The 144179-nt window shown below is 37.5% G+C and overlaps 2 protein-coding genes across 2 annotated transcripts in view; one reads left to right on the top strand and one right to left on the bottom strand.

Moving 5' to 3' along the window:
- LOC150091656 (arrestin domain-containing protein 2-like) overlaps positions 1–39891 on the top strand; it is a 149741-nt gene extending 109850 nt beyond the window's left edge. The window contains exons 5-8 of the mRNA XM_090369152.1: positions 577–756; positions 8422–8619; positions 35769–35883; positions 39647–39891. Coding sequence (XP_090225278.1) covers positions 577–756; positions 8422–8619; positions 35769–35883; positions 39647–39891 — 738 coding nt within the window. The remainder of the gene's footprint in view (positions 1–576; positions 757–8421; positions 8620–35768; positions 35884–39646) is intronic.
- Positions 39892–74713: 34822 nt separating this feature from the next.
- Positions 74714–140786, bottom strand: LOC150091655 (uncharacterized). Its single transcript, XM_090369151.1, has 6 exons — positions 140727–140786; positions 116935–117056; positions 113423–113457; positions 110145–110228; positions 95740–95905; positions 74714–75036 (listed from the first exon to the last, which is right to left on the bottom strand). The coding sequence occupies exons 2-6, from the start codon at positions 116999–117001 to the stop codon at positions 74714–74716; spliced, it is 675 nt and encodes a 224-aa protein (XP_090225277.1). The 5' UTR covers positions 117002–117056; positions 140727–140786.
- Positions 140787–144179: the final 3393 nt, after the last annotated feature.

The following is a 144179-nucleotide window of genomic DNA, read 5'->3' as shown; positions in this document are numbered from 1 at the left end:
TCACGAAAGGAGTTTTAGTCTTCAACCCTGCTCGTGAGCTGGGTTGAAGCTGACTGCTGTAACAACTTATCTTAAGGCAATATTCAGAGGCGGATTAACGGCGGGCGCACCCTGGGCCCCGACTTCTGAAGGGCCCACGCAAAACCCCAACAAATTAGTTGAACATATTAGTTCAAAACTTTGTGATTATTATTATGCTATTATTAATTATATTATACATATATTCAAATTTTATTGGAAATAAAATATTAATAGTACATAATATTTTTTATTTATTTAAAAAAATGGTTAACATGTATTTTTATTTTCCCTGTCTCTCTTTTTTTAAGGGGCCCAATATTTTCTTCGGCGCGCGGGGCCTCAACCGACCTTAATCCGCTCCTGGCAATATTACTTATGGTATTCTATTTGAAAGAAAAATACGGTGCGATACTAAAAAATTAAGATTATGACGATTTTTTTTATTAAATTAAGTCTACGTAAACCCAAGACGTTTAAGATCCCAAGACCGATTTCTGTGTGTGACACTTCCTATTTAAACTTAAAATAATCATAGATACCAATTTTCTCTTTCAGAAACCCCTCATCGGTCAGGACAAACGTGCCATTTGCTGCCTATGCTGTAAACGTGGTGTGGTGAGCGTCCGCAGCGCCCTCGAGCGATCAGCTTATTGTTGTGGGGAGAGTATTCGCCTAAAAGCTGACATCGATAACCAAAGTGAAGAGGTGATTAGGCTGAAATTGAAACTGGTACAGGTGAGAAAATGTTATTTACATTTAGTTAATGGGAAATTTTACTGATAAACAGAAAAGAAAAAATGTGCCACAAGCCCATTCTCTTTTAAAGAAAAAAATAGTTGAATAACTATAGATATTAATAGAATCTTTAGAAAAGTAGTGAACAAGATTTGCAAATATCATTTTCTTAATTGAGGTGGAAATTTTACAGTAGTAACAAAATAAGTGGAAATAAATTAAGTCCGGTACAAATTTTATCAAAATCAAGTGTTAATTTTATCCATCTTACCTAGATAAGAACTTTTACACATACAAGTTCTGAAATTTGAAAATTCGACACGTCTTTTTCTTCGCGAATTATAAATGAATTGTGGACATGTGGACATGTGTTTATGTAAGGGGCGGCCCCTAGAACGTCAGTTCAACTCCACCTCGTATCTCTGTGAAGAACAGTATCATTACTAATGGGCCAGATATGTGTGTGACGTCATTTTGTGTGTATTATGTGTGTGTTCTGGTGTTATATTATGGCCACTTGGCCACACAGAAGCATCAATCACCTGGACAGATGATTCTGGGTACTCGTCCACACCACGGGAAGGTGGGCTAGTTCCAGTAGATGGGACACCTATGGTCTCAGAGTATGACACAAAAAAAAAAAAAAAAAAAAAAAATCCTTCTCTGGGGCCCACTCCAGAGGGGGAAAAAAACCCGAAAGGAAGAGAAAGAAAAGAATAAAAATAATTAACTAAGATAACAAAAAAATAAGTAAAGAAAAATAAAATAAATAAATAAAATAAAATAAATAAATATACTTAGTATATATATATATATATATATATATATATTGGTTTTTAGCATATATACACAAAAATACATACATATATAGGGTGTCTCAAAAATATTGGTACAAACGTTTAGGGTAGGTAGGTAAAATCTAATGGAATGTGAATCGCATAGAAACCCATAACTGGAAACGTCACCATAAGTCGGTAGATGGCGCGGTGGTCGCCGCACGAAGAGCATGCATCGATATACGAACTGTGAACTGGCAGACATGCACCTAGTGTATGGATTAGCAGAAGGCAATGGACGATCCGCTCAAGGAATTTATAGAGAACGCTTCCCAGACAGACATGTACCGGCCCACCGTTTGTTTGCGCGTGTTCATCAAACTTTGTGCGATTATGGGTCATTTAGAGGTAACAGGAGTAGTGTGGGCAGACCATGTTCAACGCGAACTCCCGCCGTGGAAGAAAGTGTGTTGAATTCCATCCAGAATAATCCTACTACCAGCACACGTGCCGTTGTTTCTGCCTCAGGAGTGTCTCGTTGCAGTGTACAGCGTGTCTGGCACGACGATTCCTTATACCCCTTTCATCTCCAAAAGGTTCAGTTACTGCTCCCCCAAGATAATTCTGCACATGTGGCTTTTGTGCAGTGGTTTCTCCAAGAAAGTGTTCAAGACTTGAATTTTCCAGCCTATGTTTTGTTCACGGATGAGGCTTATTTCATTCGGGAAGGGCTATTCAATCGGAACAATGCTCATGTGCGGGTTCACGACAACACACACGGTGTGCGCCCCCATGCCGCACAACATCACTTCGCAATAAATGTGTGGGCAGGTATGGTCGGTGACTGCTTAGTCGGCCCATACCTGTTACCATCCCGCATGAACTCCGCTAAATATCGGATCTTTCCTGAACAAGTTCTACCAGGGTTACTTGATGATGTTCCAACACATGTGAGACGCAACATTTGGTTTCAACATGACGGGGTGCTTGCCCATTATGGAAGGTGTGTTCGTGACCATTTGAACAGGCGTTTTCGGCGTCGATGGATTGGCCGTGGTGGACCCGTTGCCTGGCCCCCACGCTCATCTGATTTATCGAGCCTTGATTTCTTTCTTTTGGGCGCTCAAATCTATCGTGTATGAATCGCCTCTGCAGACGGAAAAGGATTTCGTGGCGAGACTCGTCTGTGCTGCTGCTACTGTCAAAGAAACTCCAGGTGTGTTCGACCGTGTCCGCCAGTCGCTGCGTCGGTGTCACGCATGCATCGCGTCTCATGGTGGAACCTTCGAGCATCTGTTGTAACATCATGAAATGCATCCATCTTGTACTCCATTGTTAATATTATGTCAAATAAATGTTTGCCACTATTTACTGTCTTGTGTCATTCCTGCTTCTTGTGTCTCTGCTACTACCTTCCCGTGACGTTTCCGGTTATGGGTTTCTATGCGATTCACATTCCTTTAGATGTCACCTACCTCCCCTAAACGTTTGTACCAATATTTTTGAGACACCCTGTATATACCAAAAAGTGAAAAGGGAAAAACCAAGGGTGGGGGGAAAGAGAGAGGTAAAGAAAAGAGTAGATCTTCCAGTTGTGCAACCAGTAAGAAAGGCAGCATAAAAACACTTCGGTGCCTCCAGCCAGATGGATTTGATCAACCTCGTATCACTGGAATCATACTTTTCCTTAGTTCAAACACTTCTTTAGCAAATACCTGGAGCATCTGAAACTTACTACAGTCTCTTAAAAATATAGCTTCTTCTCCTGGAGCTATACTCTCAAGAATTTCACATATCGCTGTCCTGGCATTATCATATATTCGACAATCATAGTATGTGCCGCCAGCCTTCCCTGGCCCCTTAAAAACAAAGGTCCGTGTTACTTAGTCCTAATGCATATAATTTCTCATTCGTTGACCTGTGCCCTGTTAACAAAAATGATGACTGTAAACTAGGTGTAAACCAATTGCGAACCTTTTTATCATTCAGAAAAGTCACGTTCGGGATAAACAAGTTGGTCACTCTTCCAGTAGGTATGGTATCCCGTCTTGTCTGCCATAAATTGATTATTTCATTCATACATCTTTTCTTTTCGCCTCTACAGTCAGAGCGAATATTGATCTCGATACCAAAAAGTTCTGTAGGAATTTTCCTCTTAATACGGTAGCAAAAACCAGGATACAACAAATGTAGATCCAAGGGTAGCGCTCCGGCCAACACCTGCAGCGCGGCAGTGGACACCGTTCTGCACACTCTTAGAATACCAAGAAGCATGATGCGTTGTATGGAATTTAGTTTAGCCCGAAACGTAGTTATAGGAAGGAATACTGCCTTGTAATACAGAAACAGTTTTATGTGATAGGCCCCAGTCAGACTTTGAACTTCTAATGATAGCACCAGAAAATTTCTTGATTTTATTGCTTAAATATAATAAGTACTGGTGAAATGATAACTTACTGTCCACAATAATTCCCAGGTATTTGGTATCAAGGACCATAGGTACACCATTCAACTTGATCTGAGGAGGTCGATTTATATCTAAAGCTGTTTTAAATAACATAATTTTAGTTTTGTAAGGACTAATAGCAAGCTTAAAGCTTTGAGCCCAAGAACTTAAGTCTGTCAGCTTTACCTTTGAGTCCAAGAACTTAAGTGAGTTCTAAGAGTGAGCGCGATCGTCCTGCAATTATAATTGTCAGATCATCTGCAAATGCAGGCACATTCCAAATAAGGGGTCCCAAGACGGAACCTTGAGGACACCCTCTCACAACCTGTTTTCAATGAATTTTGTAATAAGTTTCTTTTCTGGTTTATATTTAATTCTTTGCACGATTTATGCAAAAGAACTGCACAATAGCACCGCCCTCACCAACACCGGGTGAAAAATGCCCGTGTTCGAATCCTGTCAATGATGCAAGGAATTTTTACGGGCTTTTTCACAACTTGACTGAGTTAGTTGGTCTGAGACGAGGGTTGCATGGTTTTTATTTCTAGAAACAGATTTTCGTCCAGCAAATAGGCAAATCGAACATATGCAATATACAGGATGTCTTAAAAAATATTGGTACAAACGTTTAGGGGAGGAGGTGACATCTAAAGGAATGTGAATCGCATAGAGACCCATAACCGGAAACGTCACGGGAAAGTAGTAGCAGAGGCACAAGAAGCAGAAATGACACAAGACAGTAATTAGTGGCAAACATTTACTTGACATAATATTAACAATGGATTACGAGATGGATGCATTTCATGGTGTTACAATAGATGCTCGAAGGTTCCACCATGAGACGCGATGCATGCGTGACACCGACGCAGCATGGATTGGCGGACACGGTCGAACACACCTGGAGTTTCTCTGACAGTAGCAGCAGCGCAGACAAGTCTCGCCACGAGATCCATTTCCGTCTCCACAGGCGATTCATACATGATAGATTTGAGGCCCCCACAGAAAGAAATCAAGGCTCGATAAATCAGATGAGCGTGGCGGCCAGGAACGGGTCCTCCACGGCCAATCCATCGACGCCCAAAACGCCTGTTCAAATGGTCACGAACACACCTTCCATAATGGGTAGGCGTCCCGTTATGTTGAAACAAAATGTTGCGTCTCACATTTGTTGGAACATCGTCAAGTAACCCTGGTAGAACTTGTTCAAGAAAGATCCGATATTTAGCGGAGTTCATGCGGGATGGTAACAGGTATGGGCCGACTAAGCAGTCACCGACCATACCTGCCCACACATTTATTGCGAAGCGATGTTGTGCCGCATGGGGGCGCACACCGTGTGGGTTGTCGTGAGCCCACACATGAGCATTGTGCTCATTGAATACCCCTTCCCGAGTGAAATAAGCCTCATCCGTGAACAAAACATAAGCTGGAAAATTCAAGTCTTGAACACTTTCTTGGAGAAACCACTGCGCAAAAGCCACACGTGCAGAATGATCTTGGGTGTGCAGTAACTGAACCCTTTGGAGATGAAAGGGGTATAAGGAATCGTCGTGCCAGACACGCTGTACACTGCAACGAGATACTCCTGAGGCAGAGGCAACGGCACGTGTGGTGGTGATAGGATTATTCCGGATGGAATTCAACAACTTTCTTCCATGGCGGGAGTTCGCGTTGAACGTGGTCTGCCCGCACTACTCCTGTTACCTCTAAATGACCCATAATCGCACAAATTTTGATGCACACGTGCAAACAAACGGTGGTCCGGTACATATCTGTCTGGGAAGCAATCTCCATAAATTCGTTGAGCGGCTCGTCCATTACCCTCTGCTAATCCATACACTAGGTGCATGTCTGCCAGTTCACAGTTCGTATATCGATCCATGCTGTTCGTGCGGCGACCACCGCGCCGTCTACCGACTTACGGTGACGTTTCCGGTTATGGGTTTCTATGCGATTCACATTCCTTTAGATCAGGGGTGGGCAACAGCCGGCCCGCGGACCACATCCGGCCCGCGACGATGTTGAATCCGGCCCCCTCGGTAAATGCATAAATATAGAAAATCCATACCTGACTACACTCGCCGTAAACGTTCGGCTTAATTCGGTTCAATCGGGAATCGCGGCCAGTACAACAGTAACCAAGTGATTCTACGCAGCGTCAAAGAGTTATTTCCTAATTATTATTGTAGCATCGATCGAACGAAGTTCCTTTGGGTTTGATTTCTTATTTGAAAAAAATAATATTGGTGCGAGATATTTTATGTTTTATGCCTTTTCTAATTATTACAGTTTTTAATTTAATATAATTTACAGCCCATAAAATGAGCCAATTAAAAAAAAAAGAAAAATTGATGCCGAATGCCGCATTTTCAATGATAATATAACATTTTTTAGGTTGTGATTTTTTTTTATTAAATCGTTCAATCTATTCCGGCCCGCATCATGATGCGAAAATTTCATTCGGCCCGCTGACGAAAAAAGTTGCCCACCCCTGCTTTAGATGTTACCTACCTCCCCTAAACGTTTGTACCAATATTTTTGAGACACCCTGTAGAAATAACATATATGTTGCAATATAGTCTAAGTTGCTGATGCACTGAAAACTCTACAACAATAATTGAGCAGGACTTTCGTAGTTTGAAAATTATTTTCGTCCACACAGATTTTTTTTTAATCCCATCTATTCCGTTTCCACATTAGTTCAATTCCGAGTTTGACTATTTCCCTGATAAAGTCTGTCCTTGAGATAATCCTGCACAATAAAACGTTTAATGGATTGTAGCCGTGAAGGGTATTGTGTACGGCGTATGCGTTTTGTATGCAATAAAGAGTTCTTCTTCTTCTTGAGAGGCAACCTAACAATCGCGAAAGAGAGAAAATATGCATTCATTAGGAGATGTGTCACAAATCAGCTAAGTCTTTGAACAAGCAGCGTGGGATGGTGCTCATCTTGAGTGAAATGATCACCTCTCATATCTGAAAGCTGCATTTGCACTCATTACCGTTCAGCTGGAAATGCGAAATAATCCAATACCACCTATTGGTAAGATGTTTGTTTCTGTATTAAAACATGTTTTTTCAAAATGATACGTTCATTTTGCCTGTTTTTTTTTTTTGTTTTTTTTTTAAGAAAAAAACATTTCCCGAAGGCGACTAATTCAGTTCCCGTGTGAAAAAGCACATAAACTTACCTTCCATCTTGAATGAACTCGAAGTCCTTTTCCATACCGCGTGGAAGGACAGTGATCATAACCACTTACTACACGAGAGAGTACATTGACAGGAATCGGAGAGAAGAGTCTACGCCTTTCTTCCAATCGAATAATGTTAGCTGCCGGCTACATATTTATGTAGCACTTTGCGAACAGTTCGCTGTGTTGAGTTTTCGCAAAATTAGCTCGACTACTGATGCATGCCAATTGCTATCTACACTATTGATGCTTGCAATGCCTAGTGGGAAGTCATGAACCATTTTAGGTACAGTGAATACCTAAAAAGCAGATAAGCAGAGGTGCGGGGCTCATCTAAAAGAAAGATTGAACATTGATGAATACCAAATTTGCTATGCTATCTACACAGCAATTTTGGCAGTTCTACTGGCCATGTACTGTTTGGATGTATTATTTGTTTAGTATTTGTGTGCAGGAAAAGAACCTCATGAAGTGTCAATGAATGTAGTCGTCAGTTACCGGTTTTCGGGATGAAAAACCCAGATTCGAGGAGGTACACTATGCAGTTCACCTCCAAAGACCCAGAAAGTCGGCCACGGTGTGGGGGGAAAAAAATCCATAAATATTCCTCCTAGCTCGATGGAATTTTAACTCATATGAGTGAGAAAAGCGATTGCGAATAACGTGCTAAGGACTTAGGGGGATAAGATTCCACCTGTACCCGAAAGATGAATCCTATTGATAGATTCCACAGCTAGGTCTGTCAGCTGTTGCTTGACAGTGTATGGAAGTTGTATCATTACTAACTGCAGCACTCATGTGTTTTCTTCCTGTATGTGTTTTTTTTTTTTTTTTTTTTTCAAATAAGTTTTCCCAGCCCCCTGCTAGAGTGTCCTTAGTTTCAGTTCATTTAGGTTTGATCAGCTGAAGTTAATCATTAGAATTCATTGTAATTTGCTATTTTACAATATTAGCCTCAAATCTGCATGGTAAGAACCCAATTATGCAATATTTCAAAATTTTAATTTTTATATATATAGAATTAAGAAGCTCCAGCTATTTTATAGGAATTCCCTACTTTAAAAGTGATTTTAAAATTTATATATTCTTAAAATTTTGCCTTACATTTTACTTCCAAATTAAATTTAAATTATATTTTTATGTAACAGTATGGTCAATATAATTCAAGTTGTTTATGTGAAATTAGGAAGATAAATTATGGCAGGTTTTCCTTTATTTAAATGAGTTGTTATTTATTTATTTTTTTTCATAGTATGTGGAATTTTTTATTGACCGAGGAGTGCTGGGGCTTAACAAGGAATTAAACCATACAATTCTGGAATACCGAGGAGATCCAATTCAACCACACAGCCGATCAAAATTCGATAGTTCCAGCAGCCTTGTTGTGCCTGTTATGCCCCCTACACTGCTGGGTGTATGTCGACTGCTACAGATCTATTATGTTCTTAAGGTAAGCTAGAAAAAATCCTCTCTTTCTTCTGATATTTCTTCATATAAATATTAACTCATCCTATATAAATCCCAGGTGTTCACATCTGGCGGCTATGGGCTTGGCACACCCAGCGTCCTGAGCTGGATATCATCATTCTTCTTTTTCTTGACGATTCTCTCTCAGGGTAACGGGATTTTTTTGGCTGGTGCAGCATAAACCTCAGGCTTCCTTGCACCATATGGCTAATAATAATAATAATATACTATTTGCCCATATAGTGCAATGAAACCACAGACTTTTTTCTGTACTGGCAAAAAAAAAAAACCCAAGTAGATAAGAAAATACAAATTATATGCTTCCCCCTCATACAGGTAACTATCCAGTTGACCTTTGAGTTCTTCAAGCTGTCAGCCTCAACTACTTGTTCGAGCATTCAACGACTTGCTGGCTAAAATAAAACTTTCTACAATCTAATCTAAACCTCAACCCCTGTAATTTTAATTTATGGCCCCTAGTTCTGGAATTCTTTATAATGGAAAATTCGACCTAAACTCATTTTATTAATCCCTCTCAGTGCCTTATAAACCTCAACCAGGCCACCTCTGTGGTACCTGGTTGCCAAGCTCTGTAGCCCACATAATCGGGCTACAGAGTTTGGCAGATCTCACCATGCGATTTGCCATCTTTGGACCCTTTCAAGAAGCTCAATGTCTTTTTTCAGATGAGGTGTCCATACTTGAACACAGTATTCCAAATTTGGTCTTACCATTGTCTTATACGGTGGGATTATGACTGACTTCCCTATCTCTACAGGATAATGTTTGATAAATCATCAAGAGGACACCACAGGCTTTCCAAGCTGCCTGTTTACATTGTTCAGAAAACTTCATATCTGCCCATACATAACTCCTAGATCCATTTCTTCCTCTGTTTTTAATTCATCCCCACCAAGTGTATAAATTATTTTGGGGTTACTATATATCGAAATTGTTTCCTAATCCAGCTCACGAGTAACTATCAAAATAGCATACTAAGTTAGTTAAACTTGATTTTCCCTTAACAAAATCATGTTGCATATCCTTCAGAATGCCATCTCTATGTAAATGTCCCTAGATTGCCTTCTCAATTTTCTGTATTCTGCTGTAGCCTTCTTTCTAATGCCTGTGGTTCCTTTTCTTTTCGTTTTGTTATTTTGGCCTTTGGTTTCCCTTCCATTCATCCTGGTGGCTGTTACAGCTGCACAGTAAATTGCTGTGCAGATAGCATCCAGTGTTACTTCGTTTTTGTTGAGATAACTGGTATTATTCGTCTGTTGAGGTGGTCTGTGATTTGCAGCAGGGTTCTGTTCGGTCTCTGCATCGGTATGGTGTGGGTCTTTGTGGGGGGTCCATTCTCTCGAATTCTGCTAGGAATTTCTACTGCTCTTCTATTCTGGATATTATGATCTCATCTGTTTACACTTAAGCTGCTCTGGGTTATAGTTTAGGACATTTCCTGCAAAGTGAGTCCCTAAGTTCTTTCAGAAATTAACAGTAAGGTTCATAAGAAAACCCCATGACAGTTCCAAAACACAGTTACCATTACCTTCACTATTACTAGAAAATCAATAAACCAAGTAACCATTAATTTACATGTGTGCAAAAAACACCTATTGCCAAAAACTCGGTCATTTGTTTAGTATTTATAATGCATTTATTTATGATTTACACTCTGATTTCCCTCATAACTTGGCCCTGGTCCCTAGTGGCCAGCCTTCAAAGGCTACACACTGCCACCAGTTTATATCTCTACCCTTCAAATGTAGTGGATATTGGAACTTATGCCATAATTTCCATCATGCACCAAAAGATTTGATTCATACTGCATGACAGAAGAGAAAGGGAGATGCTCAAACTTTGCTCTGGAATGCAAACATAGTTTTATGCTCTGTCCAGCCTCCATCAGCAAAGTGCAGCATCAGCCTCCACCACTATTACTGCCTATTCTCATAGAGACTTTGGCCATTCCTCTTTGTGATATGGAGGAACACCTCAACTCCTGCTTACATTGGTTTGCACATGCATAATCACCTACAGCATAGTAGAATATACCCAGGATTACTAAGTCTCACCAGAATAAAAATGCAAACTGAAGATTTAGTTGTTGCAGGACAGCCAGGCTTTGGTTCTACTTGCAAGTGGGACCTGAATGTCAGCTCCATCAGTGTTTCCGACTGCCAGGTGGCAGCCTACACTATCATCAGAACTTGAGATATTTTATCAGTGTTTATCATATAACTGACAAAAAAGTTTTTTTTAATACATTACTTATATCATTCATTGCAAATAAATGCTAACAAAAGCATATGAGACTGGAAACAAGCCAGTCTGGTCTAGTACATTTAGGCTTCATTAAGGTCAGCAAGAGAAGTGCTCCAAAGTGTTGCTATGCACATGCCTAGATTATTTGTTATGCAAGTGCTTGGATAGTTTGCTATACACTGCCCTCTAAAAAGTATCCACATACGTGTATGTTTCTCAGTGACATCACTGCCACTTATTTCAATAGCATGTCATCCCCCCCCTTTAGCCACTATGACACACTCCACCTTCCTGGGTAGAGTTTTCACCAATGAAATAGACTGCAGTGGATATAGTCCTACATTCCTTCTGCAGAACCAGAGCCACATTTTCCATTAGGTACTTTAGACACTGTGCCTTGGGCCTACAAAAAAACAGAACTCAATGATTTTATTCCAAAGTAAAATTCTACAAACTAATTTTTAAATACAGATTTCAAAGACAAATTCTTCTTTGGCTTTTTCTGTTAGCAAAATCATTAGCAATATCATCAAAGTTCATACTGCATGTAAGTTAGTACTGGAATAAGGGTTGTAGAAATAACTTAAAAACCAATTTTATAGAAAAAAATTTGAATTTCTTTAAAAACAAAAATATCAGATTTAATGCAAGGACATTTTAATGTGTTTGATATAATGTATTGAGGCCTAAGAATAAAAGACACCTAGGGCCTACAAACACTAAAAGATGGCCCTCTGCAAAACAGTGACCAATCGAGTTTTCAATGTAGGATGTATGTATGGCCACATGATATTCCAGTTCATTCTATAGGGGTTTCATAAGGTTCAAATCAGACTTTGTGCCAGCCATTCAAACTTTTGTACATTCATGCCTGAGAACCATTCTCCAGCAGCACTGGCAGTACAGCATGGGAAAATAAACATGGATCTGTACCAAAGAAATGCTGCATTACAGGGAGCATGGAATTTTCCAGAATGTTAAGGTAGGTTTCAGCATTCATGGTTCCCTGCACAACCACCAAATTTTCTGAGCCATGCTATAAGAAAAAGTGGGTTATGGTGTGGATTATGCTACACCATAACCCATTACCTCCAAACTTCATTGTTGGCACTGTGCACTTTGGCAGCAGACTTTCTCGAGGCATCCTCCACAGCCATACCTGCCCATCAATTTATTTTCAATCTACACGTTTGTGCTCAGAAAAAGTTACCCCATTTATAACTTTAAATACAGGCAAGAAATAATTAAGAATATTCATTGTTTGTGAGACCTTTATTTTCAATCTATTATGAACACAACTGTAAAAAATCCATTTGTTACATCAAAAATATATATTTATCACTGTGTTTTGAGTGATCAAAAATGTAAACTGTGAATCAAAAAAACAACCCATGGGCTTCAACAATTGAACACCAGCCAGACATTGTAATAAAATTTAAAGCCTGTGCATGTCAACAATTGGGTGATGCTCCAATAAAATGTGATGCCAGTGCACTTTAATAATGATGTTAAGAGTTTAATGTTTAATAATGGATGTGAGAGATTCCACTAATTTTACATCCTTGTTTTACAATAATTGCACTAAGTAGATTTAAAAAAAGCATGTTATTTTTTTAAGCCTTCTTCATTAACAAAACAACAATGATGTAGATGGAATGTCAAATCAGTGATGAAGATAAACTGCAATTCTCATTGGTGTAAATGTAATAAATATTTTAATTTTTAAATTTAAGTCATTTCGGACAGATGGCATATGCTATCATGGCCATTAGAGGATTAAATCATTTACGAGTATTTTAGGCTCTCTTTGGGTGGAAGGCTCATGCACAGTGGAACATTGCTCTGTTTAACTTTCTGTAGCTAGCATGGCATCTGATAAATGCTGCTTTTCATTTTTTTTTTTTTTTTTAATTTGTAAATGAAATCAAATCCTCCTGTGCATACCTGTATACCTTTGCCCACCAATATTTTCTAATTGGTTATACAGTATTGTCTCTTTTCATTTCGATATACTATGAATTACAAGAGTTTAATTTTTTTTTGATTGGTATTTAATGAATGCCAGGCATGTTAAAGCAGCTGTCTTCCTTCTAGGCAAAAATTCCCATTCACTCCCATATGGTGTCTGTGAGACACCAGTGACAGGTGTCTAATTCTGCCTTAGAGCTTTGGTTTCACTGGATAAATGGAAAATTAACCCAAAGGGCTCACAGCTGGTGAGTATGGGCTTGGCACACCCAGGGTCCTGAGCTGGATATCATCATTCTTCTTTTTCTTGGTGATTCCATTCTCTCTCTCTCTCTCTCTCTCTCTCTCTCTCTCTCTCTCTCTCGGGGCAATTCGAAAATTTTTTTTTTGGCTGTGCAGCATGAGCCTCAGGCTTCCTTGTACCATATGGCTAATAATAATAATAATAACAGCTAACAAAAATGCAAACATTCCAGACATCAGGAGAGAATTTTTGTTTTCAGTTCAGGGGATGAGTGCACTTTAAAATTCCAAAAAATAATTAAAACTTTATGAGTATTGGTTTCTCTCATTAATTTTTGTTCAATATTTTTTGAGTTAAGCATAATTAATAGACCACCATTCTAATTCAGCAAAAGAGCTAAAAATTAAATTGTTCTTTATAATTAAGATAAAAAGGGGTGGCTCATAGATGGTATGAGCATCTTTGTTAAATTGAAGCTATGAGTGATGGAAGGCTAATACTTATATTAAGTACCACAATGTTTCAGTACTGCCTTTGCAGCTTTTTGGATGGGGATGGCTCAGCCATCATTTCTGGATCTGAGATTTCAAAGAGGTGGCAGTTCTGTATTAAATGTCCCCATAATAATTTATATAAAATATGGTATTAGTACAGTATTAGTAATGGCAAAATGATGCAAGCTAATGCAGCATCAGCTACAGAAGGGAAAAAAAAAAAAAAAAAAAAAACTGACTACCACTTTATTTGTATGTCTTTTCTAACATTGTCTACTCCAGAAGTTCCCAAACTTTTATTATAAAGGAGTTCAAAAAATAAATAGATCTGACAAAATTTGGCTATAAATATACATACAGTACTTTATAAATTAATATTAGTATACAAGTATACTAATATACTAATAAATTATTTAATAACAGTTTGTTATTTATTTTGATTAAATAACTGTCCATTCCTAGATTGAATAAATAAATTTCTATTCATATTTGGTATGGCAGCCTGGATCCTGAACAGATCATGTTCAGTTTCCAGGTTTTTTGTCAATTTTCCAGGTTGTAGAATGTTAGAGAAAAAATAAAATTTTCCATTCTCTTCTGAGATGTGATATTAGTGCACATACTTGTATCATTGCCCATAATATTTTAAATTATGGCTTTTATACAGTTCTAAACTGGAAGTTAGAAATCTATTCAAGTAAATAGATACTACATAAGAAGTTTCTTGTAGTAGTATTTTAAAGAATAAATAACATTTAAAAATTCATTTTAATTACAAAGTAATCGAAATAAAAGTGTATTGTACATGTATTGTGTGTTTAGTTAAGAATGTAATTTAAAAAAATGTGAATATTTTTCAAAAAAATTTCAGGTTTGCTTTTATCCCCCCCTCAACAAATCAGCTTTTGATCACAGATTTTGAATGGTGGTAACTCTACTACTGTGGTTAGAGATTACAGTTTCATCGTAACTATTTTGTAGTAAATAGTAACAGTATTCACCATGTAGTGCAAGGAAGCCACAGGCTTTTGTTGCAGGCAAAAAAAAAAAAAAAACACCAAGTGGATAAGAAAATACAAATTATATGCTTCCCTCTTCACACACGTAACTATCCAGTTGACCTTTGAATTTATTCAAACTATAAGCCTCAACTACCTGTGGGGCAACTTGTTCCAGCAATCAACTCGCTGGCTAAATGAAATCTTCCTACAATCTAATCTAAACCTCAACTCACGTAATTTGAATTTATGGTCCCTAGTTCTGGAATTCTTTATAACAGTGAAAATTCCATCAAAATTCATTTTACTAATCTCTCTTGCAGCCTTATAAACCTTAATCAGGTCACCTCTGTCGTGCCTGGTTGTGAAGATCTGTAGCCCACATAATTGGAGTCCTTCATACGGTCGTCCTTGCCAATCTCACCATTCCAGTTTGCCCGTCTTTAGACTGTTTCAAGAAGCTCAATGCTTTTCTTCAGATGAGGTCTGCATACTTGAACAGTATTCCAAATGTGTTCTTACAATTGCCTCATGCAGTGGGACTATGATCTTATCTCTACAGGATAATGTTCGATAAATCATTGAGAGGACACCATGGACTTTCCTGACTGCTTGTTTATGCTGTTCAGAAAACTTCATACCTGCTGCTTGTTTATGCTGTTCAGAAAACTTCATATTGTAACTCCCAGATCCCTTTCCTCCACCACTGTTTTTAATTCAACTTCACCAACTGTACAATTTATTAGGGCCTTGCATTTAGCAGCATTTTTAGTGCTGTCCCTCTACTGACCATCTTTGAAGTCTGTTCAAGTAATCCTGAAGGAGTGCTGCTTGGCACAGATCATTAACGACTCTACCAATCTTTATATCATCTGCAAATTTTGACATCACTCCTTCTGTCCCTTTGTTGATGTCATTTATGAAAATGAGAAATAACAGTGGTTCAAGAACCAATCCTTGAGGGCCCCATTCCTGCGTTACACCAATCTGAGGAATATCCATTAATCACAACCCTTCCGCCCTGCAGCCACCCAGCAATCCATCTTAGAATCTTACCAGTAATCCCAAAACCTGTTCAAGCTTATACAGTAACCTCTCATGAGGGACTGAGTGAAATGCTTTGTTAAAATCCAAGTAAACTATGTCAAAAATTTTCCCTACATCCATCTCATGAGCAGCTGTATCAAAATAGCCTACTGACATTGGAAAACAGGCCTTGAGCTTCAGGTTGCATATCACAAAATTTTCTAGCAATGACCAACAAACTCAATTAACTTAAATTTAAAATAAATTTATTAAAATAACTAAATAATATCTACATAAAATACTAAAACAGATATAAAATAAAATAACCGCGGAGGTCGCCGAGCATTATTGGATTGAGATAATCTTGATCCCCAACAGGATATTGAAATCATCGACTATTCACGTGATTACCACCAGAAGCACTGCACATAGCTAGCAGTAATAATACCATGAATCACAATAGGGGAGTGCACTTCCACCCCATTATGGAATCTACTGTTTTGCAGTGTGATGAGCACTGGTGATCATCACGTATACGTAATTCTGTTCTACTGACACCAAATGATGCATGATCATGCTCAGTTGACTTTTGTTGTTTTAACCAACATACAATATATATATACTGCAATACATCATTCGCCGACTAAGCTGATGAAGAGGCACTTTGTCTCGAAAGCTACTCTATATTTTATTAGTTTTGTCCATATTTTATTGTATTTTAATGCTTTGATCTTATTGTATTTAATGCTTTTATTTTATATCTTAGTATTTTATGTAGGTATTATTTATTTATTTTAATAAATTTATTTTAAATTTATGTTAATTCATTTTGTCGGTCGTTGCTAGAAAGTTTTGTGATAGCCTACTAAGTTTGTTAAACATGATTTTCTCTTAACAAAGCCATGTTTTGTGTCCTTCAGAATGCCATATCTATCTAAATGTTCCTGGATTGCCCTCTTAATCATTGCCTCTAAGATTTTTCCTATCACTGAAGTCAGACTAACCAGTCTATAGTTACCAACTTCACTTTTAGAACCACCTTTAAGTATTGTCGATACGTTGACACTTCTCCAATCGAAAGGAATCTCCCTGAGTCCAAAGATGCCTTCATAATTAATCTCACTGATTCAATGTACTCCCTGGTAGTTTCCCTTAATACTACCGGGTAGAGGCCATCAACTCCGGGAGTCTTACTTGCCTTTAAGCTCAAAAGTTTTTTGAATAAACAATCATCTGTAATTACAAAAATCACTAATTTAATATGGCACAGCCTCTTCTCAGCACAAAGGGACTTACTTCAGTAAAGACCAATGCAAAGTACCTATTAAATTTATCTGCGACATCAGCTCAGATTTGATATGACAATGTGCATGTGCATCATCATAATGAGTATATAATTTAATTCTCTCTCTCCCTCTCTCCTGTTCTCCATTATTTATTCTTGAAAATTCTTGTGGGTTGTATTAATTAGGTAGCTCAAAAGTTCAAATTATGTGGGTTGGCATTAGTTGGATAATTTTATTATACTGTATATTATAATTTACTTATAACTTACAAGTGTAACAGTATATCATAATACGTATACAGTAAGTGCCAGTTATAGTGATCACTGGTTATTAGATTCAGCCGCTTTATAGAATCAAATTTTGAAGAACCGATTCAAATCAATAAAATGCACTACACTTGCATCGTTTATTAGAATCACATTTTCAGTTATAAGAATCAATTATGAATACCTCTGTGATATTTTTCTAAAGCACATTTCTGGAGGTCACATTTATAGAGGTCACAACCATAAAACAATTTGCAGTTTCCTGTTTATTGGGGTTTTCTATTAATGCAATTCTGTTAGTGCAATAAAGGGGTAGTAAACTCGATCTTATTGCATTTGCAATAATACCGATAGCTGGAATTCAGTATTTTTATGTTATCATGGTGAAATGTGTTTTCCCCTTCACTGAAATCTGCTCTTCATTTCTATATCTAAACTTCATCTCACTTGCATGTGTCATGTTAGTTCCAATTTGTGTGCGCTTTGTTATTGATTGAAGCATATCTTTTTTACTGTATTTTAAATTTTACTACCCAAAAAAAAATGTCATGAACAGAGAGTGAATTTTAGTGTAAAAGATAAGTTATGAATTATAGAAACATACAATAAATTAAACTTAGGGAATATGTCTCAAAAGGAAATGGCAGTAAAATTATGAGTGGCTCAGTTATCTTTATCAAAATTATTAAAATCACTTCACACATTAAACACTAATGTGATTAGTGAAACCAGAAAAAGGAAGTGTGAAGGGAGGCAGACAGTAGATGAAGCTCTGTTCATTTGATTCAAACAGGCCAGCTCATTTAATGCACCAATCAGTCGTAGCTGGGGTTGCCAGATTTCTATGACTGCATTAAAGGACAGTCAAAAATAATTAACACTACCACTCTCCAACTCTCACTCCATCCCCTCCCACCCCAAAAAAGGAAAATTTAATGATTTTTTAGTTAATAATTAAACATTTTGTTTATATTTTGGTTTAAAAATTATATAGTTTATAAAGTTTTCATATTGACTATAAATTTTTGCAAATTTTAATTTTAGTTTAATTTAGAATTTAAAATATTTAATGGTAAACCATGGCTTTCTATGGGGAAGGATATGGATTGATATATAAGGATAATGAACGATATGAATGATATATAAGGATAATGAACGATATATAAAGATAATGAACGATATGAATGATATATAAGGATAATGAACGATATGAATGATATAAAAGGCATGAATTGATCCAAATATTTTAATGCAAGTTTAGCGCATTAATTGACATCAAACTAAAGTAATTTTAGATAGGTGAAAATAAGCACAAAAAAAAATTAAAAAAATAAAAACTTACTTGTTTAATAGCTAGAAATAATTCACACTGAACATACTTTGTGCTACTTTGAGCAGCCTTAAGACCTTCAGCATCACTTTTAATTTTATCAGAAAAATCTAAGCAGTTATCTTTAAAATTGAAGTTTGCATCATTAGTTGGCTTTTTATGAGTGAAACTGAACATCTATTTTGCCCATCCCTTCACTTCAAGTTCATTACACTAAAAATCCTTTCTGAATTTGCCAGTCCCCAGCACTGAAAAACATACAAAATTACCTTGAAAATATGTAAAAGTTTAAAATCAACACTTTTCAAAATTAAATGCCATTGATTACATACGCCTCCTATGCCTGTGCAGAAATCCACCACTGCCATTACAAGGCACAGGGACTGAAAAATGAAAATAAAGGACAAATTGCATCCTTTCTGGTTTTTCAATAAAGGACAAGGACAGTTTTGCTAAAGTAAAGGATGTCTGGCAACCCTAGTCATAGCATTCTTCTTCAAAAAGCTTGAAAAACTACACAAAGAGTTTAAAAGAACTGTAACCCTGACCTTAATCTTTCCTGCAGATGCAGAGAAATTTTTAAAAATCATGCAATGGTCTGGGGTAACTTTGTAGTACAACCCTGTTTCATCTGTATTAAAAATGTCTTCAGGATTATAAGTGCTTAACACAGTTTGCTAAGAGGTTTTCAACCAGGTGTCAGCTGCAGAACCATCAGAATCCTGTTTTTATCTGTGAAGTTTTTTGTAAACAATATCATGCCTCTCCTTCCACCTTGTCGGCCATCCATCCCTCGCCTTAACATGACGGGAACAATCAAGATGAAGCCATTAGTTATAGGCAAAAGTAAATCACCCAGCATTAACATTAGTTGAGGCATATGATGCAAGAAAGCAAGCTTATAGAGCATCAGCCAAAAAAAAAAAAAAAAAAAAAAACCTTTCCCATTTCACCCATCCGGTCATTCCAAATGTTTGTCCAGTTCAGCCTTAAATTTATATAAGCTATCAACTTCCACAACAACAGATGGAAGTCTTTTTCAGCAATCAACTACCCGCTGGCTAAAGACAAACTTCTGCATGCCTAGATGTTTTAAAGGAGTAAAACAGCTGCCTGTTGAGTATGCAATAATGCGAGCGTGTGGATGACAGCTTCTTTATTTGAAGATTATCTTCGTAAATGGTATTTGTATTTGGATAAGAAAAACAAAAAATTTGCATTGGTTTTGGACAACTGCCGTGAATTAGAGTTGAATTTGAAAGTGTCTGCAATTCTGCCCAGACATGATGGGAGGGAGTATATGATGAGAATTTCAGGGTTGTTAAGGACACTACTGATGCTATGCTGCTGCAACAGGATCTGGAAAGGTTGATCAATTCGGCCCTGGAAAGATTGTGCAAGGCTCAAGGGATAGAATTTTTTTCAGCCTGGTCTGTACTTGTTAACAGGAGAGACTGCTTCTACAGGGATGGGATACACTTAAATAAAAAGGGTGCAAGAATATTTGCTGATGCTATCGAGGCAGTGTTAGGTGGGTCGTAAAACTGCTAGCTTGGGGGGATACAAGGACTAATAGATTAACAGTAGCCACTGGCAGAGGTCAACGTGATTCTTGCACTGCTTCTATTGGAATGAGCAGCAGCCTGGAAAACAAGATGCATGATATTTCAGAGACTGTTGGGAGTCATTGCGGTACAAGTAAACATATGGGTTGTGTTAGGGTAGCTAAGAATAGGAACAGGTGCATGTATACTTGTGTGTACACAATGCTAGGAGTTTGGTAAATAAATTTGATGAATTTGAGGTATTGCTCAAAACATCAAAGGCAGATATTGTTGAGATATCAGAGACATGGTGTCACACAGATATAAGGAATGCAGAACTGGAATTTGGGGAGTACAATGAGTACAGAAAGGATAGGAAGGGAGGAGGGGTTATGCTATTAGTTAAGAAACACATAAAATCCAAGGAAGTGAAGCCAGTCGACATTGCTGGACAGTGCAGTGTCGAGTCAGTTTGGTGTGACATAAGCATTGGGAAATCAAAATTGAGAGTAGGCGTGTGCTATAGGCCTAATGACTCTGATGAGTATAATAAGAAACTGTACAGGGAAATAGAGTGGGCCAGTAAATCAGAGAGTCTTATAATGAGGGATTTTAATTTCCCAGATATTGACTGGAAATTGTGGGTTGGTCACTCACACACTAGCAAGGCTTTTGTTGATTTATTGGATGATTGTTTTCTACATCAGCATGTTCGGAAGGCAACTAGAGGGAGTAATACTCTTGATCTGATTATCAGTAGTGATTCTTCATGCATTAAGAATCTGCAAATAAAGGAACCACTAGTTGGCAGTGATCACAGTGTGCTGAAGTGGGATTTACTCAAAGAAGTAACTACCATTAGGGGTAAAGGGAAGGGTTATTGCTTTCGTAAAGGCGACTACGATGGACTGAGACAGTATTTAAATTCTATACAGTGGGACCAACTGATGATGTTACCAACAGCAAATTCAAAATGGGAAGCATTCAAAGAACTTATCTTGGAAGCTACTAGGCTTTAAATACCAACTAAGAAATATTGTTCAAAGTTTTAGGCCTAAGTGGATGTCAGATGAACTAATGAGACATATGGCAGAGAAGAAAAATGCATAGGATACATACAAATTAACACGTGAAACAGAAGCCTATGATAGATACAAGTTGATCTGTAACCAAGTTACAAAGGAGGTTAGGCAGGCGAAGGCAGATTACGAGAAATCTTTGGCAAGGGATGCAAAGAAAAACAGCAAGGAGTTCTTTACTTATGTAAACTCTAGAAGGAAGGGGATGAATCAGATTGGTCCACTTGATATCGATGGTTAAACTGTTGATGATCCTGCTCAAGTAGCTAACAAACTGAATGAATAATTTGCATCAACATTCACACATGAGGAGTTATTCAGCGAGGGGAATGCCAGAGGTGTATTGAACTCTGGCAGTAAGCTAGATAATCTTGTAATAACTGAGAGTAAAGTGGAGGAGAAATTGTTGAAGATAAACACAAGAAAGGCTGTTGTTGTTGTTGTTGTTATTTGAAAGCTATTGGCGCAAGAGCAGCTTAGGCTATAATGCGCCTAGCCTAGGTAGGAGAGTTTCGTATATCAGCATTTTTTCACTTTACTTGTGGTTTATGGCAGAACCAAGACTTTGCTATATATATATATATATATATTTGTGTAGCTTCCCTATAAAAGGTGTACTGTTAATTTTATGTTTTGAAAGTATCCAGTTAACTTAAGGAAGGAGAAAACTTCGGTAATATTTGGCCGGTCATCTAAAATTGTTTTAAGCATTAGGTTGTTTTGTTTATTCATTATTGATTGAAAGGCTCTTTGACGTTCTCTATGAAATTTGGGACAGTTCACCATGAAGTGATGTATAGTCAGCGGAACTTGACAGTTTTGGCATTGAGGGGGGGTCTTCACCTCTGAGTAGGTAACAGTGAGTCATATGTGTATGCCCGATTCACAATCGAGCGAGGATCACTTCTTCCTGTCTATTCGATCGGAAGCTAGTAGGCCATGGTCGAAGTTTGTTGTTAGTCTGATCTAGCCAGTATTTTTCCCATTGTTTTATACTGCTTTGGTGGATCAAGGACTTGTAATCTGTATATGGCATTGTGTGAAAGGCATAATCAGATGAGGAAGCTTCTTTTGCTGCTTTGTCTGCTCTTTCTTTTCCAGTTATTCCTGTGTGGTCTGGGATCCAGCAGAATCTGATATTGTGATTTCTTTGTAATACCTTTGATACTGAAAATTGGATATGTTGTAGGATTGGGTGTCCTTTGGTATTTGCATTCTGCAAGGCAGTAACAGAGCTAAGTGAGTCCGTGAAAATAATGCTGTTTGCTATCTGTTTATGTTTGATTTGATTTATAGCCATTGAAATGGCTTGTAATTCAGCAGTAAAAATACTGCATTCTTTTGGGAGTTGTTGGATGAAGATACGATCCTCAAAATGAATTGCAGCTCCTACACAAGTCTCTGATTTAGACCTATCTGTATATATATGAAAGTGTGATATGAATATTGTTCTTTTTATGGTGCATATAACTGCTGGTAGTTTTTTCTGGATAGAGTGTTTTTCCCCCAGGTTTGAAAATACATATCATATGTGGGTTGAACTATGCACCATGGTGGAATGGTCTGTGCAATTGCAGTAGCTACGTTGTCATAGGAGGTGCCTCCGTAGCCAGGTGGGAAGTAGCAGCAGTGCAGTGTGTAGCACACACTTCTTGATTAGACCGGGGTTCGAGCCCGTCACCACCAAATACGGAGGATGCGGAAAGGTCAGGGAATGACCACCGCATATTCCAGGAGCAATATGGCCTTAGTTGCTAATGCTCCTAAATAACAAACAAACGTTGTCATAATCAAGCTCTCGGCTTAGTAGTAAATCTTTCAGACGGATGTTGGCAGGTCGATTCATCCGTGGATGGGCTTGGTATATGTTTTCCCAGTTATATGAAAACAAAAAATCTCTATTTGGATTATCACTGATAGATTTTATCTTGACGGCATAGTGCAATAACAAGTTCTGTCGTCTAAGCTGTAATGAAGGTTAGCATTAGCGTTAGCATTAGCATTAGCATTAGCATTAGTAGAGGCATTTGATGCAAGAAAGCAAGCTTATGCAGCATCAGCCAAAAAAAAAAAAAAAAAGGTTCATGGGCTTCTGCATAAAGGCTTTGTATAGGTGAAGTTCGAAAAGCTCGGAGTGCACTGTGGTGTATGGGGTCTAACCATCTCAAAGCACTTGGTTTAGCCGAGTCGTAAACAGCTGCTCCATAATCTAGTTTGGCACGAACTATAGATCGATAAAGTTTGAGAAGTGTATATCGATCTGCTCCCCAAGTTGTTGTGGAAAGAACTTTGAGAATGTTTAATTTCTTTAAGCAAGAAAGCCTGAGTTGTTTAATGTGATCAAGGAATTTTAGTTTCTTATCCAAAAGAAGTCCTAAGAATCTTATGCTTGGTACTACTGGGATAATATGTCCATCAAGTTTCAATTCAGGATCAGGGTGTAGGTTTTGTTTTCTACAGACATACACACGTTTTGTATGTCTGTACAAAAACTGCGTGTATACACGCAGTTTTTTGTGTGGAAATCCGGAAGCCATTTGTTTGAGCCCATTTGCTTATTTTGTTTATTGTTCCTTGTAGCTGCCGTTCTATACTTTGCATATTCTGAGAGTGATAGGAAATGCTGAAATCGTCAACCTATAAAGCTGCGTCAACGATCCTTGGAATGTGCTCGGTTATCGTATTTATTTTAATAGCGAACAGGGTAGTGCTAAGCACAGACCCTTGAGGCACACCTTCTTCTTGGATGAAAACCTTTGAAAGGATTGTCTGCAGCCTAACTTGGAATGTCTTGTGTTGCAAGAAATTTTGGATATATTTAGGAAGATGTCCACGTAAACCAAGGAGGTATAGGTTTTGAAGGATTCCATAATGCCATGCTGTATCGTAAGCTTTTTCTATATCAAAGCAGATCACGACGTGATGTTCCTTTCGGATGAAGGCATTCCGTATACTGTTTTCTAATTTTTATAAGTAGGTCTAGTGTTGAGCGATTTTTCCTGAAACCATGCTGTGCCGGGTCACACAAGAAAGGCACCTGGGGTGGATGGGATCTATCTAGTTATATTAAAGGAGGCACCAAAGGAAGTAAGCAAACCCTTAGCCATAATTATGAGAGCTTCTTTGGACTCAGGGGAGGTACCCATGGACTGGAGATGTGCAAATGTAACCCCAATTCACAAAGGAGGATCAAAGGCTGACACAAGTAATTATAGACCTGTGAGTTTAACTTCTGTTCCAGGAAAATTAATGGAGGCACTGGTTAAAGAAGCACTGCAGGATCATCTAGACAAGACTTCAGTTATAGCTCGGACACAGCATGGTTTTGTTACGGGGAAAGTCTTGCCTGACCAATTTGATTGGATACTATGATGCAGTCACAGAAGAACTGGATGCAGGGAATAACTTTGATATTATATATTTGGATCTTAGAAAGGCTTTTAATACTGTTGCACATTATTATTATTATTATTATTATTATTATTATTATTATTATTAGCCATATGGTACAAGGAAGCCTGAGGCTTATGCTGCACCAGCGAAAAAAAAAAAAAAAATCCCAAGTTACCCCCTGACAGAGAGAGACAGAGAGAGAGAGAGAGAGAGAGAGAGAGAGAGAGAGAGAGAGAGAGAGAGAGAGAGAGAGAGAGAGAGGAATCACCAACAAAGAGGAGAATGATGATATCCAGCTCAGGACCCTGGGTTTGCCAAGCCCATACTCACCAGATGTGAGCCCCCGGGGTTAAATGGAAGACTGCTGCACAAATTGGAGCAGTGTGGCATTAGAGGCAAATTGCTGCTATGGATAAAGGAATGGTTGAGGGTGAGAAGACAGAGTGTGGTAATCAATGGACACTGCTCATCATGAAGTAATGTTATTAGTGGAGTCCCTCAGGGTTCAGTGTTGGGTCCATTATTGTTTTCTGTATTTATAAATGAAACAGCAACCCCAGAGCAACATATCAACTCTGTGGTACTACATTGACAGTGGTAAAGCATGAAAAGGATCTGGGGGTAATTGTGCAATCAGATATTAAGTTCTCTGAGCAGTGCAGACGGGCTGCAAGAGTAGCTCATGGTGTCTTGTCAGTGATATACAGGAATTTTTCTAGCAGGAATAGGAGGTGATTATTCCCTTGTATAAGGCAATGGTCAGGCCACACCTTGAGTACTGTATATAGGTCTGGAGGCCTCATTTCAAGAAGGATGTAGATCTGCTGGAATGAGTACAGAGAAGGGAACAAGATTAGTGAATGAAACAAAGGGTTGCTCTTATGAAGAAAGGCTTAAGTTTTGCAAAATTCAGTGTCTGGAGACTAGGCACCGGCAAGGTGATCTGATAGAGGTGTATAAAACCTTGAATGGTTTGAGCATGCTCAATGCCGATGGGATTCTTCCTCTTGCTCAGAATAATCACCTGAGAGGGCATAAATTCAGATTGAGGAAAGACAGATGTAGGATAGATGTGCGGAAATTTGCCTTTAGCCAGTGGGTAGTTGGTTGGTGGAACAGACTTCCATCCTTTGTTGTGGGAGTTGATAGCCTAAATAAATTTAAGGTTCAGCTGGACAGGTATTTCGAACGAACTGAGGGGTGAAATGGAAGTGGTTTTTTTTTTTTTTTTTGGCTGATGCTGTATAAGCTTGCTTTCTTGCATCATATGCCTAAGCTAATGCTAAAAAAAAAAAAAAAACTGCCCAGCTCATCCAAAGTTGACTTTCCAGAACAATGAATTAGTTTTTCTACCTTAGAATACCACATCACTAATTCAACCTCTCGACCAGGGAATAATGAAAACCTTTAAGACCTTTTATAGACCAGATATGAGGCAAAGAATCATCCAGTCTATAGATGGAGGTTTGGGAACATCATCCGACATCGCAAAGCAGATTTCAATAGAGTTGTAGATGCACTTCATATGACAATGAGTACCTGGAATGAAGTTTCCTAAACCTGAATTAGCGACTGTTTCAAAAAATGTGAATTAATTACTCATGATGGGCAACTAAGTCACGATACGGATCACATTGAAAAGCCTGAAGACATGGGTGAACAGAAGTTTAATGATTGGGTGGACGTAGATGGTGATCTACAAGTTACTACATCTTTAACAGATGAAGAAATTTCTCAGTCTGTTACTGATATTTTCGCCAAGGAGGAGAAAAATGAAGATGAACACAAACGAATTCCATTTAGAAAATGGCAAACTTACAAAGCTGTAGCCGTCCTGAGGAGAGCGATGGAAGAAACTGGTGCAAGTGATCATGAATATAGACTGTTATACAATATTAAAAAAATCTATAAATAGACTTTGTAATGATAATTTACAGCAATCTAAAATAAATGACTATTTTAAATTATAATCCTATTATAAAGTGTTATGTTTAATGTCACTTTGCTATGTATGTAAGTATAAATTTAGTTTTGTTTTGCTAACCTGTGGATATTATTCTTCTGATTTTTATGTATCATTTGATTGATAATAAACCTTTGGTAATTAAGTGTAAATTTGTGCTTTATATCTTTATTTTTATAGCCTTTGGATAATATTTGTCGATTTTTGCTTATTAGAATCAAAATTCAATTTGCAAACGTGATCACTATAACTGGCACTTACTGTAAATGTAAACTAGGTAGCATGGTAGTATTATTGCTGCATAGCTGGTGAATCGGAGTAGGGTTATTATTGCATTTAACTTTTGATTTAAAATTGGAAGTGTAGTTATTATTCATGATTCTCTGCTTATATTAGTGAATTTGTTTGTTACTTATTGTTTATAATTGCTTAAGAAACCACAGTTGACTTATGCTGCCATTGTTTTGTATTGATAAGAACATTCAAATTTTGCTGCTATTGTTATAGTATTGAGTACATAGTAGGGAAATTCTAGTGTTTTAATTGTGGCAAATAGGTAGCTCAAAAGTTCAAATCATGTAGGTTGGCATTAGTTAGATAAATTTATCATCTATTATAATTATTGAGAACTCACAAATGTAACGGCATAGTGTAATACATATAACATAAACTTCCAATAGGAGCAGGGCCGACCTGTTCAACCAATTCTGTCGAACAGGGCCCTGCACTCAAATGGTCTAAATAATATCATATGCATATTTTCTGCATTTCTATCAATGAGCCTACTGCCATTTTACTGTCTAGTTACCCATATTATCATCATTCCCAAGAGTGCTTGCATGAGTTAACTGAAAAATTGCTAGAAGTAGAGAATATTCTTCATTCTCAATGTATGCTTTTCGTTTGATATCGAACATAGATGTTATTTAAAAATGTAAATTTTATGTTATACTCAGTTTCAATAATATCTGTACTATTTTTATTTTTCTGGAGGTACGGAAATAAGAAACAGGAGCATGCAAGTAATTCTTGAAAAGGGCCCTGCAAATTTTGGGGCCGACCGTGGACAGGAGATACAAAATACAAATAGCATAAACTTGATAGGAGATACAAAATACCTATAGCTTAAACTTTATAGGAGATACAAAATACATATAGCATAAACTTCATAGGAAATACAAAATACATATAGCATAAACTTCATAGGAGATACAAAATATATATAATGTAAACTTGACAGCAGATGCAAAATACATATAGCATAAACTTGATAGGAGATGCAAAATACATATAACATAAACTGATAATCTTGATATCGCAATATATGTATATATTTAATAACGTAAACTTCACAGCATATGTGTTATTGCTGCATAATCGGCATAGTGTTATTATTGCATTATGTATATTAGTTTAGTGTAGTCACTTAATTAAATTGAATCTAAATGGAAATCATGCCTCAGGCCACGGCAGCAAAGCAAAAGGCTCAAAGTAGTGGGAGCGCCATGGCTCAGGAGTACTGAGGTGGTGGGGGGGGTGCTTACCCTCCACCTCATGTTTGCAGATCTATCTAGAACAGGTCATATTATTGCCAAGGGGATGTCTCTGTGTCTGATATAAAGAGTGTGAGGATATTAGACACCAACTCAGCATCGTTATGGGCTTTTATGAAAGTGTGAAGAACAGGGTGGATGCCTCCAGAGGATTTAAATTGGGGTACCCATTAAGCACTCAGCTGCCCATTTCAATGCTAGAGCTAGCACTTGAGCATCAGGCAATATATTGACAATCCCCAAGGCAGAATGCACTAGTCCCACAGGAGCTAGTTGTTGTTTGTGACTCTATTGCCAGGGAAAGGGTAAATATATTGTGCAAAAAGGATAGGTGGAATAGGACGAGGGTATATCTGCCAGGGACAGAAGTTTATGACGTTGTAGAGCAGATATCACCTTTTAAGAGCACAAAAGGTGATACTGTTGTACATGTTGGTACTAATGACATTAAGTGTAGAAGAATTGCAGACTTAAACAAATACATGGCAATGTTGAAAAAAAAAAATCTGCAAGTAAGGGTTAAATTTGAAAGTGCTGCAATTCTACCCTGACATGATAGGAGGAAGTATATGATGAGAGCTTTGTCAATCAATTTAGCCCTGGATAGACTATGCAGGCTGATGGGCTAGAATTTTTCTTAGTGTGTTCTGTGCTTGTTAACAGAAGGAACTGCTTCTACAGTGATGGGATACACTTAAATAGAAAGGCTGCAAGAATATTTCTTGATACTATCAAAGCAGTGTTAGGTGAGTTGAAAAACTGCCAGCTTTGGGGTGGGGATACACAGACTAATAGATTAACAATAGCTGCAGGCTGAGGTGAATGTGATTATTACACTGCTTCTATTGGAATGAGCAGCAGCCTTGAAAACAAAGTGCTGGGGATTTCAAGAACTGCTGGGAGTCATCATGAAACTAGTAAATATGTGGGCTGTGTTAGAGTAGCTAAGAGTAAGAACAGATGCATGTATACTTGCTTGTACAATGATGCTAAAAGAATAGTAAATAAATTTGAATTTGAAGTGCTGGTCAAGACATCAAATGCGGACATTGTTGAGATTTTAAAGATATGGTGTCACTCAGATATAATGGATGCAGAATTTGAATGTGGGGACTACAATGCATACAGAAAGGACAGACAGGATAGAAGGAGTGGTAGGGATTTTGCTCTTAGTTTAAAGCACATATAATCTAAGGTAGTGCATCTTGTTGACATGAGTGGTCAGTGCAATGTTGAGTCAGTTTGGCATGACATAAGCACTAAGAAAGCAAAAACAAGAGTAAGAGTGTGTTATAGGCCTAATGACTCTGATGAGTACAATGAACAACTGTACATAGAAATAGAATGGGTCAGTAAATCAGAATGTCTTATAATGGGGATTTTTAACTTTCCATATATTGACTGGAACTTCTGGGTTGGTTACTCACACACTAGCAAGACTTTTGTGGATTTATCGGAATCACTGTTTTCTACAGCAGCATGTTAGAGAAGCAACAAGAAGGAGTAATAATCTTGATCTGGTTATTAACAGTGATTATTCATGCATTAAGAATTTGCAGATAAAAGAACCATTAGGTGGCAGGGATCCCAATGTATTGATACGGGATTTATTTAACGAAGTAACTACCATGAAGGATAAAGGGAAGGGTTTTTGCTTTTATAAAGATGACTACAGTGGTCTAGGACAGTTTTTAAATTCTATACATCGTTAAATTCTTATATTGGACCAACTGATGATGATACCATCAGAAAATTCTACATGGGAAGTATTCAAGGAATTAATCATAGAAGCTAAAAGGGTAAAGGAAAGGGTTTTTGCTTCCGTAAAGGGGAGTACAGTGGTCTCAGACAGTTTTTAAGTTCTGTACAGTGGGATCAACTGACGATGTTACAAACAGTAAATTCTAAGTGGGAAGCATTCAAAGAATTAATCGTGGAAGCTACTAGACTTTATATACCGATTAAGAAATATCGTTCAAGGTTTAGGCCTAAATGGTTATCAAATGAACTAATGAGACTCGTGACAGAGAAGAAAAATGCATGGGATGCATATAAATTATCAGGTGACGCAGAAGCCTGTGGCAGATATAAGCTAGTCTGTAATCAGGTCACAAAGGAGGTTCGGCAGGTGAAGGCGGATTACGAGAAATCTTTGGCAAAAGATGCTAAGAAAAACAGCAAGGATTTCTTTACTTATATAAACTCTAAAAGGAAGGGGATGAATATGATTGGTCCACTTGACATCAATGGTTCGACTGTTGATGATCCTGCTCAGATAGCAAACAAACTGAATGAGTATTTTGCATCTACATTCACACGTGAGGAATTATTACAATTTGAAAATGGAAGAAGGTTATCAAATTGTAGCAGTGTGCTTAATGATTTTGTAATAACTGAGAGCAAAGTGGAAGAGAAATTGTTGAAGTTAAACACAAGAAAGGCACCTGGGGTGGATGGGATCTATCCAGTTATTTTAAAGGAGGCGGCAAAGCAACTAAGCAAACCCTTAGCCATAATTATGAGAGCATCCTTGGACTCAGGGGAGGTTCCCACGGACTGGAGATGTGCAAATGTGTCCCCAATTCACAAAGGTGGATCGAAGGGTGACACGAGTAATTACAGACCAGTTAGTTTAACTTCTGTTCCGGGTAAAATAATGGAGTCGCTGGTTAAAGATGCATTGCAGGATCATCTAGACAAGACTGCAGCAATAATTCAAACACAGCATGGGTTTGTTAAGGGAAAGTCTTGTCTGACAAATTTGATTGGTTATTATGATGTGGTCGCAAAGGAACTGGATGCAAAAAATAATTTTGATATCATATACTTGGATTTCAGGAAAGCTTTTGATACTGTTGCGCATGGAAGACTACTGTACAAATTGGAGCAGAATGGTATTAAGGGTAAGTTGCTACAATGGATAAAAGGATGGTTAAGTGGGAGAAGACAGAGGGTGGTAATCAATGGGTGCTGCTCTTTGTGGACTAATGTTATTAGTGGAGTCCCACAGGGTTTGGTGTTAGGTCCACTGTTGTTTTGTATATTTATCAATGATATTGATGAAGGTATATCAGGCTTAATATCGAAGTTTGCAGATGATACAAAGGTTGGCAGGGTTGTTAATGACAGTAATGGCAGTGTGCTACTGCAACAGGATCTAGATAATTTGGGCAGATGGGCTAAGAAGTAGCAACTGAAGTTTAACCTTGACAAATGCAAAGTACTGCATATGGGTAAAAGTAACCCCAGAGAAATGTACCAACTGTGTGGTACTACACTTAAGGTGGTAGAAAATGAAAAAGACCTAGGAGTAATTGTGCAGTCAGATATGAAGTTTTCTGATCAATGCAGACAGGCTGCCAGGGCAAGTCATGGGGTTTTGTCAATGATATATAGGAATTTTGCTAGCAGCGAAAAGAAGGTGATTGTCCCTCTGTATAAGGCAATGGTCAGGCCACGCCTTGAGTACTGCGTACAGGTCTGGAGGCCTCATTTTAGAAAGGATGTAGATTTGCTTGAGCGTGTACAGAGAAGAGCAACACGATTGGTGAGGGGAATGAAGGGATTCTCTTACCAAGAGCGGCTTAAGTTCTGCAAATTGCAGTGGCTGGAGACTAGGCACCTGTGCGGTGATCTGATTGAGGTCTATAAGGCCTTGAATGGGTTGAGCACGCTGAATTCTGATGGGATCCTTCCACTTGTTCAGATTACCAACCTACGCGGACATAAGTTCAAATTAAGAAAGGACAGATGTAGCATAGATGTGCGGAAATTTGCCTTTAGCCAGCAGGTGGTTAATTGCTGGAACAAACTTCCATCTGTCGTTGTGGAAGTTGATAGGTTAAATAAATTTAAGGAGGAACTGGACAGGCATTTGGAGGGAATGGTGCGATTTTTTTTTTTTTTTTTTTGGCTGATGCTGCATAAGCTCCTACACTTGCTTTCTTGCATCATGTGCCACCACTACTACTACTACTACTACTACTACTACTAATAGGCTTTTCATACTAAATAAGAAATATTGTTCAAGGTTTAGGCCTAAATGTATGTCAGATGAACTAATGAGACTCATGGCAGAGAAGAAAAATGCATGTGATGAATATAAATTATCACGTGATACAGAAGCCTATGTTAGATATACATCTGTCTGTAGTAGTAGTAGTGGCATGTGATGCAAGAAAGCAAGTGTATGAGCTTATGCAGCATCAGCCAAAAAAAAAAAAAAAAAAAATCACACCATTCCCTCCAAATGCCTGTCCAGTTCCTCCTTAAATTTATTTAACCTGTCAACTTCCACAACGACAGATGGAAGTTTGTTCCAGCAATTAACCACCCGCTGGCTAAAGGCAAATTTCCGCACATCTATTCTACATCTGTTTTTTCTTAATTTGAATTTATGCCCCCTTAGGTTCATAATCTGAACAAGTGGAAGGATCCCATCAGAATTCAGCGTGCTCAACCCATTCAAGGCCTTATATACCTCAATCAGATCACCGCGCAGGTGCCTAGTCTCCAGCCACTGCAATTTGCAGAACTTAAGCCTCTCTAGGTAAGAAGATCCCTTCATTCCCCTCACCAATCTTGTTGCCCTTCTCTGTACACGCTCAAGCAAATCTACATCCTTTCTAAAATGAGGCCTCCAGACCTGTACGCAGTACTCAAGGCGTGGCCTGACCATTGCCTTATACAGAGGGACAATCACCTTCTTTTCGCTGCTAGCAAAATTCCTATATATCATTGACAAAACCCCATGACTTGCCCTGGCAGCCTGTCTGCATTGCTCAGAAAACTTCATATCTGACTGCACAATTACTCCTAGGTCTTTTTCATTTTCTACCACCTTAAGTGTAGTACCACACAGTTGGTACGTTTCTCTGGGGTTACTTTTACCCATATGCAGTACTTTGCATTTGTCAAGGTTAAACTTCAGTTGCTACTTCTTAGCCCATCTGCCCAAATTATCTAGATCCTGTTGCAGTAGCACACTGCCATTACTGTCATTAACAACCCTGCCAACCTTTGTATCATCTGCAAACTTCGACATTAAGCCTGATATACCTTCATCAATATCATTGATAAATATACAAAACAACAGTGGACCTAACACCAAACCCTGTGGGACTCCACTAATAACATTAGTCCACAAAGAGCAGAACCCATTGATTACCACCCTCTGTCTTCTCCCACTTAACCATCCTTTTATTCATTGCAGCAACTTACCCTTAATACCATTCTGCTCCAATTTGTACAATAATCTTCCATGCGCAACAGTCAAAAGCTTTCCTGAAATCCAAATATATGATATCAAAATTATTTTTTGCATCCAGTTCCTTTGTAACCACATCATAATATCCTATCAAATTTATCAGACAAGACTTTCCCTTAACAAACCCATGCTGTGTGTGAATTATTGCTGCAGTCTTGTCTAGATGATCCTGCAATGTAGCAATAATTCAGACACAGCATGGGTTTGTTAAGGGAAAGTCTTGTCTGACAAATTTGATAGGATATTATGATGTAATCAAGTCACAAAGTAGGTTAGGCAAGTGAAGGCAGATTATGAGAAATCTTGGCAAAGGATGAAAAGACAAACAGTGAAGACTAAAAAGAAAGGGATGAATCAAATTGATCCACTTGATATCGATGGTTCAACTCTTGATGATCCTACTCAGGTTGCTGACAAACTGAATGAGTATTTTGCATCTAAATTAACATGAGGAATTCTTTACAGAAGTGGATGCCAGAAATTTATCAAACTCTAACTGGAAGCTAAATGATTTTGTAATAACTGAGAGGATGTGGTAGAGAGAAATTTTTTAAGTTTAACATAAGAAAGGTACCTGTGATGGATGGGACCTATACAATTATATTAAGGAAGAAAGCAAAAGAAATAAGCAAACCCTTAGCCATAATTATAAAAGCATCCTTGGATTCAGGGGAGGTTCACAGACTGGAGATGTATTAATATATTGCCAATTCCCAAAGGGGGATAAAAGGGTGGCACAAGTAATTATAGACCTGTTAGTTTAACTTCTTTTCCAAGAAAAAGAATGGAGTCACTGGTTAAAGTGTAATGCAGATATCATCTAGATATCACTGCAGTAATACTTTAGACACAGCATGGGTTTGTTAAGGGGAAATCTTGTCTGACCAATTTGATTGGATACTATGATGCGGTCACAAAGGAACTGTTGCAAAAAATAATTTTGATTCAATATACTTGGATTACAGGAAAGCTTTTGATACCGTTGCACGTAACAGATGGCTATACAAATTGGAGCAATGTGGCATTAAGGGCAAGTTGCTGCTATGGATAAAGGGATGGTTGAGTGGGGGAAGACAGAGAGTGGTAATCAATGATCACAACTCTTCATGGGTTGATGTTGTTAGTGGAGTGCCCCAGGGTTCGGTGTTGAGCCCATTGTTGTTTTTTATATTTATCAATGATATCAATGAATGCATATTAGGCTTAATGTACAAGTTTGCAGATGATACAAAGATTAGCAGGGTGGTTAATGAACAGTAATGACAGTATGCTAATGCAACATTATCTAGAAGAGTTAGGCAGGTGGGCTGACAAATTCAAAATTCTGCATATGGGTAGCAGTAATCCCGCAGTAATATACCAGCTGTGTGGTACTACACTCAGGTAGTGGAAAATGAAAAAGACCTTTGGGGTAATTGTGCAGTCAGATATGAAGCTCTCTGAACAGTGCTGCCAGGACAGCCTGTGGGGTTTTGTCAATGATATACAGGAATTTTGCTAGCAGGGATAAGTAGGTGATTATCTCATTGTTTAAGGCAATGGTCAGGCTACATCTTGAGTACTGCATACAAGTCTAGGGCCCTCATATTAGGAAGGATGTAGAGCTTCTAGAACGAGTACAGAGAACTTCAGTGATACTTGTAAGAGAACAAAGTAGTGCTCTTACCAAAAAAGGCTTCAGTTCTACAAATTGCAGAGTATGGAGACTAGGCAGCTGATTGAGGTGTTTAAAGCTTTGAATGGATTAAGCAAGCTCAATGCTGATGGGATTCTTCCTCTTGCTCATACCACACACATGAGGGGGCACAAATTCAAATCAAGGAAAAGAATGGTTGCAGAATAGATGTGGGGAAGTTTGCCTTTAATCAACAGGTGGTTGATTTTTGGAACAAATTTCCACCTGTTGTTGTTGTGGAAGTTGATAGTTTAAATAAATTCAAGGAAGAACTAGATATACTATTGGAGGGAATGAATAGGTGAAATGGGAGATATCATGTTTTTTTTTATTTTTTTTTGATGATGCTATGTAAGCTTGCTTTCTTGCATTATTTGCCATTGCTAATGCTAATTAATTCTAGTGTACTTTTATTCCAGTATGATTCTTATATGCTTTTGAGATGATATACTGAAACACAATCATTTTAACTGCTAATATGTGCATAACACTCATGTGCCATAATTTTTGCTGCACAGAATCCACCCCCACCAAAATTCTGTCTTATTATCTTCAACATTATAACAACCCAATGCAAATTGGAAAGTGATATAAGAAACATTCCCCAAATTTAGTATTCACTAAACTTAAAATTTTTGCATAAATTTCATGTGGAGTTGAGTGTTATTTCTTAATTTATATATTGAAAATTACCAGATGATGCCTCCATTCACCATGTTAAGAATGACCTTTCGTAATCTGGCTAATTTGTCAAAATAAATTACAATTCCTTTATATTTTAGGTTTGGGTAGAACTAGAGAAGTCTGGTGATGACTTACACATGAACTTCCCCATCACCATAGCCACTTGTCCCTTTCGAATTCCAAATTCTAATCAGCAGCCACGGATAGAATATGGTAAGTATTCCAGCTATGCAACAGTTATGTTTATGGTATTCAGAAATTCTTTCAATTCAAATATTTTATTGTTTTATATTTCTCATTCTACCTACACATGCAAATATTACACATCACTTTATTCCATTGTATATATATATAATCCCATCCTTATCCCTGCTAGCAAAATTCCTGTATATCCTCAACAAAACCCCATGAGCTGTTGTGGCAGCCTGTCTGCATTGCTCAGATAACTTCATATCTAACAGCACAATCCCCCCCCCCCCAAGTTATTTTCGTTTGCCACTATCCTGAGGGTAGTATCACACAGTTGGTATGTTACTCTTGGGTTACTGCTACCCATATGCAGTACTTTGTATTTATCAATGTTAAACTTCAATTGCCATTTCTCATTTCTCAGCCCATCTGTCTAACTTTTCTAGATCCTGTTGCAGTAGCATACTGTCATTATTGTTTTTAACCGCCCTGCCAACCTTTGTATCATCTGCAAACTTGGGTATTAAGCCTGATATGCTTTCATCAATATTATTGATAAATATAGAAAACAACAATGGGTCCACTGAACCCTGGTGGACTCCACTAATAACATTAGTCCATGAAAATCAATGATTATTGATTACCACTCAATCATCCCTTTATCCAGAGCATCAACTTGCCCTTAATGCGACACTGCTCCAATTTGTATAGCAGTCTTCTATGTGCAACAGTATCAAAAGCTTTGCTGAAATTCAAGTATATAACATCAAAATTATTTTTTGCATCCAGTTCCTTTGTGTCCAAGTTGTAACTGATACAATCAGACAAACAAGATTTCCCCTTAACAAATCCATGCTGTGTTTTAAGTATAATTGTGGCCTTGTCTAGGTGATCCTGCATTATTGGATGCCACCCTTTGATCCTCCTTTGTGAATTGGATATATATTCACACATCACCAGTTTGTGGAGACCTCCCCTAAGTCCAAGGATGCGTCTTTAATCATGGATAAGGGTTAGCTTAATTCCTTTGCTGCCTCCCTTAATATAACTGGATAGATGCTATCCACCCCTTTCTTATGTTAAAATCCAACAATTTCTCTTTGACTTTCCTGTCAGTTATTACAAAATCATTTAACTCCCTGTTAGAGCTTCATAAACTTCTGGCATTCCATTCTCTAAAGGATTCCTCATGTGTGAATGTAGATGCAAAATACTGATTCAATTTGTCAGCAACCTGAGTAGGATCATCAACAGTTAAACCAACAATGTCAAGTGGACCAATCTGATTCATCCCCTTCCTTCTAGAATTTCATTTTTATAAAGAAGCCTTTGCTGTTTCTCTTTGCACCTTTTGCCAAAGATTTCTCGTAATCTGCCTTCGCTTTCCTGATCTCCTTTGTGACTTGATTACAGACTACGTTATATCACCATAGGCTTCTGTGTCGCCCGATAATTTATATGCATCCCGTGCATTTTTCTTCCCTGCCACAAATCTCATCAGTTCATCTGACATCCATTTTGGCCTTAGCCTTGAAGAGTATTTCTTAGTTGGTATGAAAAGCCTATTAGCTTCTATGATTAATTCCTTGAACACTTCCCATTAAGAATTTGCTGATGGTAACATCTTCAGTTAGTCCTCCTGTATACAATTTAAAAACTGTCTGAGACCACTGTGGTTACCTTTACGAAAGCAAAAACCCCTCCCTTTACCCTTGATGATAGTTACAGCTTTAAGTAAATCCCAAATCAGTACACTGTGATCACTGCCACCTAGTGGTTACAGTGAGAGCTGGAGCTGATTATATGTGTAAATTGGTTCTTGAACTATGCACATTTGTAGAGGACATAATACACAATGGCATATTATGGTATAAGTTGGTGATCCACCTAAAATCCAAACAACAACCAAATGAATGCAATAACTGTGATGATCAGTAATACGTGCACCATGATTGAACAAGCAAATAAGATTTTATTACGGGTGACTTTTACTATCTGGACAGAGATTGGTACTTGTGGAAAGGAGCCCTGACTGATAGCAGTTGGTCCTTGGACTATTTATGACTGCATTCTACATGGACTTGTTTAGGGATGCCACCAGTGATCAATATTCTTGACTTGTTTCATTACTAAAACTTGATCTACTATTCAAAATTTTTGAATTAAGGCACCACTAGCTTGCAGTGACCATAACATTTTTCATTGAGTTTAATCCAGCAAGCCTATCCCATGTGAAATAGATAAATTCCCAAGGGATTCACATATTAAATGGGAAGTGTTTCTGAAAATGATGTTGGATTATCAAAAACCCTATTTAATTTGGAATGTACAAAATAATATGTAATCAGCTAACCTAACATGACTATACCTCTCTAAAGTAATAATTCAGTGTTAACAGTTAGGTAATGATTAATAATCTGAAATTTTTTCTACATTCCTAAATATAGGCAAACTTATAATTCAGTAATTTTGAGGTGAGTTTTTTATGATTTTCACAGAGCTGTTGTTGTTCTTTTTGTTGTAGGGTTTTAGGTACACAGCAACATAGACCATATTATGCCATTGTATATGTCTGTACAAGTGTGTGTGTGTGTGTGTGTGTGTGTGTGTGTGTGTGTGTGTGTGTGTGTGTGTGTGTGTGTGGACCAATCTGCATATTGAGCAGGCTAAAAAAATCTGGAATAACTCAAAGGTGGAGGGTGGAGAGGAACCTTACTTCTTATCTTTAGATTGTCTAACTACAGCCTCAATTGAAGAGGACTTTGTAAATTCTTCCAGTAATAGATTGGAATTGAACCCAGACCTCTCCAAATAAGTGGCAAAACCAACATACTGTCATGGATGACTTTCATAGAGTAACATGCAAGAACCTGTTAGATGCCCTGCCAATGTATTTCCAATTATTTTTCTTGAAGAGTGGCATGGGACCTGACAGGTGCTGATGCTATTAAAAATTTTAAATTATGTGTTTGTTTATTGTTCAAGGTTACTTTCTTTTACTCTCTTACTAGTTAAGAGATACTAGTCTTACAGAGATTGTTTTGAAAGATTTGTTTTTGCATAATAAAAATGAAAACATGATATTCACTCTAGATATATATATTAGATAGCAATGTGTGTAATTTTCAAATTTTGTGCTCTCCACAGTGCACCAAATTTCAAATAAATTTGAAAATGAAGTACTAATAGTGTCAAATATATGGTTCTTAAATTTTTTTTAAAAAGTATTTATATACATAATATATATGTGCATGTTTAAAATTTTGTACACTTAACAGTTTTTAAACTGTAAAGCGCAATTGACTAATAGTTTCATGTTTATATTTTATGCCTAGAATTAATCATTTTTTAAAAATAAAAGGTGTAAAAAAAAACATTTTTTTAAATATTTAATTTTTACGAAAATGTAAGTACAATAAGTACTGTAATACACTAACAAAAAGATGAACTATTGGTATCCTCTGAGCAAAATGCAAAAAAAAAAAAAAAAAAAAAAAAAGACCAAACATTTTCCAGAAATCAAAAAGAAATTTGGGTACCTCTTAGATGACCTACCACCACTTTTGTTAAAATTTTGGGTGTCGTCAGTATCCTAAAATAGAACATTTTGGAGAAGAAAGTTTTTGGAAATACCTGAAAAAAATTTCACTTAAAACATAATTTGCAACAAAAAATAATTGAATACAAATAGTTACACATTTTTCATACACAGTAGCAATTCCTTTTTCATAATCTATCATAATATATGTTTGGCTTCATTCAGTATTGATACTTACTTTTATTCCAGAGGTTTGCTGTGACCATGTGGAGGGAGGAATGTACATAGGGCCTGAGTTTCTTCTTGGTCAAGTGTATGATGGTAGCCTTGGAATGGAAGAGGGTGAGACAGTAGTTCTTTATCGACCTGTTTACGTGTGTGTTCGTAATCGGGCTAGCTCCCTATCAACCAAACAAGATATTAGCAAATCCCGTAACAATGAAGATGAGAGCTGGAATCACCATCGTGGCAAGGACAACATAAATAGGGTGTGAAACAAAAGGCGGCAAAATTGCCTAAAGGAAACCTTCGACTATTTAGCCATAAGGGTATCCTATCCCTGCAAGGTAGCTCTGGCTTTGGTAGTAATTTTTTCTACCACAACCTTGGTCATCAAGTTATGATGTAACCATGTGAGGTCAGTGCATTTGTTAAAGCAGTTCCCAGTGATGGATGTACTAAGCAGTTCCAACAATGGTTGATTGAAGTGGATCAACAGTTGTTTTTGCATAGATAACAAACAAGAAAGGCATTCTAGCCACAAAAGTCCAAATCTGCGACATATGAGTAGAAGTGCTTTTATTTCCAGCTCCTAGCCAACCAATGCCTAGGCAAATTTTTCACTATATATAAGCACACTAATTGCTAATGTTCTCTTTCTCTCTCTGCCTCCCCCACCACCATCTAATTTTTATTCACATTTATATCACTATATATTGTTTGTAGGCATCATGTAAGAACTACTAACTTATAATTAAATAACTAAAATTGTAATAGCTGGAACAATATTACTCTAGATAAAACTTGTAATTTATCAATGCTATGGAACTACAAAAGCATCTTGCTTTCTGGCAGTGAACCTCTTCCTCAGACCAGTCTTTGCTAGTTCTCTGAAAAAGAAGATTGTGATCATTGCCAGAATGTGAGATATTTTAGTGATTGATTTCATAATATTCAATAATTGTAAGATTTATATATAGCAATGCTATTTTAGTTATGGCAATTAATTTTAAATATATACATTATGTTACTTTGGACACATATACAGGGTTGGACTGGCCAAGTGGAGAATTGTTGAACTCCATATTGGGCCAGTTTAGCAGTTGGTGGGTTTTCTAAACAAAAAATTTTAAAATGCTAAAAGAGATTTGTAGTAATAACTTCAGTTAGAAATATTCTGCAGACAAATTTAGGTGCTAGTCCATCCCTGCATATATAACCTGTGCTGAAGTTAAAAATTTATTCATATAAGTTATGGAAAAAAATGCATAAAACACATGACAACATACCATTAAAAATACAAGTTTCAGGAACCTTAAATTTTTTTTTTTAAATAGTTCTTTAAATAGTGTTTAAGATTCAAAACTAGCACAGCTTTATTTATATGTTAAACTTATAAAGTAAGTGTTACTGGATGTAATGACATTTGGCATTCCGTCATTTACATAATTTAGTAAAGTTTCTTCCCTTTTAGTGGTTGGCAAGCAGATAATTAATTGTTCATCAGTCCTGGTGAATCTTTCCATAAGAAACATTGTTTTTTTTTCACAGCTACAATGGCATAGTTAAAGCACCACCCTCAATCTATAGCATCAAAGGGAGAGTTTGTCCTTCAACTTCAAAAGAAGTAGTAGTACAGGTTGTTCATATCACCTGAACTTTTAAAGTTTAAAATGTGGCCAAAATTTTTTTTCTAGTCCAATAGAAGTAGATTAAAGCTGCTGTACTATTATTTTACAACCCGAGAAACTCTCAAGGTCTCAATCACTATCAGTCACTAATTTTGCTAGCGAGCAACTGATAAATCATTTATGTGGGGGGAAAAAATATTAAAAAAAAAATCTGAACAACTTACATAAATTAGTGAGAAACAACTCAAAAGTTAAATATCACAATTTCTTCAGCTTTAACCACCTGGTCCTCAAATTGAAAACAATTTGAGAGTTGGCCTTTGGCTCTGCAGCAGGGAAGAACATGCTTCCATCCCTGCCACAGTGAGGTAGGCCTCTACTGTTAGCTGCACTCCTATTAAAAAGAAATTTTAAATATTTATTAAGACAAAGTTATGTTGCTACAGTGGAAATTACATAATTTATGTTCATACAACTGGAGGGGCTCTTCCTCCATATGCATTCTTAGATCAGCATAAATTGGACAATGCAACATTATATGGAGAGCAGTCTCTAGCTCACCACAGCTGCATAGATCGAAATCAACCAGCCCCAGCTGGCTAAGCCTGCACATCAAGCCATGGCCTTTTCCTGTGGTCTACATTACAAACACAGGGTAGGAAGGTATTCTTCCTTTTTAAGGATTAGTCCAGCATTCTTGCTACAGGGACTCTAATTTGTCATTGATTCTCCTCCACTGAGATGGAAAACTTAGGCCATCAGCCCCCCCTTACAATGAGGTGACCTGATGACCATAAACTTGATGGAAATCCCTAGCTGAGCCACACAGATCAATCTAGCTTGAACTATGAGCAGGTCCACAGGAATTTGCTAGCAAGCACAGTCGGTGCTTCTCTGAACACTGTTTTTTTTTTTTTTTTGATTTGGTAGTTGTTGGCACATCGGCTTCTGTGGCCATATTGCACCTCCCAAGGTTTTTGCAGTACTTTGATCCAAGCCCGAGGCGGGAATCAAACCCGCGACCTTTGGGTTGCCGGGCAGGTACTTTACCCACTCGGCTAGCCCAGTCGGCTCTGAACACTGTCTGGCATGCACAAGTCATATCTGGGAGAGAAAAAATGCTGTGCTACAACAAGGTGTCTGCATACCAGGATGTTCACTGGGGCAAAGCCCCAGGCTCTGGCCATGTGTTACTCTCAACTGGAGGACACAGTTATTGATCATATTTAATGCTCTACCCTTTATCCCCCAATTAAGGGGGATAAAGGGTAGAGCATTAAATATGTGTGTCATTGAAATTTTGCATAAAGCACCTTTACTTTGTTTCTAAGGTACATGTCATGTTCTATCAGTAATATATTTACCCCGCACACCCCAAGGTACTGAACTGTAGTGATGTACATCAGTGAGACATCTCCACAGCTACAAACAGGTGGCCTCATTAAGCTGAGGTGGGCCATTAACAATATGGTCACAGATTTTGTTGTGGACACTGTTAGCTTGTGGATAATGGAACAGTCCAAAAGGTGAGTCAAACAAGGATTTGCTTGGAGCTTAAATTGAGCATCAAGCTTTGGACTGGCTATAGATAATGAACACCAGATCACCTGCATAGGCAATCTTGCCAACATCCTCCATTGCACTGTCAAGATACTTGTCAAGGTCAAGTGCAATGTTCTAGCAGTTTCCTGAGGGCAGCCATGTTCTGCAATCAACATCTCCTGGGTGAAGCATTGTTCTCAGAGCAATGCTATGTTGATTATAATAGTCCTTAAACAGGTTGTAAAGAGCTCTCTAATATTGGGACATTCTAAATGTGTGGAGAAAACTGTTCCACCACAAGGTGTCGAACACCTTTTTGAAGTCAATGAACAAGCTCAGGACGTATTGATTGAGATGTTCTTTAGTCAATTTAAATACTTCTGCTGAATGACCTTCTAAGAAACCATACTGCCATGGAGAGAACAAGCACTCTTCTTGAGACTTCTGTTTAAAGTGCTTGAGCATCAATTGCTCCAAAATCTTCCCCTCATGAGCAGCAGGACTATTGACTGATACAAAGCCATGCTTATTCACTGGCCTTTCAGAATATTTTAAGAAATATAGGGGGAAAGAAGCCCTCACACTGCTTCTTTCCACATCTTGAGAAATGGCAGGTGTTAAAAGATCCAGTGTCACTTCAGGAAATGCTGAACAAAAGTGTTTTAAGAGCATCCATCTCCAGGAAGTCATCCTCACAGTCTTCTCACTATTAGTCAACTCTGGGGCTTCTTTCAGCTCATCTGGAAAGGTGCCTCCTGTACCTGTGATTCATAATTTACATTCTCAAAAACATTTGGTCTTTGTTGGTCATTATCATGAGCATTATTATGAGGAAAAGTTTCCCTTAAACAACCCTCATGGATTAGGGGCTCACCTTAATCTTTCCCTGGCCTTAGTCCAGGACCGTATAGGCAAAACCATTTATATATACTTTTTCTATAATGATTTTATACACAATACACTAAGGGCCATCACCCACTGTAGTCTGTACAAACTGCTCCCAGGACTTTCATTTCATAGTAACAAGTCTGTTTAAGTTCATTGGTCTAATCAAGATGATCACCTCTTCGAGCTCACTGGAACACTTTTCGAGCTTATTGTACTTGTTTCCCTTGAGTGTGTCAACTCAGTGGTCCACTAAGTACTCAGTGTTTAGCAATCCACTTTCGTTTCATAGATCTACAGCATGCAGGCTGGTGCACTGTAAACACTTTGGCCTTCCTGTCAGACTACAGGTCTGCCCATTGATCAAGATTATTAAGATCAGTCCACACTGATGAATCAAACTTTTCCCAGTCTGCAGGCATATTGTTGTACCTCTTAGCTTGAAACCAAACTTGGAATTGTCCATCATCAAACTATATTAAAAGTAATAACACTTATGGTCACTGGTGGACCAGGCCTCCCTGAACACCAGTTTTTAAAAAGTCTAATTGCTGACTCAGAACAGGCAGTGACATCCATATGACTCTCCCATCAAGGAAGAGAAAGTTAGCAATTCATTCCAATCATTGGCCAACTCCCATTCAGAGTAGAAAAGAAAGTCCCCAAAGTCCATACTTGTTTTCAAGAGATATACTTCCCCCCATCCCACCAGCATTTGGCATCCATTCATATACACAAATTTTGTTTATACTCCAGCCCGACCACCAGGTCAGAGGAGTTTACAATAAATCACAAATACAATCATTAATCATATTTATTTTTCTTTTGTGATCCAAGCACTAGGATCACCCTCTCAAGGTATCTGATATACTATTCGGTGAAGACTGGTGGTATAATGAAACAAAATATATCAAACCAAGAGGACTAGTCACTTCGGTACAGACAGACCTTATGCAAAAAGCACAGAGCCAAAATCACAGTAACAACAAAGTCTGAATTCCTGATGACAATTGCAGCAGATGGCACTCCTATGGCTTTGATGAACTGATATGCAAAAGGATACCCTCTCACATCACTATCCACAGTACAGGATTCCTGTAACAGCAATAGGTCACAGTCCTTCTCCGTGATCTTAGTTAATTTGAGAGGCACATTCTGCACCTTCTGACCATTTGCTTTTATAACAAAATAGGATGATTTTTGGAAACTTCTATCCGTAATCAGTTCTGCATTTCACTATGATGTACACTCAGGGCAGAACCTATCTACTGCCAAATGGGTAGAGGGAGATTTACTTCTCATGCAATTAACACAAGTTAGTCCAACATCTGCCTTCTAGCAGTCTTTAAACAAGTGGCCTGGCTCAGAGCAGTGGCCACAGTGAACTTCATTCTTACAATTCTGGGCTATGTGCTCATAACCTACACATTGATACATTGTGTCACCAGTATTATATCATTTATCTATGAACACCCATGGATTTTGTTAAATAGTCTCAAGGAACCTGTCAATAGGAACCTGTTATGTAGTTATAGCCTGGCTTGTTCTTGATTTTATTCTTAGTCACCCCTGAAACTGTAAATTTAAAGTCATCTTCCAAAATCCCAGCTTTATTCCAAGAGAAGATTTTAAGGCTAGTCCTTGAAGGGTGATCCTACCTTAAGATCCACACCCTTTACTCTCTGACATTTCATTATCTTATCGATATCATCACCTATAACAGCTTCAGTGGCAATGCATCTATCATGCAAGAGTTAAGAGATTATTTTTTTTGTCCTTCAAAACAGGTCTGATTAATTTTAACAGTTCAGTTTTAACTTTGTCACTACTCCTGTAGTGTTCAGAATTTGCCTTAACTATAATTGTCCTTGGCTTCCCTTGATCTCTGGAACAGAAACCTCAGCATAGGTTCTATTTTATTTCAGTAGTATTGATAATGGTGTTTAAGGGTACAAGGGCAGCTAAGGCCAAAATGTGCCATTATTTCAGTAGTCTTGGACTCACTTTGCCCAAGCATGGCCTTAAGCACAGAATTTTCAATATTAAAGTCCTTAATCATTGTCCCAATTTCATCCCAAAAGTCCATTGCTCTTCCAGCAACAGCCAATAGTAGCTTCAATTCTTCAGCTGTAAAAAGATCCGGGAACTTCCAAATCTCTCTAAACTTGTCTATTCTTGTACTCTGTTGATTTTCAACAGCTTGTATATTTTGAGTATCATCTTCAGGATAGGTACCTGCTTTTCTTTCACTCTGGTCTTTAGGCACTAATCCAGTACCACTTTTAGAAGAAGAATAAGAAGAAGAAGAAGAACTCTTTATTGCATACAAACGCACATGCCGTACACAATACCCTTCACGGCTAAAAGCCAGGGGTTGCTTCTGCTTCTGCAACCACCATGGAAGCTTCAGTACTTCATCTAGTATCTTTATCTGTAACCTTTTGGTCCTTTTCCATCCTGGAACATCAGGCTTGGGCTTTTACTGGATGTTTCTTTACCTTTTTAGGTCACTTGGCAGCCATTAGAACAATAGACTTCTTAGGTGTAATGTTTTCCAACACAACACTTAACTGTCTTTATCATAGCTATTTCTTCTGCAGTTTGTAGTATGTCTTAGTCAATCTTTCCCTTTTGTTTTCCTGAATTCCTGGGTCTGCAACTCTTGACTCATTAACAAACTTTCTGCTTGCACATCTGAACCTGGAGAGGGGAAAAGGCAGGACAGCCCATCTTTTAATCACCTCATGGCCATTTTAGTAAATACATAATAAAACAGCAAATAAAACAGTAAATACATAATAAATAAGAAACTAGAAATTTGAATAAAATACAAAGGGATTCTCTTACCAGGAGAGGCTTAAATTCTGTAAGATGTAGCATTTAGAGATTAGGAACCTGTGAGGTGATCTGATTGAGCTGTGTAAGGCCTTGAATGGTTTGAGCAGGCTCAGTGCTGATGGTATAGTTCCACTCGCTGAGATTAAGAATCTGAGAGGACATAGATTCAAATTGAGGAAAGACAGTTGTAGAAAAGATGTGTGGAAGTTTGCCTTTAGCCAGCGGTAATTGATTGCTGGAACAGACTTCCACCTGTTGTTGTGGAAGTTGATAGCTTAAATAAATTGAAGGATGAACTAGACAAACATTTGGAGTGACTGGATGGGTGAAATGGGAAGGATTTTTTTTTTTTTTAAATGATGCTCTATAAGCGTGCTTTCTTGCATCATATGCTTCAAACTAATGCCAATCCCATCAGTATTGAAGTTACTCAAACTATTCAAGGCCTTATACATCTCAATCAAATCACCTTGTAGGTGCCTAGTCTCCAGATGTTGCAGTTTGCAGAACTTAAGCCTTTCTTGGTAAGAGCATCCCTTTGTTCCCCTCACCAATCTCGTTGCACTTCTCTGTACTCATTCCAGAAGTTCCACATCCTTCTAAAATGAGGCCTCCAGACTTGTATGTAGTACTTAAGATGTAGCCCGACCATTGCCTTATACAAGGGGATAATCACCTCCTTATTCCTGCTAGCGCAAAATTCCTATATATATATATATATATATATCATTGATAAGACCCTATGAGCTGTCCTAGCTGCCTGTCTACACTGCTCAGAAAACTTCATATCTGACCAAACAATTATCCCCAGGTCATTTTAATTCTCCACTAGTGTAGTACCACATAATTGGTATGTTACTCTGGGATTACTGCTAATCATATGCAGTAATTTGTGTTTGCCAATGTTAAACTTCAGTTTCCACTTCTCACCCCATCTACCTAACTTTTCTAGATCCTGTTGCAGTAGCATACTGTCTTTGGTCATTGACAACCCTGCCAACATTTGTATCAACTGCAAACTTGGACATTAGCAATAGCAAAGGCACATGATGCAAGAAAACAAGCTTATACTGTATAGCATCAGCCAAAAAAACAAACACCCCTTATTTCACCCATCTACTTGCTCCAAATGTTTGTCAAGTTCTGCCTTGAATCTGTTTAAGATATCAACTTCCACAACAAGGGATGGAAGTCTGTTCCACCAACCAACTACCCGCTGGCTAAAGGCAAACTTCTGCATATCTATCCTACAACCATCTTTCCTCAATTTGAATTGATGCCCTCTCAGGTGATTATTCTGAGCAAGAGGAAGAATCCCAACCACATTGAGCATGCTCAAACCATTCAAAGCTTTATACACCTCAATCAGATCACCTCACAGGTGCCTAGTCTCCAGACACTGTAATTTGCAAAACTTAAGCCTTTCTTCGTAAGAGCAACCCTTTGTTCCCTTCACTAATCTTGTTGTCCTTCTCTGTACTCGTTCCAACGGCTCTACATCCTTCTTAAAATGAGGCCTCCAGACCTGTATACAGTACTCAAGGTGTGGCCTGACCATTGCCTTATACAAGGGGATAAGCACCTCCTTATCCCAGCTAGAAAAATTCCTGTATATCATTGACAAGACACCATGAGCTACTCTTGCAAACCGCCTGCACTGCTCAGAAAACTTCATATCTGCATGCACAGTTACCCCCAGGTCCTTTTCATTCCCTACCACTGTTAGTGTAGTACCACAGAGTTGATACATTACTCTGAGGTTACTGTTTCCCATATGTAGTACTTTACATTTGTCAATGTTAAACTTCATTTGCCACCTCTCAGCCAATCTGCTCAACTTTTCTAGATCCTGTTGCAGCAGCATACTGACATTAGTGTCATTAACAACCCTGCCAACCTTTGTATCATCTGCAAACTTGGACATTAAGCCTGATATACCATCATCAATATCATTTATAAATACAGAAAACAACAATGGACCCAACACTGAACCCTGTGGGACTCCACTAATAACATTAGTCCATGAAGAGCAGTGTCCATTGATTACCACTCTCTGTCTTCTCCCACTCAACCATCCCTTTATCCATAGCAGCAGTTTGCCTCCAGTGCCACACTGCTGCAATTTGTGCAGCAGTATTAAAAGCCTTTCTAAGATCCAAATATATGATATCAAAGTTATTCTTTGATTCCAGTTCCTTTGTGACTACATCATCGTATCCAATCAAATTGGTCAGACAAGACTTCCCCTTAACAAACCCATGCTGTGTCCAAGCTATAACTGAAGTCTTGTCTAGATGATCCAGCAATGCTTCTTTAACCAGTGCCTCCATTTCCCTAGAACAGAAGTTAAACTAACAGGTCTGTACTTATCTGTGTCTCCCTTTGATCCTCCTTTGGGGATTGAGGCCACATTTGCACTTCTCCAGTCCATGGGTACCTCCCCTTAGTCCAGGGAAGCTCTCATAATTATGGCTAAGGGTTTGCTTATTTCCTTTGCCGCCTCCTTTAATATAACTGAATAGATTCCATCCACCCTCAGGTGCCTTTCTTATGTTTATCTTCAACAATTTCTCCTCCACTTTACTCTCAGTTATTAAAAGATTATCTAGCTTACTGCCAGAGTTTAATACACCTCTGGCATTCCCCTACCTGAATAACTCATGTGTGAATGTAGATGCAAAATATTCATTTAGTTTCTTAGCTACCTGAGCAGGATCATCAACAGTTGAACCATCGATATCAAGTGGACCAATCTAATTCATGCCCTTTCTGCTAGAGTTTATATAAGTAAAGAACTCTTTGCTGTTTTTCTTTGTATCCTTTGCCAAAGATTTCTTGCAATCTGCCTTCGCCTGCCTAGCCTCCTTTGTGACTTGGTTACAGACCAGCTTATATCTATCATAGGCTTCTGTTTCACCTGTTATTTTATATGTATCCCATGCATTTTCCTTCTCTGCCACATGTCTAATTAGTTCATCTGACATCCATTTAGGCCTAAATCTTGAACAATATTTCTTAGTTGGTATGAAAAGCCTAGTAGCTTCCAAGATTAATGCTTCCCATTTTGAATTTGCTGTTGGTAACATCATCAGTTGGTCCCACTGTATAGAATTTAAATATTGTCTCAGACAACTGTAGTCACCCTTGATGGTAGTTACCTCTTTGAGTAAATCCCACTTCAGCACACTGTGATCACTGCCACCTAGAATCTCTTCTAGGTGGCATTGTACACACCTACTCTCATTTTTCCTTTCCCTGTGCTTATGTTACACCAAACAGTCTCAACATTGCATTGTCCACCATCAATTGGATGCACTTCCTTAGATTTTATGTGTTTCTTAACTAACAGCATAACCCCTCCTCCCTGTCCTGTCTATCCTTTCTGTACACATTCTACTCCCCAAATTCGAATTCTGCACTGCTTATGTCTGTGTGACACCACATCTCTGATATCCCAACAATTCTGCCTTTGATGTCTTGACTTGCACTTCAAGCTCATCGAATTTATTAACTATACTCCTAGCATTAGTGTACATACAAATATACATGCACCTATTTCTACTCTTAGTTACCCTAACACAGCCCATGTATTTACTAGTTCCACTATGACTCCCAGCAGTCCTGGAAATCTCCATTGCCTTGCTTTCCAGGCTGCTGCTCAATTGCAATTCAATAGAAGCAGTGCAAGAATCACTTTCACCTCTGCCAGCCGCTACTGTTAATCTATTAGTCCGTATATCCCTCTTAGCTAGCAGTTTTCTGACCCACCTAACTCTGCCTTGATAGCATCAGCAAATATACTTGCACCCTTTCTATTTAAGTGTATCCCATCCCTGTAGAAGCAGTCTCTCCTGTTAACAAGCACAAACCAGGCTGAGAAAAATTCTACCCCTTGAGCCTTCCACAATTTCTCCAAGGCCGAATTGATCGACAAGGCTCTCATCATATACTCCCTCCTATCGCGTCTGGGCAGAATTGCAGACACTTTCAAATTCAACCCTAACTCACGTCTTCTTTTCAGCATTGACTTGTACTTGTTAAGTAATTCCACCAGTCTCCTACTCTTAATATCATTAGTGCCAACGTGTACAACAATATCACCCTCTGTGCCCTTAAAAGATATCTGCTCTTCAATGTCATCAACCTTTACCCCTGGCAGACATACCCTGGTCCTGTTCCATCTATCCTTTTTGCACAATATGTTCCCCATTTCCCTGACAATAGAATCACCTACAACAACTAGTTCCTTTGGGACCAGCACATTCTGCCTTGGGGGTTGCCTCTGCGTTGTATGATGTTCAAGTGCAAGCTCTGTCATTGATGTGGGCAGCTGAGAGCTTGATGGGCCCTCAATTTAAATCCTTCGAGGGCATCTCCCCCTGTCCTTCAAGCTCTCATATAAGCCCATAACAATGCTGAATTGGCACATGATTTCCTCATGCTCCTTACATTGCACACACACACACACACAAAGACATTCCCTTGGCAATATCATGTCCCGTTCCTGATTGCTCCACAAACATCAAACAAGCAGCGCATTTCAATAGACTGCGATTCAGAGGAAAACCACCACTCTCAGTTCTCCTCTGAGCCACATCCCTTCCATTAATTTGAGACTTTTGCGTTGCTGCTCTGAGTCATGATTTCTATTCAAGTTCAATAAAATTCCAATACAAAATATAACCCTAAACTTATATCCCAATGCAGTTATAACACTATATATATGTATTTCAGTATCGAATATTATCTCCGAGTTAGGTTATATGACTTTCTTATCCCCTGTCAACTTATATGTATTAATTTATGGTGTTACATTTGTAAAAACTAGGTCGCTATATTTATTTAGTTAAAAAAGTACAATTCAATTGACAATGAAATTTAATAAGATTAATCAATTTTACTGATTAATTGATACTACTATACTCGCTATCTAGTTTTCCATTAATCGTTACGCTATCTAGTTCGGTGCACACGAGGCACCTCCGTAGCCAGGTGGACAGGAGCAGCAGTGCGTAGCACACGCTTCTTGATTAGACCGGGGTTCGAGCCCGTGACCACCAAATCCGGAGGATGCAGAAAGGTCAGGGAATGACCGCCGCATATCACCGGAGCAATATGGCCTTAGTTGCTATGCTCCTAAAAGCCAAATAACAAACATCGGTGCACATGTTTTATCTTATAATAATGGCTGAGAGTTACGAATGATTAATCTACGGACACACAGTATTATTTACTTTCCAAATAGCACTATCTAAATTCAAAATAAACCACTTAGCTTGACTATGTCTATAAGCTACTTATAGAAAATAATTTAATCTAACAATTAAGTCAATAAAGCGGCTAAATATAATTAAAAACTTTGCGTTTGCAGGAAATGAAAACTTGTCCACCATGTGGATTTGATACCCTTACTGGTACTAAGTAATAGGGAATGTGGGAACTACAGGGGAATAAAGTTAATATCTCATTCGATGAAGATCTGGGAAAGAATTGTGGAAGGAAGGATAAGGCAGGAGACGGAAATAGGAGAGGAACAGTTTGGTTTCATACCGGGAAGAGGAACAACAGTTGTGGTCTTTGTTTTAAGGTAGGTGATGGAAAGATACAGGGAGATGCAAGTAGAGTTGCACATGGTGTTTATAGACCTGGAAAAAGCATATGATAGGGTTCCCAGACAAGAGGTATGGAGATGCATGAGGGAGAAGGGTGCATCCGAAAAGTACGTAAGGCTTGTGAAGGAAATGTACGAGGGAGCGGTGACTCAGGTTAAGAGTAGTGTAGGTATGACTGAGGAGTTCTTTGTAGAAGTTGGACTGCACCAGGGATCAGCTCTCAGCCCATATCTGTTTGATCTGGTAATGGATGTGTTGGTGAGAGAAGTGAAGAGTAGAGTACCATGGAGTATGCTGTTCGCAGATGATATCGTACTGTGCAAACCATCCCAAGGAAAGGTAGAGAAGAAATTGGAGGAAAGCATTGAAGAGAGGCATGAGGATAAGTAGAACAAAGACAGAATATATGGTATTGAATGGAGAAGATGAGAGTTCTATAAAACTGCAGGAGGAAAAGCTACCATCAGTTTCGAAATTTAAGTATCTGGGATCGAACATTGAGAGGGATGGAGGATTGAGTGCAGAAATACAGCATAGAGTGCAATGTGGATGGTTGAACTGAAGAAGGATGAGCGGGGTGATGTGTGATAAGAAAGTAAATTGTAGAATGAAGGGAAAAGTGTATAAAACTGTGGTTAGACCTGCATTGATGTACAGTGCTGAGACATGGGCGATTACAAGGGCCCAGGAGAAGAAGATGGAAGTGGCGGAGATGAGGATGCTAAGATGGATGTGTGGTGTGACGAGGAAGGACAGTATAAGAAATTACTACATCAGAGGTACAATTAAGGTGGGCCTCTGAGTAAAAAAATGCAGGAATCTAGGTTGAGGTGGTTGGACATGTGGAACGAAGAAGTGAGGAGTATGTGGGGAAGAGGTGTGAAAAGTTGGAGGTGATAGGGAAGAGGAAGAAGGGGAGACCTAAACTGAGATGGAAGGACTAGGTGGCAGAGGATTTAAAAGAGAGAGGATGGAGAAGAGAGGAAGCCCAGGATAGGGAGGAATAGAGGAAAAGAATTAAGGACGGAAATGCCAACCCCATATAAACGTGGGAAGAAGGCGAAGATAAAGAAGAACGATACTAAGTAATAATCTACAAAATCTCTATCTAAATTCAAATTAAACTAAACTATTGTTACTAAGAATATAAAGCAACTCTAAAAAATAAATTAATATGCCAATTTAAGTCAATAAAAAAGCAAACATTTCTCTATTAACTGGAGCCTTAAACACTTTGCCTGTTCACATGTACTCTCGCACCCACTCTCTGATACCGTTTCATCAATATCATTAAGCCTGATACTGTTTCATCAATATCAGATATATAAAAATAAAAATAACAACAATGGGCCCAACACTGAACCATGGGGGACTCCAATAATAAAATTAGTCCACGAAGAACAGTGTCCATTGTTGACCACTTTGTCTTCTTCCACTCAACCATCACTTTATCCATAGCAGCAAATTGCCCTTAATGCCACACTTTTCCAATTTGTACAGTAGTCTTCCATGTGCAACAGTATCAAAAGCTTTCCTGAAATCCAAGTATATCATATCAAAATTATTTTTTTCATCCAGTCCTTTGTGGTATCCAATCAAATTGGTCAGACAAGATTTCCCCTTAACAAACCCATGCTGTGTCTGAACTTTAACTGCAGTCTTATCTAGTTGATCCTGACATCACTGGTTAAAGATGCCATTATTTTCCCTGGAACAGAAGTTGAACTAAGAGGTCTGTAATTGCTTGTGTCACCCTCTGAATACCCCTTTATGAATTCCAGTCTGTGGGGACCTCCTCTGAATCCAAGGATTCTCTCATAATTATGGCTAAGTGTTTGCCATAATCATTGTCAGGGAGTGATCTTGCAACAGTCAGTTGGGAGACAAGGAAAGATGTTACAGTAGGTAAAGGCTAAGGCATGGATTTTAACTCAGAAGAGAAGACTGACAGTTTAAAGTGCTATGTTGTATCTATTAATTGGGCAGATTGAAGAGTGAAGGCAAGTACATTTGAATTATGGAATGCCTTTAAAGCAAAAATCAGAGAAGCCATGAATGCTTACATACCATTAAGAATATATTGTAGGAGAAGAATGCCGGAATTGGCCAGTCAAATAAAGCAGAAACACAGCATGGTATAGTTACAGAGCGAAAAAAAGTACTGAAGCCTACAGCAAGTAATAGTTGATTGATGTGTAATAGTACACAAATAAGGTTAGGGAGGCCACGGCTGCATAAGAGAAAGCACTGGCTAACAGAGTAAAGAATGGGGACAAGGAATTTTTCTTGTATTGTAAATACAATGAAGAAGAAAACAAATCAAATCATACATTTTTGCACTGGGCATAGGAAAGTTTTACATAACCCAGAGCTGATGTTCCAGATGAATTGAATAGATACTTTACATCTGTCTTTACTGACAAAAGACCCTTCATGCAGAGAAGAGGCTGTGCTAGTGAGGCTGAGCCATATGAAATTAGTGATTTCAAAATTAAAGATGACTGTTTATTGGAAAAGCTTTCGGGCATAAAAACAAGTAAGGCTCCTGGAGTTGATGGTATATGCCCAGTAATTTTGAGGATGGTCATCAGGGTATTGAATCACTGAGGTTAATTATGAGGGCATCTTAGGACTTGGGAGATATTTATTTGGATTGAAGGATTGCCAACATATAGCTAGATGATCTTGTAATAACTGAGAGTAAAGTGGAGGAGAAATTGTTGAAGATAAACACAAGAAAGGCACCTGGGGTGGATGGGATCTATCCAGTTACATTAAAGGAGGCAGCAAAGTAAGCAAGCAAACCCTTAGCCATAATTATGAGAGCTTCCTTGGATTCAGGGGAGGTACCCATAGACTGGAGATGTGCAAATGTGACCCCAATTCACAAAGGAGGATCAAAGGCTGACAAGTAATTATAGACCTGTGAGTTTAACTTCTGTTCCAGGAAAATTAATGGAGGCATTGATTAAAGAAGCACTGCAGGATCATCTAGACAAGACTTCAGTTATAGCTCGAACACGGCATGGTTTTGTTAAGGGAAAGTCTTGCCTGACCAATTTGATTGGACACTATGATGCAGTCACAAAAGAACTGGATGCAGAGAATAACTTTGATATTATATATTTGGATCTTAGAAAGGCTTTTGATACTGTTGCACATGAAAGACTGCTGCACAAATTGGAGCAGTGTGGCATTGGAGGTAAATTGCTGTTATGGATAAAGGGATGGTTGAGGGGGAGAAGACAGAGTGGTAATCAATGGGCACTGCTCATCGTGGATTAATGTTATTAGTGGAGTCCTTCAGGGTCAGTGTTGGGTCCATTATTATTTTCTGTATTTATAAATGATAATGATGATGCTATATCCAGCTTAATGTCCAAGTTTGCAGACAATACAAAGGTTGGCAGGGTTGTTAAGGACACTACTGATGCTATGCTGCTGCAACAGGATCTGGAAAGGTTGAGCAGATGGGCTGAGAAGTGGCAAATGAAGTTTAACATTGACAAATGTAAAGTATTACATATGGGAAACAGCAACCCCAGAGCAACGTAACAACTCTGTGGTACTACACTGACAGTGGTAGAGAATGAAAAGGACCTGGGGGTAATTGTGCAAGCAGATAAGAAATTCTCTGAGCAGTCCAGATGAGCTGCAAGAGTAGCTCATGGTGTCTTGTCAATGATATACAGGAATTTTTCTAGCAGGGATAAGGAGGTGATTATTCCCTTGTATAAAGCAATGGTCAGGCCACACCTTGGGTACTGTATATAGGTCTGGAGGCCTCATTTCAAGAAGGATGAAGAGCTGCTGGAACGAATACTGAGAAGGGCAACAAGATTAGTGAATGGAGCAAAGGGTTGCTCTTACGAAGAAAGGCTTAAGTTTTGCAAATTACACTGTCTGGAGATTAGGCACTGGCGAGGAGATCTGATAGAGGTGATAAAGCCTTGAATGGTTTGAGCATGCTCAATGCCGATGGAATTCTTCCTTTTGCTCAGAATAATCACCTGAGAGGGCATAAATTCAAATTGAGGAAAGACAGATGTAGGATAGATGTGCGGAAATTTTTCTTTAGCCAGCAGGTAGTTGGTTGGTGGAACAGACTTCCATCCCCTGTTGTGGAAGTTGATAGCCTAAATAAATTTAAGGCTCAGCTGGACAGGTATTTTGAACGAACGGAGGGGTGAAATGGGAGTGGTTTTTTTTTTTGGCTGATGCTGCATAAGCTAGCTTGCTTTTTTTTTTTTTATGTGAACCCCAAACACAAGAGGTATTAGAACCTATAGTACTTAGTACCGTGCTTGGGTTGGAGGTTGAGAAGACGAAAGAAGATATTTGTTGACATTGGACTTGAACTTCTATAGACTGTAATTTTCAGGAAATACGTATGAAGGAAGGTTGTTCCAGAAAACGGCAGCTGAATGAATAAATGAGGAAGATGAAAAGTTGGTTCTGTGGGTTTGAAGTTGAACAGTAAATGGATGTTGGCTGGTGGCGGCACGAGTTCAGACTGTTTTGAAAGAGAGAGCGGGAATTATAGAAGCCAATTCAGAAGAACAGTGTGCATGGCAATATCTGTTGAAGAGGCATGCAGCAGAAACAGTACATCTATGAGAAAGCGAGTGGAGAGACTCTGTTAGAGATGAATCATTAATTAACCTAACTGCCCTCTTCTGAATGGAATCAAGAAGCCTGAGAGAGGTTTTTGGGGCACCACCCCAGATGTGGTAACAATATTCCATGGCAGGGCGGATTTGCGATTTATACAGAGTGAGCAGCTGTTTGGAAGAAAAGTAACGCCGAGAGCGAAAGAGAAAACCAAGTTTTCTAGATGCAGAGGAAGCAATATCTGTAATGTGCTTGTGCCAAGAGAGATTAGAAGTCAGGGTAATCCCCAAAAGAGATATATCATTTTGCCTAGAAATCGGAGTGTTACTAAATATAAGCATAAGGGCAGAAGAATCCTTTTTGTGAGATATAAGATAAGACTGAGTTTTAGAAGGGTTGAAATCAACTAAGTTGTCTTTGCCCCACTGGAGAATTACCTGAAGATCGCCATTTAAGGAATTGGTAGCAGATTTTCGAGAAGTTGAAGCTGATTGAGCAGGACAAGGTTTCTCAAAATGGAAAGTGGAATGCAATGTGCTATCATCGGCAAAACTATGGATAGGATTTCCAGTCAATGGAAGAGGGTCATTAATATACAAGAGGAAAAGAGTGCAGGAAAGAACTGAACCTTGGGATACACCGGCATTAGTGGAGAAGTTAGAAGACAGAGAGCCATCTACCATCACCCTCAGTGAGCGATCAGAGAGAAAACTGGATAACCAATTACTAAAAACAGTTGGAAAACCATAAGATGGAAGCTTGTTTAGAAGACCTTTATGCCAAACTCAATCAAAAGCCTTTGAGATGTCAAAAGCAACTACTTGTGTTTCACCGAACCTTTCCATTGAATTAGTCCATAAATGGGTAACATAAGCCAGAATATCACCAGTGGATCGACACTGAAGGAATCCATACTGGCGATCGTTGATCAGGCGGAAGGTTTCTAGGTAGTTTAAGAGTTGGCGGTTAATTGATTTCTCCATTACTTTAGAAAGAGTAGAAGTAATTGCAATGGGATGATAATTGGATGGGAGGGATTTGTCACCCTTTTTAGGAACTGGCTGGATATGAGCAAATTTCCAAGCAGAAGGAAAAACTCCTTTGGAATAAGAAAGTGAAAAAAGGCAGCAAAGAATATGAGTAAGTTCAGGAGCACAGGTTTTGAGAACAAGTGGAGAAATACCATCAGGACCTGGAGCTTTCTTAGCATCAAGATTTAGCAAAATCCTTCTGATATCCTTTTGTCGAAAGACCACAGGAGGCATTGAATGGAGCGTGTTGGGAATGGTGGGAGGTGTTTTACCAAGATCATTAATACATGAGCTGGAAGAAAAATGGGATGCTAGCAGGTCAGCTTTATCCTTGGCGTGACAACAGAACCATCTGGTTTGGACAGAGATGGGAGCAGAGATGGGTAAAAGTTGCGGCAAGTTTGGCAAGAGACCAGAATGCTCGGCTACCATTAGGGCAAGAAGCAAGTTTTCTACTCTTAGCCTGTTCAAACTGATTAATAACTGCTTTACAATTGTTGCGAGCTTTGGTGTAGGCAGAAAATGAAACTGAAGAATTAGAAACAAGCCAATTACGATATGCAACATTCTTCTCTTGAACAGCCTTAGCACATTTATTGGAAAACCAAGGTTTAGATAAAGGACGAGATTTTAAAGTGGAGTGTGGGATAAAGGATTCCATTCCTGCAAGAATAATTTCACTGACACGATCTGAGCAAACGTTGACATCAGAAATTTTGAAACAGTAATCCTACCAAGGAAAAGAAGAAAGGAAGTCTCGTAGGTCATCTCATCTTGCATTCTTGTAATGCCAAACAACACGAGGTTGGGAATACCCATGAGATAAAGGTTCCATTGGAGAAGAGACAATCACCAAGTTGTGATCTGAAGTGCCTAAAGGACCTCTCACTTCGACCGTGTACTTAGAAGGGTTGTTTGTGAGAAAAAGATCAAGCGTATTGGCTGTATGATTAGGATTGTCCGGTATTCTTGTAGGTAAATGAACAATCTGTGCTAAGTCATTAGTAATTGCAAAAGCCTCAGCATCTCGACCTGCTGGGTCAGTGTGACTAGAAAACTGAAGCCAGCTGGAGTTGTGAACATTAAAATCACCAAGGAAAATTATCTCACTGTTAGGAAAGTTGGACTGGAGAAAGTCAAGTTGCAAAGAGAGGAAGTTAAAGAGCTCCAAGTGATTAGTGGAGTTGGGAGAACGGTAGAGACAACAAATGAATTTTACACAATGAGGTAGGGAGATTTTAAGCCAGAGAAGATTAAAGAGAGGAGATTCCAAATTGCCAAGTCTCTGACAGGGAATATCAGAACGGACATATGCACAAGTACCACCTTTGAGGCGAAAGGAATCATACAGCAAATAATTTGAGCATCTGAGATGAGCAGTAGTTGAATCAACCAATAACTGAGATTCTGTCAGAAAATGTGCATGGGGTTTGGCAGACTGCAAGTGGAAACGGACATCGTTGAGATTAGAATTTCAGACCACGTATATTTGTGAAATGAATTATGAAGTGCTTGGGAGGTTTAGATCTTTTCGCAGATAAGCTTGCTCTATTAGTTTGACAATTCATGGTATATTCAATAGTAAGAAAAAGTGGGTGGGACATGCTGTATGAAGTAATGAAATTTTTGGATATATGGCGTACACATGGTAAGAATATACCCAGATCCTTGACATAACGTGGCCTCGACAATGCTCCCCGCATACACACTACTCGGACTCCCTCCAGTCACTATCTGGCAGAGTAGAGGTAGCAAGATTATACACTAGCTGATCCGGAAGCCTCCTAGAGAGTTATCAATAGGTTTGGTCCGGTGTACTAACTAGCAGCCGGCCTGCGAACACCGTTTTAGAGCTGTACCCTCGAAATGTAAGGAATATTGGATCTCGCCACGACGTTCATCATAACCTCAAAAGTCATCAATCATACTGCATGATGGAAGAGGTAGGGAAGGGTTGATTGTAACTTAGCTCTAGAGACTAAACATGGGTTCCACCACTTCAAGCCTCCAATGATGCTTTTTTGCATCATATGCCTCTACTAATGCTAATATTGCAAAATAAAAGTGGTTCTACGTTAGTTTGATGTCACTGGTAGGGAATATCTTAGAGGCTGTGATTAAGAATGCAATACAGGGACATTTAGATAGATATGGCCTTCTGAAAGACACACACACACACACAACATGGTTCTGATAATAGAAAATCATGTTTTAACTAACCTAATAAGCTGTTTTAACGTACTCATGAGCTGAATGTAAGGAACAATTTTGACAGTTTATTTAGATTTTAGCAAAACATTTGACTCAGTCCCTTGCAAAAGGTTACTTTCCCTTGCAAAAGGTTACTTTATAAGCTTGAACAGATTGGGATTACTGGTAAGATTCGAAGATGGATTGCTGTGTGGCTGCAGGGCAGAAGGTTATGATTAATGGATATTCTTCAGAATCAGGAGTGGTATCCTGCAAGGATTGGTGCTTGGGCCACTGTCGTTTCCGGTTTTCATAAATGACATCAACGAAGGAGATAAAAGCATGATGTCAAAATTTGCAGTCAAGGTTGGCAATAGTCATTAATGATCAATGCTAAGCAGCACTCCTTCAGAATGACTTGAACAGATTTCAAAAATGGTCAAAAAAAAAGTGGCAGATATGTTTTAATGCAGCAAAATGCAAGATACACTTGGGGAATAGCAACCCCAAAATAATTTATACACTTGGTGGGGATGAATTAAAAACAGTAGAGGAAAAAGGAAAGGGATCTAGGAGTTATGATATGGGAAAATATAAAGTTTTCTGAACAGTGTTAATTAACAGGCAGCCTAGAAAGCCTGTAGTGTCCTATCGATGATTTATCAAATATTATCCTGTAGAGATAGGGAGGTCATAATCCCACCGTATAAGGCAATTGTAAGACCACATTTGGAATACTGTGTTCAAGTATGGAGACATCATCTGAAAAAAAGACACTGAGCTTCTTGAAAGGGTTCAAAGCCAGAAAATTGCATGGCGAGATCAGCAATAGAGTGACCATATGAAGAAGGACTCCGATTATGTGGGCTACAGAACCTAAGAGGTGACCTGGTTGAGGGTTATAAGGCATCAAGAAGGATTAATAAAATGAATTTAGGCGGAATTTTCACTGTTATAAAGAATTCCAGAACTAGGGGCCATAAATTTAAATTACAGGGGTTGAGATTTAGATTAAATTGTATGAAGTTTTCTTTTAGCCAGTGAGTCATTGATAGCCGGAACAAGTTGCCTTTGCATGTGGTTGAGGCTGACAGTGAATAAATTAAAGGTCAACTGGATGGTTACTAATGTGAAGAGGGAAGCACATAATTTATATTTTCTTATCTACTTGTTTTTTTTTTTTTTTTGTCAATGCAGCAAAAGCCTGTGGCTTTCTTGCACTATGTGGTGAATACTATTACTAAAACGTTGGACTCATTCCAAAAGAGAAACAATAAAACTGAATCCACGCTGATTCAAATGCAAATTGACACAAATCAAACCACAATGCAGAATTTTTAAAATGAATTCCAATTGAGCTTAACTTATCCAACTACAGAAGCCTCCCCTAGGTGCCTGGCCCAGACCATTCAGAGGTGGAGCTCCTTTAGTGAGAGATCTGAGGAAAAAGTGCATCAAAGAACACAGTAGAAAAAAAGAGAATCATTACCAAAAAGCACTTCACTGAAAAAATCCAACCAGAATCACACTGCATTGGCACCTGGACCAGGTCACTTACACAGAAGGAATGCAGGAATTTAAAAAATAATATTTTGTATATATATATATATTTTTTAATCAGTCATTCTGAAGTTAATAGATGCATATCCACTTTCCAACCTACCTATAAGTAGGACTGGTTTGAATACTTTTTACACAAAACAAAATGATAAAAAAAATATATATTTTTTTTTATCAGTTTATTTTATGGAGAAATATTCAAGCTGATCCTACTTATAGCCAGGTTGGAAAGTGGGCATGCACTTATTATCTTTAGCATGACTGTCTGTCATTACTCTAACAACAGTGTAGATGGACAGCCATACTGATGATAACTGATGCTTACTCAACTAGTCTATGCTGCTAGCCCAGGATTGTGCACGATTAATTTTGGAGACCCCCCCTTCTTTTGCTATAGTTATGTTATACCATTTAAGAAACACTCTGGGGTTTTCTTCTGTGTGTGAGAGCCAAGGTGTGTCACAATTGAATCCTATCATAACAAGAGGAATTATTATGGGCGGGTGCATGTTCCCCCAACTGGATATCCCAAGTTTTTTAACAATCAAACAAGGCTAACCAACAATAGAATATATGCAATTTACAGCCATCATATACAGATGCCTCACAGCCTTTGTTTGGTGAAAAAATAAACAAAACCTTTTTAACTATCCTTCATGCTAACCAAATAAATTCTGGCTTACTAACCCTTTGTTGGGAGCAGCAAGAACTGTCATGGTCACTAGAGGAAATGCTTTACTAGGCCAGATTACCTTTACCTGTGGGAGAAAGACTCCAATTCTGAACCACCCTTCACAATACCCAGAGAAGCTTACTTGCCTACCCATTTGATGCTCCTACCTTTAGTCCATCTACGAAACTAGCCTACCACTTACTCTAACTGCTTTCAATAAAAAGTATAATGCTGGTTGCAGAACAAATGTCAGAAGACATGCATTAACCAGCTAGTACCCGTTATGATCTTTACTTTTGGTCTCCAGAATGATTTACCTCCAAATGTATTTCCTAAAGATACAGCCTACAGAAATTAATGTAAAGTAATCAAAAGTAAAGCAGTTGTTTCCCAATCATTAACCTGTCCATAATACTTTTTTATATAGGATCTCTCTTAAAAAGTAGAATATATTAAAAAATGAAGATGGTTAGTGTGAACTATACCGTTATCACTAAATTAACCATTTACAGCACAGCAAGCTAAATATTTGCATTTTTGGTCTTACTTTATTATGTATTAAGTTTTTGCATAGAATTCACTGAATTGTTTTACTTGCCCAATTGTAATAGCCACCAGTTGTGTTGAACATCGAACTGTCTTGCACCAAATTGACATGGATCCAATAGTGACAAGGAGGAATGATCTTAAGACTTATTGGTTTATTTTTAAGTTATATGTTATTGATTTATTTTGAAGCTGTGTATGTTCCAACTTATTCGGATTTATAACTTAGATTGAAGCTTGGATAGAATAGTATTAATTTTTTAATTAGTAGAATTGAATCAAATTTTTGATGTCATTAGCATAAGACATTACACAAGAAAGATGTATTCTTCACTTTGGGGAATAGTAACATAAACAGTTTGAGTAAGCTTTGTTTGTTTAAGGGTTTTATGGCACATCAGCGTCTGAGGCTATAATGCGCCAAGTCAAGAAGTAAGCTTAAAATATACGAGGTTTAACTAGTAAGTTCCGGAAGTGATTTTATAAATAAGTTAAAACTGAATTTGCCAGTTAATTGCTTTTTTACCTTGGACAGCTCTGTATGAAGCCACTCTCTTGTACCAGTTGGAAAATTTATTTACTGATATCAATTTTAGAGCCCTCAATAGAGTCGCTCCAGACTCAAAATGTGTCCTTTTCAGTGAAGTTTTGACACTTGAGAACAGAAAGAAGTCAGATGGAGCCAAACTAGAGGAGTAGGATGTTTCATCTCAAGGATGCTGTTTTCCATTAGAAATTTGCTTCAGTGATAAAAAAGAGTGGGCCAGCACATTGTCATGATACTACACTCATTTGTCCAGCCAAAGTTCATGCCTTTTCCACAACTTTCTCTCAAATGATCCAGAACTTGAAGATAAAATGTCTAACAGTTTATCCTTGAGGAAAGGTTTGCTTCAACCTTTTATCCAAAAGGTTGATGCAAACCTGTTCTTACTTCAATCATTAGTCAAGTTTTTGGCATAGTCTTTGCACAGGCATTCTTCATTTCAAAACTCATATGATTGTTAAAATTTAATTAATTTCTTTTATCCATCCCTAATGGTTCTGTTATGATTCTGGTGGTCATTTTGCAATAGGTATAAAAAATCAGCATTTTTTCAGCATTTTCATAATCTTTTGAGTAATTGGATGACAGAATTAAGATTCACCATAAATATTTTCTGTTCCTTCAGAAAATTATTTGTGCTACTTGAAAAATCCTTCACTATTGCTGATTCCCCATAAATTTGCAAAAATTTATAACATTCAGTGGCAGTTTTCACGTTTGGCAAAAATTTCAGGTTCACGTGCTGTTTCATAAATTTCTCACATATTTTTACATACTTGAAGAAAAAACTACTTTAATTTAATATTGTTAAGCCATAATAAATGCATAACTTTTGACCACTGTGTAAAACTAGATGAAGGAAACATTATACTGTAAATGCTTTAAAATCTGGCACCTCGGAGATTGAGAGGTACTGGATTTTAAAATTTTCCACATTTCAGTGAGGTGGATCTAGTGCTGGCATACTTTTAGAGGAGTACATTTTAATAAATAGTAAGTACAAACAACTGAACTTATTTATGTTTGTGAATATTTACTACCTTGTGAAATAATGACTACCTTGTCCTCCCATTTGTTTTTGTGGGCAACAGGATTTAAACTGCATAGATAATGTAATGGTCTTAATTCTCACAGCAGAACAAGCTTTCCTTTGTAACAAGTTGCCCTGGTATTGCACTACTTTCAATAGATAGCTTTAGCTATATTACAAATTTGAAAATTAATTTTTGTATACCACACGACAGCTCAAATTGAATAAGTTCTTTACAACTGTCTTGTCTGTGTGTTGTCAAAGAAAAATGTTACCCTTTGTTGCATGGTTTATTTTAGAGTTTATTGTATATAACTCTAGGGGCTCACATCTGGTGAGTATGGGCTTGGCACACCCAGAGTCCTGAGCTGGACATCATCATTCTTCTCTTTCTTGGTGATTCCTCTCTCTCTCTCTCTCTCTCTCTCTCTCTCTCTCTCTCAAGGTAACTCTGAAAATTTTTTTTGGCCGGTGCAGCATAAGCCTCAGGCTTCCTTGCACCATATTGCTAATAATAATGTTTCTTCATCTATAATATATACAATAATACTATTGGTTGCAACAGCAGCACCTTATATGCATTTTTGCTACACTATCCTCATCCATTTTTTTTTTTTTTTTATGAAGCTATTCTATTTAGTGAAGATGTGTGTTCTACAGTTTTTTTAAAGTGAGAAATTCAAATGAACAAAGTTTGTATCAACTTTTGTTTTAATCTTGGTAAAACAGTGTTAGAAATTCATACTTTTATGAACAGCTTTTTGAGAAGATGCTTTATTGAAGCACAAACATTTAGATTTTACCAATTTACATATCATTAAGATATGTAAATTGGTTTCTAAGATTGAATGCACTCATACCATTCTGCATATCCAACAGTTTCTTGCCAACAATAAAATGTCTATGCTTCCCCCCCTTATTCTGTGGACTTTAATCCCAGTGATTCATTGTTTCCAAAGATGAAAATGAAGTTAAAAAGAAAGTGATTTAACACCTTGTAGATTTAGTTAAAACCAGAAGGGATAATTGATAGTATCACAAAGAAAGAATTTCAAACAATGAAAAAACTGTTGGGCTTAGCATGAAGGGCTCTTTGATGGAAAAATGATACAAAATTAGGAAAGTTTTAAACAAATCTTTGTTTTTCAGTAGTCCCATAACTTTTGGGTAATGCTTCATATAAGTCAGGTCAAATCTTTAGAGCTTAACTATATAGTCTCCACATTACCATGACGCTTTTGCATGATACATGTGAAAATTTATATGAGACACTTGTGAATTTCAGTTGAAGTTGCTAAAAAGAAATTGCTAATTCACAAAAAGAAGAAAAACGAATTTTGATATTTAAGGAAACAATATGAATTTTGTCTATAATAAGAAAGGAATTAATATTTAATCCGAATGCTCTGTTATGATCAGGAGAAAGGGGAGTGAATAATATGTTATTAATTCATAGTCATTAAGATATGTAAATTGGTACATTAAATTATCAAAAATTATCTAGAAAAATATACTCCATTAATTTATCCAGCATTATAACATAACTTTTACTATCAGTTCCTTTCTAATTTTTTATACACCATTCCAGAAGTTTTTGACACACAAAAGAGAGAAAGAGAGCATAGTACTATTAACTGACATAAGTATTAATGTTAATGTAGTTAACTATGTTTACTGTGAATATATTTTCTACACCAGTTTGTATAGACTTGCCACTTGCTGCTATAGCTGCATCATTAGTGCACTATATCTTTCATCTTGACATGTACTGAAGACAGTTGCGTAATGCTACAGCATAGCTATCTAATGTAATTTAGTAATTTACTACTTTTTATAAAGTGCCATGTAACTAGCTGTAACTGTGAGAAATGATATTTCTCATATACTAAAACAACAGTTGTGTTTAGCCTCTAGTCAAGAGATATCTCTGAAAATCAGTTCTCCAAAATATGCAAATTAACAATGTCTTATATCTTCCTGGATAATAGCATTTCTGAAAATAAGTGCAGCTGATACACAGCGATGAATAAGTCTGTTTCTGACACAGAACTATGGTAACTAAAGTTGTGATTCTCAGCTGTATACAGAAATATTTTATCATTTGTGGATTGACTGTCAAGGTGACAAAATATTAAAATTTAATAATGAAAGTTAATGTGAATCTGACTCTAAATACAGTTTTAAGAGAAAAAAATAAAAAGCAGCACATGCTTCTTATCAGATTTCTTACTACCGGTCTGTGGTCTTATGAAGATTCTAGGCTAACATAGAAACTACTGACATAGCAGAATCTATGATGGATAAGCCTTTCAGATGAAGTGCAATCTGTCCAGGACAAAATTTCACCTAGTTTACTTACAATGTACTACCCACCAAAGCATCTAAGATTGTTAATGCCAGGGACCAAAGGATGTAACATCGTGAGAAAATCCCATGTCCCTGTGTGAAGTCTGTCAACATGCATTATAACACCTAGGACCATGTGAGTGCCATCTTTTATTTTTGTACTGTTGGTGATCAGATGTGATGTAAATGGCCTGAACAAAAAATATATAAATATACACATTATAAACATGCTGGAAATGTGTCCCTGTTAAGTGTTGAAGAATTCTTGACTTTGTATCCTTCCCAAGTCTTAAAAACCTCTTGTATAGAACTGCTGTATGCACTAGTAATAAAGAGTCTAAAGTATGTGGTGATAATTGTTAATTTGTTATAACCATATTCACAAATTTGATGGAATTTATAATTAGAGCACATAGTTTTTTTTTTTTTTTTTTTTTTTTTTTTTAAGTAGAATACTCATTCAAGAAAAATAAAGTTTGGTTTTTGGTCACGCTTTCTTAAACTGAAACTTTTTTTTTTTTATGTCCAACTTATACATTTTCATATTACCAGATATCTTATGTTTAATAAGAATTATAATTAATATATATTAAAAATCTTTATTTTTCAAAATAAACAAGGTACAAAATGGCAATACCTCCCCCCCCCCACCTCTGCAGATGGTAAACTAGACAATTTCAGAATTACATTTTACAAAATCATTGAAAAATTTGGCAATTTTTCCTATACAGGTAAGATATAGGTCTTTTTGTTATATATTTTTGTCTTAGCTTCAAAAGAGTAGGGATAATTGTCTCCATAAATTTAGTTTATATTATCAGTCTTATGCAGAGCTTAACAGATAATCTTCATGCATTGATCAAAGATCAGTAAACTAATTCTATTTTTGTAAGAAAATAAAAGGATAATTTATTTGTTTTCATAATAGGCAAGTTTCTGTCTCTGTCCAAATCCACAATAATAATGTGGTAGTGACCTCACTGTTTGCAGGGGTTAAGTTCTCAACTCCCAAGGTTATTTTTTATAAGGCTAAAATATTTTTATTACTTTATTAATATAGTTTATACATAATGCCTGGTCACTTCTACCAGGTATACACTCAATAGAAATTCAGAGGTCATCTTAATGTAAACTTTTTGATATAAATTAACTTGATGCTCTCAAATTATGGCAGTAACTTTTGTTGCTGACTCAGTTGGAGTTGCAGTCTGTACACCCTGGCACAGGAAAGTCAGAAATAGCTACCCATACTGTTCCAAATTTTAACCTATACATAAAAAAAATAAAAAATAAAGCTTTTCTTCATATATAACAAAGTATTCTCTTGAACCATTGTCATAATTTTCTAGCTGTGGATCTGTATTTTCTATTAGCAAGAATGGCCTTACAGCAGTTTGCAGATTTTGATTAAAGATGTGAAATGAAAAAGGACTCCAAGAGCAGATAACATTTAGTTTACTTTAGTAATTTATGCATTTGCCAACCAGTGATGTTCATTAACCCTCCACAACCCATGCCCGAAATGGGACAAATATGCTCATGTGGCATCTGTGAGACAATTTTTGTTTTAATTATAAAAAATTAATTTTTAGCATTTTACTGAATTGAAAATTGCATTCTGTTAATTCTGATTTATTAAACTCAATTGCAAAATATTGAACAAGAATAAGAGAAACCAATACTAACAATGTGTTTATTGTTTCAATGTTAACCCCCCCCAAAAAAATTGAAACAGATGCTCAATGATATTTGGCAGGAGCAATGTGAATGTAATTTTTCAGCTGTTCAAGCTTAGTTTCTGTGAAGCTGATAAAACCTAATCTCTATGACAAATCAGACAGATTAGTTGCTTGCTGTTATCTCATAAATGCTATGTGAGTATTGGACTTAAATATAAGAAACAAAGCTGCTCTTGCTCTCCTGGCATCTGTTACGTGCCAAACACAAAACTGATTTCTCATAATTCATAGTATAATGATATAAAATTGCCATACAATTATTTGGAGAATGATGGCATGGAAATGTATAGGGGAGGATTTTATTTCCAAATTTAAAAAAAAAAAAAATTTTGATTTTTTTTTTTTTTTTTTTTTTTTTTAATTTGGAAAAAATAAAGTGTCTGTCAGATATCATATAGGGTTAACAGAACCTTGCAAGTGAATTAAATCAAACATCAGACATCATAACAGCAAATAAAATTATATATAAAATCACCTATTAGTTGATCACCGAATTCTCAATGATTGATTGAATTTAACAGGTGAGCTTGCCAGGCAATAAAATCACCTGAATGCATAGCTGTGGCATTTTCCCATGGGCATATGTAACTTAAAATTGCCAAAAATAAGGTTACATTCAGTGAATGATCAAGTGCCTGACCAATCATGAGAAAGTATGATCAAACCAACTGCCTTCAATCTATTTTTTGAGATCTGTTTTTGAAAACAGATCTGAAAACTTAACTGCTAATAAGAAAAGCTACAAACTACAAGTTTTTTCTGTACTTCCATATTAAAAAATTACGATTATATGTAAAAGATATTGGTAGTTTTTATAAAATTTATTCAACTGAAAGATGATTCCTATCATTGTAGAGATTAAGAATCACAGGTCTAGATTCTCAGTGCTATTATAAGTGATAACTCTGTTTAGAAAGCAGAAGTTAATTTTTTCTTTGTCTACCTAGGACCAGTTCAAATTATGGTTAACCCAATGGTATTTTCAGAATACAAGGAGCCCCAGATATTGAAATGATCATCATATCCATGCATGTCAAAAAGTTGCATACTGCCTTCCACTTTTAGTGTTTAGTCAGTGCAATTTTCAAATTACTAACCAACCACAATCTTGAAGTGATATAGGTAGGGTGTGTTTTGGCTTTTGTCCATTTTAGAATCCAGTACCAAGCAAAAATTTTAATTATGTATAATGGCCCAACTGGATGAACAGGTGAATAGTGATAATATGTATGCTATACAGGATGAGTGAAAGTCACACAACCTAGATTAAATAGCTTTATTTTTGGAGTAACACTGACAGTAAGTACAAATAAGCAGTCACAAGACAGTATAACATCATATCTTTCCAACAACACAATAGCATCAGTGTTGTTAATGTATGTGGAAAATGGTCGCTTTTTTATGAATGCTTTCCCCCACCACTTTCCATGTTTGAAGCCACCTTGGACAATAATGGGAGACTAATGTTTTCAATCCCTGTTACACTGTTGTTGGCCTTCAGCTGATTCAGTCTCCCTGTGTGTGGGTTATTCTCATAGACTACTTCTTTCAGATATCTGCAGAGGTGACAGATTTAGTGATGTTGGTGAAACAGTGCACTGGAAATTAGACAACTGCCAAAGAACTCTCACAAAAAGGAAGCGGTTTCAGCAGATGTGTAGCACATTACACCATCTTGCTGAAACCAACAATTGAATTTGTCGACTTCAAGGAGTGAAATGAATTCAGTGTCAGCATCTTGGTATATATGGCACCATTCACTATAGTCTCAAATAAATGGGGCCTACAACACGACACAACATACCATACTCCAATTTTTTTGAGAGTGCAAGGACTTTTCATACAATGCATGTGGATTTTATGGATGAAATCCTGGTGTTTTGGGTATTCACATATCCACTGAAATGTAAGCTTTGTCAGTGAAGAAAACTTTATCAAGCTTATCTATTATGTTTATTAATGAATGCCCAAAATCATCTATAGCAGCATTGGAATTTTTCTTGGCCAAGTGAACACAATGTGGACAGAGGTGTAACTATTTTCATATCAAGTTTGAGACTTTTTTAAGGAACAACCTTACCACTGCTTCATCCACTTTAGCATCAGCCAAGACAGTCTTCCACTCATTTTCTTATTGCAAACAGTTTCACTTTCACAAAAGTGGCCCACCAAGACTTGCTTATAATCATCATCTTCTTATGAGGAACTGTAGCACCTGGATATTTTCTGTTAAACTCTTTGGTCACCTGTGTATATGAAAAAGTTACAAAATACTTTTCAATTATGAACACATGCTGCACTGGGAAAATGACACCTTGATAAAATCATAAACAAAGCACTAATAGCACCAAACACGAATAGATGCTTCCACCATCAGTGATGTATGCTTATCAGCATCTTTCTGATGTTATCTACTGATGAAAAGGCAAGTTACAGAATTTTAACACAAATATACAGTCACCTAAACTTTGGGTTGTGTGACTTCTTGACCACCCCGTATTTACTTATAATATGAAAGTTAATCCATCTCAGGTCTCAGACTTGATATGGATTAATTTTCATAGACTAGAAAGGTCTTTTTTTTTTTTTTATGAAACCCAGAAACACAAAACGTATTGGAACCTATACCTTTTGTGTTTGAGACATATCAGGTCTCAGACTTGATATGGATTAATTTTCATAGACCAGAAAAGTCTTTTTTTTTTTTTAAGAAACCCAGAAACACAAAAGGTATTGGAACCTATACCTATACCAAGGAAATAGATGTGCACTTCTATTTCCTTGGGCATATTTTAACTGTTTCAAAACTAGATTTATCCATACTAATCCCAATTTAAACTCAAATTAGTATCCATCCTATCCTAAGCATCAACTGCAGATTATACAAAAGGTGAGTACCGTAAAATTAAGCTACGCTATTAACTTGAGTCAATCTAAATTGGTATCTTAAGAAATTCTACAAATCATTCAATTATACTAGGTGTTCTTAAATGGATTCAGATCTGGAGAATTAGGAGGCTAGCATAGATAATCAAATCTTTGGAGTGTTCCTCAAGCCATCCAGATATAATTTTTGAATGGTGGATAGTTACATTCTCATTTTGAAAGAATCCATCACAATCCACATAATTCCATACTAAGAGAATGTACCCCATACCATGATACTAGCCACTTCAAATGCATGGTTTCGCACCACACTCTCACCCCAGTTGAATCTTTTGATTTTTTACAGTAGTGGCTTTCATATAGGCACATGACTTCCAGCTGCTTTAACTCCTGCCACATAATTCATTGGAAATGGGCCTTTCTTTGTCTAAATTGAAATTTTCAGCTATTTGCTGCACATGAACCTTCTATTTATACACACAATTCATTTAAATTCTTGCAGTCTTGTTCTTGGAGTACAGACTTTCTGTTGCATTTCTTCATTTTAGAGCTGCAATCTCCTTTTGTCTTCCACTGTATACTTTTGAGGTGGTTGATTCTGATGCACAAGTGACTTCCCTTATTTTCTTAATTGTAGCTCCTGCTGAATATGCTCCAACAATAACACCTTTCTGAAAACTGGAAAGAACGTGTCTTCCGCATGGCTTGATCAACTGAGAAGCCTCAGGAAAGTATACAATTTTTATCTGAAGCCAAGAAACTTGTGATCACACCATGTGACAACTTGCATTTGCATACCATACATTTAATTATCTGTTGATGCCAATTGCAAAAGGTTTCTAATTTTTGGACAGTGAGTGTAAAATCCTACTGGCAGTGACAAAATGGTGTGTGCACAGGGAATTGTTATTCGCAGACACTATTTTGATACAATGCCAATCTTGGCATTGTATCAAAATAGTGTCTGCCAATAACAATAACTTCATCTTCTCTGTTCACATCCATCAGAATCTTAGCATATCTGTAGATAATATGCTAAGATTCTGATGGATGTGAACAGAGAAGATGAAGTAGGGCAGAATGTGAATTAAGCCACCTAATTGCTGACTGAAACTTTATTTAAAAATTTATTTTTTATAACTTCTGATTTAAAATTAGTAGTGTAGTAGTTATTATTTGATATTCTTTAATTAAGTGAATTTGTTCATTACTTGGCCTTTGTAGTTGCTTAAGTAAGAAACCACATTTGACTTTTGCCGCCATTGTGTTGTATTGATAAGGATGTTCAAATTCTACACCATTGTTATTGTATTGATATAGGTGACACTTGGTGGATTGCTACATAGTTTTGATTACAGCAGTGTGTAATCAGTATAAGAAGAAGCTTACGTAGAGTATTTGGGACATACTATTTTAATGGGAAGGTATCCGCCCTAGCAATAGGAATATAGAGACTATCTCTAAATTAAAGCTCCCCAGAAATGTGAAGGAAGTTAGACAGGTTTTAGGGACAGTAAACTTTTATTATTATTATTATTATTATTACTAGCCATATAGTGCAAGAAGCCTGAGGGTTATGCTGCACCAGCTAAAAAAAATTCCAAGTTACCCTGAGAGAGAGAGAGAAGGGAATTACCAAGAAAGAGAAGAATGATGATATCCAGCTCAGGACCCTGGGTGTGCCAAGCCCATACTCACCAGATGTGAGCCCCTCCTGTAAAAAAAGATTAGTGCAAGCTAATGCTTGTTTGTTATTTGGAGCATTAGCAACTAAGGCCATATTGCTCCGGGGATATGTGGTGGTCATTCCCTAACCTTTCCGCATCCTCCGTATTTGGTGGTCACAGGCTCGAACCCCGGTCTAATCAAGAAGCACGTGCTATGCACTGCTGCTCCTGCCCACCTGGCTACGGAGGCGCCGCATGAAGCTAATGCAGTTATAGGCATATAAGTACACAGTCTAGCAATACAAATGTGTTTTAATAACATTACTTTATCACATAGAATGTAGTAACTAAAACGGCATAGTTTTTGCTACTGTGAAATAAGCTGGATTGGCTTGGCTTTATTCTTTTGATCTCTTAGTTTCATGTGTTGTTTTTAAATTAAATTTTGACTAACATCATGCCTTAGACTAGAACAATAAAGTGAAGGGCTCAAAGTAGCGGGAATGGTTTGGTTTGGGAGAGAACTTCCAAAGCAGTTCTACAAATCAGGATTATGTTATGTGTATTATTTGTGCTCTTTTTGCAAATCTACCTTTAGCAGGACATGATATAGCCATAGGGAACACCTTTGTGTGCTTTATTGTAAAGAGCATGAGCAGGATAAGCATAAAGGATTCCCTCAGAGGATTAAAAGAGAGGAACCCAAGTACTTGGCCACCCAGCCCAATGCTTGAACCCATGCTTCAGCATCAGACAACACAAAGACATTCTCCACAGCAGAGATCCTTGGGTCCCACAGGAAGTAGCTATAGTTGACTCAATTATCAGGGAAGTGGGAAATGTATTGTGCAAAAAGGGACAACTAGAATAGACCCAGGGTGTGTCTGCCAGGGATAAAAGTAGATGACTTTGTAGAGCAGCTATCTTTTAAGGGCACAAAAGCTGATCCTGTTGTACCCGTTGGCACTAACGATATTAAGAGTAGGAAATCTGAGAATTCAATTAACAGAGCAATATTGAGAAAAAGTTGAGTTAGGATTGAAATTGAAAGTGTCTGCAATTCTGTCCAGACACAACAGGATGGTGTACATGATGAGAGCCATGTCAATCAATTCATCCCTGGAGAGAGTGTGCAAGGCTCATGTGGTAGAATTTTTCTCAGCATGGTCTCTACTTGTTAACAGGAAAGACTGTTTCTATAAGGATAGAATACACTGAAATGGTAGGGATGCAAGAATATTTGCTGATGCTATTGAGGCAGTTTTGAGTTGTAAAACTGCTAGCCTCTGGAGATACATTAACTAACACAAACAGTAGACTGATACAGGACTGATAGTGGACTAATACATTAACAGCAGCTGCAGGCAGAGATGAAGTTAATGATTCTTGCACTGCTTCTATTAGAACATGCAGCAGCCTGAAAAGCAAGGTTTTCAGGCTGCTGCATGTTTTTTATTATTGCTGCAAATTACTTCTGCAGATAGTACCTACATTGGAGATACATTTGTCAACGCCTATGAAAAGTTATTTTCTCCAATAAATTGAACACTAAAGTCAAGAGGAATACATACAAGTTACACAAATGGTATGAACTGTTCAGAGGCTGCCTTTTTTCATCAGCAAGATGAAAGAATGATATAGGTTTCAAAAATTGTTGAATTTCAAAATAAAGAAAAACGAATAAATTCATATAAACTATAATGAGAAAATGACTCATGGACATTTTTTATTTATTTACACATTTATACATATAAATATTGACTCTACTCAGATTCAGAGGAGTCATATGCTAATCCCAGCACATTTTCTTTTTTAAATGAAGTAGTGCTCTCAAAGTTCTTATTGTCAATTTTTACCTCTTTCTCTGCACTGCATATTTCATGTGAATAAGTTTCTTCAAAAATTTCAGTTGGCATATTCAATAGCTTACCAGAGATATCATCTCTTGATGAAAATTTCAAGGGTTCATTTAATGTCTCGGCATTAACATTAATGTTAATGCTGACTTCCTCTTCTTCTTTTGCTTCTTCTTTTTCCAAAATTGGAGTTTTAATCCTAGTTAACTGGTTTTGTGAATGAGTGCCCACTACAATCAAAATAAACAAACATATACTATAATTCAAAAATAAAAAAGGGTTTAAAAATGTCACCCTAACAGATAAACAAAAGCATACTTATCATTTAACTTATTGAGAATCAGTAAGTTAATCATTAAAAACAGGAACAAACTTTGCTTCTTTACTATGATTTATCATCTCTGATAAGAAATAAAGATTCACAAGTATGAGATTCTCTAATGTACATGGTAATTTACAAAGTAGCTTTAGAACTTAAAAAATTTATAATGACTATTTTCACATAAAAGGAAAACAAAAAAATGTTACAACAAAGAGAAATATATCAAGTTTTTTCCTAAAAATTTTGAAATTATGTTCACGTCCACCAGAAGTGTTATTATTCTAGGGAAGAATATAGAGTAGTAGATTTCGCAAACAGAAAGCACAGTACATTGGGGGCCCCAACATCCGATGGTAATTCATTCCACAAAACCCATTGTATGTTGAAAATATTGTTAAGTTGAAACCAATAATACATTGATTTCCTTTGTAATTCATTTTTACATTAAAAATGAGTGTTTTATAAAGATTATTAAATAAATAGTCAAAAAACAAAAAATAAATTAGCATTTACCTTAGACTTGAAGTGCAGAGCTGATGAAATCAATGGCAGTGTAGTGGTGGTGGGACTGTATCAGGCGTCTTTTTAGTCTTTTGCTGCCTGGCAAAGAAACTGTCCAGTGGAATGTTTTTGACAACTTTTTTGTAGCTTCCTGAAGTAAGAAATGACTTCATCTTCCATTTTGCACATCATCAGTTCAGTGTTTTCAATGTTGAGGTGTTTTTTTACCACTTCTCTTAAATGCTCCCAACAAGAAATGACAGTCTTCAGCTGACACTTTCTGGGTGTCTTCCTCTCCAGTGTCACTCTCCATAATTTTCTCATGTTGTTAGCTCATGGGCATGAGCTAACAACAGAGGAGCTACAAGAGTTAACAATAAGGTCCTCCACATTCTTTTCATCAACCTCCAGACCCATTAATTTGCCAAGTTATGGATAATCAATGTTATGGATAATTAAAGGCCAAATGTTTTTATAGGCTGAATTTAAGCACCTGGTGGAAACATCATTCCAAGAACTTACAATCAGCCTCACACAGTCTAGGATGTTGAATTTTGACCTCCACAAATTGTTGAGGGTGACAGCATTTTCATCAGAGGTTGCTGCAAAGCAACTTTTCTTGGTGTAGATTTTCTTGAAGTTTGCTACCACTTGCTGGTTCATTGGTTGAAGAAGAGTGGTGTTGGATGGCAAAAAAAAAAAAATTGACTTTAACAAAGTCAAATTGTGCTTTAAGAGATTGAACAAGGTTGGAATCATGGCCTGGGGCATTATCCAGCAGGAGCAGTGCCTTCACAGGTAGCATATTTTTCTCAAGATAACTCTTCACTGAAGAACAGAAATCCCAGGCCTTCTTGTTACTGTGCCAAAACACTCCCAACATGCCTTTGTTGACATTTTGTTGTTTAAATACTCTGGGGTATTAGAGTGATACACAAGCAAAAGCTTCAGCTTAAAATCTCAAGAGGCATTGGCACCCAACAGGAGAATGAGCTTACCTTTCATAGATTATGGCCAGGTAAACAAGCCTCATCCTTAGTGATGTACCTTCTCCTGGAAATTCACTTCCAGAAGAGGCCAGTTTCGACAAAAAAAACCTGCTGGGGAAGATAACCCTCCTGATCAATAAACTCTTAGAATTCAATTTTAAAGGCGTCAGCTGGTTTTTTTTCTTTTTTTAAATCAGCATTGAATGCCTCTCCATGCTTTTCAACACTTGATATATTCGCCCTTTTTTTGAAGTGCTCGAACCACGAACCAGCCACTGCTAGCTTTAAAGTACACAGCACTGCCACTAGTTGATGGAGCTTTAAGTTTCAGATCATCATAGATCTGCTTAGCATGTTCGCAGATAAATTGTCTAGGCACTGTGTCACCCTTCATCTGTTTTTCCCTAATCCATATCAACAAAAGCCTTCCCATTTTCTCAATAACGTCTCTTCCCTTATGCAGCGATGTGGAATCATCACTAACACTCTTCAGCATATACTTTTGTTTAAATATTGTAGAAATGGTTGATTGAGGAAAACCATACTCCTGAACTAATTACATATGGCACCCCGGCTGGACACTGCCTAGCCTGCTTTTTATTCCTCTTTCCCTGGCAGGGATGAGGGGACGGCTTGCTGTCTCCTCCCCTCCTGCCTCCCCTCTTTCTCCTCTGGTGGGGCATGGGCATGCCCCACTGTTTCAACAGGGGTCATCTTCCCTATCGACCCCTTACTTCCAATTTCCAACCCCCCCTAGTCTTCCGCCTCTCCTCTCATCTCTTTCCCCTTATACAGGACCTGCCTCACACGTCCAAATTTAAAACACCAAAATTCATGCCCGATCTATTAGGAAATCTTATTACTTCCAGCGTATATCCTTTATAGCCCCACTAAACAGCATATAATATACCATCCCAACTATGCCCAAAAGAAAAGAATTTTTTTTTTTTCTTTTTTTTCGGTCCTAGCCACTGAAATCTCAGGAAAGTAAGTGGCAGGAGCCATGGGTATTTAATTTCAATTTATTTAATTAATAAATTCAAAAATAACCACAATTAAATTACTAATCATGTATCATCAACAAAAACTCTGCTTACAGGCTGATCAAGAGCATCAAACAGAAGAAAAAGAAACTCTCCAAAGTACTGTAAAACATGTGGGAATGTTTGTTGAACAATAATAAAAACGCTAATTGGTTAAGAACAAGCGCACAAGTGATGTTCTGCCCACCACACATCTGAAAATTTCCACCCATATATCATTCTAGCTATATCGGAAAGCCATCTGTTCCTGCAAATATCATCAGTCCTTAAAATTAAAGATCGTACGGAAGGTATAATGGTTCCTGAGAATATCGGATGCTGATGACATCTTAAGTTCAGGCCCCACTATATATGCACACACCATATAAGGTAAGAGTGTAAAATTTTACACTCCTACCATATATGGTGTGTGCAATTCCCGGAAGGAAATTGCAAAGTTTAACTTAAACCAGTTTGTCGGTTGTTACTAGAAATTATATAGTGATGCAGCCTGACACTCAACGCCTGTTTTCTAAGATGAAATCCTGCTATTCTGATAGAAGAGTCATTGACTCTAGATTGGTGATTGCAGAACTTTAGCCTTTCTTGGTAACAGCAACCCTTTATTTCACTCACTAATCTCGTTGCCTTTCTCTGTACTCATTCTAGCAGCTTTATGTCTTTCCTAAAATGAGGCCACCAGACCTGTGTGCAATACTCAAGGTGTGCCTGACCACTGCCTTATACAAGGGGATAATCACCTTCTTATCCCTGATAACAAAATTCCTATATATACATCATTGACAAGCAGCTCTTGCTTGTAGCCTAACTGTACTCTTGCAGCCTAACTGCACTGCTCAGAAAACTTGTTATCTGACTGCACAATTCCCCCAGATCTTTTTCATTCACCACTACCCTGAGTGTAGTGCCGCACAGTTGGTATGTTATGCTGTGGTTATTGCAATCTATGTGCAGTACTTTGCATTTGTCAATGTTAAACTTCAGTTGCCACCTCTCAGCCCATCTGCTCAACTTTTCTAAATCCTGTTGCAGTAGCGTACCATCCTTACTGTCATTAACAACCCTACCCACCTTCGTATTGTCTGCAAATTTGGACATTAAGCCTGATATATCCTCATCAATATCATTGATAAATACAGAAAACAACAATGGGCCCAACATGAACCCCTGGGGACTCCACTAATAACATTAATCTACAAAGAGCAGTGTCCATTGATTACCACTCTCTGCCGTCTCCCGCTCAACCATCCCTTTATCCACAGTAGCAACTTGCCCTTAATGCCATACTACTCCAACTTGTACAGCAGTCTTCCATGTGCAACAGTATCAAAAGCTTTCCTAAAATCCAAGTATGTGCAGGTGGCGGGCCATCCCGAGAGTGCAAGGGGTAACCTGCGCCCAGGCATCAACATTCAAGGGACACCTGAAAACTTGAAACTCACATACACATATGAAGAAAATTTTAAAGGAGGGACACCAAATTTCAGTTGGCACCCAGGTGCCACATACCCTAGGAACATCGCTGAGTATACGATATCAAAATTATTTTTTGCATCCAGTTCCTTTTGCAACCACATCATAGTATTTAATCAGATTGATCAGACAAGGCTTCCCCTTAACAAACCCATGCTGTTTCTGAACTATAACTGCAGTCTTGCCTAGGTGATCCTGCAGTGCTTCTTTAACCAGTGCTTCCATTATTTTCCCTGAAACAGAAATTAAACTGACAGGTTTGTAATTAGTCGAGTCACCTTTCTATCCCCCTTCGTGAATTGGATACATCTGCACATCTCCAGTCCATGGGGACCTTCCACGGACTAGAGATGTCCAAGGATGCCTTCATAATCATAGCTCCTCCATTGCATTCCAAATTATTACAAAATTATTAAGCTCACTGTTTTTAATAAGCTCCACTTCCTTACAGAATTTCTCATGTGTGAATGTAGATACAAAATACTCATTCAGTTTGTCAGCTATCTGAGCAGGATCATCAACAATCGAACCATTTATGTCAAGTGGACCAATCTGATTCATTCCCTTCCTTCTAGAGTTTACATATGTAAAGAAGTCTTTACTGTTTTTCTTTGCATTCTCTGCCAAAGATTTCTCATAATATGCCTTTGGTTGCCTAATCTCCTTTTTGACTTGATTAGAGACTATTTTATATCTACCATAGGCATGTATGTTTACTGATAATTTATATGCATCCCATGCATTTTTCTTCTCTGTCATGAGTCTCATTAGTTCATCTGACATCCATTTAGGCATAAACCTTGAACAGTATTTCTTAGGTGGTATGAAAAGCCTAGTAGCTTCAAAGAATAATTCCTTGAAAGAATTAATCATTTAGAATTCACTGTTTTTAACATCAGTTGATCCCACTGTATAGAATTTAAAATCTGTCTTAGATCACTGTAGTCACCTTTACGAAAAAACCCTTCCCTTTATCCCTGATAGTAGATACATCTTTGAGTAAATCCCATATCAGTACATTGTGATCACTGCCACCTAGTGGTTCCTTTATCTGCAGATTCTTCATGCATGAATAATCACTGCTGATAATCAGATAAAGAGTAATACTCCCTCTGGTCGCCTCTCGAACATGCTGCTGTAGAAAACAATCATCCAATAAATCCACAAAAGTCTCGCTAGTGTGCGAATGACCAACCTATAAGTTCCAGTCTATATCTGGGAAGTTAAAATCTCACAATATAAGACAATCTAATTTACTAGCCCACTCTTATTTGTTTATACAGTTGTTCTCATCAGTCATTAGGCCTATAACACACTCCTACTCCCAATTTTGCTTTCCCAGTACTTATGTTTGTTATTTGTTTGTTATTTAGTTTTTAGGAGCATTAGCAACTAAGGCCACATTGCTCCGGGATATGCGGTGATCATTCCCTGACCTTTCCGCATCCTCCGTATTTGGTGGTGACGGGCTCGAACCCCGGTCTAATCAAGAAGCATGTGCTACGCACTGCTGCTCCTTCCCACCTGGCTACAGAGGCGCCCCCAGTACTTATGTCACACTAGACTGACTCAACACTGCACTGTACACCCATGTCAACTGGATGCATTCCCTTAAGTTTCATGTGTTTCTTAACTAACAGTATGACCCTCCACCCTTTCTATCCTTTCTATACACATTGTAGTCCCCAAATTCCAATTCTGCATTCCTTATATCTGTGTGACACCATGTCTCTGATATCCCAACAATATCTGCTTCTTGACTAGCACCTCAAATTCATATTTATTTCCTATACTCCTAGCATTGGTGTACATGTAAGTATATATGCACCTATTCTTACTCTTAGTTACCCTAACACAGCCCATGTATTTACTTGTTCCATTATGACTCTCAGCAGTCCTTGAAAGCCCCAGCACTTTGCTTTCCAGGCTGCTGCTCATTCCAATAGAAGCAGTGCAAGAATCACTTTTACTTCTACCTGCGGCTACTATTAATTTATTAGTCTGTGAATCCCACCCCCAAGCTAGCAGTTTTAAAGTAGGTGACCAGGATAAGAACTGGGCTCCACATATGCTGCACTACCTGTTCATCAAAATTCAATGTCTGGGTGAATTGAAAAGGGCATTTTATGCCTTTTTCAGTGCCAAAGATATGGAGGGAGCCAACAGATTGTTACTTATGTTAGTGCCTCCTATTAGAAAAGGGATGACAATGAAGAGAAAGTGGACAGCGAAGTCCCCAAATTCATCTCGTGCCTCACGGTGAAGTAATACCTATTCCTGAACCACCCAACCATTTTTCTGTACACTTTGATGATGATGAAGACATTGAACATCAACTTGATATATACCAACGGTGGGCAAATGCGGCTCTCAGAGCTGCATGCGGCTCTTCGTTGAGTTAAGTGCGGCTCCCATTGAAAATTTAAATCCGTTTTTTTTTTATTATTATTTCAGAACTTTTTTCAATGAATCTTGTTAAATTAACTAAGTAACTAATATTTTGTTATACGGATTTTATGTTATGTTTATTTTTTTTTTATGTCTAGATATTTTGCTATTTTTATTTTGATTATAAATAAATCTGCGCTCATTTACACTGCTGGCACCATCAGCGGACTTGTGCAACACTACACCGGGAGTGGGTAGAAAATGTGACCAAACCTCCCATAAGAGTTTCAATTTCAAACTTTGGAATTAAATTTATTTCAATTTTTTGATAACATGACCTCAGAAAATATCAAAAAACGAAAATACGAACAAGAAAATAGAAACTTTCAAGAAGAATGGGTAGAAAATTTTGCTTTTATTGACAATAATGGAAAGTCATTGTGTCTTATTTGTAAAGTTACAATTGCAAACTACAAAGTAAGTAATTTACGTCGACATTATGAAGGAAGTCATCCCCACTTTTCAACTCAATATCCACTCAATTCAAAACTGCGAACAGAGAAACTTAAGTCCTTGCAATCTGGTCTTCATAAGCAACAAGGACTCTTGTCTTCTTTTAGTCGCGAAGATGACAGAGCAAACGAAGCTAGTTTTTTGATAGCTTGGAATATTGCTCGTGCCAAACGTCCATATGGAGAAGGAGAATTTATTGAAAGAAACTTGGAAGAAGTGGTTAAAGTTTTGGATCCAGATAATACAAAACTGCATAAATTGATCGCACAGGTTCCTATGTCACGCCGTACAACTGAGAGTTGTATTGGTGCAATTAGTAAAAATGTTGAAAATAGTTTGATGTGTGATTTGAAAAATTGTACAGCATTTAGTTTAGCTCTCGACGAGTCTACAGACATTCAGGACGTTCCACAATTGGCCGTTTTTGTCCGCTATGTATCTGCAGACGTAAATGTTAGACCTAGTAGCTCTTATCGAAACAACTCGTGGTATAGATGTTAGAAATGCGCTTGATGAAGTGATGAACAGGTTTGAATTGCCTCCTGATAAACTTGTAAGTGTTGCGACCGACGGAGCGCCTGCAATGATAGGGTAAAACCAAGGTCTCATTGGTCTTTTAAACAACGATCCTAAAATTCCACGTTTCTTACCTCTTCACTGCATAATTCACCGCGAGCATCTCATAGCGAAGTACTTCAAATACGGAATTGTGTGGAACATTGTTTTGCAAATTGTGAATTTAGTTAGAAAAAATGCCAAAACACATTGTCAATTTAAGAACTTTTTAGAAGAGTTGCAAGTGAATGACGAAACAGATGAATTGTGATCGCTTTCCAACCAATATCGGACCGCCTGGCAGTCCTTACTGTCAAGGGCACCATCAAGACCCATATTATCTCCGCCTATGCGCCAACTGAGACTAGCCTGGACCCGACCAAGAATGACTTCTACAACCAGCTCCAACATACGCTGGATTCAATTCCACAGACAGAAGTGATCATCCTCGCAGGGGACTTTAATGCCAAAATTGGCGTGGACAGATCTGGTTGGGAAACAACAATGGGCAAGTTTGGCCATGGGAAGATCAATGACAACGGACTACGTTTGTTGTCCTTTGCCGCATCTAACAACCTGATCATTGGAAACAGCCATTTCCAGCACCCTCAAAAACATCAACTTACATGGCGAAATCCATCTGGCAAGGACTCAGCAATCCTGGACTACATTTTGATCAATGCCAAATTTCGCTCATCACTCATGGACGTTCGTGCCATGAGGGGACCTGATTGTGGATCTGATCACTACGTCATCCGGGCTAAGGTGCATCTCAAATTACAGCATGCAAAAAGATCATCTCGGTCAGCCAAGCTGGACTGGAGGCAGCTAATGAATGCTGCCAATAAACAGGCATATCAGATCGCCCTATCGAACCGCTTCGAGATGCTGGCCGTGCCCGAGGATATAAATGAAGAAGAAAAGCAGATCTCTGATGCCATCCTGGAATGTGCCAAGCCCCTATGTCCACCTGCCCGACGTCGAACGCAACCATGGATATCAGACAAGTGCCTCGACCTCGTGGACAAACGGAAACAGGCAAAGTTGGTCGACTTTGAACGGTACCGGCAGCTAAACCGAGAAGTCCGACAAAGAATGACAGCAGAAAGAGAAGCATACTGGAACCAAGTGGCAGACGATCTTGAAGTGGCGGCATCCAAGAGCGAGTACCGCACTCTATACCGCACCCTCAGATGTCTGAGTGGAAAGACCAAATTGACTAGTGACAACATCAAGAATGCTGATGGGACCTTCGTGCGATCACCATCCGAACGCCTGCAACGGTGGAGTGAATTCTTCAAAGCTTTGTATAATCACGACCCACCTCAGGGACCGCCAGCAACAGCACTCTCGATCGACGCCCCTGAGGTCTCCATGGTCGATGTTGAGCCTACAGTAGAAGAAGTGAAAGCAGCCATACAATCCCTGAAGAATGGCAGGGCACCAGGAGTGGACCAAGTCACCACAGAAGCGATCAAAGCCGGGGGAGATGTACTGCTTCGCCGACTACACTCACTCCTCAAAACCATCTGGTGCACTGAACAAATTCCGCTAACATGGAGGAAAGCCATTATCGTACCGATCCACAAGAAAGGTGATAACCGGGACTGCAAGAACTACCGTGGCATCAGCCTCCTTTCCATCATCGGAAAGGTCTTTATGAAGATCATCCAGTCAAGACTGCAAAAACATCGCGAGCAAACCAGTCGAGAAGAACAGGCAGGATTTAGACCCGGGCGAGGATGCTGTGATCAAATCTTTGCCATTCGTCAGTTGATGGAGGAGAGGATCCGGTGTGGACAGCGAACCGTCATTGTTTTCATTGACTTTAAGTCTGCTTTCGACTGTGTCCACCGGCCTGCCTTATGGAAACTACTAGAGGTTGAACATGTAACTCGAAAAGTCATCACACTCCTCCAAACTGCATACAACGGTTTAACCAGCCAGGTGCGCATCCAGAACGATTTATCTGAGGAATTTACCATCCAAACTGGAGTCCGCCAAGGGGATGTAGCCTCCCCGTTGCTTTTCAACATCGTGGTCGACGCCATTATGAGGCAAGCATTCAGAAACAGACAGGGCATACAATATGACAAGGATCACTATGTGACTGACCTGATGTTTGCTGATGATAGTGCTATCCTTGCCGGTAACGACGCTGAAGCCACGGACATCCTCTACGGCATTGCCCGGCCATACGGTTTGAAGATCAATGCTGGTAAGACAAAGGCCCTGACAACAGATGGGTCGCAAGCCACCATCTATCTCGAAGGCGTCCAGATCGAGCAAGTGCAGGACTTTAAATACCTTGGGTCGCTGGTCCAGGAGAAGAAAGTTGCATCCACCATGGAAATCCACAGCAGAATTGGACAGGCGGCCACTGCGTTCGCCTCGCTCAAATGGTGTCTGTGGAAGAGGACCAACATTTCCACAAAGACTAAAATCCGACTCTTCCGGACTTTGATCCTGCCCATTCTTCTTTACGGATCGGAAACATGGATTTGTCTCAAGTTAGATTTGAACAAACTTGAGGTATTCCAAATGCGATGCCTGCGGCAGATCTTGGGCATCTCTCTTCGCGACCGCATCACTAATGATACCATCCACGCCAGATGCCAACAGCAACCAACCATTGCCGACCAAATCCAGAAGCGAAGGCTTAGATGGTTTGGCCACGTATGTAGAATGGGCACGAACAGAATACCATCCACACTCCTTTGGAGACAACTACCCACCCAATGGAGCATCCAACGGACCGCGCCTAGGAAAACGTGGGCCAAGCAAGTGGAAAATGACTTGAAGAGCCGACGTCTCGACCTTAACCAGGCCAGGACTGACGCCATGGATCGTAAGGTATGGAAGAACATCACAGAGCAAGTCCGAAACCCTGCGGCACCTACAGCAGCATACTGGTTGCGTGGCCAACTGCCTCCCCCAGCTGCCAGCTAAGGACCAAAGAAGAAAGAAGAAGATGAATTGCCCAATGATTTATCCCTATGGTGTGTTGTAAGATGGCTGTCAACTTACAATGTTTTGGGCCGTTTTGTGGAACTCCTAAATCCCATCATAACATTTACAAAAAAAAAAAAAAAATACCCAGAATTAGAAAATGAAACTTGGCTTTTTGACTTAATGTTCCTTACAGACATTATAGAACATTTGCAAACACTTAATTTGGCTTTACAAGGAAAGGAAAAAATTATTATTGATTTGTCACAAACTGTATTTAGTTTTGAAGCTAAACTTCAGCTTTTTGTGTACGATCTTAAGAACAAAATATTTAATCATTTTCCACGAGTAAAAGCAAATATAATTAATATCAAAGAAGAAAAGTTAGACGAATACAAAGAAAAATTGGAAGAATTGCAAGCAGATTTCAAACATAGGTTTGAAGATTTGAAATCACATTTGCATATTTTGTGAACCCATTTATTTGTGATATTATTGAAGATGGATTTCCAATTTCTGAAATAATACTTGTTGAAAAAGTGGCTGGGGAATTGGAGTTATTAGAGATGAAAGAGGATCAGGCATTGCAAATGCAGCGCAAATCTACTTCAATAATTGAATTTTGGAAACTCTTGCCAGAATCAAAATATCCACATTTAAAGAAAACTGCAGCGGTCTAATTTCAATTTTTGGTACAACATATTGCTGTGAATCTTTGTATTCCACAATGAAGTTCGTGAAGTCGAAATATCGTTCACAGTTGACCAATCATCATCTCACTGAATTGTTGCGAACAGCTTTAACAAATTTTACGCCAAATGTCGGCGCCTCCGTAGCCAGGTGGGCAGGAGCAGCAGTGCGTAGTACACGCTTCTTGATTAGACCGGGGTTCGAGCCCGTCACCACCAAATACTGAGGATGCGGAAAGGTCAGGGAATAACCACCGCTTATCCCCGGAGCAATATGGCCTTAGTTGCTAATGCTCCTCAATAATAACAAAAACGCCAAATTTCAAAAATTTGACCAAAGGTCTTCGTTAAATGTTATACTTTTAATTAATGCATTTTTATTATTAAAATTTTGAAATAATTATTTTGTATTTTCTTTCTCTTAATTATATTTTCTTATATATGTATACACTTAAGATGTGTAGAATATGTAATCATATTAATTAAATTAAATTAAATTTGAATTTGTGTATTTAATACTATGTAACTATGGTGTGGCTCTTTATAATATATGAAAAACCGGAATGCGGCTCTCATTGACCTCATGCGTGCCCACCCCTGATATATACAAAGAAGTACAGCAGCCATCTACGTCAAGGGATCCACCATTTTGTCCAAACCTTTATCCTTCTGAACCACATAAGATCACAGAAAGTGAGCTTAATGACCTCATCAGGAGTTTCAAACTGCCAAAGAATAAGGCAGAGCTTTTGGCCTCGAGGCTACGACAGTGGAATCATCTAGATCATTCTGTGAAAGTGACATTTCGTTCTCGAAATAAAGACTATGGTTAAATTCTATCAAACAGAATGTGAACTCACTGTTGGTAAGGATGTTGATGGTCTAATGGCAGCATGCAGCAAACATGAAGAACATCCTCTTAGGTGTATACTATCAGAAGTATGAGTGGCAGATATGTGGTGATTTTAAGGTAATCATCATTTAATTAGGACTACAAAATGGTTACACTAAGTATTGTTGCTTCCTCTGCAAGTGGGATAGTCACGCCAAGGATATACACTACAAGAAGAAGAGTTGGCCTCAACAAAAATCACTAACACCTGAAATGAAGAACGTAGCATTTGAACCTCTGGTAGATCCAAGTAAAGTTTTGCTTCCACCATTCCACATCAAACTGGGGCTGATGACAAATTTTGTGAAGGCTCTGGAAGTGAATGGTCCTGCTTTCACACGCTTGCAACAGAAATTCCCAAGACTTAGTACAGAGAAGATTAAGGCAGGCAATTTCATTGGTCCACAAATAATGCAACTTTTCAAAGATGAGCAGTTCGAATGTGTCTTTAGTGATAGTGAGAAATCAGCATGGAAGGCCTTTCGAAATTTTTCGAGTGGTTTTCTAGAAAATGTTAAAGCTGGCAACTAAGGGCAGCTTGTGGAAGGTCTCATTACTTATGAAAAGCTGGGGTGCAACATGTCATTGAAGATGCATTTCTTGCACTCGCACCTGGATTTCTTCCCACCAAACTGTGGTGCCATCAGCGACGGACATGGTGAGTGCTTCCATCAGGACATCACAGCGATGGAACAAAAATACAAAAGCAAATGGAATGCCACCATGTTAGTTGATTATTGCTGAATGGTGAAAAGGGATGCTCCCGAAGTACAAGCAAAAGGCAAAAAGGTCCGTGTTTGATACGTGTATGTTTGTAGCTACATATTACTGCCATATAAATAAAAAATATCTTGTATAAATATAAAAAAACTACTTTTTTGAAAACAAGAGCCAATCTGCCATTTTAGCACTGTTTCCATGTTAAGATGTGACACTAAATTTGTTGTTCTGTGTTATTTGAAATTTGCTTAAAATTACCTTAAAAACATAACTTTTCATATACATCACTCCCCCCAGAGTGCATGTGCACAGACACACATAAGCACAAAACAAATTTACATATGTACGGATAAACTCATGAATGAAATTAGTATTAATAGTGGCAAACCACGCAAGAAAGCAAACTTATACAGCATCAGCAAAAAATAAAAAAAACTTCCATTTTACCTATTCATCTCCTACAATAGTTTTCCTAGTTCTTCCTTCAATTTATTCAAGCATCCACTTCCACAACAACAGATGGAAATTTGTTCTAGCAATCAATCACCTGCTGACTAAAGGCAAACTTCCAAACATCTATTCTGCAACCATCATTCCTCGATTTTAACTTATGCCCCCTCATGTGCATGGATTGAGCAAGAGGAAAAATCTCATCAGCACTGAGTTTGCTCAAGCCATTCAAAGTTTCAAACACCTCACTCATATCACTTCGCAGGTGCCTAGTTTCCAGATGATGTAACTTGCAGAATTGAAGCCTTTCTTGGTAAGAGTACCCCTTTGTTCCCATTACCAATCTTGTTGCACTTCTCTATAATTGTTCCAACAGATCTACATCCTTCCTAAAATGATGCTTCCAGACCTGCATGCAGTAGTCAAGATGTGGCCTAACCATTGTCTTACACAATGGGATGATTACCTCTGATTCCCTACTTGAAAATTTCCTGTATATCATTGATAAAATCCAATGAGCTTTCTTGGCAGCTTGTCTGTGCTGCTCAGAGAACTTCATATCAGACTGCACAGTTACCCCCCAGATCCTTTTCATTTTGCACTACCCTGAGTGTAGTACTACACAGTTGGTACATTACTCTGGGATTACTGCTACCTACACACAGTACCTTGCTTTTGTCAATGTTAAACTTCAAGTGCCATTTCTGAGCCCATCTGCCTAATTTTTACAGATCTTGTTGCAGCAGCATAACTTCATTATTGTCATTAACCACGCTGCCAACCTTTATACCCTTATCAATATCTTTAATAAATACAGAAACAATGGTCCCAGCAGCACCGCACTAATAACGTTAATCCATGAAGAGTAGTATCCACTGATAACCACTCTGTCTTCTACAACTCAACCATCCCTTTATCCGTAGCTGTAACTTTCCCTTAATGCCACACTGCTCCAATATGTATATCAGTTTTTCATGTGCAACAGCATCAAAGTTTTCCTGAAATCTAAGTATATGATATCAAAATTATATTTTGCATTGTTATATTTTGCTTTGTTACTGCATTATAGTATCCAATCAATTTAGTTAGACAAGATTTACAAACCCATGCTGTGTCTCAAGTATAACTGCACTGTTATCTAAATAGTCCTGCATTACTTCTTTAATTAATTGACACCATTATTTTCCTGGAAAAGAAGTTAAGCTAATAGGTCTCTAATTACTAATCACCCTTTGATCCCCCTTTGTGAATCTGAGATACATTTGCAAATCTCCAGTCCACAGGGACCTCCACTGAATCTAAAGATGCTCTCATAATTATGGCTAAGGGTTTGCTTAGCTCGTCTGCTGCCTCACTTAATATAATTGGACAGATCCCATCCCCCAAGGCCTTTTTTTTTTTTATGTTTAACTTCAACAAGTTATGTTCCATTTTCCCCTCAGTTACCTGTTAGAGTTTGATAAACTTCTGGCATTCCCTCCCTAAAGAATTCCTCATTTGTGAATGTAAATGCAAGATTCCAGTATATCATTGATAAAACCCAATGAGTTTTCAGCCTATCAGCAATCTGAGCAGGACCTTCAGCAGTTAAACCATTAACATCAAGTGGACCAATGTGATTCAACCCCTTCCTTCTATACTGTTAATATAAGTAAAGAGGTCTTTGCTGCTTTTCTTGGGATTCTTTGCCAGACTTTTTTGTAATTTGCCTTGACTTTCTATCCTACTTTGTGACTCATTGCAAACTAGTTTATATCTACCATGGGCTTCTGTATCATCAGATAATTTATATGTATCCCATGCATTTTTCTTCTCTACCACGGGTCTGAATAGTTCATCTGACATCCATTAAGGTCTAAGCCTTGAACAATATTTCTTAGTTGGTAAGAAAAGCCTAGTAGCTTCTGTGATTATTTCCTTGAATGCTTACCCATCTAGAATTTGTTGTTGGTAACACAATTAATTGGTCCCACCATATAGAATTTAAAAACTCTCTGAGACCACTGTAGTCAACCTTTACGAAAGCAAAATCACTCCCCTTTATGCTTGGTGGTTGTTACATCTTTAAGTAATCCCACATCAATACACTGTGATCACTGTCACCTACTGGATCTTTCATCTGCAGCTTTTTAATGTATGAAGAATCACTGCTGATATCAGATCGAGTATTGCTCGCTCGCTCTCGCTCTCTCTCTCTCTCTCTCTCTCTCTTGTTGCCTCCTTAACATGTTGCTGTATAAAACAGTCATCCAGTAAATCCACAAAAGTTTTGCTAGTGTGTGAGTGACCAAACTACAAGTTCCAGTCTATATCTGGGAAGTTAAAATCCCACAATATAAGACAATCTGATTTACTGGCCCTCTCTATTTTTCTGTACAGTTGTTCGCTGTACTCATCCCTGTCATTCAGCCTATAACACACTCCTACTCTCAATTTTCTTTTCCCAGTACTTATACCACACTGACTCCATATTACACTGGCCATCCATATTTACTCGACACACAGCCTTACATTTTATATGCTATTTAACTAAGAGCATAACCTCCCCCTTCTATCATGTCTGTCCTTCCTGTATACATTATACTCCCCATATTAAAATTCTGTATCCCTTAATTTCTGAGTGATACCATGTCTCTGATATCCCCACAATGTCTGCATTTGATAACTTTACCAGCACTTCAAATTCATCAAATTTATTTACTATGCTATTGGCACTGGTGTACATGCAAGTATATATGCACTTGTTCTTGCTCTTAGTTAGCCTAACACAGCCCATGTATTTCCTTGTTCCATGATGACCCATAGCAGGCCTTGAAATCCACAGCACCATGCTTTTCAGGCTGTGGCATGTCTGAAATAGAAGCATTGCAAGAATCACTTTCACTTTTGCCTGCAGCTATTATTAATCTATTAGTCTGAGTAACCCTCCAGGCTATCAGTGTTTTGACCCACCTAACACTGCCCGATCGCATCAGCAAATATTCTTGCACCCTTTCTATTTAAGTATATCTCATCCCTGTAGAAAAAGTTGAGCACAGAACAATTGCTTTAGTATTTTTTTGTTTACAAAGCATTTTATCTTTATGCAGTATTTATATATACAGTGAAACTTCCCTTTAACGGACAGCCATGGGGAACGAAAATGTGTCCGTTAGAGAGAAGTGTCTGCTAACAAGAAGTCTGAGGGAGGGAAAAAAAAAAAAGAAAGAAAGAACAATCGTTAAACGTTTAATGTAAAATTAAATTAAATTATATACAGATTTTGCACAATATTTTTGTAAATAATATACATATAATTGTGCTATGCATATTATGACTTTATCTTAAGAAAAATACATACAGTAATCACTTATTTTCTTCGGCACCTTCTTCCAGCTGATAATTTTGTTTTCAAAATTTGTTTGGAGTGAAGAAACCATCGAAAGTCCTTCAGTATCTTCTTCAGCGGCGAAAAACATTTTTAAACGATTGATTTGTATGAGCGCTTCTTCTATTTTCATCGGTGGTTCGTCGTTAATATGTTCTTCGACAGAATGACCTCCTTCCATTTCTTCATCCTCATGAGGAACTTCTTGAAAAATATTGATGATAATGTCATTGATATCTAGAGCACCATCTTCTGTAGTGAGGTTCGAGTCTATATCTTTGTAGCTAGGGTCACTTGTAGTGGAAGTATCGTACATTATCAATAGATGTTGAAGTTCTTGTTCTTCTTGGTACTCCATATTGCTATTCACAACTTCAATTTTTGCGTTTGAGAAGACAGACTTTACAAAACAGTTCACGACAGTTTGTTTTCTAATTACGTTTACTGAAGAGGAAATCCATTGAATCGCATCTAGGATGCTGATTTTCTTTGAAAGGTCACTCGCACATGTTACATCGTTCATGTTTGCAATGAGATGTCTTAAAACACGTTTTCTGTAGTGAAGTTTAAAATTTTTTATTATCCCTTGATCCAAGGGCTGACACTCTGCAGATGTGTTTGGTGTCAGAAAAACGATTTGAATGTTGGACAATTCAATGTGCGGGTGAGATGCAGCATTATCCATGAAAAGAATAATTTTTCTGTTTTGACGAATCATGTTTTGGTTAAAGTGACTTATCCATTCGCTCATGATATCTCGTGTCATCCACGCTTTTTTATTAGACTTCCAGTCAACATTCAAAAGATTCAACTTTATGCCCTTGAAACAACGAGGATTTTGTGGTTTTCCTATAACAAGAGGTTGTTCAAAGTCTCCCAGCATATTTGTACACAATAGTACAGTCAAGCGTTCCTTAGAAATTTTTCCGCACTGGCACTTTTCGTTTTTTAGACTCATTGTTTTTTCAGGAAGAGCTTTAAAAAACAACCCTGTCTCGTCACAGTTATAAATATCTTTAGCTTCAAAATCACGACAAATCTTCCAATTGGGCGGTCCACTCTGTTACAACCCCAGTATCAACAGATCCACCTTCACCACTTACGGTTTTCCAAGAAATTTTATGCCGAGTTTTGAACTTGTCTAGCCATCCCACAGAAGCTTTGAACTCATTTACTCCCATAGATTTCGCAACCTCCAAAGCCTCTTCCCTAATAATAGGCCCATTAATGGGAATTTTTTTAGCACGTTCGCGACAAAACCACTCACACGTAACATTGTCAATTTGAAGTCCAACAGTTTTCGGGAATGATTTTTGAACCTGATAATTTCCGTGTTGCCAAAATTGTTTGAGCAGTTCACTTTTTTTCCTTTAGGATGTCGCTTACCTGCGTCTTCCCGATTTTGAATTTTGCAGCAAGATTGCGAACACTATTTTTTTGCCGATTATACGCATTAATGAGTTCGACTTTATCTTTTAAAGTTAAATGTTTACGAGAAGACATTGTGCACTTCACACGACACTGAACAAAACTGAAAACTGAAACTGAAAAGACGAAAGGTCGGCCATATTCCCGCCCCTGCACACACCGAATTCATCAGAAGTTTTACAAATGCCTTAAAATTCTTGAAAAAGGGTGTAGAACCTTGATAAAATTCAGAGAATCGGAAATAGAAAATAAACACACGATTGAGGCAATATATGGAAGAAATGTTCCTAGAAAAAGGGCCGTAAGCTCGCCCGCTGTCCGTTATGGGGGGAGATCAAATTAAGTGCTAATCTAAACGAAATAGTGCAGATTGCCTGTCCGCGTCCGTTACAGAGAATGTCCGCTAGACAGAAGCTGCAAACATGTTAAAACCAATGGAGGTGAGTTGGGGAATTTGAAAATGTCCGTTGTAGAGAGATGTCCGTTAACGGGAGGTGTCCGTTAGGAGAAGTTTCACTGTATATTCTTTAAGATGAAAAACTGAATTTAATCCACTGGAAAACACTTTTAAGATACTAGTCAATTTCTGAATTAAAGAAATAACCATTTAGCACTTAATATATAACTACCTTTCAGTTTTAAAATTCTAAGAAACAGTTACACCAAGTTTGCAACTTGTATCCATTAATAGGCTTTTTCATTCTCTTTTAATAATGTATTTCTTCTCTTTTCTATTAAATGCTTCTAGCAGTCCCACACAAAATTCTAATATGACTTGCATTGCATGTATGAAGTATAAAACAAAGCAACATGAGTTTTTGTTATGGCTTTCAATTATTATCTGTTAATAAAAAAATTACAAAGATTACCCAAATTTACCAACAATAAGGACATGAGGATACACATTTACAAACACAGATAGGGTGAATTACTTTAAACGTTCTGATCCATATAACTGTTTATAACACGAATCTGTATAAATTCTGACTCATAGTATGAGGTTTACATTCTCTGTCTTTCAGTAAATTTGTCTTTCAAATTTCTGAAAATTAGCGATGAAAAGTAAATGTAGGATAAACTTTTTATCATTTTACTATTTTGACATTTCTACATCTTAATCTTCCTCTTAATAAAAATAGTATCTTGAATATTAACACTACACTCAAGTAGAAAGTCAAAGCATTAATCACAGTGCACAAATTCAGAGTAATCTGAATTTGTGGACTAATGTTCATAGAGTTTTATCAACATGGTTATCATATAATAATCTGATTTATTTTGATTTTTTAGCTATAGTGATATCAGGCCACAGAAACTCCGGCATTTTGTAAGAATATCCATAAAGATATATAATTTTAAAAAGTTAAGGATAACTAGAAGAAATATCTCAAAAGATAAAACTTTGGTTGTCTTCCCATAGGGGCACTACCAGAATTTTCTGGTAGAGGAACTAAAAGCAGCGTTCCAAGAAATCATTAAGTTTTAATTACATGTAGTAAAAAAAAAAATCCATATGGGTGACTAAAAAAAAAAAAAAAAAAAAAAAAAAAAAAGGTAAATTGCTGCCATTATCAATCCAATTCAGGATGGAAGCCTCCTCAATAATTCATGTTGAGGGAAACAGACCATAATCTGCCACACTGGTCCAGTGCAGGTTGGTAGATTGACCGTATTTAGTAGTCAGGGGCTTGTACCCCAGTCTACTCAAAGAGTGTGTACTACTGCACTTCCACTCCAGACTGCTCAGCTAATCTATGGGTGACTATAGCCCCTTTAGCCCTACCTGCAACTGCCCCTGTCTTCCCACTCCGCTATTGTTTGGGCAGAACTTTAGCATACAGCACTGACAGTCACCTGTTTTCTCAAGACAAATCACTTAAGACAATTAACAATGTTGCCAATATGAACAGTTTAGTTCCCCTCATTAAAAATTCATTTTTCTAAATTTTGTAAATCATTTATATTAAACCTAGGTGACCTGTATCATGCTAAGATTTGTTAATCCTAAGAAAACCAACAGCATTCAAATTTAAGTTCAGAATTCATTGTAAACAACAAAGTTAATTTGTGAAAAGGTAGATGACAAAACTGAATTTTACAAGGAATATAAACTTCATTAATTCTGCTGCAAAATTAACGAAAAGTGGGAGCACTCTTTATTGAGTTTTTTATTCCAAAATAACATTCTCTAAGGATAAGTACTAAAGCTCACTGACAACTTAATTTAGAAAATCAACTGAGAATCCTTAGTAGATCTTGATAACTTAAGTCAACATAAAGATAAATTTCTTATTAAAACCAGCAAAAGTAAGAAACTTTTACTTCCTTGTGTAGCCATTAAAAAAAATTTTGTTTTTCAAAGGTAACCCATTGTGAAATTTTACTTTGACTTTTGGAAAAAAGTCTTAAAAACATCTAAGCACAGATGAAGATTCTATACAAAGCTTTCAGTTGCAGATCAGTTGTTTATTATTTATTGACTGTTCATTAACTTGAACAAATAATTAAGAAGAAAAATTATTATAGTAAAAGTATTCCTAAATTAAGATGAATAATACTGAACAATCTAACAACAATTATGAACTAGCCATATTTTAAAGTGGATTCTTTTATCAGAGGATGAATAAATTTTCAAATGATGATTTCAAACTTACCATAATTGTTATCTTCTTTGCTTTTATATGGGCGATTAGTCCATGGAGTTACACCTAACTGAGGACATAATTCTTTGTGTTTACAAACAAAAGCTTTGTATTCTCGTTCTAATCTCAATATTTTGTTTTGAAATTCTCCAATTTTGTGTTCTGGATAGCAGGGTACCTTAAGAAAGATTAGTAACATTTCTCATTATGAAAACTGAATTAAAAATTATTATATATACATGGTCTAAAAATTAGAATTCAAAAATTTTCAAATATTTAAACTTTTGTACATTATAGTGTATTAAGAAGACAAAATTCTAATTTTCAAATATTTAAACTTTTGTACATTATAGTGTATTAAGAATACAAAATTCTAATTAAATTTTATTTATAAAAAAAATGTTAAAAGTCTTCAATATAAATACTTGACGTGATTTTACTCTCTTGTGGAAAATGGTGCAGCTATAAATACCATTATAAAGTTTGAATGATAAATGCCTAAACAAAATTAATTCTCTAACTGCAGTATTGGATGTTCTTTGTGTGATGTATATCAAAATAATTATTAGTAATTATGTTGTTCTCTCTGTATAGATTGGATAGCTGTTTACAGTGTTACACAAAACAGAACAGTTTCCGTTCAACAATTTCAAATTTCTTTGGTCACAGTTGCAGCTTATGGCATGCTGCAAGATGTATCCTAATACTGATAGGCTAAAGTAATCTCTGGTTAGAGCAGCAGCTAATATTTCAAATACACAGTATATGCTGCAATAAAATGAGTAGTTTGGTGGAGTGAAGAACTGTGAAAAATTTAGTGACCATTTAACACATTCACTGCCTTTACACATACCGTATTTTCTTGTGTATAAGATGCACTGGTGTACAAGACGCACCCCAAATTTTTAATAATAAAATGTGGAAATAAATCACAATTTCTTTTTTCATAACTTTTTTATAACTATATTTAAACATTTAAGAATTACAAGAATTTTAATAAAATAAAATTGAATTCAAGGGCAATTATTAATTAAAATCCAGAATGGTCACCTTCACTTTCATTCTCACTACCAAAATTAATTTCACTGTCATTCTGTCCTTGGTCTTCATCATCCGATTGTTCATATAAAAAATTGTCTTCAGTCCCATCTAAAGAACTACTAATTGCACACTTTTTAAAAGAGTTCTATAGTATTTCCTTCATCCCAGGAATCCTTAACCCACCGACACACCTGTGCAATACTTGGCCATTTCAGTGCTCCCTTGGGTTATTCATGGCTTTCTGTGTTTATCATCCAATGTTTCCACTCTTCTCTCATGTATGTTTTAAAGTATTTGTTGAGAGATACATCAAATGGTTGACCTCCTGGAATTCTGTGTTAGCTTTAATTTTTTTTAAAAATTAAATCTATGATGTGAGATTTTAAGTGATCCAACACCAAAAGTGAATTTTTTTTCATCAATGCTTCATTTCTTCAGTTCCACACCTTTTCTATTCATTTCTTCATTCCACCTTTGTCCGTCCATCCATCCATCCATTTTCATGCATGTGTAGAATTATTCCGAATGGTGTTTTTTCTTTTATAGGTATTTTTCTCTTAAATATTAGAAAGGTGGCAGTTTAATTCTGTCGGCGCAATGCAACAACACAACTGTGAATCTAGTTTTTTCATGCCCACTAGTTTTATGCAAATTGACTTTTCACCTTTATAGTTCACTATTTTATTTGATGGGGTGTCAAAGGTTATTGGTGTTTCGTCCATATGAACAATCTGTCCTATTTCGATAGCTTTCTTCTGTCTGCACTTGGTGACGTATTTGTGAAAAGAAATAATTTTTTCTTCATATTCAGGGGGCATTTTTTGAGCCAACTTTGTTCGAGTCGTCATGGAAAGCCCATTTCTCTTCATAAAACAGTAGCACCAAGATGGTTCACCTTTGAAGTCTACAATACCATGGGTTAAGGCAAATTTCTGGGCTTCTATTTGTATCATCTTAGTAGATATTGCAATTTCATTTTTACAGTGCTTTAAAACCCAATCCAAAATAATTGCTTCTACTGCTGGCCACTATGAGGCAAACTGTGCCTGTTTGCATCATAGACTTATTTTCGTCTTGTTTTATTAAAGATAAAATATCTTTTTGTTGACACCAAATTCTAATCGTTTTTTCGGTTGGTGAGGGCCCAAAATGACGTGAAGCTGCTCTATTGCCATGTATCTTTGCATAAGCTACTACAAGCAATTTACAGCCCACGGTATAAGAAATCCTCTTGTTCTTATTTAACTCGACCATTATCTGTGAATAAAAAAATAAGGTTTCCACTTTCATCAAAATAAAGTTACAATGCAAAACACCTAAATATAACAATTACTACTTATGGTATTGACATTGTTAACAGAACGAAAATCAAAACATGCAAATAGCAACATAGCTATTTCACACTACGGTAACACATAGAGAAGATATGTAACCTGCTTACACTTACCTTTAAGGGTCTATGTCACTTACCTTATACTTGTTAATTGTGTTAATGAAAACTCCAAAATTAAAAAACGGCTCTCAGTACTCAGTATATAAGACGCATCTTGATCTTACGACTAATTATGGGGTAAAAAAAGTGCGTCTTATACGCCAGAAAATACAGTACAGTAGAACTTCAATTATATGCCAGGGTATGGGACTGATACTATGACGAATAATCAAATAGATGGATAATAAAATATGTACATTAAAAATATTACATATACAACAGACCTGGGTCATCTAACTTGTTTATTTTATTACATAATACATAACCTAATTAAATTTAATTAAATTCTAATTATTATTTATTTTTTACCGGGTCATCTACATACATACCTATTTTTAATATTTTGACTTACATTGGTCCAGTAACTTCATAAAAAATTAAAAGAAAACAATATTACATACATACAACTTTGTTCTAATGTCATTAAAGAAATTTAAAAAAACAATATTACATGCATACAACTTTGTTCTAATGTCATTAAAGAAATTTAAAAGAAAACGATATTACATAATTAAATTTCTTTTCTAAAAAAGTCAAGTCAATTTCTTTTGTTTCATTACCCCTTGAGCCTTTTGGGAGGCAATATTATGAATTTTACACAAAAGTAACACTTGCGTAGCATTTGCTTCTTCTTGTACCTCGAACCACTCAATGCACTTTGACAACATAGTTTCAGCTTCACAGTGGCTAATTATGTTTGCTGTTTCATTAGCAGCAGCTTTTCCTTCTTCAGTTTCAGAATCATCCGAAATTGTCATCACTCTTTGCACAGTTTCATCATTGTCTAAAATTTTGCATCAGATGTCCATTTTGTATGTATCCAGCCAATCATTTACTTCCTGCATCGAAACATTTTTAAAACCATGAACATTTGAATATAACTGCAAAATTTCGGTTTCTTTTGGAATGGTTTCTGTATCAGTTGAATATATTTCTGGTCACAACTTATTCCAGCTTCTTTTTGTATTGTTTGAACTGGAACATCATTCCAGGCATGAGCGACATGGAAAATTGCATCTTTTATAGTGTAGCTTTTCCAAAACTCTATCAAATCTAATTTATTTTCTGCTGAAAGAAGTTTTTGAATGAACATTTTGTGATAACGACATTTCATACTCTCGATCACACTTGGTCCATCGGTTGAATGAGAGATGTGTTTGCTGGCAGAAAGTGGCATGATATTTTGCCATAGTTGTTTTTTAAATCACATATGTGTATGGAATTAGTAGCATTGCATATTGTGGTAAACCTTTTGATGCCAAATGTGATCTTACACATGGTACAAATATTTTATGAAACCAATCATGAAATATATCTTGGCTCATCCACGTGTTGTTTTGTGAGAAATATTTAATGGCAAAATTTTAATGGCAAATATTTAATGGCAAAAATTTAATATTTTTAAATGATCTAGGCTTTTTTGGTTTTCCTATAACAACCAAAGGCAATTTATGACTACTGCTGTCATTAGCACACACCATTATAGCAATGCAATCTTTTATCCCGATGCCATATGTTCAGTCATTGAGGACAGTGTCTTCCAATTAAGGCCAGTCTCGTCGCAGTTGTATATTTGGTCTTTAACCAAACTTTGATCAGCTATTTCCTTCTGTAGTTTTTCACGATAAACAGAAATTGCTGTGCTATCTGCACTTAGCTTCTCACCCTGGATCGAAAACTGTTGAATACCGTGGCAAAACTTAAATCTGCCCAATCATCCGATGCTAGCCTTGAATGGATCTCTGCCTAGTTTTTTATTGATTTCAATGGCTTTTTCGATTATTAAAGGTCCCAACAATTGAATTCCTTGGCTACGTTTCTGAACAAACCAGGAAACACTGCAGTATCCAATTGTTCATTTTTAGCAAGCTTCGTTGTTTTACGACTTTCAAACTGTATACAGTGAGTTGCATACAAAGACTGACACATGCCGCCAATATCACAATGCATTATGCCATAGTGGGGTTAAGTGACAGTTAACAGAGACTGACAGTAAATAGGGTGACGGACAATTGAAATTCTACTGTATATGCATAAAACAGCACTAGGAACGTATGTACTGCATTCAAAATGCACGCGAGCATTGTGCTTTAACATAAGCAGTTATCATTAAGCGGTCAACAATTGAGTGCCGTAAATGTAAAGGCACATGAAATTACCAGCTACTCAGCACTGGCACGCTGATTGGCTTTTGTTTATAGACTTGGCACATACTCTTTTTGGTTTTTGCTTGCATTAATGTTTGTTTATGTAAATGAATAAACTTTTATAAAATTTAAGATTTGTTCTAATTTACAGCTTACCAAAAAAGTAAGTGTTCACATTTAGCAATGCATTCCAAACTTTTAATTTTCAACCATCATGTACAAATTTTTGGAATGTTGATTTTTTTCAATATTTCTGAAAATAATGGCACATTGAACATGTTCTCTCACATTTAGGTAGCAGAAAATGTGTTAAAATAACATTGCTGAATTTGGCTAACTATAATTCATTTACATTAGGAGTGGGAAACTTTTCAACTAGATAAAAATTTTATAGATATTCATTTATATACTTTATTTTTTATTTATATATATTTTTCATTTGTATATTCTTTTTATAAGATGTTTTTAAATAACAATTGTAATTACTAATACTACTAATGCTGTTTCACTGAATACTAATATTCAGTGCGTTTTTGGGATGGTATGCAACGGTACGGCATACCGGCACTTTATTAACAGTGATGTGTGACATTTGGATGCAGTACATTTCGAAATTTGTAATGTTAAGTAAATTTTTTTGACATATTTATCTGCTATTCAAATAAGCTTAGAGTTATTTAACTAAATTTGTATTTTTCACTGTCTATTGTTAAGATATTTTCTATAACTTAACTGTGTTGGGATACAAGTTTAGGGTTTTAATTTTGTACTGAAATTGAAATTAAATCGAAACCATGACTCAGACAAGAGCAGCAAAGCAAAAGGCTCAAGCTAATGGGAGTGCTGTGGCTCAGGGGAGAACTGAGGGAGGGCAGTTGCCCTCTGAATCACTGCCTTTTAAAATGCACTATTTGCTTGATGTTTGTGGAGCAGTCAGGTATGGGACATGATACTGCCATGGGGGATGTCTTTGTATGTGCACGATGCAAGGAGTGTAAGGAAATCAGGTGACAACTCAGCGTTGTTATCGGCCTATATGAGAGCTTGAAGGACAGAGTGGATGCCCTCAAAGGATTAAAAGTGAGGGGCCCATCAAGCTCTCAGCTGCCCACACCAATGCCGGAGCTTGCACTTGGGCATCACACAACACAGCGGCAACCCCCAAGGCAGAATGCGCTGGTCCCAAAGGAACTAGTAGTTGTTGGTGATTCTATTGTCAGGTAAACAGGAAACAAGCTTTGTAAAAAGGATAGGTGGAACAGGACCAGGGTATGTCTGCCAGGGGCAAAGGTTGATGACAATGTAGAGCGGATATCATCTTTTAAGGGCACAAAAGGTGATATAGTTGTACACATTGTCACTAATGATATTAAGAGTAGGAGACCGGCGGAATTACTTAACAAGTACAGGTCACTGTTGAAAAAAAGCCGTGAATTAGGGTTGAATTTGAAAGTGTCTGCAATTCTGCCCAGACACGATAGGAGGGAGTATATGACGAGAGCCCTGTCGATCAATTCGGCCCTGGAAAGATTGTGCAAGGTTTAAGGGATAGAATTTTTTTAAGCCTGGTCTGTACTTGTTAACAGGAGAGACTGTTTCTACAGTGATGGGATACACTTAAATAGAAGGGGTGCAAGAATGTTTGCTGATGCTATCGAGGCAGTGTTAGGTGGGTCAGAAAACTGCTAGATTGGGGGACACAAGGACTAATAGATTAACAGTAGCCACTGGAAGAGGTGGAAGTGATTCTTGCACTGCTTCTATTGGAATGAGCAGCAGCTTGGAAAATAAGATGCAGGATATTTCAGAGACTGCTGGGAGTCATTGGGGTACAAGTAAACACATGGATTGTGTTAGGGTAGCTAAGAAAAAGAACAGGTGCATGTATACTTGCATGTACACCAATGCTAGGAGTTTGGTAAATAAATTTGATGAATTTTGAGGTATTGCTCAAAGCATCAAAGGCGGATATTGTTGGGATATCAGAGACATGGTGTCACACAGATATAAGTAATGCAGAACTGGAATTTGGGGAGTACGTCTACAGAAAGGATAGACAGGATAGGAAGGGAGGAGGGGTTATACTATTAGTTAAGAAACACATAAAATCCAAGGAAGTGAAACCAGTTAACATCGCTGCACAGTGCAGTGTCAAGTCAGTTTGGTGTGACATAAGCATTGGGAGATCAAAATTGAGAGTAGGAGTGTGCTATAGGCCTAATGACTCTGATGAGTATAATAAGAAACTGTATAGGGAAATAGAGTGGGCCAGTAAATCAGAGAGTCTTATAATGGGGAATTTTAATTTCCCAGATATTGACTGGAATTTGTGGGTTGGTCACTCACACACTAGCAAGGCTTTTGTGGATTTATTGGATGATTGTTTTCTAAATCAGCATGTTCGAGAGGAAACTAGAGGGAGCAATACTCTTGATTTGATTATCAGTAGTGATTCTTCGTGCATGAAGAATCTGCAGATACAGGAACGACTAGGTAGCGGTGATCACAGTGTGCTGAAGTGGGATTTACTCAAGGAGGTAACTACCATCAGGGGTAAAGGGAAGGGTAAAGGAAAGGGAAATTGCTTTCGTAAAGGAGACTACAATGGTCTGAGACAGTATTTAAATTCTATACAGTGGGACAAACTGATGATGTTACAAACAGCAAACTCAAAATGGGAAGCATTCAAAGAACTTATCTTGGAAGCTACTAGGCTTTACATACCAACTAAGAAATATTGTTCAAGGTTTAGGCCTAAATGGATGTCAGATGAACTAATGAGACATATGGCAGAGAAGAAAAATGCATGGGATACATATAAATTAACATGTGACACAGAAGCCTATGATATATATAAGTTGATCTGTAACCAAGTTACAAAGGAGGTTAGGCAGACGAAGGCAGATTACGAGAAATCTTTGGCAAGGGATGCAAAGAAAAACAGCAAGGAGTTCTTTACTTACGTAAACTCTAGAAGGAAGGGGATGAATCAGATTGGTCCACTTGATATCGATGGTTCAACTGTTAATGATCCTGCTCAGGTAGCTAACAAACTAAATCAATATTTTGCATCTACATTCACACATGAGGAGTTATTCGGGAAGGGGAATGCCATAGATGAAGTAAACACTGACAGTAAGCTAGATAATCTTGTAATAACTGAGAGTAAACTGGAGGAGAAATTGTTGAAGATAAATACAAGAAAGGCACCTGGGGTGGATGGGATCTATCCAGTTATATTAAAGGAGGCAGCAAAGGAAGTAAGCAATCCGTTAGCCATAATTATGAGAGCTTCCTTGGACTCAGGGGAGGTACCCACAGACTGGACATATGCAAATGTAACCCCAATTCACAGAGGAGGATCAAAGCCTGACACAAGTAATTATAGACCTGTGAGTTTAACTTCTGTTCCAGGAAAATTAATGGAAGCACTGGTTAAAGAAGCACTGCAGGATCATCTTGACAAGAATTCAGTTATAGCTCAGACACAGCATGGTTTTGTTAAGGGAAGGTCTTGCCTGACCAATTTGATTGGATACTATGATGTAGTCACAAAAGAATTGGATGCAGGGAATAACTTTGATATTATATATTTGGATCTTAGAAAGGCTTTTGATACTGTTGCACATGGAAGTCTGCTGCACAAATTGCAGCAGTGTGGCATTGGTAGCAAATTGTTGCTATGGATAAAGGGATGGTTGAGTGGCAGAAGACAGAGAGTGGTAATTAATGGACACTGCTCATTGTGGGCTAATGTTATTAGTGGAGTCCCTCAGGGTTCGGTGTTGGGTTCATTGTTGTTTTCTGTATTTATAAATAATATTGATGATGGTATATCAAGCTTAATTTGCAGACGATACAAAGGTTGGCAGGGTTGTTAAGAATGCTATCGACACTATGCTGCTGCAACAGGATCTGGAAAGGTTGAGCAGATGGGCTGAGTGGTGGCAAATGAAGTTTAACATTGACAAATGTAAAGTACTACATATGGGAAACAGCAACCCCAGAGCAACGTACTTCACTGACAGTGGTAGAGAATGAAAAGGACCTGGGGGTAATTGTGCAGGCAGATATGAAGTTCTCTGAGCACTGCAGACGGGCTGCAAGAGTAGCTCATGGTGTCTTATCAATGATATACAGGAATTTTTCTAGCAAGGATAGGGAAATGATTATTCCCTTGTATAAGGCAATGGTCAGGCCGCACCTTGAGTACTGTATACAGGTCTGGAGGCCCCATTTCAAGGAGGATGTACAGCTGCTGGAACGAGTAGGGAGAAGGGCAACAAGGTTAGTGAACAGAACGAAGAGTTGCTGCTCTTACGAAGAAAGGCTTAAGTTTTGCAAATTTCACTGTCTGGAGATTAGGCACCGGCGAGGAGATCTGATAGAGGTGATAAAGCCTTGAATGGTGTGAGCATGCTCAATGCTGATGGGATACTGCCTCTTGCTCAGAATAATCAACTGAGAGGGCATAAATTCAAATTGAGGAAAGACAGATGTAGGATAGATGTGCGGAAATTTCCCTTTAGCCAGCGGGTAGACTTCCATCCCTTGTTGTGGAAGTTGATAGCCTAAATAAATTTAAGGCTCAGCTGGAGAGGTATTTCGAACGAACGGAGGGGGTGAAGTGGAAGGGTTTTTTTTTTTTTTTTTTTTTTTGGCTTATGCTGCATAAGCTTGCTTTCTTGCATCATAGGCCTCTACTAATGCTAATGCTAATATAAAACTTTATAACCATTTTTAGAATTCTAAATTACTCAGTCAGACCTCTGTTTAACGAACTCCTTTTATAGCGAATTTTTTTGAATTCCCCTTAGAAGTTACATTTAAAATAGTTTCCGCTGAGCGAAGAAAATTTTCATATAAAGTATAGATTAGGACAGATTTAACTCAGTACACATTGTTTGCATTTCTGGCCTTCAGGCCATTTAGGCAAATAGTGCTGCTGCACGAATTAAGAGAGCCAACGGGATTATACAACTGAGGGGTACTCATAACACCTTAAATGGGTTGAGCCTGAATTCTGATGGAATTCTTCCACTTGTTCAGATTACGAACCTAAGGGGGCATAAATTGAAATTGAGGAAGGATGGATGTAATATAGATGTGCAGAAATTTGCCTTTAGCCAACGGGTGGTTAATTGCTGGAACAAGCTTCCATCTGTCGCTGTGGAAGTTGATAGGTTAAATAAATTTAAGGAGGAACTGGACAAATATTTAGAGGGGATTGTTTTGTAATTTTTTTTTTTTTGACTGATGCTGCATAAGCTCATACTGTTGCTTTCTTGCATCACATGCCACCACTACTACTACTACCTGTCCCACATACGGAGAAGTCGTGCTGGTCAACAGTGAGCATATCAAGGGGTATTCCCGATGCTGCCAATGGGCTTTGGTCAGCCTCTACTGCAGTGGTGTCCAACCTTTTCCCCCATGCAACCTCTAGCAACCTCTCACCCACTCTTGTTCCCCCCCCAGCAATTTATCCTGGAGGGGGGGCCTAGGCGCCTCCGTAACCAGGTGGGAAGAAGCAGCAGTGCGTAGCACACACTTCTTGATTAGACCGGGGTTCGAGCCCGTCACCACCAAATAGGGAGGATGCGGAAAGGTCAGGGAATGACCACCGCATATTCCCGGAGCAATATGGCCTTAGTTGCTAATGCTCTTAAAAACCAAATAACAACGTGGACTGGGGCTCCCCTGGGCTTGGGGGATCCCCATCCCCCCTCTTTACCTTACTCTAGTTTTCTTTTCCTCCCTGGGAAACTTGTTCCCCAGGGAAGAGGGCAAGCAGATAGTAGGGGAGGCCTTGCCTTCCCACAGCTAGGGATGAGTACCTGGAGGCAGAAGTCCAGGTGATCACTGCTTCCAGGTAGCCAAAAGGCCAATACACTACACTATAGAACACATGCACAAGATCACAGGCAAAATTTTTCTGCCCTATCACTTTCTCTCATGTGGGAATCTTCTGTATGGGATTAAAACTTTATTTCTCTCTCTCTGCTTCCTTTTCCCCAATCCCAGTTCAACTGATTGTAATTTATTATTATTTTTTTCTTTATTACACAACACACTGGCCTTACCTTGATAGAGTGTAAAAACAACAGAGCAACGAGGCGGAGATTAACTTCTGTTCTAGGAGCCACCCATACAAAAACACAAATACAATTTTCCCGTATAGGGGCCATATTCAAAAAAAATCAAAATTAGATTTCTTTCGCTGGCTGCACTGAGTGATTCGAGAAAAATTAGTGTTACATTTTCCATATCTTGTTACATGTAAAAGAAATACTGAAAATATTCAGAAATTTTATTAAGTAAAATACACACAATACAACATTTACTGAACAAAACATTTAATGAGAAAATTTTTTGATAATTAACAAAATTTTATATGCTGTTTTAGTTCACTTTCCGCATGGGCTGTAGGTTGAACACCACCTGTGAATCAACTGTAAGCGCCCTGTTGGAGAATTAGGAGACAGTGATTTTGTTTTAGTCCGACAAATAATCATCTGTTGTTTTGCAGAAGTGCGTTTTTTCCCGTAAATTTTCCCTACCTCTGTTTACACAGTCATAGTACCTAAATAAGCGAGAATGACACTGACATTTTGGACAGTTTCAAAAAAATAAAAAGAAAAAATTCAAATTTAACAACTAGTTATAATATCGATGATAGGGGAGGCCTTGCCCTCCCACAGCTAGGGATGAGTACCTGGAGGCAGAAGTCCAGGTGATCACTGCTTCCAGGTAAGTGAAGTAAGTGAGAGAAGGAAAGTGAGGACAAAGGTATTAAATCTTCTAAACATGAAATGTTGGCATTTGGTGAAAATGAAGTTAGAAAATTGTCAATTAGGTTTCAGTTTAACAAAAGAGATACACAATTCGTGGATTTCAGGGGTACTTAATTGATAAGACGGTTTCAGAAGAATTTAAGCATTTGATGAACACTCTGAATACAATACCAATTTCATCGAGTGAATGTGAACGAGAATTTTCACAAATGAATCTGATTGTCAGCCCAACAAGAACTTCACTGATGACAAAAACAATTTCTTCACTACTATTTCTTAAAATTGTAGACCCACCGCCGGCATGCTTCGATCCAGCAAAATATGCCGATACGTGACTGCTTTGGAAACGTCATTCAGCAACAGACACAAACAGTAAGAAGTTGGCATGGCGTGTCGGATGAGAACTTAATAAAAATTTGGAATATTCTACAAAAACTTTATTATGAAATTATTTTTACTTATTACTTATTTTATTCACATTTTACTTATTTTTTTATATACTTAAATAGTAAATTTATGCTTAATAAATATACTTAATTTGTTGTTCTTATTCCAAAAATATTACTACTAAAGGAATAATATCAAAACAAAATTTTAGAGTACTTTACATATTCTTTTAATTTTCAATTTTTCCTGATAGCAAAGAATAAGTACCGGCACTTATTTTTTACAAAAAAAGCACTGCTAATACTAGTACAGTTTATTTGAAATATCAAGTGAAATAATTAACATAAACAGAATAAAAATACTATGAAATTATTACATAAAAACACAAGAAACAAAGAAGCAAAATATTATATTAATGTGATTTTCGGATTACACTGATTCGGATGTGGAAAGTTTCACAAGAGTATCAATATTTGGCAAAACTTTTGTTTTAAGTTATAAGTTATTTTGGAAGTTATGGTCTCCCAGCCTCAATTTTCTGTTTTGATTCTGCAACAGCTGCTCACACATTAAGTACTTCTGATTAGGTACATTTTAGAAGTCATTGATGGAGAAGATTAGAGAAAGCAAAAAAGAAACATGAGTGTCAGATGAAACATTCTTCAAAGATGTTGTTGTTGGTATTGGGCTTAACAACACAAGGGCAACTGAGGCCAACTTGTGTCCCTTCATTGTTTATTTACAGGCAACATACAGTTATAGATGTTAAATTGTACTTGCTCTTGTACAAGCCAATATGTTTTATATACAATAAAAGTTCTTCAATATTTGCTTAATTTCCTAAGAAATTAGATAAATCAGGTGATATATTCAACATGGAGAGTGACTGAAAAGTGTTTGGTCAGATGGTTGGATATAAGGAACAATCAACCAGTTCTTCAAAAGAAAAGAAAATTTTATTACAGAATGAAAAATAAAGGCTTAAATATCAATTTTTCTGGCATTACATCATGGCAGGTTACATCAGGTTATGAGGTGCCCAACCTGATTTATATTTAATCTACTGATTCCAGTAATCACTGACAATAATAAATAATAATTAATTTATCAAAACTAATACACTGGTGCTCAAAAGTTAAGTAGCAGACACAATGTGTGAATATATTTCTAAACACAAATAAAAGTAAAACCAAATATTTACCAACTATGAAACAAAAAAATCTGTGAACAACCTGTCACCACATGCAATTCAGGACCACATAAAAACAAGTGATAAGAGGTCCCTATTTCTGAAACCTCTTATCACTTACACTGAATTTCAAAATAGCCATCACTGTGAAATGTCTCAAAGACTCCTTTTCTTTGGATGAGTCTCAGAGGTAGAGAGTACCAGAGAAGATGGAAACCAGAAAAAGTAAAGGTGAAGTGGCCAGGTGGCTGAATATGACTTGCAGCATTGTAAGCATAGTAGTAGTGGCATGTGATGCAAGAAAGCAAGTGTATGAGCTTATGCAGCAGCCAAAAAAAATCAAAAAAAATCACGCCATTCCCTCCAAATGCCCGTCCAGTTCCTCCTTAAATTTATTCAACCTATCAACTTCCACAACGACAGATGGAAGTTTGTTCCAGCAATTAACCACCCGCTGGTTAAAGACAAATTTCCGCACATCTATTCTACATCGGTCTTTCCTTAATTTGAATTTATGCCCCCTTAGGTTCGTAATCTGAACAAGTGGAAGGATCCCATCAGAATTCAGCGTGCTCAACCCTGAATTCTGATGTGTCTCATTACGTTTAACCACAAATTTAAAACCATCTTTAACTACAAATTTGCGATATAAAAAATAGCATAATCATACTGTGGAACTAGTTCCAAAACACTGAAACTCTCTTTCTCTTCAAGAGATAATTTCGGTATCCTTCAGTATATACTTTTAACAGGGGGGAATGAAGAAATATTTTTCATCCTGCTAACACTGGTGAAAGAGACATTTTTAGGGGTGGTGTTTTAACTATTTCAGGAGTGAATTCATTGAACTGTACAGGCACTAGGGAGTGATTTTTCTGCTGGTAGATAGCTCTATGCAGTGAGTTTTCTCCTAGCAGCTGGCTATATGGAATTAGATTTTTTTCACGGAATTTTTAAAATTATAAAGAAATGCTTTAATAATAATTTGTTCTTATTTTGAACGCATAGCCAAATACCGGAGTTTTATATATATATATTATTTTTATTATTTTTTTTATATTTGTAAAATATAAAAAGTATTACAGCTCTGATTCATACTATTTTTTTTTATGAAAATCCCAAACACAAAAGATATTAGAACCTATAATACTTACTCTGCATGCATTAAGAAGATAGAAGATACTTGATGACTAATGTCAACAAGTATTTTTTTAATCCTTTTGCACCTAACAAAAGGATTAAAAAAATGGTGAACCCTGTGGGATTAAATTAATTTCATAAATAAGCAAAGAGATTTCGTCAGCTCAATTAATTAACTTTAAATTCATATAAAACAAAGTTATATATCAGAATCACAAATTACCAACCTGGCATTGCTTTAAATAAAAATCAATATCCTGCTTAATACTTGGCATCCATTCCTTAATTTCTTCAGCTGTATTAAGAGTATTCTGAAAGCATTACCATAGAATGAAATTATAAAAATTAAATTATTAAAAATATAAAGAAATGAATAATTAGATTGATACAGATTATAGAGAGAAAAAAACGAGGAAAAAAGGCATTCTACCAAATCCTTATAAATTTCCATTAACCTGCCACCAGTTTCACAAAATAATATGCATGTTACTGCAACTCTGAGGATTATTTTAAGAATCATTTAATCCTTATTCAACAGAGCTTTCTCAAATTTTTAATGAGACTGTGGAAGCAAATCATCTTGGCAAGCATCAGAATCACTTCTCAGTGAACAGAAATGATTTTTGGGTGTGAAATCAAAAAAAAAAAAAAAAAAAAAAAATGTACGGTCCAAATTACTCCACAATTGCCAAGGGGGTAATTCAGTTGTGCGTGCATGTGCATGGTGCACACGCACAATACAATACAATACAATATGATATTCTGCTGGTACATTACAGAATGCAGTAAGACCTGGTAGATGATCCATCTTTAGTGGCAATGACAGCAGCAATCCCACTTTACAAATTTCCAAATGTGTACACAAGTTATCTCTGATGATGCTAGTCCACCTGAAAAGCAGATATGGACTAACTCAATTTCATTCAGTAATGCCTTCGCTCAGTAATCCTTAAATCTAGTATACAGAAACGAATCATCAGTTAAACAAGTACGATCCATTCCGGTTATTTGGGACACATCGGGACTAGTGCATTTTGGCCCGATTAAGCGGCTGCCCCATTTATCTGAAGTGTCACATAAATAGTTAAAAATACAATGTAACCCCCCCCATTGGTTAACTGTACAATCAAATCACATTACGACCAACTCAACATAGTAAAGTACAGTTCACTATACGATGTGCAGTAAGCGCCGGTCATTGTGATCACGTTTGTGAATTGAATTTTAATTCTATTAAACAACGATTCTAATTAGCGAAAATAGGAGGAATATTATCCACAGGCTAAAAAAGCAAAGATAAATTTACCCTTTATTACCTTACCAATTAAAAAATTAAATGATACGTGAAAATTGGAAGAATATACGTGATAATTGGAATAATTAATACGTACTGTAATATGTACATACTAACTAGTTGACATTTCTGTTCACTGACATTTGTGGGTGGGGGTTAAAATTTAAATCAGTAAAAAGATAAGCAATCAATAACAAATAACACGGCACACACACAAATTGCAAGTAACATAATACGTGCAAGTGAGAACGGAGTAACGAGTTACAAAGCTTTAGAAATAGGAATGAAGAGAAGATCTGAAAATTAATTTTATTTATATGATTGAAGATTTCATGGAAGTGTAAACACATTTCACCATAATAACACACAGAATTCCAGCTGTCGATATTATTGCAAATTCAGTAAGATCGAGTTTACTGTCCATTTATGATAACTTTCACTAACAGAAAAGCCCAATAAACAAGTGGTTGCTAATTGTTTTATTGTTGTGGCCTCCAGAATTTCGACCGAACCACGTGGTACCGTTGGAGACAATCGTAGAGTAATCTCCAGTGCTGCGGTCTCCTGGCCCGATTAAGTGGCGTGCTGTCCCAATTAAGCGAAGTAAACGCTGGCTTTTTTCTCAATTGGTTTCTGTTTTTTAAGATTTGCCCCAAATAACTGGAATCCATTGTATTACAAAAAAAATAGTGAATACATATCACAGGCTACATAAGTAATGAACTCATGACTCATAGGAGGAAATGCCTGCGGCTATTCCATTTGAGTTATGCAATCCTGTGTTGTAGCATTCTGGTTGAACCCTCTATTAATCTTATTAAAATAAGTATTGCAATATACTCAAATACAATACAATAATAATTTGATTTACAAAAAATCAAAAAATATATATATATATATTCAATAGAACACTTATGAGTTACCTTTAAAAATTAAACTAAAATGACCAAAATATATTCAATATTTTGGTAATTTCAATCAATAAAACTAAGTTCTATTAGGTTGTCAAACTAGCTCTATCAAATTTAGTTCACTTAACTCATCAGTGGTTAAGTGAACTACCATGAGTTAGTCCCCCAAATCAGTTGATGTTTTTTTTTTTTTTTTTAAGTTTGGTTTTTAAAAATTCTGCTTGTCATATGTCAATGTTAGATTTCAGTACTCATTAAATGTAATCTTTTTTTATGCATGGTATATCCAACAAAACCATATCTTATATTTTTTTCTGACAAAAAAAAAAAAAAAAAAAAATTATAAACATGAAACTCCTAGTCATTTCCATTTTTATAGACTCATTACATGCATGAAAATTCGAAATTATACATCTGCAAACAAGAAATGCTTTATATATTATGTGATATGCTGAAAGGTGAGGAACAAATAGTGGTGCCTCATCTATCAGCATAAGAGAGGGAGACCCACTAATCTTGTACTGGCAATATTAACATGCAACAGATATTCTGCTGATGGGTGTACAATAATCCTAAAATTATAAATATATCACAAAACACCATCCAAAATGAGTCTGCATCCATTAGAGTTTACAGAATATTTGTAAACTAATGGATGCAAACTAATTTATACAGATAATCTCTAATGTATACAGATAATCTGCTGTGCAGACAATGCAGTACTAATAGCAGAAAATGAAAACAATTTGCAAAGAATGCTACATCATTTTAATAAAAAAGCAGAGTATAATATGGAAAGTTTCAAATAGAAGCAATGAGATTTAACTTAGATAAATATTTCAGCAATAACTCATAACATAGTAGAAGAACAAGAATTGAAAGTGAGTAAAATTTTAGGGGGGGGGGTTAAATAATATAATTATAATTTGGAACAATCCAAATATCAATCAGGATGTGAATGTTAAAATACATAAAACTATAGTAAGACCTATAATAACATATGCAGCTGAGACAACTTATTAATGAATAGATATATAATAGAAAAAAAAAAAAGAAGCAGAATGGGAAAAACATATAAATAGGATGGATAAAGACAGGTGGACAAAAATAAGAAGCCTGGAGACTCATCAGCAAATGAAGTAAAGGAACACTAAGAAGAAGATGGAAGGATGATCTATCCTAATCCAACAAGCAACATACTGAATGGGAAAAAAAGAAAGATAGCCTGTCTAATTTTAACCTTTAAATTTAAAAAAAAAATTAATGATACACAAACTATAATGCTTTTAGTTAGACTTACTAATTTTGGCCTCTTGGGGTGTTTTAATTTTCTCTCTAAAATGAAAAATAAATAAAAATTCAGAATGTATACAAATTGGCAAAACCTTTATACTCACTTTAACTTTAAAACTAAATACTCCAACGTGCATTGGAATATCTCACTTGTGAGAAGTTATGTTAGTTCCAGAGAGCACATAACAGATAGATAGCAGCATCACTTAAACATATGAGATAAAAGACAGCACACTTGATGAGAGGTAAATGTAACAAAACGGGATGAGGACTGACTTAGAACTCTTAACAATGACTGGAAAGACAAATGACAGAATTGGGACAAGTACAGGACCAACAAACATCAGAAAAACACTTCCTAAAAAGAGGTTATTAAAATCATGCAGATATTTCTAAGCTGACTCTCTACTAGCAATGTAAATCACTCCTATCCTGGTGATAGGGATGATGTGCACTGCTGGAAATTGGATGCACTGGACATTATAACAGTTGTCAGAATATGATGTGGAATGATGAATCATGTTTCAAAATTCAAGCATTAATTGGATGCACTTGTGTATGGTATATGGCCAAAGAACAGTTTCACCCATATTGTACTACACCAACGATGAAGTCTGATAATGAAAAGGTTTGAGTTGCTTTTGACTTGGTCCACAAATTGTTGCTGACAAAACCACAAATGCAGCTGTATGCAACATTCTCTGAGCAATTCTATATTATCTACAATATCAATTCTTTAGAAAGGGACCATATTTGTATCAGCATGATAATGCTCCATGCCACAATATACAGTCAGTACAACTAGCAAAGAATGCAAAAAAAAAAAGCAGCTAAGACATCTTTATTTATATAAACACTAGAAGGAAGGGGATGAATCACATTGATCCACTACATATGAATGGTTTATCTGTTGGTAACTCTGCTCAGGTTGCTGACAAACTGAACAGTTATTCTGCACATATATTCACATAGGAGGTGTCTTTTTTAGGGATGGAGATGCAAGAAGTTTATAAAATCATAACAGGGAGCTAAATAATTTTGTGATAACTGAGAGGATAGTGAAGAAAAAGTGATGGAGACAGCTGTAAAAAAGGCACAGGGGTGGATGGGGGCAATCCAATTATATTAAAGGAGTGTAGCAAAAGAGGTAAACAACCATTTGGCCATAATTATGAGAGCATCCCAAAGAACTGGAGATGTGCAAATGTATCTCCAATTTACAAAGGGGTAATTATGAATAATTATAGACCTGTTAACTCGACTTCTATTCCAGGAAAAATAATGGATTCACTGGTTAAAGTAATTTTTTTTTTTTTTTTTTTAGGAGCATTAGCAACTAAGGCCATATTGCTCCAGGATATGCAGTGGTCATTCCCTGACCTTTCCGCATTTTCCGTATTTGGTGGTGACGGGCTCGAACCCCGGTCTAAGGTTAAAGTAATGTAGGACCATCTTTACAGGTATAAAGATGGTCCTGCATGACACTAGCATGGATCTATTAACATGCAATCTTTTCTGACCAATCTGATTGGATACTATGACACAGTAACAAACTGGATGCAAAAAATAATTTGGACATCATATACTTGGATTTCAAAAAAGTTTTTGATACTTTTACAAATAAAAGATTGCTGTACAAATCGGAGCAGGGCAGCATTAAGGGCAAGTTACTGCTATGGATAAAGGGATGGTTGAGCAGGAGAGGACAGAGGGTAGTTATCAATGGGCACTGATCTTCGTAGACTAACATTGTTAGTAGAGCTCTTATAGGGGGTTCAGTGCTTGGTCCATTCTTGTTTTGTGTTTATAAATGATATTGATGAAAGCTTATATTAGCTTGATGTCTAAGTTTGCAGATGATATTAAAATTGGCAGGGTTATTAATAACAGTAACCGAGGAATACTTACTGCAAGAGGATCTAGAAAACAGGCAGATAGGGATGAGAAGAGGTATTTAAGGTTAACATTGACAAATGCAAGGTAGTACATATGGGTGACAGTAATTGCAGAATAACATATTAAGCGTGTGGTACCACACTCAAGGTAGTAGAGAATGGAAAACATTTGGGGGTAACTGCATTGTCAGACATGAAGTTCTCTGAGCAGTGCAGACAGGCAGCAAGGAAAGCTCATGGAGTTTGGTCAATAATTATACAGGAATTTTGATAGTAGGGATAAGAATGTAATTATCCTTCTGTATGAGGTAATAGTTAGGCTACACCTTGCATACTGGACACCAGATCTAGATGCTTCATTTTAGGAAGGATGTGGGTCTGTTGGAACAAGTGCAGAAAGGAGTAATGAGAATAGTGAGGGGTAACAAAAGGGTGCTCTTACAGTAAAGACTTCAGTTCTGGAAACAAGATAAATGTGATGGAAATTTGCCCTTAGCCTGTGGGTAGTTGATTTTTGGAACAACTTGCATCTGGTGCGACAGAAGTTGGTAATTTAAATAACTGAATAAATTAAAGAAAGAATTAGAAAAACTGAGGCCTCTGTAGCCAAGTAGTCAGGAGCGGGAGTGCAGTAGCACAAGGTCCTTGAGCAGACCAGGGTTCAAGTCCCTGACTGCTAAACTACGGTCAATCTGCCAACCCACACTGGACCAGCATTGCAGATTATGGTCCATTTCCCTCAACATGAATTGTTGAGGAGGCTTCCATCCTGCAGTGGGTTGATAATGGCTGCAGTTTACCTTTTATTTTTTTAGAAAAACTATTAGAGGAGATGGGTAGGTGATATGGGAAGCATTTTTTTTTTTTTTTTTTTTTTTTGGCTGATGCTGCATAAGCTTTCTTGCATCGCCACTACTAATACTAACTTTTATACTCACCCATCTACACTACTATAATGTTGTCTGTCTTATCAGGAACCAAGAGGCATTTTTTTTCAGAATTTTGGGAGCATAAAACTCTAAAAGAAGCATAACTCAGAAACAAAGGATTTGGGACGTGTTTTTATATAAACCTTTCTCGGGTCCTGAATCAATCCCTGAAGGTATGGCCATCAACACATCCTGAATACACAAAATGTATTTACAAACATAGCACAAACTTAACTGAAATCCTGAAAAAAAAGTAAATGTTCTGTAAAACAGACATTCTTGGAAAATGTCTCTTTTACAGAAAACTAGAGAAGTTTACCAGAAGCCACAATAAAATCAATCTCATTATTTCATGGTCAACACCTCTTTTCATTCATTCTGGAAATGTATAAGTAGTATTCACACTCTTGATCCAATCACATATAAAGAATATACAAAATAACATGACAATCACAGAATATATAAAATAACATTTAAATTTTTCCAAATTTTCTTATTTGACTTACTAAAAGGAAATGTGAAAAAAAATTAAGGCTTTCATTAAATCAAAAATTCAAAAAGTCCAAACCACCATTATAATGATGCATAAAAATTTAGACGTTAATGGAAAATCAACACATCAGTTATTTCATACAGTAAATAACCTTAAACCAGATATTTTGAAATTTAAGAGCAAATGTATCTTAAGCATTTACCTTCTTTTTCTTTTTCTAGAATTAGCCGATTTAATCTTCCATAATGTTTCTCTTCATTTCTTGCCATAATATTTTATTACATGAAAAGAACTATAATTTCTGAAGACTTTTAAACTGGTTACCTAAAACAATTTATGAAATACAAATTATACATCCAATGTTAATAAAATTTTGCTTCACAAGATTTGTGTAGGTCTCAGCTAATTAAGCATAATGACTTAACTGCAATTAAGGCATTCATATTAAGACAGATTGAGAATGACTTAATTGCATCTAAACAATGAATTTTAATTAACTGTTTAAAACCATTTGTTGGACGCACCAGCAAAACGAACATAGTTGGTCGCAATGTATCTCTCAAATACATACTAGGTTTTATATTTAAAAAATTAAAGACTGTTTAAAAATCACTCTATTTTATTCATAAATAACATATACAAGAGTTTTGAATGTTTATACATTACAAAAAAAATTATTTTTCATCTTGTTCATAGAACATTGCTTTTTTAGAGCATGATGCACAAATCATTTCTACGTACTCCAAGCAGAGGTATTGCTTACAATTTATGCAAGAAAACCTTGTCAGTCTGGTTCTCTTTGTTGTTTGCCAATGATTAATGCACTGCTTGCGAATGCTTTCCCATTCTGCACTTGTAGATGGTTCAATACTCTGCAACCTTAGTTGAAGGGAAGTTACACCTTGAGGGACCTGGCTCCTTTAATGAAGTTCCTCAGCCACTAATTCTGTAGAAAGTTGCTTGAGGAAGAGTCTGCGACTCTTTACTTCCTTTTAATTTCTCATGTAGATCACCTGTGCATTGATTCTGCTAATGTTTAGCATGGTGTAGAACAGAGGTTCTTAAACTTTTTTTTTTTTTTTTATCTGCGACCCCTTTTCATAAGACAAAATTATTAGTGACCCCAGATTCTTTTTCAAGACACCTCCATGGGTTGTGACCCACAGTTTAAGAACTGCTGGTGTTTAATAATTTCAATTGTTCTATAATAAATATTTAATTTAATCACATTTATCAATGTTTGCTGTGACCCCTCCATGGGTCGCAACCCACAGTTTAAGAACCCCTGGTGTAGAATATCACCATCAACTAGATGACAAGCTAGCGCCACATTGTAAGTTGGTTAGGGACAGGCAAATTCGACAGGGAGTTGTGGTTTGTTCTTTTTTATTGTTCCAACACAAGAGAGTTTCCTTTTTCTGAGTTCCAAAACCAAACTGCCTCAGTTAACCAATTATCCACTGTAATGTTCTGTCCAGAGTCCCATGGATAGGTTCTGCCAGTCTTTTTACAACATCTGCTGATCTATTGCTGATTTGGTATGAACCAACAGGTTGCTTCCCTGTGTATATTTCAAGTAAGAGTACAGCACCCTAGCATCTAATAAGGCATATATTTTGAGTCCATATTTGTTGGCCTTTGAAGGTATATACTGTTTGAAACCGCATTTTCCTCTGAAGACCTCTAATTTCTCATCAATAGTTTGATTCTGACTTGGTGATTCTGACCCGGAGCGTAACACACCTTGAGTTTTCCACAAATTCAGTGAAAATCTCTTATAGCAGTGAGGCAATCATGTTTTCTTCTCTCATCCCTGGTTGTTCGATCATCAAATCTTATACACCTGATGAGGAACTTGAAGCATTACTTCAAGCGTTCATTACTAAGTGAAATTTTTCAATGCCATTTCCATCAGTTCCCATAACTATTCAAAATATATGCCTTATTACTCCGAAGTGCTCCAGCTAAATAAAGAAGGCCAATATAAGCTTTTATCTCAATTCTGTCTGTAAATTTGGCATCTCTTTCCTGGCTATAGTTTGAATATACTGATTTGTGTATTCAACAATTTCATCTAAAATTTTGTCTGTAATAAGGCAGTTCCATGCTTTGGAGGGCATGCTGACATTTCTTGCTTGACCAATAATTCTAGGCAATTTTGTTAGAAGATTTTGAGATCTGCGCTGAATTTGTGTTGATCTCTTTACTTTCCTCCACTTTATCGATTTATCCTTTCCTATGAAAAAACTGTCAGTATTGTCCTCTTTGTTTCAACTTTCCACCTCTGATGTAGCATCTTGTGCACTCTCCAAGTTGTTTTCTCTTGTTTAAATGTAATCCTCATTGGATTCTTCCCCATCATCAATGCTTTCGTAACTTACTTCCTCATATACTAAGGCATATATTTTGAAAACATCAGGACACGAATAATTTTGGCATTTGCATTACTTGGGTCTAAGCAATTCATCCTGGCCATCAAAAGCAATACAGCACCACTTACACAGACAGTCACACTGTATCTCACAGATGCAAACAGCAGACTGAATCAAAACCAAAAGGTTTGGGAAAATGAAACCAATTCCAATGGCTTCCAAGAAGCAATGTAGGAAGCTACTGAGTAGCACATGTGCTGCTACATCTTGTTCCAAGAAACAAAGAAAGATATGACGTATATATGTAAAAGTGACCGATGAAGTGTTAAAATTCAGGAGAAAAAAATTAACTATCAAATTAAAATTCAGGATGAAAAAAAAATCAACTTCCTCAATATTATCGATATATGAAAATTTGACAGAAATTAACTAGGAATATAATTAATGTGCTGGTCTCCTCTCTATATATGATTATAGTGTCATTGAAAAATAAGCAATTATTCATTCAAAATTTATTAAAAATTAGACACCTGACTCTAGATTATTTATGCAGTTTTAAAATGGTATTATTTGGAGACTCAATAAATAATTCTGAGTCTCCAAAATAGAAATTAGGCAAAAAAGTTGGATCTATTTGCTACCAAAAGGCATGCCCAAAATATTAAATAATAGTATATTCTTGTTAACATTTTGGATCCAACTTTGAGTAGTATCCATTATCAAAATAAAGTTGCGCAGTAACAGGTTCTGCTCGACATCATGGTTCAAGCAAATTTTGACAGGCAAAAACATTCCCATTGTGCCTCTTATTTTTTATTGTCCGGACAAGAAAGGAAAATGATGAGTCATTTCAAGAAATTCAATAAAACAATATGGACTGCATAAAAGCATTCACAAGAGACTTCCAAAAAATGTTTCAATTGGTGGCAAGTGCAATGGAATAAAAGTACGGTTGCAGAAGGAGATTACAGTGAATATTAACAATGTAATGTGTATCATTGAATAAAATTAATTTTTTTGTATCATTCACTGAACTTTATAATCAAACCTTGTATGTTTATCACATGATTCAATTTTTGGCAAATTTACTTAATAAACCCATTCTCTATGTCAATTATGCTGACTGCTCCATCAGCACCCAATTCAATCAGTTGAATGGGTTGAAGTTATCAGAGTCCAAGTTTTCCAATCAGTTGAAGCTACTCAAAGTCCAAGTTTTCCAATTCATTCCAGAGGGACGCAACAAACTCCTTCAACTCCCACTTTACATGTTGTGGCATCCAACAATAAAATAACATATTTCTGTGGCTTCTAACTTACTAATTAGATCATTCCTTAGAACTTAATGTCTGATACAAATTCAGCATATCTCACAGTGGATAAGCTATAAATTCTGGGGACTACATGAATTTCAAAAAGCTCTCACATGATCTAAAACAATCATACCTTATTGGCCACTGGACCCTCTCCTCAGGCCTTTTCAAAGTGATGGACCTGCAGTATGGTAGTTTTGCTACTGTCATCTCAGACCAGTATTACCAAGCCTTCAATATTAGAAAAATATTTCTATACATTAAACTATGCTGAAAATAACATTTATATTATTAAACTTTTTCCCACTTTGTTTATACAAACTGTTAGAGTGGATTTTGAGAAAGCTAATGCATTCTTTGCAGCAAAGACTTCTGATGCTTTTTGAAAGTTTCTAAATTAAAAGGGCCAATAAAGTCATTTTAACAATCGGGAAAGAAATAAATTTCATGCTTTGCAATAATGGTGGATTCTTCTTTAAACTTTACTAAAGTGTGGTAAAATTTAAAGAATGGTGTGAGGAACACCATTCTTCTTTAATCTTATCTCTTCATACTGCATGTATTTACCAGTTTTTTTTTATTTTGCCAGTGGTGCCTCTATGATTTCAACTATTTTCAAATAATTTACCAAGAAAGAAAGAAAGGCTTAAGTTCTGCAAATTGCAGCATCTGGAGACCAGGCACCTGCAAGTGATCTGACTGAGGTGTATAAGGCTTTGAATGGTTTCAGCAAGCTCAATGCTGATGGGATTCTTCCTCTTGCTCAGATTATGCACTTTAGGGGACATAAATTCAAATTGAGGAAAGACAATTGCAGAATAGATGTGTAGAAATTTGCCTTTAGCCAGTGAGTAATTGATTGCTGGAACAAACTTTCATCTGTCATTGTGGAAGTTGATAAGCTTAAGGAAGAATTTCAAGGAGAGCAGTGCCAATTGATAACCCTCTGTCTTTTCCCTCTCAACGATCCCTTTTTTCCAGAGCAGTATCTTGTCCCTAATGCTACATTACTCTGTCATATGCAACAGTACAAAGCTTTTCTGAAATCTAAGTATATTATGTCCAAATTATTTTTTGCATCCAGTTTGTTTGTTACTGTGTCATAGTATCCAATAAGACTGCTGAGACAAGATCACTCTTTAATAAATCCATGTGATTACCATACAATTATATTTTTCCATTCTGTAATACTTCTTTAACAAGAAACTCCATTATGTTCTCTGAACAGATGTCTAGCTTGAAGGTTCATAATTACTCATTTCACTCTTTAATCCCCCCCTTTGTGAGCTGGGAGACATTTGTACATCTCCAATCCACAGGGATCTTCCCAGAATCCAAGGATTCTGAGATCCCTATGGATTGTCCCTAGTCCCATTCGCGACTTGATTGTAGACTACTTTATACTTGTAGGTTTCTGTATCCCCTGATAATTTATATGCATTCCGTTTATTTATTTTTTTTTTCTGTCACTAATCTCACCAGTTCATCTGATACCCCTTTAAGACAGTAAGTTCTGCTATAATGCAGTACACGTGTTCCTAAAAATCTCCATGTTATAGTATTTCGCACATTAAAAACAACAGGGCTTATGGGTAAAATAGGAATAGGGACAGAGCACCAAAAAAAAAATGTTTAGTCTGGTAAGTAAAACACTAAAAAAAGTTAGAAACCCAATAAAATTGATAACACAGGTTTAAATATATTAAATTTCTAATAATTAAATAAATAAATATTACAATAAATATAGCACTTTACCTAGAAAGATATGAAGTGTGCCTGATTGCTATTGCTGTTCACAGACATTTTCTTTTTTTTTTTTTTTTTGGATTGTAAAATTTAAAACAGTAAAAAAAATAAGCAATCAATAATGACAAACATGGGATGCACAAATTACACAAGTGAAACAAGTTTACAAAGCTTAAAAAATAGGAATGATAAGAAGATTCTGAAAATTTATGTTTTTTATGATTGAAGATTTCATGGAAGGGGGAAACACATTTCACCATAATAATGTAAAAATCCACAGAATTCCAGCTATCGGTATTATCGCAATAAGATCGAGTTTACTACCTGTTTATAATTAGATTGCACTAACTGAAAAGCCCAATAAACCAGGAACTGCAAATTGTTTTTATTGTTTTATGGTAGTGACCTCCAGAAATGTGCTCCTCCGCTCACACTATCACGGCTCACAAAATTTCTGTTCAAACAGAAAAATGTGAGCTCCTGAAAACATGAGTCGGCCTATAATATCACATGTTATCTTGTGAATACAGTGAATAACAACGGTATGTCTCCAACCAATACAACTACAGTAAATGAGAAATATAGCTCTCGCACATTTGACGTTTTTTACTATACTCGCAGACGAAATCATGCATGAGCCAATGCAAAAATTGTGTTATACTTGCATTGTTCCCTGATATATATCAGTCGCGTTGGAGCAAATTTCCGTTATACGAGGGTGGTTCAATAAAGAGTCACCCTCACCTACTTCCACATATCGCAGTCATGATATTTTGTGTGTAGTATCATAGATATCTCTGTACTAAAGGTGTAAAACTTCAGCCCTGTGTCTTAATTTGTTTTTCTCTTACAGAGCTGAACGTGTGACGAAGTAGCGTCATGGACAAAGTTGAAGCCAGAGCCGTAATCCAGCATCTGTTCTTGAAGGGGAAATCTCCTAGAGAAATTCATGAGGAGATAACTGCTGTATACAAAGGGTACTAGGAAAGTTTTGCAATACAGCTTTGTTTATTTAATTTTTTCAAAGTAATTTCCTCTACATTCAATACACCTCTCCATCCTCCGAAACCAATCTTTAAACCAGTTCTGCCAAGTTTCACTAGGGAGTAAAGCACACTCGTTGTCCCAAGCCCGTAGAAGGTCCTCATCACTGGAAAACCGCCTCCCTTTTAGCTTCATTTTCACATGCGGGAACAGTGCAAAGTCGCAGGGAGCAAGGTCTGGACTAGGGAGGGTGCTCGAGAAGTTTCAGTCCTGTCGTGGTCAAATATTCGGTGCAGGCTTTGGCGCGGTGAGCTGAAGCATTATCGTGATGGAGGTACCAGGTGTCCATTCTTGACTTTGGCCGCAGGTTCTTCATAGATCCAATGACTTTAGGCAGGCATTGTTCAGTATACCACTTAGCTGTGACTGTCTTCTGCGTGTCCAAAAGGACACGTTCCACAATTCCACTCGATTTGAAAAATACAGCTATCATTTTCTTCTTTACAGATCGGGATTTTCTGACAATTACGGGTGTGTCGTCATCATCAAAGACCCAAACTTTGTTTTGAGCCTTGGTCGGCAGATCGTAATAGTACAGCCAAGTCTCGTCACCTGTCACGATGTTGTTCACATACCGAGATTGTCCCTTATCAAACTTTTTTAACATCTCCCGGCACCAAGTCGCACGTCGTGTCATCTGCTCTTCAGTCAGTTGATGCGGCACCCAGAGAGAACAAAGTTTCTTCACGTGCAAATGATCTTGCAGAATCGAACGAATTGCTGGTGCATTTAGGCCCAAAGTATCCTCTATCTGTTGGTAGGTCACTCGCCTGTTTTCGTCAAGCATTTTCCTCACAGCAGTAACGTTTTCCTCCGTAACTGACGTTCGTGGCCTTCCCGACCTCTCCGAATCCTCCAGAGTGAAATTTCCCCTTTGGAATTCTGTATACCACATGAATATCGTTGTACGATGTGGACAATCATCATCTAGTGCAAGAGTAATTTCTTCTAAGCACTGGTCTATGGTTAAACCACGCAAAATTATACCACAAAACTGTCCTTATCTCATTTCGTGACCACGATGCCATCGCAAGCACTTTACACTCTCACTACTAATAAATAACTGAGCCCATCGACTTGGCGCGGCGGCTACTATGCACGTATGAACATGTCTCAACATGCAGCAACAAGCAGCTTCTTTGTGATTCATTGTTGCGTCATATTGCAAAACTTTCCTAGTACCCTTTGTATAAGGATGAAGCTCCATCCTATGGCATTGTGAAGCACTGGCATAGACACAGTTTAGGTGTGGTCGGACATCGGTAGAATCTGAGAATCATTCCAGATCGTCCCCATTCAGCCACTGATGACAGCACGACCAGAAAAGTTAATCATGGAAGATCGCCGGATATCTGTGCATCAATTGTCCCGGGAGGTGAAGATTAGTGTGGACTCTGTTGAAACAGTCCTTCATGACCAACTCCATTTACAGAAATTGATGAAACATGGATTCCCTGACTATTGACTGGTTTCCAGAAGGCTGATCGACAACATAAATCACAAGAGTTGTTAGCCCTGTGCCAAAAAAAATGAGGAAGACTTTTTCCCTCATCTAATCACTCAGGATGAAAGTTGGATACACCATTTCAACCCTGAAAATAAAAAGCAGTCCATGGAATGACAACAACACGGTTCCCCACCCCCTCAAGAAGGCAAGGGTCCAAGCGTCAGCAGGAAAGGTTTTGCTTACAGTGTTTTGGGATGAGAAAGGCATAATGACAGATTACCTGCCAAAAGGTAGAACAATTACAGGTGCCTATTGTGCCAACTTACTCACAAAATTAAGGGAGAAAATCAAAACATATAGGCATGAGAATGCTTTAAGACAATGCCCCAGTTCGCACTTCTGAAACTGCAAAAACACAAGCAGCCATTTGTGGATATGAAATACTGCCCCATCCAGCCTCTCACCCAATCTGGCACCATTGCACCCGATCTTCTTGTTTCCTTCCCTCAAATCATTTCTTCGGGGAACCCACTTCCCCGATGACAAGACCCTCATTTCGGCAACAGGGTTGTGGTTCAAAGACCAACCTCGCCACTTCTACAAAAACAGAATCCGTAGCCTCATCCATTGATGGGAAAAATATGTAAATCTGCACGGTGGCTATGTAGAGAAGGACTAAAACCTGTGCCAAGAATCAACAGGCTAGCACCTCTGCAGCTAGGTCAGGGCAATTTTTTATTCAACCACCCTTGTAGCAGAACAGACTGTACTTTCTACAATTACTTCCCTAATGCCTCATTTAGAATTTGCAGGTGGTAACATCCTTGTTGTCATCTACATGTCCCGTGCTTATGAAAAGTAACAGTCTTCTATTTACAATGAATAATGGCAATTGTTGAAGTATGGTTACAGTGTCCTGAACTTGAATTAAAATTGCAATCTGCTGAATGATAGCCCCCAAGAAAGTTCAATGGGAGCCTAGCAAAATTAAACAAATGGCTATTGCTGCTTATATTTCATATTTCCTCAGGTAGTAGTAGTAGTGGTGGCATGTGATGCAAGAAAGAAAGTGTATGAGCTTATGCAGCATCAGCCAAAAAAAAAAAAAATTACACCATTCCCTCCAAATGCCTGTCCAGTTCCTCCTTAAATTTATTCAACCTATCAACTTCCACAACAACAGATGGAAGTTTGTTCCAGCAATTAACCACCCGCTGGCTAAAGGCAAATTTCCGCACATCTATTCTACATCTGTCTTTTCTTAATTTGAATTTATGCTCCCTTAGGTTCGTAATCTGAACAAGTGGAAGGATCCCATCAGAATTCAGCGTGCTCAACACATTTAAGGCCTTATACACCTCAATCAGATCACCGCGCAGGTGCCTAGTTCCAGCCACTGCAATTTGTAGAACTTAGACCTCTCTTGGTAAGAGGATCCCTTCATTCCCCTCCCAATCTTGTTGCCCTTCTTTTTTTTTTTTTTTTTTTATTTGGTAGTTATTGGCGCATCAGCTTCTGTGGCCATAATGCACCTCCCAAGGTTTTTGCAGTACTCTGATCCAAGCCCGAGGCGGGATTTGAACCCGCGAACTTGGGGTTGCCAGGCAGGCGCTTTACCCACCCGGCTAGCCCAGTTGGCGTTGCCCTTCTCTGTACACGCTCAAGTAAATCTACATCCTTCCTAAAATGAGGCCTCCAGACCTGTACGCAGTACTCAAGGCGTGGCCTGACCATTGCCTTATACAGAGGGATAATCACCTCCTTCCTACCAGCAAAATTCCTATATATCACTGACAAAACCCCATGACCTGCCCTGGCAGCCTGTCTGCATTGCTCAGAAAACTTCATATCTGACTGTACAATTACTCCCAGGTCTTTTTCATTTTCTACCACCTTAAGTGTAGTACCACACAGTTGGTACATTTCTTCTTTTTTTACTTCTACACATAGGCAGTACTTTGCATTTGTCAAGGTTAAATATCAGTTATCTAGATCCTGTTGCAGTAGCACACTGCCATTACTGTCATTAACAACCCTGCCAACCTTTGTATCATCTGCAAACTTCGACATTAAGCCTGATATACCTTCATCAATATCATTGATAAATATACAAAACAACAGTGGACCTAACACCGAACCCTGTGGGACACCACTAATAACATTAGTCCACGAAGAGCAGCACCCATTGATTACCACCCTCTGTCTTCTCCCACTTAAGCATCCTTTTATCCATTGTAGCAACTTACCCTTAATACCATTCTGCTCCAATTTGTACAATAGTCTTCCATGCGCAACAGTGTCAAAAGCTTTCCTGAAATCCAAATATATGATATCAAAATTATTTTTTGCATCCAGTTCCTTTGTAACCACATCATAATATCCTATCAAATTTGTCAGACGAGACTTTCCCTTAACAAACCCATGCTGCGTCTGAATTATTGCTGCAGTCTTGTCTAGATGATCCTGCAATGCATCTTTAACCAGTGACTCCATTATTTTACCCGGAACAGAAGTTAAACTAACTGGTCTGTAATTACTCGTGTCACCCTTCGATCCCCCTTTGTGAATTGGGGATACATTTGCACATCTCCAGTCCGTGGGAACCTCCCCTGAGTCCAAGGATGCTCTCATAATTATGGCTAAGGGTTTGCTTAGTTGCTTTGCGCCTCCTTTAATATAACTGGATAGATCCCATCCACCCCAGGTGCTTTTCTTACGTTTAACTTCAACAATTTCTCCTCCACTTTGCTTTCAGTTATTCCAAAATCATTAAGTATCCTGCTACAATTTGATAACCTTCTACCATTTTCAAACCTTAATAATTTCTCATGTGTGAAGATAGATGCAAAATACTCATTCAGTTTGTTTGCTATCTGAGCAGGATGATCAACAGTCGAACCATCGATGTCAAGTGGACTAATCAAATTCACCCCCTTCCTTTAAAGTTTATATAAGTAAAGAAATCCTTGCTGTTTTTCTTAGCATCTTTTGCCAAGGATTTCTCGTAATCTGCCTTCACCTGCCTAACCTCCTTTGTGACCTGATTACAGACTAGCTTATATCTGCCATAGGCTTCTGAGTCGCTTGACAATTTATATGCATCCCATGCATTTTTCTTCTCTGTTACGAGTCTCATTAGTTCATTAGATAACCATTTAGGCCTAAACCTTGAACAATATTTCTTGATAGGTATGAAACTTTTAGTAGCATCCACGATTAATTCCTTGAATGCTTCCCACTTAGAATTTACTGTTGGTAACACATCGTCAGTTGATCCCACTGTACAGAATTTAAAAACTGAGGGAGACCATTGTACTTACCTTTACGGAAGCAAAAACCCTTTCCTTTACCTCTGATGGTAATTAAATCTTTAAGTAAATCCCACATCAGTACACTGTGATCACTGCCACCTAGTGGTTCATTTATCCGCAAATTTTTAATACACGAATGATCACTGCTGATAACCAGATCAAGAGTATTACTTTCTCTGGTTGCATATCGAACATGCTGCTGCAGAAAACAATCATCCAATAAATCCACAAAAGACTGACTAGTGTGTGAGTGACCAACCCACAACTTCCAGCAATATTTGGGAAGTTAAAATCCCCATTATAAGACATTCCGATTTACTAGCTCACTCTATTTCTCTGTACAATTGTTCATTGTACTCATTCGAGTCATTAGGCCTATAACACACTCCTACTCTTATTTTTGCTTTCACAGTGCTTATGTCACACCAAACTGACTCAACTGTGCACTGTTCATCTATATCAACTGGATGCACTTCTTTTGATTTTATGTTTTTCTTAATTAACAGCATAACACCTCCTCCCTTTCTATCCTGTCTATCCTTCCACACTGTACTCCCCAAATTCCAGTTCAGCATTCCTTATATCTGTGTGACACCATGTCTCTGCTATCCCAACAATATCCGCCTTTGATGTCTTGACCAACACTTCAAATTCATCAAATTTATTTACTATACTTCTAGCATTGGCATACATGAAAGCATACATGCTCCTACTCCCATTCCTAGTTACCCTAACACATCCCATATACCCACCTAATTCAGGATGACTGCCATCCGTCCCTGAAACCCCCAACACCCCACGCTCCAAGTTGCTACTTATTCTAATAGAGGTTGTGTAAGAATCACTTTCACCTCTGCCTACGGCTACTGTTAAACTATTAGTCCTTGTTTACCCCCAAGCTATCAGTTTTCCGACCCACGTAACACTGCCTCGATAGCATCAGCACATATTCTTGCACCCTTTCTATTTAAGTGTATCCCATCCCTATAGAAGTATCTCTCCTGTTAACAAGTACAGTCCAGGCTGAAAAAAATTCTACCCCTTGAGCCTTGCACATTCTTTCCAGGGCCAAATTGATCGACAAGGCTCTCATCATATACTCCCTTCTATTGTGTCTGGGCAAAATTGCAGACACTTTCAAATTCAACCCTAATTCTCGGCTTTTGTTCAATAGTGGCCTGTACTTGTTAAGTAATTCTGCTGGTCTCCTACTCCTAATATCATTAGTGCCAACGTGTACAACTATATCACCTTTTGTGCCCTTAAAAGATGATATCCGCTCTACAACGTCATCAACCTTTGCCCCTGGCAGACATACCCTGGTCCTGTTCCATCTATCCTTTTTACAAAGCATGTTTCCCGTTTCCCTGACAATAGAGTCTCCAACAACTACTGGTTCCTGAGGGACCAGCACATTCTTCCTTGGGGGTTGCCGCTGTGTTGCGTGATGACCACGTGCAAGCACTGGCGTTGATGTGGGCAGCTGAGAGCCTGATGGGCCCCTCAATTTAGATCTTTCGAGGGCATCCACCCTGTCCTTCAAACTCTCATATAGGCCCATAACAACGCTGAATGCCAAGAATAAAAATATTCTTTGCATTCACTAGGTCATAGACAAGTGGTCAGGAATGAAATTGCCAGAGCACATGCTATTTGACAACAAGGATGCAGTTTCCCAGTAGATGTAGTTTCCATTTCAGACAGAAGACTGGATATCCAATAATATGAATTTCTTTTTTTTGTCTCAGGCATTCCATCAAAATGGTATAATCTATAATGTATAAATGGTGTTCCATCAAAATGGTAAAAAAATGATATCAGTGGTCCCACTAAATAAAATTTAAAACTGTCTGAGACCATTGTAATGACCTTTACAAAGGCAAAATCTCTTCCCTTTATCTTTGATGGTAGTTATTTCTTTAAGCTGATTCCAATACACAGTTCACTGCCACTTAGTGATTCATTTATCTGGAGATTCATAATGTGAAGAATCACTATTAATAAGATCAAGTGCATTGCTTTTTCTCATTGTCTATCTAAAATGCTGGTGAAGAAAATAGTCATCTAATAAATTCAGAAAAGCCAGCCTTGTTTCTGTGTGAGTAACCAAACCACAAGTTCCAGTCAATACCTGGAAAGTTAAAAGACTATTACAGTAGGGCCTTGACTTATGATGACATCAACATCCGATATTCTTAGGAACCGATATACCATCCAATGTTTTATTTTAAGAACTGATGATATTTGTAGGTAGCGATGGCTTTCCAATATAGCTGGGACGATACATGGGTGGAAATTTTCAGGCATGTGGTGCATGAAACATCACTCGTATGAGTGTTAGCATTACTAGAGGCATATGATGCAAGAAAGCAAGCTTATGCATCAGCCAAAAAAAAGAAAAAAAACCACTCCCATTTCACTCCTCCGTTCATTCGAAATACCTGTCCAGTGAGCCTTAAATTTATTTAGGCTATCAACTTCCACAACAAGGGATGGAAGTCTGTTCCACCAACCAACTACCCGCTGGCTAAAGGTAAATTTCTGCACATCTATCCTACATCTGTCTTTCCTCATGTTCTGTTCTCAAACCAATTAGTGTCTTTGTTCAAAAACGTTATTGTTCAATGTGTGGTACACAGAACATCACTCGTACAATTGTTTCAAATCTATGATGATCTGAAACTTCAAGCTCCATCAAACAGTGGCAGTGCTGTGCTCTTTGAAGACTTTAAAGCCAGCAGAGGCTGGTTCAAGCACTTCACAAAAAAAAGGGCAAATATCAAAAATGTTGAAAGCCATGGGGAGACATCCAGTGCTGATAATAAAGCAGCTGAGATCTTTAAAATTGAATTCTAAGAGTTAGTTGATCAGGAGGGTTATCTTCCCCAGCAGGTTTTTAACATTTATGAAATCGGCCTCTTCTGGACGCGAATGCCCAGGAACACGTACATCACTAAGGATGAGACTAATTTACCTGGGCATAAACCTATAAAAGATATGCTCACTCTTCTGTTGGGTGCCAATGCCTCTTGAGATTTTAAGCTGAAGCCTTTGCTTGTATATCACTCTAATATCCCCATAGTATTTAAACAACAAATGCATGCTGGGAGTGTTTTGGCAGAGTAACAAGACGACCTGGGTTACAGGATATGTCTTCAATGAATGGGAACTTTCTATCCTTCAGTGAAGAGTTATCTTGAGAAAAATAAGTTTCCCGTGAAGGCACTCCTTCTACTGGATAATGCGCCAGGCCACAAGCCCAACCTTGTTCAATCTCTTTAGGCACAATTTGACTTTGTTCGAGTCAAATTTTTGCCACCCAACACCACTCTTCTTCTTCAACCAAACCAGCAAGTGACTGCAAACTTCAAGAAACTCTACACCACGAAAATGTTCGCAAGTTGCTTTGCAATGGCCTCTGGTGAAAATGCTCTCACCCTCAAAGATTTTTGGAGGAAGAAGTTCAACATGCTGGACTATATGAGGCTGACTCTAAGTTCTTGGAATGATGTTTCCACCAGGCTGAATGTAAGCACCATGAGGTGCTTACATTCAGCCTGGAAAAAGATCTGGCCTTTAATTATTCATAATATTGACGGATTTGAAGATGATGGTGCTTTGACAAACGATATTGTCACTCTTGGAAAATCAATGGGTCTGGAGGTTGGCAAAGAGGATGTGGAGGACCTTATTGATGCTTACAGGTGTGAGCTAACAAAGAGGAGCTACAAGAGTTGGAGAAAATTACAGAGAGTGACACTGGACATCAGGAAACTACAAAAAAGTCATCAAAATCAGTCCATTTGGACAGTTTCTTTGCAGTAGCAACAAAAACTGAAAAGACGCGTGATGCTTGATATAGTCCAACCACTGCTACACCAGCATTGATTTCATCAGCTCTGTACTTCATGTCTGTTTTTTTATTTTAAGATGTTTTGTGACTATTTATTAAGTAATCTTTATAAAAAAAAAACTAATTTTTTATGTAAAAATGAAGTATAACATACAAGAAATACCTATTTTATGTGTTGTTGGGGAACGAATTACGGAAAATCAATGTATTATTGGTTTCAATTTATAATATTTTCAACATACAATGGGTTTTGTGGAACGAATTACTATCAGATGTTGGGGCACACTGTATAATAGACATTCTGATTTATTTACTGCTGCACTCTATTTGTCTGTATAGTTTTTATTAAATTCCTATTCTCATTTTTGTTTTACCAATTTCACTATATTCAATTTTCACATCCTTTGAGTGGCACCATGTCTCCAGTATCCTTACAATATCCGCATTTGATGACTTAACCAGTACTTAATATTCATTAAATTTGTTTACTGTACTCCTAACATTGCTATACATGCACCTGTCTTTGCTCTTACTAACCCTAACACAACCCATATATTTGCTTCCCATGAAGACCAGGCAACCTTGTAATCCCCAACATTTCACTTTTCAGGCTGCTACATATATCAACAGAAACAGTGCAAGAATCACTTTCACCTCTGTTCGTGTTTGCTATTAATTTATTAGTTTGCATATCTCTGCAAAACTATCAGTTTTCTGACTCAATGACTGTCTCGATAAAATCAACAAATATTCAAACAAATATGTAATGTTCTGCATGAACATTACATATATCTTACACTGAATGTCCAAGCAAGGTCTTTTTATGTTTTAGGGAATACACGATAGGAAACTCACTGATATTCTATGTTTCACGGTACACGCAACAAATGTGAAACGATGTTACACAACAATGGAAATATAGTTATTCAAGAAGAAATAGAGGACAACTGAGAAAATTGAAACATGAAATCCAATTTTTGAAAAAGGTTTTCTTATATAATCCTCCAAATTGAACTATGCTCTCTCTCACTGGAGACACTTTCTCATGGCTGGATTCAGTGCTGACATACTTCGATTTGGAAGGCCTTGACATACCACACAGAATTATTGAAAAAATTCAAACACTTGTTGCAAGTTTGAAGCCTGATTTGCGATGAGATTGCATGTGTTCTGGAATAAGCCATGGTAAAGTTTATACCATTTTGATGGAACACCTGAGACAACAAAAAAAAAAAAAATTCACACTATTGGGTATCCAGTCTTCTGTCTGAAAATTGGCTATTGAATTTACTGGCAAACTGCATCCTTGTTGTCATCTACATGTGCCGTGCTTATGAAAAGTAAAAGTCTTCTGTTTACAATGAATAATGGCAATTGTTGAAGTATGGTTACAGTGTCCTGAACCTGAATTAAAATTGCAATCTGCTGAATGATAGCCCCCAAGAGAGTTCAATGGGAGCCCAGCAAAATTAAACAAATGGCCATTGTTTAATTTTATTTCATATTTCCTTATATTTCCTCAGGTATTCTTTGCATTCACTAGGTCATAGACAAGTGGTCAGGAATGAAATTGCCAGAGCACATGCTATTTGACAACAAGGATGCAGTTTGCCAGTAGTATCCATTTCAGACAGAAGACTGGATACCCAATAATATGAATTTCTTTTTTTTGTCTCAGGCATTCCATCAAAATGGTATAATTTATAATGTAAAAAAGGTGTTCCATCAAAATGGTAAAAAAATGATATAAAAATGGTATAGCTAAGTATCACTCGGCAACACACACACATCCATAATAAAAATTGACCACTTTACAAGTTCCTCTTTCAATACACAATAAAAACATCAACTGATATGGTAACAACAACAAAAAAATTGGCTATTGAATTTAGATAGATCTAAATTCAATTTTAGATTGAATTTAGATAGAGATTTTGTAGATTATTACTTAGTATTGGTAAGGGTATCAAATCCACGTGTAGACAGGTTTTGCAGCTCCCACGAACGAAATGTTTTTAATTATACTTAGCTGCTTTATTGGCTTAATTGTTAGATTAAATTATTTTCTATAAGTAGCTTATAGACCTAGTCAAGCTCTGTGGTTTATTCTGAATTTAGATAGTGCGATTTGGAAAGTAAATAATACCTCGTATCCGTAGATTAACCGTTCGTAACTTGCCGCCATTGTTATACGGCTTGTGCCGTATAACAATGTATGATACAATTTGTGCTAGCGTAAGATATAATGGAAAACTAGATAGTGAGTATAGCAGTGTCAATTAATCAGTAAAATTGATTAATCTTATTAAATTTCATTGTCAATTGAATTGGACTTTAACTAAATAAATATAGAGACCTAGTTATTACAAATGTAACATCATAAATTAATACATATAAGTTGACAAGGGATAAGAAAGTCATATAACGTAACTTGGAGATAACATTTGATACCGAAATACATATATATATATATATATATATAGTGTTAAAACTGCATTGGGATATAGGTTTAGGGTTATATTTTGCATTGGAATTTTATTGAACTTGAATAGAAATCATGATCCAGACCAGAGCAGCAAAGCAAAAGGCTCAAACTAGTGGAAGTGCTGTGACTCAGAGGAGAACCGAGGGGGGGCAGTTGTCCTCTGAATCACAGTCTATTGAAATGCACTGTTTGTTTGATGTTCATGGAGAAATCAGAAACGGGACATGATATTGCCGAGGGGAATGTCTTTCAGCGTGCGCGATGTGAGGAGTGCGAGGAAATCAGGCGCCAACTCGGCATTGTTATGGGCTTATAGGAGGGCTTGAAGGACAGGGTGAATGCCCTCGAAGGATTTAAATTGAGGGACCCATCAAGCTCTCAGCTGCCCACATCAATGCCAGAGCTTGCACTTGAACATCACTCAACACAGCAGCAACCCCCAAGGCAGAATGCGCTGGTCCCAAAGGAACTAGTTGTGGGTGACTCTATTGTCAGGGAAACAGGGAATATATTGTGCAAAAAGGATAGATGGAACAGGATCGGGGTATGTCTGCCAGGGGCAAAGGTTGATGACATTGTAGAGCACATATCATCCTTTAAGGGCACAAAGGGTGATATTGTTGTACACATTGCCACTAATGATATTAAGAGTAGGAGACTGGCAAAACTACTTAACAAGTACAATACAATGCTGAAAAAAGCTGTGAATTAGGGTCGAATTTGAAAGTGTCTGCAATTCTGCTCAGACACAATAGGAAGGAGTATATGATGACAGCCTTGTCAATCAATTCTGCCCTGGAGAGATTGTGAAAGGCTGAAGGAGTAGAATTTTTCTCAGCATGGTCTGGGCTTGTTAACAGGAGAGACTGCTTTTACAGGATGGGATACACTTAAATAGAAAGGGTGCAAGAATATTTGCTGATGCTATCGAGGCAGAGTTAGGTGGGTCGGAAAACTGCTAGTTTTGAGGGGATACATGGACTAATAGTTTAACAGTAGCCGCTGGCAGAGGTAAAAGTGATTCTTGCACTACTTTGAATTGCAATTGAGCAGCAGCCTGGAAAGCAAGGCAATGGGAATTTCCAGCACTGCTGGGAGTAAATACATGGGCTGTGTTAGGGTAACTTAGAGTAGAAACAGGTGCATGTATACTTACATGTACACCAATGCTAGGAGTATAGTTAATAAATTCGATGAGCTTGAAGTGCTAGTCAAGACATCAAAGGCAGATATTGTTAGGATATCGGAGACATGGTGACACACAGACATAAGCAGTGCAGAACTGGAATTTGGGGAGTACAATGTGCAGAGAAAGGATAGACAGGACAGGAAGGGAGGAGGGGTTATGCTATTAATTAAGAAATACATAAAATCCAAGGAAGTGAATCCAGTCGACATTGCTGGACAGTGCAGTGTTGAGTCAGTTTGGTGTGACATAACCATTAGGAGATCAAAATTGAGAGTAGGCGTGTGCTATAGGCCTAATGATTCTGATGAGTATAATAAGAAACTGTACGGGGAAACAGAGTGGGCCAGCAAATCAGAGAGTCTTATAATGGGGGATTTTAATTTCCCAGATACTGACTGGAATTTGGGGGCTGGTCACTCACACACTAGCAAGGCTTTTGTGAATTTATTGGATGATTGTTTTCTACATCAGCATGTTCGGGAGGCAACTAGAGGGAGTAATACTCTTGATCTGATTATCAGTAGTGATTCTTCATGCATTAAGAATCTGCAGGTAAATGAACCACTAGGTGGCAGTGACCACAGTGTGCTGAAGTGGGATTTACTCAAAGAGGTAACTACCATTAGGGGTAAAGGGAAGAGTTATTGCTTTCATAAAGGCGACTACGATGGACTGAGACAGTATTTAAATTCTATACAGTGGGACCAACTGATGATGTTACCAACAGCAAATTCAAAATGGGAAGCATTCAAAGAACTTATCTTGGAAGCTACTAGGCTTTACATACCAACTAAGAAATATTGTTCAAGATTTAAGCCTAAGTGGATGTCAGATGAACTAATGAGACATATGGCAGAGAAGAAAAATGCATGGGATACATACAAATTAACATGTGACACAGAAGCCTATGATAGATACAAGTTGATCTGTAACCAAGTTACAAAGGAGGTTAGGCAGGCAAAGGCAGATTACGAGAAATCTTTGGCAAAGGATGCAAAGAAAAACAGCAAAGAGTTCTTTACTTATGTAAACTCTAGAAGGAGATGAATCAGATTGGTCCACCTGATATCGATGGTTCAACTGTTGATGATCCTGCTCAGGTAGCTAACAAACTAAATGAATATTTTGCATCGACATTCACACATGATGAGTTATTCAGGGAGGGGAATGTCAGAGGTGTATTAAACTCTGGCAGTAAGCTAGATAATCTTGTAATAACTGAGAGTAAAGTGGAGGAAAAATTGTTGAAGATAAACACAAGAAAGGCACCTGGGGTGGATGGAATCTATCCAGTTATATTAAAGGAGAAGGCAAAATAAGTAAGCAAACCCTTAGCCATAATTTTGAGAGCTTCCCTGGACTCAGGAGAGGTACCCATGGACTGGAGATGTGCAAATGTGACCCCAATCCACAAAGGAGGATCAAAGGGAGACTCAAGTAATTACAGACCTGTTAGTTTAACTTCTGTTCCTGCGAAATTAATGCAGGCACTGGTTAAAGAAGCATTGCAGGATCATCTAGACAAGACTTCAGTTACAGCTCGGACACAGCATGGGTTTGTTAAGGGGAAGTCTTGTCTGATTAATGTGATTGGATACTATAATGTAGTCACAAAGGAACTGGATTCAAAGAATAACTTTGATATCATCTATTTGGTTCTTAGAAAAGCCTTTGATACTGTTGCACATGGAAGACTGCTGCACAAATTGGAGCAAATCACCTCCCTGTCCCTGCTAGCAAAATTCCTAAACATGTATATCATTGACACGACTCCATGACCTGCCTTGCCAGCCTGTCTGCACTGCTCAGCGAACTTCATATTTAACTGCACAATTACCCCCAGGTCTTTTTCACTTTCCACTTCCCTGAGTGTAGTACCACACAGTTGGTATGTTTTTCTTTGGTTATTGCTACCCATATGAAGTACTTTGCATTTGTCAATGTTAAACTTCAGTTACCACTTCTCAGCCCATTTGCCCAACTTATCTAGATCCAGCTGGAGTAGCATACTGTCTTTACTGTTGTTAACAACCCTAGCAACCTTTGTATCATCTGCAAACTTGGACATCATTATTAAAATTCTAGATCATATAGAAAATACTTACCCAAATTCCTGGGGTCACCCAATTGTCCTTACCTACCCAAAGCCACGAAAGGATTGTAATGTTCCACATAATTACAGACTGATTTCACAGGTGGCTATCATAATTCCTGGAAACTAACAAGTTTCTAAAAAGTAATTAGTACAGGTCTAAGAAGAATTAGTACACATTAGATGTGATGATGAAAGTAGAAACAAATGTAAAAAATTCTTTCATAAGGAGACAACATTTGGTCATGGTTAATCTCAATATGATATTTTGATACCACCCTGTAGCACAGGGTGCCAAGTGAAATGAAGGATACACTGCCTGAATTTTCGATTTCCTGAATGATTATCATAATACATGTCCGAGGATAAAGTGTCACCAGCATGACATTTTCTAATGCGTTTCTAATTTCACATTCTTTCAGGGCAGGCTAGAATAAAGTATGATTTATTGCAGCAAAAAAACTGAGAGTAATTTATCAATTATATTAAACTCTGCATTTGTAGAGATATATGGAAAGTGAGTAAAGGTTGCAATATATTTTCCTAGATTATTATTATTTTTATTATTATTATTAGCTATATGGTGCAAGGAAGCCTGAGGCTTATGCTGCACTAGACAAAAAAAAAAATTTCTGGACCACCCCGAGAGAGAGAGAGAGAAAGAGAGTCAGTAGTAGAAGGAAATCACCAAGAAAGAGAAGAATGATGATATCGAGCTCAGGACCCTGGGTGTGCCAAGCCCATACTCACCAGATGTGAGCACCTCTTTGGGATGATGATCAAAACATTCAACCTGATTTATCTTCATCAATATCATTGATAAATACAGTATACAAAACAATAATGAGCCCAACACCGAATCCTGGGGAACTCCAGTAATAACATTTGTCCACGAAGAGCAGTGTCCATTGATTACCACTCTCTAAATTACCCTTAATGCCATACCTCCCCAATTTGTACAGCAGTCTTCCACGTGCAACAGTATCAAAGCTTTCCTGAAATCCAAATATATATCAAAACTATTTTTGGCATTCAGTTACAATCAAATTGGTCAGAGAAGACCTCCGTTTAACAAACCCATGCTGTGTCTTAACTATTACTGCAGTCTTGTCTAGATCCTGCAATGCTTCTTTAACTGATTCCATGATTTTACACGGAACACAAGTTAAACTAACTGGTCTATAGTTACTTGTTTGTTTGTTTGTTATTTGGTTTTTAGGAGCATTAGCAACTAAGGCCATATTGCTCCGGGAATATGCGGTGGTCATTCCCTTGACCTTTCCGCATCCTCCGTATTTGGTGGTGACGGGCTCGAACCCCGGTCTAATCAAGAAGCGTGTACTACGCACTGCTGCTCCTTCCCACCTGGCTACGGAGGCGCCCATATAGTTACTTGTGTCACCTTTTGAACACCCTTTGTGAATTGGTGATACCTTTGCACACCTCCAGTCCAAGGAGGCTCTCATAATTATGGCTAAGGGTTTGCTTACTTCCTTTGCCGCCTCCTTTAATATAACTGGATAGATCCCGTCCACCCCAGGTGCTTTTTTATGTTTAAGTTCAACAATTTCTCCTCCACTTTGCTCAGTTATTACGAAATCACTTAGCTCCCTGTTAGAGTTTGATTAACTTCTGGCACTCCCCTCATTGAACTCCTCATGTGTGAATGTAGATGCAAAATACTCATTCAGTTTATCAGCTACCTGAGCATGATTATCAATAGTCAACCCATCTATGTTAAGTGGTCCAATCTGATTTATCCCTTTCTTTCTAGAGTTTACATAAGTAAAGAACTCTTTGCTGATTTTCTTTCCATCCTTTGCCAAAGATTTCTCATACTCTGCCTTCGCCTGCCTAACCTCTTTGTGACTTGATTACAGACTAGTTTATATATGTCATAGGCTTCTGTGTCACCTGATACTTTATATGCATCCCCTACATTTTTCTTTCTGAAGGCAAACTTCCACACATCTATCTTGCACGTATCCTTCCCCAACTCAAATTTATGCCCCCTCTCAGCAAGAGGAAGAATGTCATTCACATTCAGCTTACTCAATCTATTTATTCAATGCCTTAAACAGCTCAAGCAGATCACTCCCCCCCACCCCAGGTGCCTGTTCTACAAACACTGCAATTTGCAGAAGAAAACCTTTCTAAGTAAGAGAAACCTTTTGTTCCCTTCAGGTTGCCCTTCTCTGAACCCATTCCAACAGGTCTAGATAGCCAATTTCACCAAAGCAGTGAAACTAGCTATCTAGCTGTATTTTGTGACCGCTAATGAAAATTAATCATATAAGTATTTAAAATAGACTGGATTTTATCTAATATGGATACACTGTGTAATTTTGTTTTTACCTGCAAATTCATAGCTAAGTATCACTCAGCAACACACACATCCATAATAAAAATTGACCGCTTTACAAGTTCCTTCTCTAACACACAATAAAAACATCAATTGGTATGGCAACAACAATAAAAAAATTTACTATGCAAGTTATTATTATTAGCCATATGGTGAAAGGAAGCCTGAGGCTTATGCTGCACCAGGCAAAAAAAAAAAAAATTCTGAATTACCCTGAGAGAGGGAGAGATTGAGAGAGAGAGAAGTAGAAGGGAATCACCAAGAGAAGAATGATGATATCTAGCTCAGGACCTTGGGTGTGCCAAGCCCATACTCACCAGATGTGAGCCCTGTAAACCGATCAATTATGCTTGTTTACACAGTATATACTCACAGATGGCAACTAAGAAAGCTCCAGCCCTGGTTTTTAACCTTGATGGTTCTAAATATATTTCTCAGAATTATATTTACTTCATTGAAACAATTGGCATGGAAGAATTTCACTTGTGTATACAAAGGGAGTGGCGGAATCGACTGCAGCATTTAGTATGGCCCACAGAGTAATAATCTTAACTACTTTGTGGTGTGATCTTTGGTATAGTGCACAGAGTAGTATAAGTTACTACTCTGTGGTATAGTGTAATGTTTCTCAAACTGGGATCCCTAGACCAGTTCCACGGGGTCCGCGAAAAGTTCAGAAGGTATCAAATATTATGTGTTTATTTTACTGATGGAATCACAACGAATTTCGTTATAGAACATTATTTAAAGTAGTGGCGCGTAAATCTCAGACGTACTCACAAATTTGCTTCTCCGGTGCTGGCGGCCCAGAGTAATAACACATTTTACTTCTCTGCGGCTCGCGGAGTTAACGTGTCCACAAAGCCCACTGGTGTGGTATAAAGGAAAAAAAAAAATCCCCTTGCAATAAAGTAGCAAGCAACAACATTTATAAAGATTCGTATAATTTATGAATTTTATTCAAAAAATTTCCATTACTCTCTCTCTCGCCTTTCAGTATAAAAATTTACCATTACCATCATTACGAGACTTAAGCCAACGGCGGAAGCATACTGGGTGGAAAAGACCTGATTATAACACCGGAAATGACCGGAGGAATTTTTATGCCCTTTTTTTTTCGCAAAGTGGCTGAGTTAGTCAGTCTCAGGAGAGATTTACATCCATTTTTCTCCTGAATATCCAATTTTTCTTCCAGAAACCAACCACAGATGATTTACAAGCATATTTTATATGGTGCAACATGGCCTGAGTTGCTGATGAGCCTAAAATCCACAACGGCAGTGACCATTAATTAACATAACAACTACACTAATAATTCCTAATATATGCTTCATTTTACCCAGTAACTGTTTTTTTTTTTCGTCCAGAACAAACAGGCAAATCGACCAGAGAACACACGCCATTTGCGGAGTCACTGGTTAAAGATGCATTGCAGGATCTGCTACCAATTCCTTAAATGCCGATCTTCAGGTAATTCTCCAGTGGGGCAAAGACAACTTAGTTGATTTCAACCCTTCTAAAACACAGTCTTGTCTTATATCTCGCAAAAAGGATTCTTCTGCTCCTATGCTTATCTTTAGTGACACTCCAATTTCTAGGCAAAAGGATATATCTCTTTTGGGGATTACCCTGACTTCTAATCTCTCTTGGCACAAGCACATTACAAATATTGCTTCCTCTGCATCTAAAAAACTTGGTTTTCTCTTTCGCTCTCGGCGTTACTTTTCTTCCAAACAGCTGCTCACTCTGTATAAATCGCAAATCCGCCCTGCCATGGAATATTGTTCCCACATTTGGGGTGGTGCCCCCAAAACCTCTCTCAGGCTTCTTGATTCCATTCAGAAGAGGGCAGTTAGGTTAATTAATGATTCATCTCTAACAGAGTCTCTCCACTCGCTTTCTCATAGACGTACTGTTTCTGCTGCATGCCTCTTCTACAGATATTTCCACGGGCACTGTTCTTCTGAATTGGCTTCTATAATTCCCGCTCTCTCTTTCAAAACAGTAGGAACACGTGCCGCCACCAGCCAACATCCATTTATTGTCAACTTCAAACCCACAGAACCAACTTTTCATCTTCCTCATTTATTCATTCAACTGCCGTTTTCTGGAAAAACCTTCATACGTATTTCCTGAAAATTACAATCTACAGAAGTTCAAATCCATTGTCAACAAATATCTTCTTTCGTCTTCTCAACCTCCAACCCAAGCACGGTATTAAGTACTATAGGTTCTAATACCTCTCGTGTTTGGGGTTCACATAAAAAAAAAAAAAAAAAAAAAGGATTATCCAGACAAAACTGCAGCAATAATTCAGACACAGCATTGGTTTGTTAAGGGAAAGTCTTGTCTGACAAATTTGATAGGATATTATGATGTGGTTACAAAGGAACTAGATGCAAAAAATTATTTTGATATCATATATTTGGATTTCAGGAACGCTTTTGACGCTGTTGCGCATCGAAGACTATTGTACAAATTGGAGAAGAATGGCATTAAGGGTAAGTTGCTACAATGGTTAAAAGGATGGTTAAGTGGGGGACAACAGAGGGTGGTAATGAATGGGTGCTGCTCTTTGTGGACTAATGTTATTAGTGGAGTCCCACAGGGTTCGGTGTTGGATCTTCTGTTGTTTTGTATATTTATCAATGATATTGATGAAGGTATATCAGGCATAGTGTCGAAGTTTGCAGATGATACAAAGGTTGGCAGGGTTGTTAATGACAGTAATGGCAGTGTGCTACTGCAAAAGGATCTAGTAAATTTGGGAAGATGGGCTGAAAAGTGGCAACTGAAGTTTAACATTGACAAATGCAAATTACTGCACATCGGTAGAAGTATCCCAGAAAAACGTACCAACTGTGTGATACTACACTTAGGGTGGTAGAAAATGAAAAAGACATGGGAGTAATTATGCAGTCAGATATGAAGTTTTCTGACCAATGCAGACAGGCTGCCAGGGCAGGGCATGGGGTTTTGTCAATGATATATAGGAATTTTGCTAGCAGGGAAAAGGAGGTGATTGTCCCTTTGTATAAGGCAATGGTCAGGACACGCTTGAGTACTGCGTACAGGTCTGGAGGCCTCATTTTAGGAAGGATGTAAATTTACTTGAGCGTGTACAAAGAAGGGCAACAAGATTGGTGAGGGGAATGAAGGGATCCTCTTACCAAGAGAGGCTTACGTTCTGCAAATTGCAGTGGCTGGAGACTGCGTGGTGATCTGTTTGAGGTGGTATAAGGCCTTGAATGGGTTGAGCACGCTGAATTCTGATGGGATCCTTCTACTTGTTCAGATTACGAATCTAAGGGGGCATAAATTCAAATTAAGAAAGGACAGATGTAGAATAGATGTGCGGAAATTTGCCTTTACCCAGCGGGTGGTTAATTGCTGCAACAAACTTCCTTCTGTCGTTGTGGAAGTTGACAGGTTGAATAAATTTAAGGAGGAACTGGACAGGCATTTGAAGGGAATGGTGTGATTTTTTTAAACTCATACCCTTGCTTTCTTGCATCACATGCCACTACTACTACTACTACTACTACTACATGGGTAGATGAAATACCTTTCCGGATGACAATAATAAATAGTTTAAGATGTCTCCCAGTCTGCTCGTGTAGCACACTATTTTCGTCATCATCCTCCCCACACTGGATGGAAATGGCCGGGGTTCGAATCCCAACCATGACGCAAAGAACTTTTATGAGTTTTTTTTTTTGCTCACCGTGGCTGAGGTAATTGGTCTCGGTCATAAATATCAACATTTTTCCCGGGAACCCGTGGTTTTTTGTCCAGAAAAGCAAGCATATCGACCAGAAAACAATGAAATACACATAGGTAGATGAAATAACTTTCTGGGCAGAGGCGGACTGGATCAAAAATTCTTACCGGGGAAACCTTGTAGTGGCCTCATACTAGCGTTTATGGCGTGAGGAAGTGTGTGTGTGTGTGTGTGTGTGTTTGGGAGGGGGATTACAAATAACTAGAGTAACTATCTACACTTATTTTGATTTTCTTATTAATCTTTTTTCTTATTATGATTTTTGTGCATTCAGTTTTCATATATTAGTCAATAAATAAAATGTATCGGAATCACAATGTAATATCGAAAATCGCAATGGCCTCCAGCCCACTTGGGTTTCCCCGATAAGTCTTATGGCCAGTCCGCCTCTGTTTTCGAGTGACGCCAATAAATATGGACCTCAGGTCACACATATAGTCTTTTGTCTGATG

This window comes from Mastigoproctus giganteus, chromosome 1, assembly GCF_048544385.1.
Source record: "Mastigoproctus giganteus isolate SK-2022 chromosome 1, ASM4854438v1, whole genome shotgun sequence".
NCBI classification, from domain to species: domain Eukaryota; kingdom Metazoa; phylum Arthropoda; class Arachnida; order Uropygi; family Thelyphonidae; genus Mastigoproctus; species Mastigoproctus giganteus.
The sequence above is the reverse complement of the archived record's forward strand: the minus strand, read 5'-3'. Positions and strand labels throughout refer to the sequence as shown.

What these genes read in the sequence shown, in the direction of transcription:
- LOC150091655 (XM_090369151.1), bottom strand. Translation starts at nt 117,001, where the DNA reads ATGGCAAGAAATGAAGAGAAACATTATGGAAGATTAAATCGGCTAATT. An exon ending in TTTATTTAAAGCAATGCCAG is followed by an intron (nt 95,906 to 110,144) that starts GTTGGTAATTTG and finishes ATCTTTCTTAAG; the next exon opens with GTACCCTGCTATCCAGAACA. An exon ending in CAAAGAAGATAACAATTATG is followed by an intron (nt 75,037 to 95,739) that starts GTAAGTTTGAAA and finishes TTTTGATTGTAG; the next exon opens with TGGGCACTCATTCACAAAAC.